General features: G+C 44.5%; 4 protein-coding genes and 3 non-coding genes across 9 annotated transcripts; 4 read left to right on the forward strand and 3 right to left on the reverse strand.

Moving 5' to 3' along the window:
• Window positions 1–5,533: 5,533 nt before the first annotated feature.
• Window positions 5,534–14,074, forward strand: LOC125996168 (zinc finger protein with KRAB and SCAN domains 8-like). The gene is made up of 5 exons (XM_049765115.1): window positions 5,534–5,975; window positions 7,768–7,903; window positions 11,364–11,455; window positions 11,727–11,850; window positions 12,906–14,074. The coding sequence occupies exons 1-5, from the start codon at window positions 5,559–5,561 to the stop codon at window positions 13,862–13,864; spliced, it is 1,728 nt and encodes a 575-aa protein (XP_049621072.1). The 5' UTR covers window positions 5,534–5,558; the 3' UTR covers window positions 13,865–14,074.
• A 14,293-nt stretch (window positions 14,075–28,367) lies between these two features.
• Window positions 28,368–74,944, forward strand: LOC125996038 (zinc finger and SCAN domain-containing protein 9-like). 3 transcript variants are annotated; one of them, XM_049764999.1, is made up of 7 exons: window positions 28,368–28,480; window positions 31,056–31,519; window positions 33,061–33,196; window positions 35,293–35,384; window positions 35,642–35,684; window positions 35,872–35,952; window positions 36,771–37,837. In XM_049764999.1, the coding sequence occupies exons 2-7, from the start codon at window positions 31,100–31,102 to the stop codon at window positions 37,649–37,651; spliced, it is 1,653 nt and encodes a 550-aa protein (XP_049620956.1). In that variant the 5' UTR covers window positions 28,368–28,480; window positions 31,056–31,099; the 3' UTR covers window positions 37,652–37,837. The 3 variants fall into 3 exon arrangements, with proteins under 3 accessions (XP_049620956.1, XP_049620957.1, XP_049620955.1); XM_049764998.1 differs by lacking the exons at window positions 28,368–28,480; window positions 31,056–31,519; window positions 33,061–33,196; ... (2 more) ...; window positions 35,872–35,952; window positions 36,771–37,837 and adding exons at window positions 71,682–72,118; window positions 72,778–72,904; window positions 74,253–74,944; XM_049765000.1 differs by lacking the exons at window positions 28,368–28,480; window positions 31,056–31,519; window positions 33,061–33,196; ... (2 more) ...; window positions 35,872–35,952; window positions 36,771–37,837 and adding exons at window positions 45,156–45,925; window positions 74,459–74,944.
• On the reverse strand, window positions 62,480–62,561 carry TRNAS-GCU (transfer RNA serine (anticodon GCU)). The gene has a single exon. It is a non-coding gene; the product is annotated as a tRNA-Ser (tRNA).
• Window positions 70,556–70,688, forward strand: LOC125996860 (small nucleolar RNA SNORA42/SNORA80 family). The gene has a single exon (XR_007491524.1). It is a non-coding gene; the product is annotated as a small nucleolar RNA SNORA42/SNORA80 family (small nucleolar RNA).
• Window positions 74,945–80,294: 5,350 nt separating the features above from the next.
• Window positions 80,295–86,185, reverse strand: ZKSCAN4 (zinc finger with KRAB and SCAN domains 4). Its single transcript, XM_049764968.1, has 5 exons — window positions 85,871–86,185; window positions 84,334–84,481; window positions 82,815–82,894; window positions 82,055–82,166; window positions 80,295–81,600 (listed from the first exon to the last, which is right to left on the reverse strand). The coding sequence occupies exons 1-5, from the start codon at window positions 86,180–86,182 to the stop codon at window positions 80,762–80,764; spliced, it is 1,491 nt and encodes a 496-aa protein (XP_049620925.1). The 5' UTR covers window positions 86,183–86,185; the 3' UTR covers window positions 80,295–80,761.
• A 1,862-nt stretch (window positions 86,186–88,047) lies between these two features.
• NKAPL (NFKB activating protein like) lies at window positions 88,048–89,430 on the forward strand. The gene has a single exon (XM_049764837.1). It carries the CDS (start codon window positions 88,048–88,050, stop codon window positions 89,428–89,430), a length of 1,383 nt encoding a protein of 460 aa, XP_049620794.1.
• A 9,489-nt stretch (window positions 89,431–98,919) lies between these two features.
• LOC125996736 (U6 spliceosomal RNA) lies at window positions 98,920–99,026 on the reverse strand. The gene has a single exon (XR_007491418.1). It is a non-coding gene; the product is annotated as a U6 spliceosomal RNA (small nuclear RNA).
• Between the last annotated feature and the right edge of the window lie 15,557 nt (window positions 99,027–114,583).

Raw genomic sequence — 114,583 nt, forward strand, 5'->3', positions numbered from 1 at the left:
AAAGGGAAAAAGGAAGGAAAGATAAGGGGTAGGGAAAACCTTAAAACCTTTCTTACCCATTAAGTTGTCAAAGACGAAAATAGTTTATAGCATTGTGTTGGCAGCTGTAACCAAGACAAAGCAGGTTCTCAGATTAGTAACTTAGGCCTCACAAAAATATGAATGTTACTACTCTGGGTGCCAGTAATGATATCCCTGATCCAGGAGCAGTTTTTTTTGGGGGGGGTCACACCCGGCGGTGCTCCGGGGTTACTCAGGGGACCATATGGGATGCTGGGATTGGAACCGGTCTGTCCTGTGTTGGTCGCCTGCAAGGCAAACGCCTTACTGCTGTGCTGTTACTCTGGCCCCTGGGAGCGATTCCTGAGCACATAGCCAAGGAGCCAGGAGTAACCCCTGAGCATCACAAGGTGTGGCCCAAAAACCAAAAGGAAAAAAAAAAGAAAGAAATTCAATGTATGACACATAGCAGCAATTAAATACTATGCGGTGTTTTATATGTCATGTTTTTTTTTTTTTTTAATAGAATCACTTTCCACAAGAGCCCAAAGGGAATCAAGCTTCACTCCATGACAGGTAGATGGACAATATGTGGTGTGAACATACAATAGGCTCTAACTCGGCCTTAAATAGGAAATTCTGACTCATGCTACAGTAGGGAGAAATTCTGATGTCTGTTTAAACTTTTATGGTATATTTACTGATTTTTATGTAAGTATCATCCCATTATATCTCTATATAAGGTGTACTATAGAAGTCATTGAAACTTCAGTTTGCATTCATTAAAACTTCATCTCTAAAAATTTGGAGGGGAGAGTAGAGGGGGGAGAAGAGAAAGAAAGAGCAGAAAGAGAGAAAGGAAAAAGCTCAATGATTTGTATGTTTTGGGTTTTTTTTTTTTTTTTTTTTGGTTTTTTGGACCACACCCGTTTGATGCTTAGGGGTTACTCCTGGCTAAGTGCTCAGAAATTGCCCCTGGCTTGGGGAGACCATATGGGACACCCGGGGATTGAACCGCAGTCCTTCCTTGGCTAGCGCTTGCAAGGCAGGCACCTTACCTCTAGCGCCACCTCGCCGGCCCCATTTTGTTTGTTTTTTGCTTTTTGAGCTACACCCTGTGACACTCGGGTTAGTTCTGGCTATGTGCTCAGAAATTACTCCTGGCTTGGGGACCATGTGGGATGTCGGGAATCGAACCATGGTCCATCCTAGGTTAGCCTGTGCATGGTAAATGCCCTATTGCTTGTGCCATCACTCCAGCCCATTTTGTATGTTTAAAAGAACATAATAGAGAGGCCAGATCATTTGGACAGTAGGTAGGGCATTTGCCTTGGACACAATTGACCCAGGTTCGAGCCTTAGAACCCTATATTTGTCTCCAGAACACTGCCAGGACTGGTCCCTGAGCATATATATCCAGGAGTAATCTCTGCACACTGCTGAGTGTGGCCCCCAAACAAAAACAAAAACAATGGAAGAAGCACTTTATATACAACCTCAGCAACTAATCCTAGGAAAAATATAAAATAAGGTGCAGAACTGTTACCACATTGGGATATTGGGGGGGGGGGCAAGGTAAACTCTAGTTCTTTACACCTATACAGCACACCTTTATGAGGTTGGACGTGGATACACTGAACAATGGATGTCCATGCTATATATAGGGAGACGTTTATTCTTTGTTAAATTTTGGCCCTAGAGGCATAATTAGATAGCTTATTTATTTATTTATTTTTATTTTGGGGGGGGGGATCACACTGGCCGTTCTCAGGGGTTACTCCTGGCTCTATGCTCAGAAATCGCTCCTGGCAGGCTCAGGGGACCACATGGGATGCCAGGATTCAAACCACCGACCTTCTGATTGCAAGGTAAATGCCTTACCTCCATGTTATCTCTCCGGCCCCTAGATAGCTTATTTAATTATTAAGTTTGTATGATCTTTTGGGGGTGGGGTGGAAGAGTAGCTTGCAGCTCCTGGCTCACGGGAGGTATTTGGGAGAGCCCAGCAGGGGCACTGTAAGGATTAAAAAAAAAGAAAGGCTTGGGGTTGCTCCCAGCCTCCTTGACTGAGTCCCTGACAGTCCTTCAAGTACTGTGTTCAGGGACAATTAATAAGAGAGGAAGGGCAGATATCTATCTAATGCTAATCAAGCCTAAGTGGATCTTTTACATCTCAAAGAGGGGTGTGTGAAGGAAAGAAAAAGTTAAGGCAAAGTCTCTGTGGATTGTCTTCCTCCGAGAGAGATGGCAGACCAGAGTGAATACCAGATCCTCTTTAACAAAGCCTTCTTTGCTGCTGCCTGCATTCAGGTAATCCAAATTAAGAGGCTTAAAATCATCTCTTTCCCCAGCTCTTCTAGGACTATCAACTCCAGCTAAACTTATTTCTTAGATGTCTTCATATCCAACAAGTGCTCAGAGACCATTGTGGGATCCAACCTCATCCTTCCACATGCAAAGATGATGCTCCAGCCTTTTGAGCACCTTCCTGGTACCCCCCCCCCCACCTCACCCTGGGAAATCTTTTAAAAAGCATAAAGTGGGTGAGATAGTACAGTGGATGAGGCCAGCATATATGCAACCCAGGTTTGACAGGAGTGACCCCTGATTCACAGACCCAGGTGTCAGCCGGTGGCCAGGTGTGGCCCTAAACCCAGGACAAAACCCAGGAGCAGGCCAGAGAGATAGTACAGCGGAAGGGCATTTGCCATGCATGCGGCCCACCAGGGAGGGACCCTGTTTGATTCTCGGCATCCCATATGGTCCCCCAGCCTGCTCCTCCCTCGAAGTGACTCATCTCCATAACATTTCAACATGTTTTTTAAATTGTTTTGTTGTTGTTATGGGAGGACACATACCTGTCTCTGGCCTGGAACTTTTCAGGGTGTTGGGGGAGGGGGGGGAACTCCAGTTGTGCTCAGGATTTTCTCCTGGATGAATCAAAGTTTTGACATTTTGTGTGTGTTTGTACCTGAAAAGCATGAAACCTTGAATCAGTATGAAGCTGCACTTGCAAATTATGTGCTTAAAGTATTTCTGTGCATTTATTTGTGCATAGAGAATTTTTTTTTAAATGCTCTAAAATGGGGTTAAGAAGAATTCCCCAAACAAGTGGGGATTGGGGATGTTTAGGAGAAAACGTTCCAGTAAAGCGGGGTGCAGTGAATCCCCACGCCCAGGGTTCCCCCAAGTTCCAGCCACCAACACCGCACGCTGGACAGGCGGGAAGGGGGGTGGAGGAGGTAAACCGTTATCCCATCCCTTGGGGTCACGTGATCCGGGACCCGCGCCCGAGGATGCGGCTGCGGCTGCGCAGTCGACACGGCTCGCTGGGGGACACGGCTGGAGGCCCGGAGGCCCCCTCGCGCACCGACCATAGAGCGCGCGGACCTCCGGGATTCCTAGAGAGCCCCCGGAAGTGCCTTGGGGGCAAGATGCTGTGTCTGGGCCGGTGCAGGGGCTCCGCTGGCTTGGAAGTTGGGGCGACCCCGCGGCAGTCGCAGCTTGCAACCCGCGCCCTTGCTCCGTGCGTGTGCACGTATTGCACCCCCCAGGAACGCCAGGGGGACTTGGTGAGTACTCACGCTTTGTGGCCTGAGCAGGCCGCAGCCCAGTCGAGCCAGAGGGGCCTGGAACTGGGGGTGCTACTGGGGGGGGGGGGGCACCCCGAGGTCCTTCCCAAAGTCTGGGCCCCAACTTGTTTTTCTTTTTTGTTGTTGTTGCAAGGAACTCTTCTAAGGGGGTTCGCCTTCTTCCCTGGGCTGGGATATTTATTATTTTATAATTTATTGTTATTAATTATAATATATTGATTAATTATTGCTGATTTATTAATGTTAATTATAATTAATTGTGTGTCTTATATGTTAATTATAGTAATGCTTATAATAAAATTATTTTAATTAGTAATTAATGTATTTCTATATACTATGTTATAACATTATTTTTTTTTTTTTTTTTTTTGGTTTTTGGGTCACACCCGGCGGTGCTCAGGGGTTACTCCTGGCTGTCTGCTCAGAAATAGCTCCTGGCAGGCACGGGGGACCATATGGGACACCGGGATTTGAACCAACCACCTTTGGTCCTGGATCGGCTGCTTGCGAGGCAAACGCCACTGTGCTATCTCTCCGGGCCCACATTATTTTATTATTGTTTTTGCAGTCTGTCTCCTTTATAAATGGGAAATTGGCCTTGCCAGTCTCTTAGTGGGGTCCTCAGCCAGATTTGTCTTGTTTGTTTTCTTTATTTTTCTTTTTTTTTTCCACTGAGCAATTATGCACTTCTGACACTTGGACAGGTAGTTTCTTCAAAAGGTGTGTTTTTAAATTTTTGGTAAGTTGTAACGCATATAGGCAAGTTTACATGCTGGTATTTAGAAAATGACTAAAATGTTTTTTAAAAAATAACTTTTTTTCATACTGTTTCAGAGTTGTATGTATGGTGGAATTTTATAGTTTGTAATAGTATTCACTGTCTATCTTCTGTTAATAAATTACATATGTACAAAAAATATAAAAGGTGTGTTTTGCTTTCGGGAGCTCCAGGTCACCACGGAAACATCTTATTTTTCCGTTTATTCTGGTTTGTTTGTTTTTGCAAGGTTCTCAGAAAATAGCAAGTGTTCACACGATAACTGCACGGCTGAAACTTTTTCTTTTAACTACTTGGGCAGCTGAATGCTGAATTGGACACCTTGAGTCGCTTTCATGCAGTTTCAGGGTTAAAGATGGGAATTAGCTTTAAGGATGGACTGACTTTTTTTTTTTTTTTTTTTAACCAATAAACATCTTCCACATGCGCCCTGTTAGTTTTTAATTTTTTGTTTTATGATCTACCTATCCCCCAGCTATGCTCAGGGCTTGCTCCTGGCTCTGCACTCAAGGACCACTCTTTGCTATTTGGGGAAGGAGATCAAACCCTGCCTGGACTGTCTAGTGAAATGCAGACATCCTACCCCCACTTGATTATCGCTCCAGTTTTAAGAAAAAATTCTTATAAGTCAGGATATTGGAGAGTCAGAGCAAGGGTTCACAGGGCAAGCAATCAGGGGGAGCCCGTGATCCAGAGCACCAGCCTGCATGCCCCCTACCACCCGGCTCCCTCCAAAAAGGAGAATGATAACCAGTCTTTGTATACATAATACAGATGTGCATATGCAAAATGGTTACCTGAGCCATGGTATGGGCTTAACATAACAAAAGTTTGGTTTGGGAGAGGTGCTCATTTGGCAGTGCTCAGGGGTCACTCCTAGTTCTGCATTCAGGGTCACTCCATACATGCTGGAGGGGACCGTATGGGGTGCTGAGGATCAAACCCTGGTAGGCAGCATGCAAGGCAAGCTTCCTCCCCACTGTACTGTCACTCCAGCCCCATCATGGAATGTGAAAGCAGAAAGAGTTTCTTTCTAGAACAAGGAGAAGAGCACTTAAATGAGAGTCAAGAACTCCATGTTGTTGATGAAGAGCTTATTATTAGGTCTGATGAAATCACTAGGATCTTTGTCATTTTCCCCCCAGGACTCTTAAGAAAAAGAAGGTGCTAGAAAGGAAGTCTGCTCTATGGCTTCGGAATCCAGAAAGCCTTTCACCCCCTCCTCTGCAGACCCGGCTCCTGAGCAGGACCTTGTCATCGTCAAGGTTGAGGAAGATCCTGCCTGGGACCAGGAATCTGGCCCGCTGGGGAGCAACTCTCTTGGCCCTGAGCAGTTCCGCCTGCGCTTCAGGGAGCTGCGCTACCAGGAGACTTTGGGCCCTCGCGAAGCGCTCATCCAGCTCCGAGCCCTGTGCCACCAGTGGCTGCGGCCCGACCTGCACACCAAGGAGCAGATCCTGGAGCTGCTGGTGCTGGAGCAGTTCCTGAGCATCCTGCCCACCCAGCTGCAGGTGCTGGCGGAGGAGCATCCGCTGGACAGTGGGGAGGACGTGGTAACCCTGCTGGAGGGGCTGGAGCGGCAGATCAATATTCTTGGCCGGCCTGTAAGTAGCGGAGACATGGAGGGCAAACATTGATCCCAACTCTAGAGCTCCAGAGGCTCTGGTTGCATGAGAGGAGAAACCGTTGGAGCATAGGATATTTGATGTAGGATCTGTTTTTGTTAGTTGTCTTGTTTGTTTGTTTGTTTGTTTGTTTGGGGTCACACCTGGCAGCCCTCAGGGGTTACTCTTGGCTCTATGCTCAGAAATCGCTCCTGACAGTCCCAGGGGACCATATGGTATGCTAGGATTCGAACCACCGACCTTCTGCATGCAAGGCAAATGCCTTAACTCCATGCTATTTATCAGGCCCTGTTAGTTGCCTTTCAATTACTTGATTTTAAATACCATGGTGAAAAAGTTGTTCATAATAAGGTCGAGGTTTTTTTTCCTTTGTGCTCAGGATTTACTCCTGGCAGTGTTTGGGGGATCATATGGAATGCCAGGGATTGAATCCCCAGATCAGCCTGTGCAAGGCAAACGCCCTCCCTACTTTGTTCACTCCAGCCCCAGTTGTTGAGTATTTTTATTTTTCATAGTTACAGAGTCGTTCTTGATTGAGTTTCAGTATATTATGTTCAAAACCTTCATCAGGGCACATTTCCCACGGCCAATGTCCCCAGTTTCCCTCCAGCCCTACTCCCTGCCTGCCTGTCTCTGTTGCAGGCATTCTCACTGCTCGTTTGCTCGCTCTCCTCTCTCTCTTGCTCTCTTGCTCTCTCTCCCTCCCTCCTCCACCCCCCTTTTTTCATTAGACACTCTGGTTTGCAATATTGTTAATGAAGGGCTATCATGCCTATCACTTTCCCTCCTTCCAGAACCCCGTTCTTGTCCAGAGTGATCCTTTCCAATTCTTATTGTCATAGTGTTCCCCCACTCTTTATTACAAACTCCTCTAGTCCTCCTGTAGTCATCTGATCTGTTGCATTGTTGTGAAGAATAAACATTAATAAGGATCCCTTAACATCATGAATAGAGGTTGGAGGCATGACTGCTGAGTGAAATGTATAATGAACAGAGTCCTTTCATTTTAGGCCAATCAGATTAATTTACCCTCACCAGCATTCCCACAGAGTTATCATGGGATGGTGGGGCTTTTACTACACAGCAGCACTACACCTGTAGTAGATATAAACATGGACATGAGGAGCTGAAATTGCATTATCAAGGCCACTCAGATCATTAAATTCAGTGACCAGAATTCAGATCGTCTAATCCACTTTAGTTCTTTTGCTGGGGCAAGTCGGGTGGGATTTGGAACACATCTGGCAGTGCTCCAGGGACCTAATTACAGTGCTGGGGATGGGATCGAGGCCAGCTGCCTGCAAGGCAAGTGCCTTCACCCCAGTACTGTGTGCCCCATCTTTATTAAAACTTGAAGTCAAGGCTAGAGCTGTGGCACAAGTGGTAGGGCAGTTGCCTTGCATACAGCTAACCTAGGATGAACCACGGTTCTATGCCCCGACATCCCATATGGTCCTCCAAGCCAGGAGCAATTTCTGAGCGCATAGCTAGGAATAAACTGATGTGCCCCAAAAATAAAAAAAAAAGTGAAGCCATTGTTGTTCACCCCAACCTTGCAAATGCAGAGTATGAGTGAGGGGTGCCCCAGGACAGCGGCAGTAGAGACTTTCCACTTTCTGGTAGGGAGCACACAGCGCCCTGCTAAGTCTGTTTGGCCCATTTGGGTTCTCTCCTACCCCTCAGATTTCAGTGGGATTCTGGACTGTCCTCTGACAGGCTTTGTTTCATGACCCAAAGAGCTTCTGGTCCTGCATCTACCCACTGTTCCTAGGTCTCTGCTCGTGCTCACAGACATCGGCTCCTCTGGGATGAAGTGACCCATTTAGACCCTGCACCCCAAGGAACACAGCACCAGCCTGCAGCAATGCAGCAGAAAGCTCCGGTGGTCCATGGGCCTCACGGGAGAGGTGAGGAGGCAGTTGTATTGACGGGAGAGAGATGGGAAGAGGCTTTTGAATGGGGAGTGAGGGAGAGAAAAAAGACAATAGGCTTTGGGCATTAGGGAGCTGGAATGTTCTAGAGAACCAGGAATACAAGGAGCTGGAGAGATGTATGGCTCATAAGACACTTGTCTGGCTTGTAGCTAGCCCAGGTTAAATTCCTGGTACCCCCATAAGGTCCCCTGAATCCCCCAGGAGTGCTCCTTGAGCTTAGAGCCAGGAGTAAGTCCCGAACACTGCCAGGTATGGCCCCAAAACAGACGCAAACAAGAGAATCAGGAATATGAGTGACTGTTTATAGGTCAGTTCTAAGATCTAGATTGAAAAGCGTTTGTCTAAACGTCAAATACAGGCTCTTCCCCCAAGGTGAAATCATAAGTAATAGTTTAGTGATATGTTTTTTTAATTCACACATTTCTAACTACCCCAGTATATTTATAATTACTTAAAAGGATATGTATTTCCTTAAACAAGGACACTTTTTTATAACTACAGTACATTTATCACTGTTAAAATACATAACCATAGTTCATATTTAGCTTTCTGTGTGTATTTTTGTTTGGTTTGCTTTGGAACAATATTCAGCTGTGCTCAGACCTTGTTCCTGGCCCTGAGCTCAGGGATCACTTGTGGCAGGCTGGGGGGACCATTAGGATTTGGGGAGAGATTTTGAGTCACCCACATGCAAGGCAAGTCCCTTACCTACTGCACCATCTCTGTATCCCAACCTGCTTGTGACATCGTCATTGGTCACAGAGATGGCTACAGAATGATTTTTTTTGGTCATCTACATTTGCTACTGTTAAGGTGTCCCCTCTTCTATATTTTTTTTATTAGTGCAGATTGATAAAGTTATAATTTTGTTTTCTGATGTTGAAATTTTCTCAAATTTCGCCAAAGGAGATCTTTCCATCTTGTCCTCTGTGATTTTTTTTTTTTTTTTTTTTTTTGGTTTTTAGGCCATGCCCGGTGACGCTCAGAGATTACTCCTGGCTCTAAGCTCAGAAATCACTCCTGGCTTGGGGGACCATATGGGACACCAGGGGATTGAACCGAGGTCTGTCCTAGGTTAGTGCGTGCAAGGCAAATGCCCTACCACTTGTATCACCGCTCTGGCCCCTTTCCTGTGAATTTTTGACATTTTCCTTTTCCTTTTTATTTTTTGTAGAACAAGATATTTCCATCTTACCTCATACTTGCCTCACATTTTTCTCTTTTTTTCAGATTACAGTAGCTTGTTCTGTAGAAATGAATTTTATTTTGGGGAGTTTTTTATTTTGTTTAGGGGTCACACCTGGTGACACTCAGGGGTTACTCCTGGCTCTGTACTCTGTGCTTCTGGCAGGCCTGGGGGACTGTTGCTTTTAATAATAAAGAGGTCCTTTGAATGGGCTAGATAGAGATGGAGGCCTTTGTTCTTTAGCCCCAGCCATGTGGCTCCATTCCCCTTTAACCAGCGGGTCTGCAAGTTCAGGTGGCTGCAAGAAGGCTATTCACTCACAGCAGGCTTCAGGAAATATCAGCTTTATTCATGCCTTAGCCAATGTGTATGACTTCTATATTATAACCATTCACGGATGCTATTTTTAGCTTGCCCTGTATCTAGCCTTTATCAGCCATCTCTAGCCTCCTGCTACCTCTGCATCCAGGTAAATACAAATCTCAATTCTTTCTGCCCCTGAGGCCAAACCTTTTATTACCTTCCCAAGACCCCTCCCAGGAATGGGATGGTCTTGCTATAAAGTTACACATAGCAAGACCCCTCCCAGGAATGGGAGAGTCTTGCAGATAAGATCAAGTTATACAGGAAGAGATGGGGTTACAAGAGACCATATTGAATGCTGGGATTCAAACTGCCTTCCATCCTGAAATTGGCCGCATGCAAGGGAAACACCCTGCTGCTGTGCTATCTCTCCAGCCCCTAGAAATGAATTTTAGAAAAATTATTTAGAGGAGCCAGAGTGATAGCAATAGTGTGTTTGCCTTGTACAAGGCTGACCCGGGACAGACCCGGATTTAATCCCTGGCATACAATATGGTCCCCTAAGCCTGCCAGGTATAAACCCTGAGCACCGCCGCCAGGTGCAGGCCAAAAACAACAACCACAACAAAAATCTTTAAAAAAAGAAAGAGATATATGGGCAGAGTCATAGTACATTAAATAGGACACTTGTTTTTCATGCAGTTCAACCCAGGTTCAAACCCCAGCATCCAATATGATCCCAAGTCTGCCAGGAATGACTCCTGATCACTGCCCCATGTGGCCTAAAATCCAACCCCCAAAATTTAAATAACAGAAAGAAGCAAATGTTTTCAGTGATAATATATCTCTTTTATTAATCCCTCAGTAGAGAAATACTTACTGAGAACTGAGTCATAGGATCTTCTGGTCATTGTGCAAACTTTATAGAAGATAGTTAAGCAAACCCAGTGGTATAGTCTTCTCACTGTTGTATATGAAATTTGCCGATGTTGACCAAAATATTGTTACGCGGCACATGACTATAATTATGGTTCAAAGTATTCAAGCCTATTGCTCAAGTATCCTGGGGGGACCAGAGTGGTGGTGCTAGAGGTAAGGCATCTATCTGCCTTGCAAGCGCTAGCCTTAGGACGGACCACGGTTCCATTCCCCAGCATCCCAAATGGTTCCCCCAAGCCAGGAGCAATTTCTGAGAGCATAATCAGGAGCATCAAGCGGGTGTGCCCCCCCCCCCAAATAAAGAATAGTAACATGGGACTGAAAAGTTAGTATAGCAGGTAGAGCACTCGCCTTGCATATAGCTGATCTGGATTCAGTCCCTGGTTGAATCACAACAGGTCCTCTAAGCCCACAGGGGCTGATCCTGAGCACTACCTGTTATGGCACAAAAACAAAAGAATAATAGCATAGACTTTTCAGTTTGGCAGTCCATTCTTGGATATCTATAGGTAGCAGTTTTGATAAACAATTTAGAAAGGAATCATATTCCTAGAGGTAGATTAACTCTCCTGTCTAGTGTGCACAGAGATTAGGGCTGAACGAGATCCCACACCAGGGTGGAACTGAGCCTTGGCGATGGAGAAGAAGCTGTCTGGGAGGAAGCCAGGGCATGCGTTGTTTGTGGGCCACACCTGGCAGCACTCAGCGACTGTTCCCAGCTTGGTGCATGAACCCAGTCGTGCCAAGAATGAACCTGGGCTCGCCATGCAGCTTTCTCTCCAGCTCCAGTGTTATGTTTCTGATGTATAGCTTCAGACTGAGCAGGATATTAAAGTGGAGATACTTTGTGGGCAATAGTGATTAAGTTCTCAGAGCTGAAGGCATCAGCATTTTGTCAGCAAAATTTTCAAAACTGAACTCACAGCTTCCAAGTGGGTCAGTGCTGGTCCTCAGAGCTACGGGGCAGGGTTGGTCACCCTCACCAGATTCTTTCTCCTTTCTCAGCCATCCCCACTGCCCAGAGTATGGCCCAAACCCAGAAGAGAAGTCCTGGGGACCAGGAGATGACAGCGACACTTCTTACAGCCGGATTCCAGGTGACTTGAAATCTCACGGCATCCCTGAGCTCTCCCCGCTGTTTTTGTGGCATCTGCTTCATGACCGGATGGACGGTTGGTGGCAGTTGCCATTCAAGAACGTTCCCCCAAATTCTTTTGTGTAGAAGGAGATTTTTCTCCCAAAGAACGTTCCCACTCTTAGGTCCTTGTCAGCACTGGTGAATCTTGGTGACAGTCTAAGTTTGAACTTTGGAACAGACCAGTCCCCAAATGGGGGATTCTGTCTGGTTGTTTGGTTGTTTGTTTTCAGACTTTAGAGAAGATTGAGGACATGGCTGTATCCCTCATTCGGGAGGAATGGCTTCTTGATCCACCACAGAAGTCTCTGAATAAAGATGACGGACCAGAGAATTACAGACACATGTTCTCCCTGGGTAAGGAAAGATTTGGTTTTCCTCTTTCTTTTTCTTTTTTTTTTTTTAATTCATTTATTGGATTTGGGGGGTCAGAGCCAGAGTGCTGAGCGGTTATTCCTGCCTTTACACTTAGGAATCACTGCTGAGAGTGCTCAGGGGACCATATGGGGTGCCTGAGATCAAATATAAGTTGGCTGCATGCCAGGCAAACACTCCACTATACTCTCATTCTAGTCCCAGGAGAGATTGAGATTTCCAATTTTTGTATGTTTGTTTGTTTTTGGGTCACACCTGGTGACACTCAGGGATTACTCCTGGCTCTGCGCTCAGAAATCACCCCGGCAGGCTCAGGGGACCCGTATGGGATGCTGGGATTAGAACCACTGTCCTTCTTGGGTTAGCCACTTGCAACACAGACGCCCAACCACTGTGTTATCTGAAGCATCACTGAAGAAGAAAAGCAGATTTATTTTCCAATCCAGGACTTATTCTTTGTAGCAAGGCAGTAATGAACTTGCCAGTTTGAAATCTTTCTCCTATTCCATATCACACATTTCTCCTTCTCTCAGATTGCATAAAATCTTTTAGATCTAAGCAGGAGCCATAGCACAACCAGATTTGCCTTGCATGCAACTGACCCACGTTCGAACCCAGTGACCCATGGTCCTCAAGCCCGCCACAATTGATTCTGGAGCACAGAACCAGGAAATAACCCATAAGCACTACTAAGTATGACCCAAAAAAAACAAAAAGATCTTTTAGATCGCATCATATAGGCTTACTGTGTATCCCCTTTTATTTTTATTCTTTTTTTTTTTTGTCAGTTTTTTGTTTTTGGGTCACACCTGGCAGCGCTCAGGGGTTACTCCTGCCTCCATGCTCAGAAATCACTCCTGGCAGGCTCGGGGGACCATATGGGACTCCGGGATTCAAACCAATGACCTTCTGCATGAAAGGCAAACGCCTTACCTCCATGCTATCTCTCCAGCCCCTTATTTTGATTCTTATTGTTTTCATGGAGAGTGGGGAGGGACATTGAGTAGATGTTTCTGGGTTGCATTTTTTTATTACAGATGTTGAAGGCAGGACTGAGACCAAGGAAGCAGTGTCAAAACAGGCAAAGCCTCCTGGAATCCAGGCCCTTGGGGAGCCTGCTGCCAAGTGCAACGGTGATGCAGCCGAGCTCAATGAGCCTGGAGAAGCCGGAGACCAGCCAGGCAAGCTGGTGAGACAGCGGGGAAGTACCGAGGACCGTCGACATCAATGTAATGAGTGTGGGAAAAGCTTCGCCCAGAGCTCGGGCCTTGTGCGCCACTGGAGGATCCACACCGGGGAGAAGCCCTACCAGTGCAGCGTGTGCGGGAAAGCCTTCAGCTACCGCTCGGCCCTGCTCTCCCACCAGGACATCCACAACAAAGTCAAGCGCTACCGCTGTGGTGAGTGCGGCAAAGCCTTCAGCCAGAACACGGGCCTCATTTTGCATCAGCGAATCCACACTGGGGAGAAGCCTTACTGCTGCAGTCAGTGTGGTAAGGCCTTCAGCCAGAGTGCCGGACTCATCCTGCACCAGCGCATCCACAGTGGGGAGCGGCCCTACGAGTGCGGTGAGTGTGGCAAGGCCTTCAGCCACAGCTCGCACCTCATCGGCCACCAGCGCATCCACACGGGGGAGAAGCCCTACGAATGCGAGGAGTGTGGGAAAAGCTTCCGGCGCAGCTCGCACCTCATCGGCCACCAGCGGAGCCACACCGGGGAGAAGCCCTACAAGTGCCCCGAGTGCGGGAGGGCCTTCAGCCAGAAGTCGGGACTCATTGAGCACCAGCGGATCCACACGGGGGAGAGACCCTACAAGTGCCAAGAGTGCGGCAAGGCCTTCAACGGCAACACGGGCCTCATCCAGCACCTGCGCATCCATACTGGGGAGAAGCCCTACCAGTGCGGGGCGTGTGGCAAAGCCTTCATCCAGCGGTCGAGTCTCATTCGGCACCAGCGGATCCACACTGGAGAAAAGGCTGAACCCTCGGTTGTTTAAAGGGCGGGGGGGGGGGGGTTTCCCACCTTTTGGGGGCTTTATTCAACAGAGAGTGTGTGCAGGCTGGAGAGAAGCTTTGCAGTGAAGCTCAGAGGCAGAAAGTGGTCCTTGGCGTCCTATCCCTGCCTGGTGTTCTGGTTGGCAGGTAGCAGTTAGTCTCCCCACATACACACACACACACACACACACACACACACACACACACACACAGCCTGGGCCAAGGCCTTGAGGCTCTTCCGAATCATCTATGGAGTGGTTTGGGTGGGAGCAGGGCCCCCGAGGTCCCACTGGATCCTAGAAGTTTGGTTGGTTTGGGTTTGGGGTCGCACCCAATGGCACTCAGGGGTTACTCCTGACATTGCACTCAGAAATCACTCCTGAATGGTTCCAGGGACCCTATGGAATTCTAGAATCAAACCTGGCTCAGCTGCGTGAAGGCAAACACCTGGCTGTGCTATTGCTCCGGCCACTATTAGAAGTTTGAAGGAGCATTAGACCCACTTGCTTATTGTGGCTCAAGGTATTTGGATGCAGATTTTGGGAGAGTCTAGCTGTAGGTTTGAGAGGCGCTGATCCCATTGCCTCTGCTGTTCTCCATCTTCTGTGAGTTCCCTCCCATATATTTCCTTTAGGTACCACACTGTGCTCCCAATCCTATTCAAGAAGTGGCTTTAGAAGACGAACCAGCCTCGGTGTGGGGCATTCATATTTGTATTTCGCGCTCTGAGATCCTAGTTCTAGACAGTTTTTACAGACACTTATGGGTGTCGACACTTAATTGTCTTTTTACCTGATTGTTCTTCAGAGTCAGTGGAAATCAATGTTTCCCCACAGACTCAGTATGGTTTGTTTGTTTTTTTTTTTTTTTTTTTGGGGGGGTCACACCCGGCAGCGCTCAGGGGTTACTCCTGGCTCTATGCTCAGAAATCTCTCCTGGCAGGCTCATATGGAATGTCGGGATTCAAACCACCAACCTTCTGCATGTAAGGCAAATGCCTTACCTCCATGCTATCTCTCTGGCCCCAGAGTATGATCTTTTTAATAACATCCCCTACTTTTATTTCTCATTCATCACCTTCAGAGTCCTTGAATCACACCCCTAGAAGCTATCAGCAAAGAAAGGGGCTGAATTGGTGGTGGTTGTGATAGTGGTAATAGTGCAGAGAAAGAGGTGAGTACAGAGTAGGCCTGGCTGTTCTGGAGCATGGTTAGGCCTTTTAGCGCTTTCTAGAACCTTCTAGTTCTCCGTTCTACTTTTCCACTGGATACTGTGGTGCAAATAGGTATTTACACAAGGTAAGTTGTCACGCCAGAGCAATTGGAGACAGGGTGCTTAGGGAAGACAAAAATTTATTACAAGGAATGTACGCGCCCCTTCTCATACTACATCTTAGATCCCTCGGGCTGAGATGTGTCCTGACTAAATGGCTCGTCAATCCTGACATTACCCTGAACCCAGAACCCATCTATCTCTAAAGACGACTTCCACGCTTCACTTCCCTTTCTCCATCTCATGGGTAACTTGATGGCCACAGTAATAATCCGTTCAGTACTTCACCTCACAACTCCTCATTCTCCTGGGTTTGGGTACACTACGTTTGTAATCCAGCAAAGGCATGAGATTAAATTCAGTATTAGCAGGTACTATATTTTATACTGAGGTTTTCAGAATACCAGGAGATACTGTCCTAATGAGCCTGGTTTAAAGTAATACATCACGGGTTATGTGTCTACACCTGGGCTGGCCTTTCAGTTTAGCCTTTCTAGCTAGTCGTGCTGTTGCTTTCCTAAACCTCAATTCTCTCCAGAAATCTCCTGCTCAGAAGTGCCATATTGTTCATTGTATCAGAAAACTATTTCAAATCCCATCTCAAACCTAGATTTGCATAGCTATTTGCTTCTTTCCAACTCAGTTTTCAAAACTGAAATGGCCTCGTTTATTCTGACATAAGAATATGATTTGTATTTTTATATGAAACTCCAAGAGAAGCTGCATAGTTTCACAGTGACTGTCTTGAGAGGGGTATACATTTAAAAATATTTCATGGTAGTTTTATGAATCTACTTTGGGAGAGCCCACACCTAGCAGCTTATGGGTTACTTCTGGCTCTGAGATAATGTAGTTGCTGGAATTCAGCCTGGACCCACTGTATGCCAAGCTTGTGTACAGCTGTTAGTCTCTCTTATGTCTTAATGACCCAATTTTGGCATTCCAAGTTTCCTCTCAACATCCATTTGTTGGGTGTGTGTGTGTGTGTGTATACATATATAGTTATGTCTATACAACTAACCTTAATCTCTAACATCAAAATCTCTGTGGGAGGGGGTCGCAGAGTGATAGCACAGTGGTAAGGCCCTTGCACATGACTGATTTAGGAGGGACCTTGGTTCGATCCCAGTGTCTAATCCCCCAAGCCAGGAGCGATTTCTGAGTGCAGATTCAGGAGTAACCCCAGAGCAATAGTACAGCAAGTAAGGTGTTTACCTTGCATGTAGCCAACCTGGGTTTGATCCCCAGCGTCCCATATGGTACCCCAAGCACCACCAGGAATGTTTCCTTAGTGCAGAGCCAGAACACGGGCCTCATTCTGCATCAGCTGCACCAGGTGTGGCCCCAAAAGAAAAGCTCAGAAACAAATTATTGCTACCCTATTAGCTTTTCTCTGTCATTCTGTTTTCCTTAGTTAACTTCCCATCTATTTTGTTTTTCCATTTTTTTTCTTTGTTTTGGGGTCACCCAGTGGTGCTCAGGAGTTGCTCCTGGCTCTGCAATCAGAAATCGCTCCTGGCAGGCTCAGGACCATATGGGAATGCTAGGATTCAAACCACCGCTAGTTCTGGAATGGCTGCCTGCAAGGCAAACACCCTACTGCTGTGCTATTGCTCCGGCCCCTATTTGGTTTTTCTTATTCCCACTGCATGCCTCCCTCCATAAGGATTATCATTTTAACCCTTGTATTTGTATTTCCCAGAACTAGAAACAGATTTGTCTCCGGATCCTTGCTCTATGTGTCAGTCAGACATGTCTTAGCTTGTCAGAGGTGAATCCCACAGGGCTGGGCTGCCTTATGTCCCAGCATTACCGAGGCTCATTGCTATCCCGGAATCCACCCAGGTACAGACATGCATGCACCTCCATCTGGGAGTTGGGAGAGCACAGCTGCCCAGAATAAACCATAGAGGTGGGCAGCATATTTGAATAATCCCAGGCACATCAGCTACTTACAGAGGTTTTTATTCAGCGTGCAGAACAGTTAACAGGTAACTGTTGTGATGAGAAAAGACTGAGCTGAGCAAACTGGCTGATCCAGCTCTGCTGTGGGAATAGCCAAATCACAAGTCAAAGAGTACAGAAAGTTGCTTCTCCAGACACAGTAGCAGCCATTCTCGGCAGTTGGCTTAGCCTTAGAGCATTGTTGATCAAGTTTAGGACCTTATTTTAAAACCCTAAGTGACATGCACTAAGCTCCTTTTTCCTGCAAGTTCTGCTTGGTGTTTTGTTTTGTTATAGGGGTGATGTGGCACATTGAGTTGTGCTCAGGGCATAGTCCTGGCTCTGCAATCAGGACTCGATCCTGGTGGCCTTGGACCAATTGGGGTACGGGAAATCAAACCGAGATTGGTAGCATGCAGAACAAGTACCCTACCCATTGTACTATCTCAACCAGCAGGTGCCTTGTTTCAGAGCTAATGTGGGATTGTGCTGTTTCCTTAGCTGTTGCTATCCAGTGCACCACTTCAAGTCTCAAAAATTTCACCATGCAGCGCAGTGGTGGGGTTGACTACCAGAGGCAGCGATTTGCTTTACTCTGCTGAGGTGCTAGCATATAAAAGCTGACATTGACTGAGCCCTCAGCCTGTCTCATGCTTGTGACAGGTCCTCAGTGGAAACCAGGCCTACAACACTGAAGGAGCTCACAGGAGTAATGTGCTGGTAGCAGTGTGGCCTCCGCTGCTGCTTTGACCACTGTGCTACCCTTGCCAGTGTTTGAAAATCATGTGTCCCTTCTCCCTGGGCAGAGGGAAAGCAAAATTGTGTAAATCCATAATAATCACTGGAAATTTGATTCCAAACTGCCATTCTTGGTTTATAGTTATATTAACTTTAAATGTTGATTTCTTTTTAAAGTGTGGGTTCTTTTCATTTTAATACTTTGTAGGGCAAGAAGTAAATTTTGCATTCAAGACATTTCAAAGAGTAACGGGGACGATAAATGATTGATCTGAATGCCTTTCTAAACTGCCTGAGAAAAATGGAATCATGAAGGAAAATGAAATATCTGTACACTAAGCTAGGCAGATGACTGTAAAAATGAAAATAGTGAGTGGGTTCATCTCTGCCATAAAGTAGGAAAAGCCTTCAGCCTCTGGCCCATCTCCAGATGTGTTTCTATTTATGGATTTTGCAAACAAGAATCTATGGTCTTATCCTATCTTTTTGTGAAGCTGTTCTTCAAACCTCTCTAGCTTCTGTTTTTGGCTCTCCAACAAAATGTCCTTGAAATCGTCCAGGGATAAATATTAGCACCTTAGCCCTTGATCTTAATATGTGTTTCATTCACACTTGTGTGTTTTCTTGCATCTCAGGAATTCTTTTGGCTTGTAGGATGCTTTAGGGTCATTTCCTCCCTTAATTTCTGACTTCTCTATTGCTCCTTTTTCTTCCACTCACAATTCCCAGGTCCTCATTTTCATTCATCACTTTTTCCCCCTGTTTTTTTTTTCTTTTTTGGTTTTGGGGCCACACCCGGTGACACTCAAGGGTTACTCCTGGCTATGTGGTCAGAAATGGCTCCTGGCTTAGGGGACCATATGGATGCCAAGATTCGAATCATCCGTCCTGGATAGGCTGTGTGCAAGGCAAATGCCTTATCGCTGTACTATTGCTCTGCCCCTCCCCCTATACTTTTATTTTTATTCTTTATCATTTACACTTCTGTGTTTCAGTAACAGTGTTTCCGCCCTCTGATCATCTTTCTGCTTACAGGTTCCTGCAAAACTACTTAAAATAGACCTCAAAACTTCCCTCCCAGCCATATTCTCAGTAGTTTTGTTTCTCAACTTTCCCCGCAGCAGACTCCCTGCCCGGGGTTGAATGGTCTTTTCCCTTCTGTCCTTCCCTCTGCATGTTCTTCCTAAATTGTTCCCAATTGCCTATTTTGTCTTCTCCCTGTCTTACCCACTTGTCTAGGAACCTGCAGATGACAGCTGATGCTCAGGTCACTGTCATCCTTCCCTTCTCTCTGGATCTCTCCCTGTTACGTTCCAAATGAGCTTCCTAGGTCTCCACAGAGTCTTGGGGTTCCCAGGGCTCCAACACCTCACTCTCCATCTGCCTCCATCTCCTCCCCTTGATTTTGCCACCCAGACTCCCTGTGGCCTTCTGCGGCTGACTACAAGCCCTTCCTCGTGCCTTTCTCCTTCTTGGGCGTCAGCTCCTGCTCAGTGCTCATTTAGAACCCAGCTTGTGTCTGCTGAGTGAACTCTCCCCTCTCAGTGCTGCCTTAGCACTTCTCAGAGTCTGTCCTGGGGCCTAGCCATTTACTACTGCATTGCTTTGTAATTCTTTTCTGCCACCCTGCATTGTAGTTTCACATTTGTATTTATTCCCAAAACTACACTAAGCTCCTTGAGGGCAGGAAAACTAACATTTGTATCGCTGCACTCCCTATGGCCTATTACAGTGCTAAGGATACAGTAGGCATTTAATAAATGCTTTGTCAAATTATTGTGTGACTTATTAATGGTAAAATATACATATGCCCTTTTTTGCTATCCGAGGGCTCAAACAGGTCCTCAGAGGTGAAGTATGAGTTCTACCACTGAGCCACATCCCTGGCCCATTATAGAAAAAAATTCTACACAGACCTATTCCATAGTTCATCAGTAACTGCCCACGTTAAGGACCCCCACCCATCCATGTCCAGCCTCAAGAGGGGTGTGTGGAAAGTTGAAATAGAAGCTTTTCATTTGTTCGACAGCTTTATTACTGGTTAATAGAATAAGGGGGCTGAAGAGATCGGACAGAGGGGAGGACACTGCTTTGCACACAGCTGACCCAGATTCCATTCCCAGCATCCCATGGGTCTCCCCAAGCCTGTCAGGTGCAGAACCAAGAGTAACCCCAGAGCACCTCTAGGAGTGATGCTCTGGGGTTACCAAAAAAAAGCTCGAAAGTTCCTCATAAAATTAAGAGTGCTTGAGAGGAGGTTTTGTATCTATACGAGATTATTGGTTCCTAACTTGTAGAGATAGTCAATTTTGCCATAAGATTTAAATAGATTTCAAAGGATCCTCCCAGAGTTAGTCCATTCCAGTCTGCCGAAGGACTAGACTGCTCAGTTGTGTTGATTCACAACCTATAAAATACTGGGTTTTGGAAACAGCTTGTCTTCATTTTTTATCTTCCCTAACCCTTTCTGTAAAAAAAAAAGGGGGGGGACTTCTGTGAGGGCTTTTAGAATGGGAGAGATTTTATGGTTGAGTGCGCAAGGTGATTGCCTTGCAAGCTGATCCAGGTTCCATCCTCAGCATCCAACTTGGTCCCCCCAACATGTATGTGATTTGTGAGCAGAACCAGGAGTAAGCCCTGAGCAGGTGTGGTCCATAAACCATAAAGGCTCTTAAGAGGATGAAGCTAAATGAAATAAGGAAGAGAATGACAGTTAATCAAATAATTTCACTCTTTCACACAATAACTGACGCACACAATGGCCAGAAACAACAAAGCCAATTCCTAATTTCCAGAGAAGCTGGCACAGTTGGGGGAGATAGGAGGAATGAACTTGGTGGACCTGGTACAATGACACCCTTAGGGGGATAAGATGTGAAATCCTTGATACTCCATGTTACAGTAAACTAATGCTCAGTCGCTTTGGGCAGAAATAAATAAAGTGTAAACATCTCTCAGTTGTTGCCTTGGGAGTAAATAGACTTTTTGCTGGTCCCCTCATGAACCATTGAGAGGAAAGCCTCCAAGATTCTAGAGCGGCCCTTTCAGCTCCCTGAGTGTCCCTGAAGTCGACCTCTTGGGTTCTGGATGAGCCTTTGGGCCTATCAATCCTCTTGGAAGCCTTTTTGGGTGAGTCCCCTGATTTTTGTCCTGGTCTTTCCAGCCTCGGCCTAAAGTGGTTTCTCCTCTTAGAGCATTTTTGTAGCTTATAAAACGACTTGGGGTTTGAATGATGCTTCTGTAATAATTCAAAGAGTACCTATGATTAATTTTTTTATTTTTAGAATTTTTATTGAGATTCATTTGGCACATACAAGACTATATTGTTTAGGAGTATAATTTCAAACCTAAGAGCCTTATTTCTCTTAACATAGAACTATTCACTTTCATTCCTATTGCAGTGAAATATACTATTTTATTTTTTCTTATAACTAATATTCCATTGTATGTATTCTATCTCTTTAACCACTTGTCAGTCATTGGGCACTAGAGGGTGGGGGGAAAATCAGGGATCCCTGATTTGTTGATTCCTGAGCCAGGAGTTAGCCCTGAGTACTTGACAGTGCCCCCATCCCATTAAGCCCCAGAAAAATCAAGCAGCAGCACTATTGATGAGAGCAAAAATGTCTCTGACCTTTGTGTTGGGCAGATGTGTTGACCAGCTGTTTGAGTTGGTGGTGTGATGGAAAATGATCGACACTTAAGGTGCTCATCCTGAGTACCTGTTCCTTTGCTCTTTTAAGTTCAAAGTCTAGTAATGGGCTTTAAGGATACCAGATCCTGAGAGCCAAGTAGAAAGGAGACTTACTTTTAATTTAGTTATTGGTTTATTAACCATACCCTGTGCAATTTAGGCGTGATTTCTGGCTCTGAGCTCAGAAAATTCAGGCCCCTGAAATGATTTCCTTTTAACAATAGCACTTCTGGGGTCATAGCAATAGCACTGTGGGTAGGCTTTTGTCTTGCACTCAGGATCAATTGGGCATCCTGCATGTTCCCTTGAACCTACCAGGTAAAATTTCTGAGTTCAGAGCCAAGAGTCACCCCTGAGCACCACAGAGTGGTACCCAAGAACAAAAAGGAAAACAAACAAACAAAATAGCGCTGCTATTCCCTGCCTGCCACCAAAGAGCCTGCCCCCCCCCATTTATTACAAGATACTATTCCCTGCCCCCCATCCTTTTCCCAGCACTCTGAGGTCACAATTCTGGATTGTGGTCACTATTTCTGGATTGTTTCCACTAATTGTCTAACCTCTGTCTTTGTTTCACAGGGTGTCCCATCTTTTTCTCTCTGACCTACTTCACTTAGTCAACTCTCCAATTCTACTCAAATCACAGCAATCTAAGTGATTTCTTTTCTCCAATTTCAGTAGATTCCCACTCTACATACGTGTATCCATATGTATATATGTGTTTATGCCACAATATCTACTTGTATGTTGGACAACTGGGATTATTCAGACCTTGGCTATACATACCACTAAAAAGCTGCACTGCGAAAGAAATGGAGGCGGGGGGGGGGGGAAGAGAGAGAGAGAGAGAGAGAGAGAGAGAGAGAGAGAGAGAGAAACCAACCATTGACTGGGAGAAAATAGTTGCAACATTAAATAGGGCTAAATCCTAAGATACAGAAAGCATTCTCAAAACTCAGCTTATCAAAACAGAAGCCGGAACATGGTGAAAAAAGATGAACAGTTCTTCACAGAAGGCTTTAAAACCATCTAACTGGCACATACAAATAAATAAACAAATATAATGCTCAGAACAGTCCAAATCATAATGAACGAGGCACCTTCTTCTTCATATATTTCACACACAAGACGCACAACTTGGAAAGGGGCGAAAATCAGAAACCTTTCCCTGAAGGGGTGGGAGAGGACCCCATCTTTCTCCTCTTAGGTCTCCGCAGTTGTGTCTGCATTCGGTTTCAACGGCCAGAACTGACAGCCCCGCACGGATCTTGGGGCACAGGCGGTTGGGGGCCACGGATGAGGGTTGACCATGAGTGATGGATGTGTGATGGGAGCGATGGGCTGAGGATGATCCCGATGAGTGATGGAGGTGGGTGGGATGGAGGCATACGGGGTGTTGGGAACTGACTTGTTTGAGGACATTTTGCTGTTCTCTCTGCCATAGCCCAGCTTTTCACCTAAAAGCAATATGCAATCTTGCTGTAAATTTCTGAGCTAAGAGAAAAGAATGTAGCTGCAGGACTTAATTTAGCTATAAGCCCGGAGGAGAGAAAAAACTGCCTGGTCCAGTTATCAGAAACTAGGCCCCATTCCTTAAGACCACATTCCGGAGTAATTTAGGCTGTTATCAATAAGTATATGCTATATTGTCTGTTCAAGATCACTAGGCAAGCACATCTTGCACCACCTCCTGATAGTAAGCAATTAGGAATGCAGCTGGAAGGTCACTAGAAATTTCCATGGAAACAGCACGTTCATCATAGCTTGAAGGTCATCCAGCCCCTAGCCCACTGCCCACTTCCTTATGAGCCTTCGCGCCAAAAGTATGACTGACATCACCTTTGTACTGCCCCCTTCTCCTTCACTATTTAAGAAGGAACTGTAGCCAATAAAGACACCCTTGAACAGTGAGACGCTGCCTTGGGTCTTTATTATTAACCTCTCTCAGATTTTTTACAGTGTGGTTGTGCTTCTACTCAGCAAAATAGAAGTGCGGTCGTCTGAGAAGCCTTCCCAGCTAATTCCTGCTGGCCGGGCCCCCCTGGGGGGCTTCTGGACCCTGCATTTTGGCGCCCAACGCTGGGCTCGAAGATCACCGCCACACTCCGAACGACTACAGGTCGGCGAGTCTAGAGCTCCTTCGTAAATCGCGGAAATTACCTCATCAGGGTAAGCGTTGAAACGAGTTAGCCTTAATCAAATATTTAAACTGCAGTTTTTCCAGTCGTTCCGATCGCCGCCCCTGATTGGCTTTTGGGGCTTAACCCATAGGATACGCTACCATGGGTAATTCTTTGAGTACTGAACTTAAATTCATTAAATATATACAGTCTGAGTTGAAAGCCAGACATATAGAGGTTACCAAAAAAGATATTTGTAATTTTTTAATATTTGTTCATGATGTTTGCCAGAAATCTAGTGTTCCTGGGCTCCCTCTCGCTCTGACTCTGTCTCTCAGTTTCCTTCCTCTTCTGACCCTTCATCTTTACTTCTGCCGCTGCACCCTCTGTGCAAAATCCTAAACAGCCCTTCACTTCCCTAGTCTCAGCTCCGTCCCTGTTCCACCAAAACCTTTACTCCCCTCACCACCCTCCCCTCCTCTTCTCAGCTCATCCTTGTCATGATCAACGCTTCCGCCCTCCGCCCAGATGCAAACGCCTTCGGTACCTGCTATTCACCCACCTCAAACCTCATCCTACAGCTGGTCAACGCCTCCACCATCACCGACCCTGCCTGCTTTGGCAACCTCCTGCCTGTCTCTGACCCCTTCGCTCTGCAATCCAGCCCCAAGCCTCACTTCAGCATCACCTTCAAACAGGTGGTGAAACTTGAACTTTGCCTTTTGGTACCCAATATGATTCCCCCTATTGAAAATTGTAATCAAATTCTTGTCATTAATTCCTCCTTTTAGTTCATAATTGCCCCCAATTTAACGTTTCTTGCCTGTTTCACTGGTTTATCTCCCCCATTGTTTCACATTTGTTTTTTCAGTCCTAAAACTACTGTGTTTTCATTGTTTTAATGCCTAACTTACCTGTCAAACCTGCTCTCACCCTAGCCTTAATCATAGGCCTGGGTGCTACCGCTGTAAGCACAATAATTTATTCATTGGTTCATACTCTAAAATCTGTCAATGCCTTAAGTATAACTGTTGTTAATAATGTTTACAAACTTAAACTAAGTTTACAACACTTAAAGCACATTGTTAAATCCCTAGCAAAGATAGTGCAGCAAAACCACCATGCTTTAATTTGGTTTCCTTTTTTTTTGAAGAAAGGGGGAGTCTGTGTAGCCCTTAAGGAACAATGTTGTATTTTTAAAGACAAAACTGGATTAGTTAGGGACAGCGTCCAACATATTGGTGATGGTATAAAAGATTTTGAAAAACATTTCGATGAAGAACAAGGTTGGTACCAGGATTGGTTTTTCTCTTCCCCTTGGCTCCACACAATCTTGTCCACTATTTTGGGCCCTCTTATTAGCCTCATGCTGCTCTTTTCTCTTGGCCCATGGATTTTCCGCAAAATTACTGCCTTTATTAAAAACCAGGTAGATGAAAAGGCAAAAACCTCTATTCAAGTTAACTACCAGCGTCTAACCCCGCGTGACTCCTGTGAAAACTTGGCTTTAGTCACCAAGCCGCCTTTCCAGCCACTAAGTTTCCAGGAGATAGAGCGCATAGCTAACAGACGGAGCTCGCTCCGGCACTTGTGCTCTCGGCTGTGGAGACACCTACGACGGGATTAGCAAGGTCCCAGTTAGGGCACGGCCCTAAAAGGCTACAACGCATAATTCGGATCTCTGCGCGCAACCATGGCGTCTGTGGCCACCTGTTAAATGCGGCTTTGGCCGTGTCCGACCTGGTCAAACCTTGTATGCCTAAGACACGGTTCTTCCACCCGCTCACGACTTTCCTTCTTTTATTAGAAGAGAAAGGGGGAGATGTTGGGAACTGACTTGTTTGAGGACATTTTGCTGTTCTCTCTGCCATAGCCCAGCTTTTCACCTAAAAGCAATATGCAATCTTGCTGTAAATTTCTGAGCTAAGAGAAAAGAATGTAGCTGCAGGACTTAATTTAGCTATAAGCCCGGAGGAGAGAAAAAACTGCCTGGTCCAGTTATCAGAAACTAGGCCCCATTCCTTAAGACCACATTCCGGAGTAATTTAGGCTGTTATCAATAAGTATATGCTATATTGTCTGTTCAAGATCACTAGGCAAGCACATCTTGCACCACCTCCTGATAGTAAGCAATTAGGAATGCAGCTGGAAGGTCACTAGAAATTTCCATGGAAACAGCACGTTCATCATAGCTTGAAGGTCATCCAGCCCCTAGCCCACTGCCCACTTCCTTATGAGCCTTCGCGCCAAAAGTATGACTGACATCACCTTTGTACTGCCCCCTTCTCCTTCACTATTTAAGAAGGAACTGTAGCCAATAAAGACACCCTTGAACAGTGAGACGCTGCCTTGGGTCTTTATTATTAACCTCTCTCAGATTTTTTACAGTGTGGTTGTGCTTCTACTCAGCAAAATAGAAGTGCGGTCGTCTGAGAAGCCTTCCCAGCTAATTCCTGCTGGCCGGGCCCCCCTGGGGGGCTTCTGGACCCTGCAACGGGGCGTTGCAGAAAAGGTTTACCAATGAGCACTGGCAAAAAACAAAAAAACAAAAAAAACTCGGACTCAAGTACTACCGGTGTCAACACAGGCAAGCTTGATAATTGCAGGGAGCTCACAAAGAAAATGGTCTAACTTGTTCCTCCCACAATGTGGCAAAAGGAAGATGAGCACAGTCTGCACTAAGAAGTTGGAAAAACCAAAGATCCATGCGAAAGTAGCCATCAGGCCACACAGAGGAGAATGCATGATGACAGTGTAGTGGAGGGGCCTGCACACAGCAGCATAGCGGTCAAATGCCATGACTCCTAAGAGCATGCATTCCGTGCAGCCCAAGCCTAAAAAGATGTACAGCTGAGCCACACAGCCAGCAAAGGAGATAGATTTGTCCGCTCTGCTGACATTACCCAGGAACTGAGGAACAGTGCTGGTAATGTAACACAAGTCCAGAAAGCTTAGGTTGGATAGGAAGAAGTACATTGGAGTGTGGAGATTGGGAGCCAGGTAGGACAGTGCAATGATGGTGGTGTTGCCCAGCAAAGTGAAGATATAGAGAATAAAAAGTACTAAAGAGGATTCGTTCCAGTTGGGGCCTGTCCGAGAACCCCAGTAGGATGAACCCAGTGAAGGAACTTCCATTCTTCTGTTCCATCATTTGTCACTTGTGTCTCCTGTCAAGATAAAGTATTTGACAATTTTTTGTTTATTTTTTATAATATCTTTAAACATCGTGATTACAAACATGACTATAGTTGGGTTTCATTCACAAAAAGAATCTTCAGGACTGATAATGTAGCCTCATTAACAAAGTGTATACCGGGCCCGGAGAGATAGCACAGTGGTGTTTGCCTTGCAAGCAGCCGATCCAGGACCAAAGGTGGTTGGTTCGAATCCCGGTGTCCCATAGGGTCCCCCGTGCCTGCCAGGAGCTATTTCTAAGCAGACAGCCAGGAGTCACCCCTGAGCAACGCTGGGTGTGGCCCAAAAAACAAACAAACAAAAAAAACAGAAACAAAACAAAAACAAACAAACAAAAAAAACAAAGTGTATACCGATTTTCCGGTATATAAGTCGACTTTTGAAATGAAAAAAAAAAAAACTCAACTGAAAATCGGGGGTCATCTTCTTTCTTCTTTCTTCCTTTCTTCTTTCTCCCTCTTCTTTCTTTTTCTTTTATTTCTTCTTTTCTTCTTTTTCTTTTTCTCTTCTTTCCTTTCTCTTTTTCTTTCTTTGCTTTCTACTTTCTTTTCTCTTTTTTCCTTTCGCTTTCTTTTTTCTCCTTTCTTCTTTCATCTTTCTTTCCTCTTTTCTTCCTTTCTTTTTATTCTTTCTTCTTTCTCTTTTCTTCCTCTTTCTTTTTCATTCTCTCTTCTTTTTCTTTCTCTTTCTTTCCTTTCCTTTCTTCCCTTTCTCTTTATCTTCTTTCTTTCTTTTTTCTTTCTTTCTTTCTTTCTCTTTCTTTCTTTCTTTCTTTCTTTCTTTCTTTCTTTCTTTCTTTCTTTCTTTCTTTCTTTCTCTCTCTCTCTCTCTCTCTCTCTCTCTCTCTCTCTCTCTCTCTCTCTCTTTCTTTCCTTTTTCTCGCCCCTTCGATGTACCCTGTATTTTATACTCTATCTCTTTCCCCCCACGATGTACTTCTTTATGACTCATCTCCATAACATTTCAACATGTTTTTTATGGAACTTTACAGGGTGTTTGGGGGTGGGGTGGGTGGGAATCCAGTTGTGCTCAGGATTTTCTCATGATTGAACCAAAGTTTTGAAATTGTGTGTGTGTTTGTACCTGAAAAGCATGAAACTTTGAATCAATATGAATTTGTACTTGCAAATTAAGTGCTTAAAGCAGTTTTGTGCATTTATTTGTGCATAGAGAAATTAAAAAAAAAAAAGCACTAAAATGGGGTTAAAAAGAATTCCCCAAGAATGTGTGGATAGGGAAGGTTTAGGTGAAAATGTTCCAGTAAAGCGGGATGCAGTGAATTCCCACGCCCAAGTTGCAGCCACCAACACCGCACGCAGGAGGGGCTGTGGGTGGGAGAAGAAAACCGTTATCCCGTCCTTCGGTGTTACTCGATCCGGGACCCGCGCCCGATGATGCGGCTGCGGCTGCGCAGTCGACCTGCGGGGTGGGTGGGTGGGGGACGGCTCGAGGCCCGGATGCCTCCGCGCACAGACCATAGAGCGCGCGGACCTCCGGGATTCCTAGAGAGCCCCCGGAAGTGTCTTGGGGGCAAGAAGTTGCACCTGGGCTTGGAAGTTGGGGCGACCCCGCGACAGCTGCAGCTTGCACCCCGCGCCCTTGCTCCGTGCCTGTGCACGCATTGCAGACCCCCAGGAACGCCGGGGAGACTCAGGGTGAGTACCTCACGCTTCGTGCGGGCTTTGTGGCCAGGTGAAGGGGCCTGGAACTGGGGGTGCTACTGGGGGGCGCCCCAAGATCCCTCCCAAAATCTGGGGCCCAACTTTTTTTTCTTTTGCAAGGAACTCTTCTAAGGGGGTTCGCCCTCTTCCCTGCGCTGGATAATTTATTATTTTATAATTTATTATTAATAACTATAATCTATCATATGATTTTATATTATATATTAATTGTTATTAATTTATTATTAATTATAATCAATCATATTCGTTATATTTGTTAATAATTATAGTAAATAAAAATAGTTTAGTTGATAGTTAATATTGACATATTCTATATGATATTCTATAATATATCATTGATATAATTATTATTGCAATCTGTCTCCTTCATAAATGGGAAACTGGCCTCGCCAGATTTTTCTTGTTTGTTTTATTTTTTTACTTTTTCCTTTTGTTCCACTGAGCAATTGTGCACTTGCAACACTTGGACAGGTAGTTTCTTTAAAAGGTCTGTTTTTAAGTTTTTGATAAGTTGTAACGCATATGGGCAAGTTTACATGCTGGAATTTAGGAAATGAGTAAAATGCTTTTTAAAAAATAACTTTTTTTCCCATACTATTTCAGAGTTCTGTGCATGGTGGGAGTTTTATAATTTGCAATAGTATTAACTGTCCCTTCTGTTAATAAATTACATATGTACAAAAAAAAAAAAGATGTGTTTTGCTTTCGGGAGCTCTGGGTCACCACGAAAACATCTTATCTTTATCTTTCAGTTTATTCTGGTTTGTTTGTTTTTGCAAGGTTCTCAGAAAATAGCAAGTGTGTTCACACGGTAACGGTACGGCTGAAACTTTTTTCTTTTAACTACTTCAGGCAGCTGAACTGGGAAGTGGACCTTGACTCGCTCTCACACAGTTGCAGAGTTTGAGATGGGAGTTAGCTTTAAGGATGGACTGACTTTTTTTTTTTTATCAATAAATATCTTCCACACGCACCCTGTTCCTTTTTAATTTTTTGTTTTATGAGCTATCTATCCCCTGGCTATGCTCAGGGCTTGCTCCTGGCTTTGCACTCAAGGATCACTCTTTGCTATTAGGGGAAGGAGATCAAACCCTACCTGGACCGCCTAGTGCAAGGCAAGTGTCCCACCTCCACTTGACTATCGCTCCAGTTCTAAGGAAAAATTCTTATGTCAGGATATTGGAGAGTCAAAACGAGGGTTCAGAGGGTAAGAGATCAGAGGGGGAGCCCCTGATTCAGAGCACCAGCCTGAATGCCCCCTGCCACCACCTGATACTCCCCCAAAAAGGCGAACTTGAAAATCAGTTTGTGTACATAATACAGATGTGCATATGCAAAATGGGGACCTGAGCCATTGGGCACTGACCTTGCATCTGGCCAACCCCAGCATTCCAAATGGTTCCTTGACCAGAGCCAGGAGTAAGTCCTGAATACCACCAGGTGTGCCCCCCCCCCCCGAAAAAAAAAGGACTTCAAAAACTATGAAGTCTTATTCTTCAAAAAATAGTGCTTAAAAATATAAAGGAATATTTGCAAACCACATAATAAAGAACTTTTACCCAAAATATATAAAGACTTTCCCAATCCCAGTGAAAATACCTAATATTAAAGATAGATGTATTTTGAATAGATAATCCCTCAAAGAAGGTTTCTGCTGACTAGTAAGCACATCAGGTGTTCTTAGTGATTGGAAACTGAAAACAACACAAATATCTCTCAGTTGGAGATCTAGAAAAATAAACATTCATTAAAGTTTTTTTGGTTTTGAGCATCACACCTAGTGATGCTCAGGCATTACTTCTGGCTATGCGCAGAAATCTCTCCTGGGGCCCGGAGAGATAGCACAGCGGCGTTTGCCTTGCAAGCAGCCGATCCAGGACCAAAGGTGGTTGGTTCGAATCCCGGTGTCCCATATGGTCCCCCGTGCCTGCCAGGAGCTATTTCTGAGCAGACAGCCAGAAGTGACCCCTGAGCAATGCCAGGTGTGGCCCAAAAACCAAAAACCAAAAAAAAAAAAAAAAAAGAAATCTCTCCTGGCTCAGGAGACCATATGGGATGCCGGGGATTGAGCCCATGTCCATCCTAGGTTGGCCACGTGCAAGTGGCCAGAGGGATAGCACAGCAGTAGGGCGTTTGACTTGCAAGCACCCGACCTGGGACCTACTGGAGTTCAATCCCTTAGCAGAGAAAATAAAAAGGGATTATTCCAAGTGGGTTTAATATAAGGATAGTTTGATTTGGGGGAAGCACTCATCCAGCAGTGCTCAGGGGTTACTCCTAGTTCTGCACTCAGAGTCACTCCGTACAGGCCGGAGGGGACCAGAGGGATGCTGAGGATCAAAAATCTAGGTTGGCAGCATGGAAGGCATGCTTCCTCCCCACTGTACTATCACTCCAGCCCCATCATGAAATGTGAAAGCGGAAAGAGGTTCTTTCTGGAACAAGGAGAAGAGCACTTAAATGAGAGTCAAGAACTCCATGTTGTTGATGAAGAGCTTATTATGAGGCCTGATGAAATCACTGGTATCTTTATCATTTTTCCCCCTAGGGCTCTTAAGAAGAAAAAGAAGGTGCTGGAACGAAGTCTGCTCTATGGCTTCGGAATCCAGAAAGCCTTTTGCCTCGTCCTCTGCAGACCTGTCTCCTGAGCAGGACCTTGTCATTATCAAGGTTGAGGAAGAAGATCCTGCCTGGGACCAGGAATCCGGCCCGCTGGGGAGCAACCCCCTTGGCCCTGAGCAGTTCCGCCTGCGCTTCAGGGAGCTGCGCTACCAGGAGACTTTGGGCCCTCGCGAAGCGCTCATCCAGCTCCGAGTCCTGTGCCACCAGTGGCTGCGGCCCGACCTGCACACCAAGGAACAGATCCTGGAGCTGTTGGTGCTGGAGCAGTTCCTGAGCATCCTGCCCAGCCAGCTGCAGGCGCTGGCCGAGGAGCATCCGCTGGACAGTGGGGAGGATGTCGTGACCCTGCTGGAGGGGCTGGAGCGGCAGATCGATATTCTCAGCCAGCCTGTAAGTAGCAGAGATATGGAGGGACATTGAGCGTAGGATGTTTGATATAGAATCTGTCTCAGTTAGTTGGTTTTTAATTACTGTATTTTAAACACCATGTTGACAAGGTTGTTCATAATAGAGTTGGTGTTTTATTTCTTTTTTTGGCCCATACTCAGAAGTGCTCAGGGGTTACTGTGCTCAGGATCTACTTCTGGCAGTGTTTGGGGGACCATATGGGATGCCCGGTATTGAATCCCCAGATCAGCCATTGCAAGGCAAGCACCCTCCCCCACTGTGCTCACTCTGGCTGCTGCTGTTGTTGTTGTTGTTGTTGTTTTTCCAGTTACAAAGTCGTTGTTGATTGACTTGCAGTCATACTGTGTCCAACACCTTCACCAGGGCACATTTCCCACTGCCAATGTCCCCAGTTTCCCTCCAGCCCAACCCCCTGCTTTTGCTGTCTCTGGTGCAGGCATTCTTTCTCTATCTCTCCTGCCCTTTCCCTTTTTTGTTTTAGACAATATTGTTACTAAAGGGTTATCATACCTATCACTTTCCCTCCTTCCAGCACCCAGTTCTTGTCCAGAGTAATCCTTTCCAATTCTTATTGGCATATTGTCATAGTGTTCCCCCTCTCTTTAAGACAAGCTTCTCTAGTCCTCCTATTGTCATCTGGTCTGTTGCACTGTTGTGAAGAATAAACATTAATAAGTCTTCCCTTAACCTCATGAATAGAGGCTTGAAGGGAAGATTGATGTGTGAAATATATAATGAACAAAGTCCTTTCATTTTGGGCCAGTCAGATTGTTTTACCCTCATCAGCATTCCCAAAGAACTATCATGGGGGTGGTGGGGCTTTTACTGCACAGCAGCCCTACACCTGTAGTAGATGTAAACTTGGACATGGGGAGCTTAAATTACTTTATCAGGGTCCCCCAGATTATTACACTCAAAGACCAGAATTCAGATTGCCTAATCCACTTTAGTTCTTTTGCTGGGGCAAGTTGAGGTGGGGTTTGGAACACATCTGGCAGTGCTCTGGGGACCTAATTGCAGTGCTAGGAATTGAATCAAGGCCAGTTGTATGCAGGGCAAGTGCCTTCACCCCAGTACTGTGTGCCCCGTCTTTATTAAAACTTGAAGTCTGGGCTGGAGCGGTGGCACAAGTGGTAGGGTGTTTGCCTTGATGCAACTTACCTAGAATGGACCACAGTTCTATGCCCCGGTGTCCCATATGGTCCCCCAAGCCAGGAGTGATTTCTGAGAGCATAGCCAGGAGTAACCCGAGTGTCACCAGGTGTGGCCCAAAAACAAACAAAAAAACCTGGAAGCCATTGTTGTTCCCCCCAACCTCGCATGGGTGAGGGGTGCCCCAAGTCAGTGTCAATAGAGACTTTCCACTTTACAGTAGGGAGCGCACATCACCCTCCTGAGTCTATTTGGCCCATTTGGGATCTCTCCTGCCCCTCGGATGCCAGTGGGATTCTGGACTGTCCTCTGACAGGCTTTGTTTCATGACCCAAAGAGCTTCTAGTCCTGCAGCTGCCCACTGTTCCTAGGTCTCTGCTCGTGCTCATGGACATCGGCTCCTCTGGGACGAAGTGGCCCATTTAGACCCTGCACCCCAAGGAACACAGCACCAGCCTGCAGCAATGCAGCAGAAAGCTCCGGTGGTCCATGGGCCTCACGAGAGAGGTAAGAAGGCAATTGTATTGATGGGAGAGAGGAGGGAAGGGGCTTTTGAATGAGGGGAGAGGGAGAGAAAAAAGACAGTAGGCTTTGGGCATTGGAGAGCTGGAATGTTCTAGGAACCAGGAATACAAAGAGCTGGAGAGATGTATAGCAGGTAAGGCACTTGTCTGCCTTCTAGCTGACCCAGGTTGAATTCCTGGTACCCCTGTGTGGTTCCCTGAATTCCTCAGGAGTGCTCCTTGAGCTTAGAGCCAGGAGTAAGTCTCTAATACTGCCAGGAATGGCCCCAAAACAGACGCAAACGAGAATCAGGAATATGAGTGACTGTTTATAGATCTGTTTGTAGATCTGTTCATAGCTTTTTGTTTATTTGATTGTTTTGGGCCACACTCAGTGATGCTCAGAGTTACTCCTGGCTGTGTGCTCAGAAATCACTCCTGGGGGCCAGAGAGATACCATGAAGGTAAGGCATTTGCCTTGTATGCAGAAGGACAGTGGTTTGAATCCCAGCATCCCATATGGTCCCCTGAGCCTGCCAGGAGCAATTTCTGAGCGTGGAGCCAGGAGTAACCCCTGAACACTGTTGGGTGTGACCCAAAAACCAAAAAGAAAGACAAAAAAGAAATTGCTCCTGGCTTGGGAGACTATATGGGACACCAGGGGATCGAACTGTGATCCATCCGAGGCTAGTGCGGGCAAGGCAGGTGCCTTACCGCTAACGCCACTGTTCCGCCCTCCCCCCAACCCCCAGTATATTTATAATTACTTTAAAAGATATGTATTTCCTTAAACAAGCACATTATTTTTTATAATCACAATACATTTATCACTGCTAAAATATATACCTAACCACAGTTGATATTTAGCTTTTTGTGTGTGTTTTTGTTTGGTTTGACTTTGGGACTCTATTCAGCTGTGCTCAGGCCTTACTCCTGGCTGTGAACTCAGGGATCACTCTTGGCAGGCTGGGGGGACCAGTAAATAACAGAGAAAGAAACCTATGTTTTCAGTGATAAAATATCCCTTTTATTAATTCCTCAGTACAGGAATACTTGCTGAGAATTGAGTCATCAGGATCTTCTGGTCATTGTGCAAACTTTTTTATTTATTTTTTGTTTTTGGGTCACACTCGGCAATGCTCAGGGGTTACTCCTGGCTATATGCTCAGAAATTGCTCCTGGCAGGCTCGGGGAACTATAAGGGATGCCGGGATTCAAACCACCATCCTTATGCATGCAGGACAAACACCCTACCTCCATGCTATCTCTCCGGCCCCCACTGTGCAAACTTTATAGAAGATAGTTAAGCCATCCCAGTGGTATAATCTTCTCACTCTTGTATATGAAATTTGCCGATGTTGACAAAATATTGTTGTGCGGCACATGACTATAATTCTGGTTCAAAGTCTTCAAGCCTTTTGCTCAAGAATAGTAACGTGGGACTGGAGAGCTAGTACAGCAGGTAGACCACTTGCCTTGCACACAGTTGACCTGCTATCCCATCTGGTTGTCCAAGTCCACCAGGAGTGATTACTGAGCACAAAAACAAAACAAAACAAAAAATAGCATAGACTTTTTTTTTGGCAGTCCATTCTCAGATATCTACGGGAAGCAAAATTCTGCAGTTTTGGTTAACATTTCAGAAGGCAATTGTAATCCTAGAGGTAGATTAACACTCCTATCCAGTGTGCACAGAGATTAGGGCTGAACGAGATCCCACACCAGGGTGGAACTGAGCCTTGGCGGAGGACAAGACGCTATCTGGGAGGAAACCAGGACATGTGTTGTTTGTGGGCCACGCCTGGCGGCACTTAGCAATTGTTCCCAGCTTGGTTCATGACCCAGTCGTGCCAAGAATGAACCTGGGCTGGCCATGCAGCTTTCTTTTCAGCTCCAGTGTTTTATGTTTCTGATGTATAGCTCCAGGCTGAGCAGGATACTAAAGTGGACAATAGTGGGCAATAGTGATTAAGTTCTCAGAGCTGAAGGCATCAGCATTTTGTCAGCAAAATTTCCAAAATTGAACTCACAGCTTCCAAATGGGTCAGTGATGGTCCTAAGAGCTGTGAGGCAGGTTGGTCATGCTTTCTCCTTTCTCAGCCATCCCCACTGCCCAGAGTATGGCCCCATCCCAGAAGAGAAGTCCTGGAGACCAGGAGATGACAGCGACACTTCTTACAGCTGAATTCCAGGTGACTTGAAATCTCACGGCATCCCAGAGCTCTACCCCGCAGTGCTTGTGGCATCTGCTCCATGATCGGACGGTTGGTGGCAGTTGTCATTCAAGAACGTACCCCCAAATTCTTTTGTGTAGAAGATTTTTCTCCCAAAGAACGTTCCCACTCTTAGGTCCTTATCAGCACTGGTAAATATTGGTTACAGTCTAAGTTTGAACTTTGGAACAGACCAGTCCCCAAATGGGGGATTCTGTCTGTTTGGTTGTTTTCAGACTTTAGTGAAGATTGAGGATATGGCTGTGTCCCTCATTTGGGAGGAATGGCTTTTTTTGTTGTTGTTGTTTTTGGGTCACACCTGGCAGCGTTCAGGGGTTACTCTTAGCTCTGTGCTCAGAAGTCACCCCTGGCAGGCACAGGGGACCATATGGGATGCCGGGATTCGAATCACCATCCTTCTGCATGAAAGGCAAATGCCTTACTACCATGCTATCTCTCCGGCCCCAGGAATGGCTTCTTGATCCACCACAGAAGTCTCTGAATAAAGATGACGGACCAGAGAATTACAGATACATGTTCTCCCTGGGTAAGGAAAGATTTGGTTTTCCTCTTTCTTTTTCTTTTTTTTTAAATTTATTTATTGGATTTGGGGGGTCAGAGCCAGAGTGCTAAGGGGTTATTCCTGCCTTTACACTTAGGAATTACTGCTGAGAGTGCTCAGGGGACCATATGGGGTGCCTGAGATCAGACATGAGTTAGCTACATGCCAGGCAAACACTCCACTGTACTGTCATTCTAATCCCAGGAGAGATTGGGTTTTCTAACTTTTGTTTGTTTGTTTTGGCAACGATCAGGGGTTACTCCTGGCTCTGTGCTCAGAAATCGCCCCTGGCAGGCTTAGGGGGACCATATGGGATGCTGGGATTCGAACCACCGTCCTTCTTGGGTTGGCCACTTGCAAGCAAACACCTTACCACTGTGCTATCTAAAGCATCACTGAAGAAAAGCAGATTTATTTTCCAATCCAGGACTTATTCTTTGTAACAGGGCAGTAATCAACTTGCCAGTTTGAAATCTTTCTCCTATTCCATATTACACATTTTTCCTGCTCTCAGATCCCGTAAAATCTTTTAGATCTGATCAGGAGCCATAGCACAACCAAATTTGCCGTGCATGCGACTGACCCACGTTCGAACCCATATGGTCCATATAGTCACTCCAGGAGTGATTCCTGGGCACAGAACCAGGAAATAATCCATAAGTGTGACCCAAAAACAAAACAAGAAAATCTTTTAGATCTCATCTTGTAGGCTTACTGTGTCTCCCCTTTTATTTTGATTCTTACTGTTTTCATGGAGAGTGGGAAGTGAGTAGATGTTTCTGGGTTGCATTTTTTTATTACAGATGTTGAAAGCAGGACTAAGACCAAGGAAGCAGTGTCAAAACAGGCAAAGCCTCCTGGTATCCAGGCCCTTGGGGAGCCTGCTGCCAAATGCAACGGTGATGCAGCCGAGCTCAATGAGCCTGGAGAAGCCGGAGACCAGCCAGGCAAGCTGGTGAAACAGCGGGGAAGTACTCAGGTCCAGGACCGCCGACATCAATGTAATGAGTGTGGGAAAAGCTTCGCCCACAGCTCGGGCCTCGCGCGCCACTGGAGGATCCACACCGGGGAGAAGCCCTACCAGTGCAGCGTGTGCGGGAAAGCCTTCAGCAACCGCACGGCCCTGCTCTCCCACCAGGACATCCACAACAAAGTCAAGCGCTACCGCTGTGGCGAGTGCGGCAAAGCCTTCAGCCAGAACACGGGCCTCATTCTGCACAAGCAGATCCACACCGGGGAGAAGCGTTACCGTTGCAACCAGTGCGGCAAGGCCTTCAGCCAGAATACAGGCCTCATCATGCACCAGCGGATCCACACCGGGGAGAAGCCTTACTGCTGCAGTCAGTGTGGCAAGGCCTTCAGCCAGAGCGCCGGGCTCATCCTGCACCAGCGCATCCACAGCGGGGAGCGGCCCTTCGAGTGCGGCGAGTGCGGGAGGGCCTTCAGCCAGAAGTCAGGACTCATTGAGCACCAGAGAATCCACACGGGAGAGAGACCCTACAAGTGCCAAGAATGTGGCAAGGCCTTCAGTGGCAACACGGGTCTCATCCAGCACCTGCGCATCCACACCGGGGAGAAGCCCCACCAGTGCGGGGCGTGTGGCAAAGCCTTCATCCAGCGGTCGAGTCTCAATAGGCATCAGCGGATCCACACTGGAGAAAAGGCTAAACCTTCGGTTGTTTAAAGGGTGGGGGGTTCCCCACCCTTTGGGGGCTTTATTCAACACAGAGAGAGAGAGAGTGCAGGCTCGAGAGAAGCTTTGCAGTGAAGCGCAGAGACAGAAAGTGGGTCCTTGCCATCCTATCCCTGCCTGGTGTTCTGGTTGGCAGGTGGCAATTAGTCTGGGTCCCCCCCCCCACACACACACACAGCCTGGGCCAAGGCCTTGAGGCTCTTCCGAATCAACTATGAGGTGGTGTGGGTGGGAGTAGGGCCCCTGAGGTCCCACTGGATCCTATTAGAAGTTTGGTTGGTTTGGGTTTGGGGTTGCACCCAATGGCACTCAGGGGTTACTCCTGACTCTGCACTCAGAAATCACTTCTGAATGGTTCCAGGGACCCTATGGAATACCAGAATCAAACCTGGCTCAGCTGCGTGAAGGTAAATTCCTGGCTGTGCTATTGCTCCGGCCACTCTATTAGAAGTTTGAAGGAGCATTAGACCCACTTGCATATAAGACTCAAGGTACTTGGATGCAAATTTGTGGAGAGTCTAGCTGTAGGCTTGAGAGGCGCTGAGATTAAGGTTAGTTATGTAGATATAACTATATATTACTATATATAACTATATGTACATATATATATGTACATATAGTTATATATATACATATATATATACACCCAACAAATGGATGTTTAGAGGATACTTGAAATGCCAAAATCAGGCCATTAATCTCTAACATCTAGATCTCTGCCTGAGGGGGCAGAGCTATAGCGCAGTGGTAAGGCATTTACCTTGCACACTGCTGATTTAGGATGGACCTCAGTTCGATCCCCAGTGTCCCATATGGTCCCCCAAGCCAGGAGCGATTTCTGAGCATATATATAGCCAGGAGTAACCCCTGAGCATCATCGAGTGTGGCCCTAAAACCAAAAACAGAAAACTGCCTGGGGGCCAGAGCAATAGTACAGCAAGTAAGGTGTTTACCTTGCATGTAGCCAACCCAGGTTTGATCCCCAGCACCCCATATGGTACTCCAAGCACTACCAGGGTTGTTTCCTTAGTGCAGAGCCAAGAGTAACCCCTGAGCACTACCAAGTGTGGCCTCAAAAGAAAAGCTCAGAAACAAATGATCTCTGCCCCATTTCTTTGATCTTTTCTCTGTCATTCTGATCTCCTTAGTTAACTACCTATTTTGTTTTTTCTTTTTGTTTGTTTTGGGGTCACAGCTGGCGGTGCTCAGGGGTTACTTCTAGCTCTACACTCAGAAATTGCTCCTGGCAGGCTCGGTGGACCATATGGGATGCCGCGATTTGAACCACCATTTGTTCTGGATCAGACACCTCCAAGGCAAACGCCCAACCACTGTGCTATTGCTCCGGCCCCTATTTGGTTTTTCTTATTCCGACTGCATGCCTCCCTCCATAAGGATTATCATTTTAATTCCCTTGTATTTGTATTTCCCAGAACTAGAAACAGATTTGTCTCCGGATCCTTGCTCTATGTGTCAGTCAGACATGTCTTAGCTTGTCAAATGTGAATCCCACAGGGCTGGGCTGCCATGTGTCCCAGAATTACCCAGGCTCATTGCTATCTGGGAATCTGTCCAAGGACAGATATGCATGCACCTCCATTGAGTTGGGAGAGCACAGCTTCTGCCCAGGATAAACCGTAGAGGTGGGGCAACATATTTGAATAATCCCAGGCAGATCGGCTTCTTACAGAGGTTTTAATTCAGTGTGCAGAATAGTTAACAGAAAACATGATGAGAAAAGACTGAGTTGAGCAAACTATCTGATACAGCTCTGCTGTGGAAATGGCCAAATCACAAGACAAGAGAACAGAAAGTTGCTTCCCCAGGAGTAGCAACAGCCATTCTGGGCAGTTGTCTTAGCCTTAAGAGCATTGTTGATCAGGTTTAGGACCTTATTTTAAAACCCCTAAGTGACATACACTAAACTTTTTCCTGCAGGTTTGGTTTGGGGATTTTTGTACAGGTGTGATGTGGCACATTCAGTTGTGCTCAGGGCTTAGTCCCGGCTCTGCAATCAGGACTCAGTTCTGATGGACTTGGAGGACCATTTGGGGTACGGGAAATCAAACTGAGATTGGTAGCATGCAGAGCAAGAACCTTATCCATTGTAACTATCTCAGATAGCAGGGTAGCATGCAGTACAAGTACCTTACCCATTGTACTTTCTCAAATAGCAGGTGCCTTATTTCGGAGCTAATGTGGGATGGTGCTGTTTCCTTAGCTGTTGCTATCCAGTGCACCACTTCAGGTCTCAAAAATTTCACCATGCAGCGCAGTGCTCAGATGTGTGGGTTGACTACCAGAGGGAGCGATTTGCTTTACTCTGCTGAGGTGCTAGCATATAAAAGCTGACATTGACTGAGCCCTCACTGCTAAACCCTCAGCCTGTCTCATGCTTGTGATAGGTCCTCAGTGGAAACCAGGCCTAGAACACTGAAGGAGCTCACAGGAGTAATGTGCTGGTAGCAGTGTGGCCTCCGCTGCTGCTTTGACCACTGTGCTACGCCTGCCAGTGTTTGAAAACTGTGTTCCTTCTCCCTAGGCAGAGGGAAAGCAATATTGTGTAAATCCATAATAAGCACTGGAAATTTGATTCCAAATTGCCATTCTTGGTTTATAGTTACATTAACTTTAAATGTTGATTTCTTTTTAAATTTCTTTTTTCTCTTTTGATTCTTTTCATATGAATACTTTGTAGAGCAAGAGGTAAATTATGCATGCAAAACATTTCAAAGAATAGCTGGGAAGATACATTATGGGTCTGAATGCCTTTCTAAACTGCTCCAAGAAAAATGAAATCATGAAGGCAAATAAAATATCTGTACACCAAACTAGGCAGATGACTAAAAATGACAATAGTGAGTGAGTTCATCTCTGCCATCGTGTAGGAAGAGCCTTCAGCCTCTGGCCCATCTCCAGATGCATGGTTTTTGCAAACAAGAATCTTCGTTTTATCCTAGTTTTTGTGAAGCTGTTCTTCAAACCTCTCTTGCTTCTGTCTTTGGCTCTCCAACAAAATTTCCTTGAAATCATCCAGGGATAAATATTAGCACCTTACTTCTTGATCTTAGTATGTGTTTCATTCACACTTGTGTTTGTTTTCTTGCATCTCAGGAATTCTTTTGGCTTGTGGATGCTTTAAAGTCATTCCCCCCCCCCACACACACACACCTAATTTCTGACTTCTCTATTGCTCCTTTTTCTTCCACTCACAATTCCCAGGTCCTCATTTTCATTCATCACTTTTTCCCCCTGTATTTTTTTCTTTTTTGGTTTTGGGGCCACACCCACTGACACTCAAGGTTTACTTCTGGCTATGCACTCAGAAATTTCTCCTGGCTTAGGGGACCATATGGATGCCAAGATTCAATCCATCCGTCCTGGATTGGCTGCATGCAAGGCAAATACCCTATCACTGTGCTATTGGTCCCTCCTCCTGTACTTTTATTTTTTATCCTTTATACTCTGTGTTTCAGTAACAGTTTGTTTCCCGCCCTCTGATCATCTTTCTGCTTACAGGTTCCTGCAAAACTACTTAAAACAGACCTCAAAACTCTTCCCTCCCAGGGGCCCAGAGAGATAGCACAGCGGTGTTTGCCTTGCAAGCAGCCGATCCAGGACCTAAGGTGTTTGGTTCGAATCCCCGTATCCCATATGGTCCCCCATGCCTGCCAGGAGCTATTTCTGAGCAGACAGCCAGAAGTAACCCCTGAGCACCACCAGGTGTGGCCCAAAAACCAAAAAAGAAAAAAAAATCTCTTCCCTCCCAGCCCCATTTCTTCCCCATAGTTTTGTTTCTCAACTTTCCCTGAAATGGACTCCCTGCCCTTTCTCAGGGTGGGATCGTCTTTTCCTTCTGCCCTTCCCTCTGCATGTTCTTCCTGAATTGTTCCCAATTGCCCTTTTTTTTTTTTTTTTTTGGTTTTTCGGGCAACATCCCTTTGATGCTCAGGGGTCAGAAATTGCCCCTGGCTTGGGGGGACCATATGGGACGCCGGGGGATCGAACTGCGGTCCTTCCTTGGCTAGCACTTGCAAGGCAGACACCTTACCTCTAGCGCCACCTCGCCGACCCCCTCAATTGCCTATTTTGTCTTCCTGCAGCTGGGTCTTACCCTTTTGCCACTTGTCTAGGAACCTGTAGTGCAGATGACAGCTGATGCTTAGGTCACTGTCATTCTTCTCTCCTCTTGGAAGTATCTCACTCTGATACTTTCCAAATGAGCTTTCTAGGTCTCCACTGGACACTCTGACAGAGCTTTGGGGTTCACAGAACTCCAACACTTCACTCTTCATCTGATTCCATAGTCTCCCCCTTGATTCTGCCTCCCAGACTCCCAGTGGCCTTCTGCGGCTGAGTCCAAGCCCTTCCTCAGTGCCTTTCTCCTCTCTCAGTCCCGCCTCAGCGCTTCTAAGAGTCTGTCTGGGGGCCTAGGCATTTACTACTGCATTGCTTTGTAATTCTTTTCTGCCACCCTGCATTGTAGTTTCACGTTTGTATTTATTTCCAAAACTACACTGTAAGCTCCTTGAGGGCAGGAAGAGTAATGTTTGTATCGCTGCACTCCTTATGGCCTAGTACAGTCCTAAGCATACAGTAGGCATTTAATAAATGTTTTGTCAAATTATGGTGTAACTTATTAATGATAAAATATACATATGCCTTTTTTTTTTCCTATGCCAGGGCTCAAACACAGGTTCTCAGAGGTGAGGCATGAGTTCTTCCACTGAGCCACATCCCTGGCCCATTATAAAAAAAATTCTCATCTTCTATACAGACCTATTCCATAGTTCATCAGTAACTGCCCACATTAAGAACCTCCACCCATCTATGACCAGCTTCAAGAGGGGTGTGTGGAAAGTTGAAATAGAAGCTTTTTATTTGTTTGACAGCTTTATTACTGGTTAATAGAATAAGGGGGCTGAAGAGATCGGACAGAGGAGAGGACACTGCTTTGCACACAGCTGACCCAGATTCCATTCCCAGCATCCCATGTGGTCTCCCTATGCCTGGCAGGTGCAGAGCCAAGAGTAACCCCAGAGCACCTCTAGGAATGATGCTCTGGGGTTACCAAAAAAAAAAGAATACGAAGCTCTGAAAATTCCTCTTAAAATTAATTAAGAGTGCTTGAAAAGGGGTTTTGTATCTATAAGAGATCATTAGTTCTAAACTTGTAGAGATAGTCAATTGTGCCATGAGATTTCTGGGGCCAGAGAGATAGCATGGAGGTAAGGCGTTTGCCTTTCATGCAGGTCATTACTTCGAATCCCGGCATCCCATATGGTCCCCCAGCTTACCAGGAGTGATTTCTGAGCATGGAGCCAGTAGTAACCCCTGAGCATGGCCGGGTGTGACCCAAAAACCAAAAAAAAAAAAAAAAAAAAAGATTTAAATAGATTTCAAGGGATCTTCCCAGAGTGAGTCCATTCCAGTCTGCTGAAGGACTAGACTGCTCAGTTGTGTTGATTCACAACCTATTAATTGGTGGATTTGGAAACAGCTTGTCTTCATTTTTTTTTTTATCTTCTCTAACCTTTTCTGTAAAAAAAAAAAAAAAAAGAGGGGGCTTCTGTGAGGGCTTCTTGAGGTGGGAGAAATTGTACGGTTTATTGCGTAAGGTGATTGCCTAGCAAGCTGATCCAGGTTCCATCCCCAGCATCCAGCCTGGTTCCCCCCAACAGGTATGTGATCCCTGAGCAGAACCAGGAGTAAGCCCTGAGCAGGTGTGGTCCATAAACAATACAGGCTCTTGAGAAGATAAAGCTAAATGAAATAAGGAAGAGAAAGACAGTTAATCAAATAATTTCACTCTTCGGTAGGATACCAATAACTGATGCACACAGTGGCCAGAAACAACTTAAATTAATTCCTAATTTCCAGGGAAGCTGACACTGGGGGTTGGAGAGATAGGAGGAATGAACTTGGTGGGCCTAGTACAATGACACCCTTTTGGGGATGAGATGTGAAACGCTTGATACTCTATTTTACAGCAAACTAATGCTCAGTCGCTTTGGGCAGAAATAAAGTGTAAACACCTCTCAGTTGTTGCCTTGGGGCTTGGGAGTAAATAGACTCCTTGCTGCTCCTCACAAACCACTGAGAGGAAAGCCTCCGAGATCCTAGAGCGGCTCTTCCGGCTCCCTGGCGCGTCCCGGAAGTCGACCTCTTGGGTCCCGGCTGGGCCTTCGGGCCTGTCAATCCTCCTGGCAGCCGTTTTGGGTGAGTCCCTAGATCTTTGTCCTGGTCTTTCAAGCCTCGGCCTAACGTGGCTTCTCCTCTTAGAGCATTTTTGTAGCTTATAAAACAACTTGGGGTTTGAATGATGCTTCAGTAATAATTCAGAGTGCCTCTTATTAATTTTTTTAATTTTAGAATTTGTATTGAGATTCACTTGGCACATACAAGACTATATTGTTTAAGGGTCTAATTTCAAACAGAAGAGCCTTATTTCTCTTAACATACGACTATCCACTTTCATTCCTATTGCAGTGAAATATGATATTTCATTTTTTTCTGATAACTAATATTCGATTGTATGTATTCTACCTCTTCAACCACTTGTCAGTCATTGGGCACTAGGATGTTTTCCAAATTTTATCTAGTAGCACTCTAATGAACTAAAGAGTGCTTATGTTATTTTTCATTGTTATTTTTGTGTTCTTTGGTTTCATATCTGGGAGTGAAATGGCTGGTTCATATGATAGTTCTTTTCCATAGAGACTAAATTAATTACCACCAACACCAAAAAATAAAACCGACTTGGAGGAGGGCCGGAATGGGAGCACAGTGGGGAAGATGCATGTGGCTGACTTGGGCTTGATCCCCAGTCCTGAGCCCTCCAGGATTGATTTCTGAGCACAGAGATAGGAGTAACCCCTGAGCATCACTGGATGTGGCCCTCCCCCCAAAATAAATTTAAGTTTATTCCCTGGGATTGAGAGAGTGGCAACATCCCACCAATTTCTTCACATGCTGATATCAGCTCTAAGGATGGAGGGGTTGGGAGAGTTCTATGGTGGGAGATGATGAGTTTTATTTGGTCTCATTTGCCCAGATACTGTCAGAGCAATAGGCAGGTTTGCTTTTTATCCCTTGTGTCTCTTCTAAAGTCTTTACTTCAGATGTTTTTATAAAAGAGTTAAGTCACCATTTGAGTCTAGGATTGATTTATTTACTGGGGGGAGGGGGACTACACCCAGTGAAGCTCATGGGTTACTCCTGGCTCGGCACTCAGAAATCTCTTCTGGCAGGCTCGGGACCATATGGGATGCCAGGAATAGAATCCGGGTTGGTCCCATGCAAGGCAAACACTCTTACCTACTGTGTTATCCCTCCTTCGAGTTAAGCATTTATTTATTAGCATACGTGTGATATTGCTGTGTCCAGTCTGAATCCAAATTTTTGACCTGTCCACCAGACAATTGGGGTGGCTGAAAGTGCTCTAGCAGCAGGAAATAAATGACACTTGAAAAGTCTGTTTCTTTCTTCAGGAATCAAGGCCAGAGGGATGAGCCAGATACCAGGATGGAACCACACCAGAAAGTTTCCTGCATGTACCATGGGGATCCTTTGCAAGTCTCTGAGTATGAAAAAGCCACTCAGGACGTGGGCCAGGGAGGAATGCCTGAGGACAGACCCACTGAAGAAAGACGGTACAAATGCAATGAATGTGGAAAGAAGTTTGCCCAGAGTTCGGGCCTTGTACGGCATCGGAGAATCCACACAGGAGAGAAGCCATACGAGTGTGACTACTGTGGAAAAACCTTCAGCGTGCGGTCCACCCTCACCGTGCACGAGAGGATCCACACTGGTGAGAAGCCCTATACTTGTCATGAGTGTCTGAAAGCTTTCAGTGTGAGGGCGCAACTCATCATCCACCAGCGGATTCACAATGGCGAGAAGCCCTATGAGTGTAATGAATGTGGCAAAGCATTTAGTGTGAGCTCGGACCTGATCAAACATCAGAGAATCCACTCTGGGGAGAAACCCTATGAGTGTGATGAGTGTGGGAAAGCCTTCAGCGTGAGCTCTGCTCTCATCACACACCAGAGAATCCACACAGGAGAGAAGCCATATGAGTGTAAGGAGTGTGGGAAGGCCTTCTATGTCAACTCAGCCCTGATTAACCACCAAAGAATTCACTCTGGAGAGAAGCCCTTTGAGTGTGGAGAATGCAGAAAAGCCTTCAGTCAGATCTCAACCCTCATCCATCACCAGAGAATCCATACAGGAGAAAAGCCATACGAGTGTGGAAAGTGTGGAAAAGCATTCCGTGGGAGCTCCCATCTGACCAAACATCAGAAAATACATGTCAAAGGAAAGTGATCTCTATGGGGAAGTTAGACCAGAGGCCTTTGTGTGTCAGAAGTTCTCACCAAAAGGAAGGGGAGAGAAAAGGTTAAAGTTTTAATTGACACATGTTCCTTGGAATATAAGAAGTGACCTATCAGTGAATAATGCTCCATTGGCCTAAGAACTAACAGAGGTGCTAACATCCCATCTTCTTCTGAGAATGCAGTTTTATAACTCCTGAAAGGTAAAGCCATTTAAGCATCATTTATCAGAGTACAGTAGAGACAGCCAAAAGGGCTGGAGTGCATATTGGAGGTCTGGTTCATTCCCTGGAGTGAACTCCAAGCATCTAGCCAGAAACAGCACCATTTGGAGTGGACCCCCCAAGCATCTAGCCAGAAATAGCCCCTGAGCATCGTCTTTTGTGACTCATCCAGAAAGGAAAATATATCAGACATCATAAAGTACTTTGTTTTGGTTAATAGAATCTTTTTTTGTTGCTGTTTAATTTTAAATCATACCCACAACCCTCAGGATTAATCCTGGGTCAGCTTTGTGGTATCACTTCTGCTGGTGCACAGAGGACCAGATGGGGTGCTGGGGATTAAAACTATGGTTGATCACATATAAGACAGGTGACCTCCATACCTGGTGTTCTGTCTCTCTGGCCAAGTTTTTAAAAATGGGGAGGTGCCAGAGAGATAGTAAAACAGAAAGGCACTTGCTGGTTCTGTGGCCCAAAACCAAAAAAAAAAAAAAAAGGAGATTCAGATCATATATATTCGCTGACATCCCTTTCATCTTCGAGGGTTTTTTTTTTGGTTTTGGTTTTTGGTTTTTGGGGTTTTTTTGGAAGGGCCACACTAGTAGTGCTCAGGGGTTATGTTTGGCACTGCAATAGGAAATTGCTCCTGACAGGCTCTGGGGACCATATGGAATGCCGGGGATTGAACCCAGGTCCGTCCCAGGTCTGCTGCATGCAAAGCGAATGCCTTACTGCTGTACTATTACTCCAGTCCCTCATCTTTGAATTTTTTTTATAATTTTAATTAAAAATGCTTTGTTAATGTGATGGTATCTTTTTGTTTAACTTTGGGTTTTGGGTCACACTCAGCAGTGCTCAGCGATTAGCTACTCTTAGCGCTTTACTTAGGAATCACTCCTGGCTCAGGGAAACATACAGATATTAGAACCCCAGTTGGCTGCATGCAAGGCAAGCCCCTATCCACTGGACTGGTGGTGCCTTTTTAATCTGCTATTTTATATGTTATGTTCACAGATCTCCTCTTAGTCTCTTAAATTTTCTTAATAGTTCAGTGATACTACTACTACTGCTAGTCCTTTCTATGTATTGAGATCTACTCTTCAAAGTACTTTCAGGATTTTTAGAAATTGTTCCATTTTAAAATGTATGTTTGGGTGGAGATGGCAGTCATACAGAAGATAGTCATTTGCTTTGCATGGGGCTGACCCAGGTTCAATTCCCACCACCCATATGGTCCCTCAGGTCTGCCAAGAGTGATCCTTGTGTGCAGAGCTAGAAGTAAGCCATGAGCACTGCCAAGTATGGCCCAAATAAGAGTGTCTCAGCTGGGAGCCAAAGTGATGGTACAGTGAATAGGGCACTTGTCTTGCACAAGACAAACCCAGGTTTGATGTCCAGTGCTCCCCCGAACCCACTAGGAGTGATTTGTGAGTACAGCCAAATGTTAAAAATAAAGTATGTCTGGGGCTAGCCAGAGCTACTACAAAACTACCAAAGTGTTTTCCTTGTATCCTACAAGCCTGTATGAATCCCTAGCACCATATGTGATCTTCTGAGCACAGAGCCAAGAATAGCCCTTATGTTCCCAAAAGAAGAGATATATACATATATAGGTATAAATGTCCTTTATATACAGTATGTATGTAAAGCAGCAAAACTGAAAAAAAAATGATGCTCTAAATATACATTTTGGGAAATTGTAAAATAACAGAAAAGTACTAGAGAGCAGAAATGTATGAAAGAACAGTTTTTATCTTCGTACTCTGACAAGAGTTTTAGCATTGCTCTCTAGACTACTCTCAAGTTACATTTGTCTCCCTTTTCTACATATGGGGGAAAATTGCTAACTGCATCTGTTCTTTCAGATGGTGATTCCTGAGTAAGGAAGGAGTCCACATCAAGCAGAATTTTCTTGAAGTTCAACACAGAGAATAGTGCTGAGAGATCACAATGGGAGCATTCTTAATGGGACTCCATATTGGAAAGTTGGATGAGCTTCTGAATCATTAATCAAGTGAGGAATGAACCTTTTTGCTGAAACACAACTTTTGTTGTATCAAGCCTATCAGAGCATCACTCTGAGAAAAGGATTTTAGTCCCATCAGCATCCTGGGTTTGGGACACTGTCCATGATTTTATTCTTCAGTCCCCACAATGTAAAGTGGGGAAGTCCCAAAATGTTTTCTCCTAATAAAAACTGGCATATGGACTGGAGAGATAGTACAGTGAATGAGGTAGCTTGCCTTGCGTGCAGTCAATCTGACTTCATATGATACTCCATATGTTCCCCTAGTCTTGCTAGGAGTGATCCCTGAGCACTGCTGAGTATGACACAAACCAAACACCTCATCTTTTTATAAAGAGACAGACTATCAAAGTGTAGGGAAGTAGAGAAAGAAAACTAAGAACAGGGCCAGAGCGGTGGCACAAGCAGTAGGGCATTTGCCTTGCATACGCTAACCTAGGACGGACCGCAGTTCTATCTCCTGGCATCCCATATGGTCTCCCAAGCCAGGAGCGATTTCTGAGTGCATAGCCTTGAGGGTCACTGGGTGAGGCCCAAACAAACAAACAAACAAAAAATCTCTAAGAACAAAGGGATTAATACATAGAAAATGTTTGATATCTGTGCAGTACTCACAGCTATGCCAGATAGAAAACAGGAAACATGGGGCCAGAGCAATAGAACAGTACTTGGATTGCACACAGCCAGCCCTGGTTCAATCCCCAGCATCCCATGTGGTCCCCTGAGCATAGAGCCAGGAATAATCCTTAAGCACCACCAGATATAACCCAAAAACAAAAACAAACAAAAACATGAAACAGGGCTAAGAGATAGTATAGTAAGTAGGGTGCTTACTTTGCATGTGGCTGACCCAGATTTGATCCCCAGCACCCTGTATGGTCTCCCAAGCACCACCAGGAGTTATTCCTGAGTGCAGAACCAGGAGTAACCCCTGAGCATTGCCAGGTTTGGCCCAAAACTCCCCCCAAATAAAACCTGGCAAAAATGCTGTCCTGTCTAAACACAAGTATGCCCAACTGAAGGAAAGCCTCTGAGTATACTTATTCTGAAAAGATCTTTAGTGTAGACCCAGATTGCATCAAAGTCATCATGGCAAAAAGTCCCCCAAAGTGTGGCAGGGCCCAGAGCAATAGTACAGCAGGTAGGGCACTTGCCTTGCGTACAGCTGTCCAGGTTCAAGCTCTGGCACTTCTATGGTCCCCTGAGCTCAGAGCCACACACTGCTGGATGTGACATCCCACTCCCCCATTCACAAAAAATAAAAATAAAAAACCCCACAGGAGCCAGAGCAATATTGAGCAAGCAGCTAAGCCTTGTATGTGGCCAACCCAAGTTTGACCTAGCAGCTGTCTGGTCCACAGAAAGGAGTGACCCCTAAAAACAGAACCTGGTGTAGGCCTGGAGTACCTCCACTTGTGGTGCAAAAAATGGAGGGAAGGCAAAAATCAGATAATACAAGGAATTTGGAAAACAAAATAGTAATGGATGAGGGCTGGACTAATACTTCAGCTGGTAAGGCGCTTACCTTGCATGCAGCCAACCCATATGGTTCCCCAGAAATGATTCCTGAGAACAGAGCCAGTACTAACGAGCACCAATGGGTGTTCCCTCCTCCCCCCCAAAAAATATGGATAAAACATTACTGAAAAGAATCACTGACTGTGACGCTGAGTTGCATAGACTTGACACCTATGAACTAGATATGGAGCAACCCTACCATGCATTAAAAACCCCAATCATGGGGCCAAAAAAGAACAAAATTGGGGCCAGTGAGGTGGCACTAGAGGTAGTCTGCCTTGCAAGCGCTAGCCAAGGAAGGACCGTGGTTCGATCCCCCAGCGTCCCATATGGTCCCCCCAAGCCAGGGGCAATTTCTGAGCACATAGCCAGGAGTAACCCCTGAGCGTCAAATGGGTGTGGCCCAAAAACCAAAAAAAAAAAAAAAATCCAATCATGCATACAAGACCAATGGTTTTATAGCAAGAAAAATTTTATTAGTGTGGAGTGTGACAAAGCCTTTGGGCAGAGAAAGATTTAAAGATCCACCTTGAAATCCACACTGGACTTTTGGGCATTTTGATTCCAGCACTTAGCTAGAAGTCAGTTGAGCGGGAGTATTTCCGCCAAAGAAAAGACATGCAATCACAATAGACTGTTCAGAAAGGCCTCGTGTATTGAACAATCCCATCGCACCAGAAGCTACACTCATTGGGTGACTGGGATGAAACTGGTAGTGGAAGCTCAGGCCATCCAGAGAATCCACAACACCTGAAATTCAGTCTAGGCAGATGTCTGATGACAACTTCTAGTAGAAAGAAGTTCTGGTGTTCCCAATGAAATAATGTCAGTGATGCCACATAAAATTATTCCAAGTTGCAGGAAGGAAGCAATCATTTTCATCTGCCCACAGCACCCTTCATTGTTGGGGAAGGCAATCAAGACGTGATAACCCTCAAGCTGACATTGGAGACTTCATCTCCATCCTCTGGAAATGCCCAGAGTCAGAGCTTTCTCCTCCCCTACCCAGGGAATGTACTTTCACGTAAGCTGCTCCACAGAGGAGCCTCTGGTATGCAGAGCCACCTGGGGTGCCTTTGGGACCCAATAATCAATATCTCAGCAACTTTAGGATTTCCTGTCGGAAACCCACCATGGCTGCCCCCAAGAATGATTCCCAAGTCCTCTCCAGTTAAAATAGCTGCCTGACAATCTGGTGTAGTTGCTGCCCTATGGAGGTGGAGGCGGGTGAGGAAAAGACGGGATCGTAGCATATTGTAGCAGGGATGTCTGGGGAGTCAGACAGGAACTGAAGGCACAGAGAAAAGAAAAGAAATATATGTGAAGGAACCTCCAACTTCTCTGTGCGGAGGGGTGAGTCATGCAAGTCTCCAATAAGTTGCCAGGTTGGGGAAAGGAGCCTCAGTATGGCTGGAGAGAGAGGACAGTAGGGAGGGCTCTTGTATTGCTTGGAGCTGACCTGAGTTCAATCCCTGGCACCACAGAGAACCCCAGAGCCCCTCCAAGAGTGATCCCTGAACACAGGAGTTGTGTATAACCAAGATCTGGAAAATCAGTGTTCCATCAGGTAAGTGGATAAGGATAATGTGACATATACACATATACGCATATGGCTACACATACAGAGTGGGATGCTACTCAGATGGAGAAAAGAAATCACTTAGATTGCTGCAATTTGGGTAGAATTGGAAGGAATCATGCTAAATGAAGCAGGTCTGAAAGAAAAAGATGAGACACCCAATTAAACAAAAGCAGAAGCTAGATATTTCCTAGTGGAAACGATCCAGAAATAGTCAATAGAATTGTGACCTAAAGGTGCTGGGAAAAGGGATGGGATGAAAATCGGGAATCCCTGATTTGTTGAGCCAGAAGTTAGCCCTGAGCACTTGACAGTTCATCCCCCTTCCCAACTCTAAGCCCCAGAAAAACCAGCACCATTGGTGAGAGCTGTGCCAAAAATGCCTCTGACCTTTGTGTTGGGCAGGTGCTTAAGATGGTGGGTGTGATGAGAAATAATCACCGTTTAAGGTGCTCATCCTGAGAACCTGTTCCTTTGCTCTTTTAAATTCAAAGTCTAATAATGGGATTTAAGGATGACCAGATCTGAGAGCCGAGTAGAAGGGAAACTTACTTTTTTTTTTATTTAAACACCTTGATTACATACATGATTGTGTTTGGGTTTCAGTCATGTAAAGACCACCACCCATCACCAGTGCAACATTCCCATCACCAATGTCCCAAATCTCCCTCCTTTCCACCCATCCCCCGCCTGTACTCTAGACAGGCTTTCTATTTCCCTCGTACATTCTCATTATTAGGATAGTTCAAAACGTGGTTATTTCTCTAACTAAACTCATCCCTGTTTGTGGTGAGCTTCATGAGGTGAGCTGTAACTTCCAGCTCTTTTCTCTTTTGTGTCTGAAAGCTGTTGCGAAAATGTCTTTAATTTTTCTTAAAACCCATAGATGAGTGAGACCATTCTGTGTCTTTCTCTCTCTCTGACTTATGTACATCCATGTATAGGAAAATTTTATGACTTCATCTCTCCTGACGGCTGCATAGTATTCCATTGTGTATATGTACCACAGTTTCTTTAGCCATTTGTCTGTTGAAGGGCATCTTGGTTGTTTCCAGAGTCTTGCTATGGTAAATAGTGCTGCAATGAATATAGGTGTAAGGAAGGGATTTTTGTATTGTATTTTTGTGTTCCTAGGGTATATTCCTAGGAGTGGTATAGCTGGATCATATGGGAGCTCAATTTCCAGTTTTTGGAGGAATCTCCATATCGCTTTCCATAAAGGTTGAACTAGACAGCATTCCCACCAGCAGTGGATAAGAGTTCCTTTCTCTCCACATCCCCGCCAACACTGTTTATTCTCATTCTTTGTGATGTGTGCATTCTCTGTGGTGTGAGGTGGTACCTCATAGTTGTTTTGATTTGCATGTCCCAGATGATTAGTGATGTGGAGCATTTTTTCATGTGTCTTTTGGCTATTTGTATTTCTTTGTTAAAGTGTCCATTTCTTCTCCCCATTTCTTGATGTGATTAGATGTTTTTTTCTTGTAAATTTCTGTCAGTGCCTTGTATATTTTGGAGATTAGTCCCTTATCTGATGGGTATTGGGTGAATAGTTTTTTATTTTTCTTGTTATTGATGTTGTGTATTATGTTGATAGATTTATGGATGTTAAACCATCCTTGCATTCCTGGGATGAAACCTACTTTATCGTAGTGGATAATCTTCTTTTTTTTTTTTAATGCATAATTTTTTTTATTTAAACACCTTGATTACATACATGATTGTGTTTGGGTTTCAGTCATAAAAGGAACACCACCCATCACCAGTGCAACATTCCCATCACCCAAGTCCCAAATCTCCCTCCTCCCCACCCAACCCCCGCCTGTACCCTAAACAGGCTCTATATTTCCCTCATACATTCTCAATATTAGGACAGTTCAAAATGTAGTTATTTCTCTAACTAAACTCATCACTCTTTGTGGTGAGCTTCCTGAGGTGAGCTGGAACTTCCAGCTCTTTTTTCTTTTGTGTCTGAAAATTATTATTACAAGGGTGACTTTCATTTTTCTTAAAACCCATAGATGAGTGAGACCATTCTGCGTTTTTCTCTCTCTCTCTGACTTATTTCACTCAGCATAATAGATTCCATGTACATCCATGTATAGGAAAATTTCATGACTTCATCTCTCCTGACAGCTGCATAATATTCCATTGTGTATATGTACCACAGTTTCTTTAGCCATTCGTCTGTTGAAGGGCATCTTGGTTGTTTCCAGAGTCTTGCTATGGTAAATAGAGCTGCAATGAATATAGGTGTAAGGAAGGGGTTTTTGTATTGTATTTTGGTGTTCCTAGGGTATATTCCTAGGAGTGGTATAGCTGGATCGTATGGGAGCTCGATTTCCAGTTTTTGGAGGAATCTCCATATCACTTTCCATAAAGGTTGAACTAGACAGCATTCCCACCAGCAGTGGATAAGAGTTCCTTTCTCTCCACATCCCCGCCAACACTGTTTATTCTCATTCTTTGTGATGTGTGCCATTCTCTGGGGTGTGAGGTGGTATCTCATCGTTGTTTTGATTTGCATCTCCCTGATGATTAGTGATGTGGAACATTTTTTCATGTGTCTTTTGGCCATGCGTATTTCTTCTTTGTCAAAGTGTCTGTTCATTTCGTGGATAATCTTCTTAATGAGGCACTGAATCCTATTTGCCAGGATTTTGTTGAGGATCTTTGCATCTGCATTCATCAGCAATATTGGTCTGTAATTTTCTTTTTTCAAAGCATCTGTCTGGTTTAGGTATCAAGGTGATGTTGGCTTCATAAAAGCTATTTGGAAATGTTTTCGTTTGTTCAATTTCATGAGAGTCTTGCTAGGATTGGTAGTAGTTTCTCTTGGAAAGTTTGAAAGAATTCATTAGTGAATCCATCTGGGCCTGGTCTTTTGTTTTTGGGCAGACATTTCATTACCGTTTTAATTTCATCAATAGTGATGAGGGTGTTTAGATATGCTACATTCTCTTCCTTCAATCGTGGAAGATTATAAGAGTCCAAGAATTTATCCATTTCTTCCAGGTTCTCATTTTTAGTGGTGTAGAGTTTCTCAAAGTAGTTTCTGATTACCCTTTGAATCTCTGCCATATCAGTAGTGATCTCTCCTTTTTCATTTCTAATATGAGTTATCAAGTTTCTCTCTCTCTCTCTCTCTCTCTCTCGTTAGTTTTGCCAGTGGTCTATCAATCTTGTTTATTTTTTCAAAGAACCAACTTCTGCTTTCATTGATCTTTTGGTTTGTTTTTTGGTTTTCCACTTCATTGATTTCTGCTCTCAGCTTTGTTATTTCCTTCTGTCTCCCTATTTTTGGGTCCTTTTGTTGAGCACTTTCTAGTCCTATGAGCTGTGTCATTAACCTACTCAGGTAAGCCCCTTCTTTCTTCCTGATGTGTGCTTGCAAAGCTATAAATTTTCTTTTTGACACGCTTTTGCTGTGTCCCATAAGTTATGATAGTTTGTGTCTTTATGATCATTTGTTTCCAGGAACCTTTTGATTTCCTCCTTGATTTCATCTTGGACCCACTGGTTATTCAGTATGAGGCTGTTTAACTTCCAGGTGTTAAAGTTTTTCTTCTGTGTCCCTTTGGAATTCACAAATAATTTCAGAGCCTTGTGGTCAGCGAAGGTAGCCTGCAAAATTTCTATCCTCTTGATATTATGGAGGTATGTTTTATGTGCCAGCATGTAGTCTATCCTGAAGAATGTCCCATGTACATTGGAGAAGAATGTGTATCCAGGTTTCTGGGGATGGAGTGTCCTATATATATCCACTAGGCCTCTTTCTTCCATTTCTCTCCTCAGGTCTAGTATATTGTTGGGTTTTAGTCTGGTTGACCCATCCAGTGTTGACAAAGCCGTATTGAGGTCCCCCACAATTATTGTGTTGTTATTGATATTATTTTTCAGATTTGTCAACAATTGTGTTAAATATTTTGCTGGACCCTCATTCGGTGCATATATGTTTAGGAGAGTTATTTCTTCCTGCTCTACATACCCCTTGATTAATGTAAAATGTCCATCTTTGTCCCTTACAACCTGAGTATAAAGTTTGCATTATCTGATATTAGTATGGCCACTCCAGCTTTTTTATGGGTGTTGTTTGCTTGGATAATTTTTCTCCAGCCTCTTATTTTGAGTCTATGTTTGTTCTGACTATTCAGGTGTGTTTCTTGTAGGCAGCAGAAGGTTGGATTGAGTTTTTTGATCCATTTAGCCACTCTGTGTCTCTTAACTGGTGCATTTAGTCCATTGACATTGAGAGAAAAAATTGTCCTGGGATTTAATGTCATCTTTATATCGAAATTTGGTGTGTCTTTTGGTTAGTCTTGTCTTAAATTAGGTCTTTCAGTTTTTCTCTTAAGACTGGTTTTGAGTCTGTAAAGTTTTTGAGCTGTTTTTTTGTCTGTGAAACCATGTATTCTTCCGTCAAACCGGAAAGTAAGTTTTGCTGGGTACAGTATTCTAGGTGAAGCGTTCATTTCATTCAGTCTTGTCACAATATCCCACCACTGCTTTCTGGCCTTGAGTGTTTCTGGTGACAGGTCTGCTGTAAATCTCTAGGATGCTCCCTTGAATGTAATTTCCCTTTTTGATCTTGCTGTTTTCAGAATTCTGTCTCTATCTGTGGGATTCGTCATTGTGACTAGGATGTGTCTTGGGGTATTTTTTCTGGGGTCTCTTTTGGTCGGTACTCTTCGAGCATGCAGGATTTGATCACATATATTCCTTAGCTCTGGAAGTTTCTCTTTAATGATGTTCTTGACTGTTGATTCTTCCTGGAAATTTTCTTCCTGGGTCTCTGGGACTCCAATGATTCTTAAGTTGTTTCTCTTGAGCTTATCATAGACTTCCATTTTCATCTGTTCCCATTCTTTGACTAATTTTTCATTGTCTGTTCATTTGCTTTAAGTTTTTTTTTCCAATCTCTCTCTGTATGGAATTGTTATTTATCTCATCTTCCACAGCACCAATTCTATTCTCAGCTTCTGATACCCTGTCCCAGAGCTTACCCATTTTGTCATTCACTTCGTTTACTCAGTTTTTCAGGCCTGTTAGTTGACATGTTATTTCAGTTTGGAGTTTTGTGATTTCTGTCTTCATATTTTCTTAGTTCTTGTTAGTGTTCAACTCGATCCATGGTTTCTTTGAGTTCTTTGAGCATCTTCCATATTGCTAGTCTAAAGTCCTTATCTGAGAGGTTGATTAGTTGGTTGGTCATTATCTGGTCATCAGAATTGTCATCTTCATTCTCTATGTCTGATGCTGGCCTGTGTTGTTTCCCCATTGTCACACTTGTATTGTGGGTTTTTCTACGTGTTGTGGTGGTATTCATTGGCTAAATGATGCAGGCAGCACCCTCCTCTGGCTCCGCCCTTTCTGGGTGGGTCGACTTGCCTTCAAGGGAGGGGAGTCCTCCATAGATGAAGCCTCACACAGGATCAAATCTTAGGTCCGAGCACGCAGCAGAGAAGACAGTCCAGAGAGAAATGCTGGGCTTCAGTGATCCAGCACAGTTCTTAGTGTGATTTTTTTCTACTTGTTGCAATGGTGTTCTTTCCTTAGAAAGAGCGCACGGCCGCGTAGTGAAGCGGAGCCAAAGTGCTCTGCTGGAGCTTCTTTTCAGCCCACTCCCAAGAGGTTCACGCAGCAGGTTAGTAGACAGACACACACAGGCAGCACTCACAATTTTTCACAGTTGGGCCCCACTGGGCAGGCATAGTTTCGTGGATTTTCCCAGCCTGGCGTCACAAACAGAGGACCTGGCTTCTGCAAAGTATAGCCAGTTTTCACGTCATGGAGCAGTTCCTTGGCATTCCTGCCCTAGAATTGGCCTCTGGGAGAGCGAGTTTTCTGGAGCCTCTTTTCGGCCCACTCCCAAGAGGTTCACGCAACAGGACAGTAGACAGACACACACAGGCAGCACTCACAATTTTTCACAGTCGGGCCCCACTGGGCAGGCGTAGTTTCATCGGAAACTTACTTTTAATTTAGTTATTGGTTTATGAGCCATACCCTGTGCTGTTCAGGAATGACTCCTGGCTCTGAGCACAGGAAATTCAGGCCCCTGAAATGATTTCCTTTTAACAATAGCACTCCTGGGGCCAGAGCAATAGCATAGTGGGTAGGCTTTTGTCTTGCACTCAGGATCAATTGGGCATTCTGCATGGTTCCAGGAGTATTTTCTGAGCTCAGAGCCAGGAGTCACACTCAAGCACTGCAGGGTGTAGCCAAGAACAAAAATACAAACAAAAACTAGTGTGGCTGTTCCCTACCTGCCACCAAAGAGCCTGCCCCCCCACCCCGTTTATTATAAGATACTATTCCCTACCCCCACCCCTTTTCCCAGCACTCTGAGGTCACAATTCTGGATTGTTTCCACTAGGAATTATCTAAACTCTGTCTTTGTTTCACAGGGTGTCTCATCTTTTTCTCTTTGACACACTTCATTTAGTCAACTCTCCAATTCTATTCAAATCTCAGCAATTTAAGTGATTTCGTTTCTCCAGTCTGAGTAGCTGTGCTACATACATGTATCCATATGCATATATGTGTTAATACTACAATATCCTTGTCTACTTGTATGTTAGACGACTGGGATTATTCAGAGCTTCGCTATATAGACAACTGAAAAGCTGTACTGCGAAAGAAAACAGGAGAGGGAGAGAGGGAAGGAGAGGGGGGTGGAGAGAGAGAGAGAGAGAGGGAGAGAGAGAGAGGAGAGAGAGAGAGAGAGGAGAGAGAGAGAGAGAGAGAGAGAGAGAGAGAGAGAGAGAGAGAGAGAGAGAGAGAGAGAGAGAGAGAGAGAGAGAAACCAACCATTGACTGGGAAAAAATAGTCGCAACATTAAATAGGGCTAAATTCCAAGATATAGAAAGCATTCTCAAAGCTCAATTTGCCAAAAAAGAATCCCGAACATGGCGAGAGGAGATGAACAGTTCTTCACAGAAGGCTTTAAAACCATTTAACTGGCACATACAAATAAATAAACAAACATAATGCTCAGGACAGTCCAAATCATAATGAACGAGGCCCCTTCTTCTTCATATGTTTCACTCACAAGACGCACAACTTGGAAAGGGGCGAAAATCAGAAACCTTTCCCTGACGGGGTGGGGTGGACCCCATCTTTCTCCCCTTAGGTCTCCGCAGTTGTGTCTGCATTCGGTTTCAACGGCCAGAACCGACAACTCCGCACGGGTCTTGGGGCACAGGCGGTTGGGGACCACGGATGAGGGTGGACCACGAGTGTTGGATGTGTGATGGGAGCGACGGGCTGAGGATGGTCGCGATGGGTGATGGAGGTGGATGGGTTGGGGGCGGAACCAGGGCGTTGCAGAAAAGGTTTACCAATGAGCTGGGCCTCCTGGGGAGCCGGGTTGGGCTCTTGGGGTTCGGGCTCTGCTCAGTGATGAGCGGCTGATGCTCGGTGCATTTTAGGTGAGATTTCAAATAATAACTTTTTGTCCTTGTTGTTAGTTTGTTTCTTTGTTAGTTTCTGACAGAGGCTGGGGAGCCCCGAGGGGTTATGGGGGTGTCTGCTCAGTGCTGTATGTAAGTTGGCTAGAAACCCAGCGGGGATCACAAGTCACAAACTAGGCCCTTAGCTTTGATCTAAACTGGATCCAGATCTGTGAAACGGACCAACCGGGTTGGGTCCCTCGATTTTTCCTTCCCTTTTCCCCAGAGGAAATATTTTAAATATTTAAATATTTATTTATGATATATATGGTATATGATAGATAGGCTGAATGGTGGACCCGGTGGCATCCCACCACGACGGTTCCATTTCTGCCACAGGCCCACCCACAATTGTTTTTAGTTTTTTGTGCTGTAAGGACAGAGCTGCCACCGGTTCTCCTTTGGGTTCATTTTATCCCATGATACTGTGTCACATTGGGCATTTTTTCATATGATTCTAAGCATTCTTCTGTCTCCTTCGTGGAAGGATCTACCACTTCTCCCCATTTTTTGATCGGGTTACTGTGTTTTTGTTTGTTGCTGCTCTAAGTTTTGTACCTATATATAGATTTTGAATATTAGTTCTTTATTTAAAGAATTACGTGCTAATTGCATCTTTTTATTGTAGTCAGTTTATAGTTTATTCCCCAGTTTTTTCCGGTTCTTACTTTCTTTTTTTATGATGACACTTTTCCACTTTATGTAAGTCCCACTTGCTTCTTTTTCTTTATATTCCCTTTGCCAGTTTTCTGCCTTTTTTGTTTGTTTTTAATTCTATTTTATGGATCGTGGCTTACAATACAATTCTTGGTAAGTGCCTCCAACGCTCTTCAATATATCTAATCTCTTAAGTTTCTGTTCCCCTTTGAATTAATTTTTGTGTATGGTGTAAGTATAGATCCAAATCTCTTTTTTTCTTTTTTTTTTTTTGTGGGGTCCCCCCCCCCCTCTCTCTCTCTCTCTCTCTCTCTCTCTCTCTCTCTCTCTCTCTCTCTCTCTCTCTCTCTCTCTCTCTCTCACTGGGTGTGTCCCAAAAAAAAACAAAACTCGATGGGTGGGTGGACACCCCTTCTCCCACTGCAGCCGCTGAAGCCCCACACCCGCTCCAAGCCATCACCAAAGCTGTAAATAGTCTGTACAAATGAGAATCTTTAAAACGCAGCTGGAGGTCCAATTCACCTTTACCCAAGGCCTGTGCTTTCCCTGGAAGATTTGGGGCCCAGGGGCCCTCAAGGTCGCTGCAGTTTTGAGAAAAGGCCCCCCGGGGCCTCCCCAATCCCCTTCTCCTTCCCCTGCTTGCAAAGCGTCAGTGATTGCAAAATTGCATTTCAAACCCGCCGCCCTATTTTCACTCACTTTCTCATCTGTTATTTCAATGTTTTCTGATCACCCTAAAGTGGTCAATTCTCTGCTTTCCCAATTCTACATCCTTTTGCATTCCTTAAATGTAGTTCTTTGTTATATTCTTTGATGTTATATGTAACATTATTTATATAATATTAAACATTATAGATCGGGGCCTGAGAGGTAGTACTGCCAGTGGGGCATTTGCCTTGCATGCAGCCGGACTGACGGTGGTTCGAATCCCAGCATCCCAGTCTGCCAGGAGCGATTTCTGAGCGCAAAGCCTGGAGTAACCCTTGAGCGCTGCTGGGTGTGACCCAAAAAAAAAACAAAAACAAAAACAAAAACATTATATATCATCCATAATATTTACATGTATTTACAAAATAATATTTTGTAAACATAATATAATAGACTAATATAATATTAACATTTATATAAAACATTTAGTAGTATATACAACATTTTAATGTTTTATTCTTTCATAAAGACATATATTTTTAATGTAATATAATGCTATTTTTAATTTAATATATTCATTAATAAAGTGTGTTTGTTTTGTATTTTCTGATTTTCTCCTGTTTTGCTTTTCTTTTCTCCTCCTCGGTTTTAGGGCTCCAGCAAAAGCTGGTCAGAGAACTATATATATATTTATTCCTGGGATTTGGACCCAGGGTCCCTAGCACAGCTGCTTGCTAAGCAAGTCCCCTAACCTTTGCACTGTCCCTTCAGCTGCTCAACTTTGAAAATGCTTGTCTTCCTCTCTAAACAGCAAACACCCTACATGTAGCCTGTGCTCAGAAGAGAAGAGATATTTAGTGAACAATTCTTGCCATAATGGAGATCTGGATTCTCGTAGTAGTAGTAGTAGTAGTAGTAGTAGTAGTAGTAGTAGTAGTAGTAGTAGTAGTAATCAAGCTGGTTTTCTCAAACTCAATGTGCAAATTGATTTCCTTGTATACTTGCTGACTCTCTCTCTCCTGTCCCTGCAACTACAAATTCCTAAAGAGATTACTAAACTGAGATATTCCAGTTTGAATAGTAATTCCACTGGGCACCTGGTGATTCTGCCTCAGTCTCCTTTTTCCATGGAGGGAAAAAAAGAGAGATAAGCACCAGGGCAATGAGGTCACTGAAAATGCCTCCTAGCTGAAGGGTCAAGAAAAATAAGCAGATGAAGAGGGAGAGGGATTAATATACCAGGACCAGTGCAGGCAGCAGATTGGGTCTGCTCTGCGTCATGGAATAAGAAGGTTGCACTCAAATATATTTGTATGCATGACCCCCTCCCACTGAGAAAAGGTAAGTATATAAGAAAAAGTAAGTGTATAAGAAAAAACGGAAATCTATAGCCCTGATCCTCCAAAGGTTAATGAAAGGAAGCGAGAGGCTGGAAGGCATTTTTTGAGAGGAAAGTGGTCCAAATAGACAGGAGCTTGAAGAACAAAACAGTAATTCATTATATATGATAATATTTAATTATATTATATATTGTGTATAGTTATATAATCATATAATTAATCATAGTTTATTATTATTATTATCACTGTTATAGAACACCATGGAAAGGGTTTCCACTGCCCTGAGGTAGATGATGAATCAGACATCATATAAATGGTACCTCTCAGCTTAGTCTGAGAAAATGACTAAGAAGGAACTCTGCCCTATACATGAGTAAACACCAGAGTTGTGCCATTTCATGTCTTGAGTATTTCACTCTGACGTCCCTCCTCTGTGTTTAACTGGGGAGGGGTTGGAAAATTGTTCCTTTTGGAAAGTAAGTGACTATAAATAATAAACAACTGTGGCAACAAAAATTTGCATCTTGAAAAGTACGTTTAACTTACAAAATGTACAAATTTTAACTTGCAGCCAGTAATCGGTCTACATCCTTGAGGATTTTTAAGGTTTTTCATGTCAGTTTTTTCAGAATTGCAAAAACAACAACAGCAACAAACCATTATGCCAACTTCATTTCCAAGATAAAAATAAAGAAGCACCTATTAAAACAATAGGCTACTGGGATATATTTAAAAAAAAAAACCAAAACCGTCCGTTAATACTTAAAAGGAAAAAGTTTTAAAACGTAATAGGGAGCCAGAGAGAAAGTACAACAGGCAGGTCCATTTGCCTTGCAGGGACTGACCCGAGTTCCATCCCTAACATCCCATAGGGTCCTCCCAGCCAGCCAGGAGAGATTCCTGAGTGCTGGAGTAAGACCCTGAGGACTGCCGGTGATGGTCCCAAGAGCATAATACAACACTCCTTTGAAAACAACACGGAAAGCCAAAGTTCGGGATCTTCATAAAAATATTTTTTGAGTGCATGGCACAAAATAGACACCGACGAGGATGGGATTCGAACCCACGCGTGCAGAGCACAATGGATTAGCAGTCCATCGCCTTAACCACTCGGCCACCTCGTCACATGGCAATACTCCCTTTCTGGTCGCCTCCTCCCTGCAGAAATCCTGGGCCAAGTTTTTCCCTGGATGTCTGCACTCTCTGAATCATCTTAATCCTAGCCCAAGCCTGTTTCTCAGCCGGCACAAAACTGATGCGATGCGCAAAAAGTTTAAAGCGCTTTTGGCAAATCCTCTGGACTCAGGTCAGCGCATCTAGGGGCTTCCAGTCTCGGGGCGCTCCCGGGAGGCTCGGATCCAACCAATTTGGACCCCCCCTGGGCTGCCGGGATTCCTAATTTCCTACCTAGCACCCCAAAACTGGTGTTGCTATTTTTTTTTTCTTGTGAAATAACGCCGCTTAATTTACCCTTCCTCCCTAGGACTCCGCATTAGCCAAGAAACGAGCAAAATTTGCAACGCGCAGGGAAAGGAGCATAATTATAAGACAGATCTGAGCTCTGACAAAAAGTGATAAATCTTTCCTCTGGGGAGGTTTGGTTTTTTATTAGATTTTGGTTTGGTTTGGTTTTTATTTAGTGCAAAATTGTCAACGGGGCATTTCCTTCTCTGACAAAACGTTGAGCTTTTCCCCTTCCCAATAAAATTATTTTTTTGACTCTGCTCTCAAGGTAGCTAAGAAGACAAACAAATTCTTTACTTAGCATTTCATCCAGTCGTTTCCTTACTCCTCCCTATGCTGATTTTTAGGAAGCATGAGCTTAATTTGTTCACAGACAACTAACTGAATTTTTTAAATTATGTTTCACACACTCATACACACACACACACACACACACACACACACACACAATCCTTAAAAATTCTTTAAAATATTTCATGGGCTTTAATTTTATACTGATTGAACCATTTTGTGTTTTGAGGTGAAAAACTCACTTGTTGTGATCTCAGACATTGTAAATATTTAGATCAGAAAGATGGAAAATGAAATATTGGATTCAAATCATCATTACTTCTCACATAGAGAAATAAGATTATTTTAATTGACTGATTCTCAGATGCCTAGTTCTCCCGAGCAAGACCATGGCATTACCTAGAAATGTTTGAAATAAAATTCTCTTTAAGTAATAATAATAATAAATAATAAATAATAATAATAATAAACAACTATAGGGTTGGGCCAGAACGATACATAGTGGGTAGGGCGTTTGCCTTGCATGTGGTTAACCAGGGTTCGATTCCATGCTGTCCCCTGAGCCTGCCAGGAATGATCCCCCAAGCACAGAGTTATAAGTTACCCCTGAGCGCTGCAAAGTGACCCAGATCCTGGGCACTGGGACCCGGGTTGTAGACTGATGACAGCTCCGGAGGAGGCCGGAGGGGAGGCCAGCGGGTTTGGGTGAGGGGTCCCCGATTCAGGACCCTTCTGCTGAATTCTGCAAATTCTGCAAATTCTTTTTGCACAGGCCCTGCTGGGCTTCCCCCCAAGTTGGGGTCCTGGGGGAACTTTCTGGGTCTGCGCTGCTCCCAGAGAGAGCGGGCGGGTTTGCTGCGCTTCAGTCGGACCCCGAGATGGAAGCTCGGCGCCGGCTCCGCACTCCCGGGGGGATACCCGGCCTCGAGCACCCCAGTTCACACCGGGATGGGACTGAGGGAAAGGGGTCGATTTCCAGGACCCTGCGAGCGTAGGTTTCGGGGCAGCCCGGCTCCGGCTCGTGCAGGCAAAGGGAACAGTATTAGCCGCATCCCCTGCACCCCACAAGCTGCCTTGTGCCTCGCTTCTATGTGTGACCCCTCATTTAGTACAGAGGGGTTTTAGGGTGCCCGACCCGATCATGGATCTGAACATTTATCCTGGGCCAAGGTGGGTGCATATTGCCGGGAAGGATCCAGGGAGGCCCCCACAGTACAGTTTGCAAGGCCTCTTTGCCCAATTTTTTTCTTTTAAGAAATAAAAATAGGAAGTAGAGTGATAGCTCAGAGGGTCCCCGACATCCAATTTAATCCCCCAGACATCCTAGATGGTCCCTCAAAATCCTATATGGTCTCCTGAGCCTGCCAGAAACGATTCCTGAATGCAGAGCTAGGAGTAACTCCTGAGCATGGGCAAGGTGTGGGCCCCTCCCCTCAAGAAATGGAAATAAAAGAAAATGAATTGGGTGACCAATGTAAAGAAAACGACCACACAACTCCCCCCCCCCTGCTCTAGGGTCTATCAGTTGATACCCAACTGGCATTTCACAGAAAGAACAATTATTTTATCTTTACCAATTGCCAAATTTGTCTGGTAAATACAGCTGTTTGCTTCTGGGTGGGTAAATGGGAGGGTAGGTAGGTGGGTAGGTAAGGAGAGTTTCCTGCAGGATGGAAAGCCATTTGGGGTGGTGCCCTACTTCTAGGCTCTCCCATCCCTTTACACCCTGAAAAGAGTTAATGCCAATAATTTCTGAATTCTTCAAGACCCACCCCATTTTTTTTTCAGCACAGAAGACATTGCTTTATAACCTGAAATGCCTTCGCCTTGAATGTCTTGACTCTTGCTTTCAGGGACCAAGCTATGAGTGGCACAGCTCCTGAGAGTCTCAAGAGCTGGGGAGTAATTGCACAGCAGGTAGATAAGGAACTTGCCTTTCATGAGGCATATGTGGATTCAATCCCTGACACTATATATATACATATATAGGTACACACACACATACACACACACACACACAAACACCTCACACCACCAGGAGTGATCCCTGAGCACACAACCAAGAGTAAGCTCTGAGCACAGCTTGAAAAATACTAAATGTCAAATTTGCCTATAGAGACGCATAGTTGTAGGGGTTAAACTGTTTGACCACAAAGGACAAGGGATTCAATGAATCTTCTGGAGGGGAGAGTTGTCCCCTAAGCAGTATTAGAAAAAGGGCCCTCCCACCTGCTGGTACACACACAAACAGAATAAATGACTCATAGATGTCGATGAAACCTCAAACTTTAAATTTTGATTTCATGATTTGTGTGATGCTGGAGTTGAACTCACATACTCAAACCTATGAGGCAATGCAAATGACCATTGTAACATTTCTAAAAGAAAATTTGAGATGGGAGGGGGCTGTAGTTTAATAGGAAAGAGCCTGCTTTACATTCAGAGATCTGGGTTTTACCACCACCCCAGTGCACACACACAATAAATATATAAGATAAAATTCTTCATTAATTTGAACTAGATATGTATTTTTAAGTTTTGGGTCCTATCTGGCAATGCTAGGGATCACTCCTGGCTCTGATCTCAGGAAATACTTCTGCTGATACTCAGGGAACTATAGAGGGTGCTAGGGATTGAACCAGTGCAAGGCTAGTGTCTTTTTAGCCTTGATTGTCCCTCCAGCCCCAGGTATGTATTTTTAATGGGGAGACCAAAAGCAGAAGCCATAACAGACATACTAAATAAATACATACATAATAAACTACTTCAAGTTGACTCCAGAATATAGTGAGGAGAAAGAAAATGAATGGAGAAAGGGGAGAAACACAAATATGAAAGGAAGGGGGCCAGGAGCCAAGCAGTCTCAGGCACATTGGTGGAGTTAAAAAAGGACAGAACTAAATATCCAAGCCAAAGGCAACAACAATGGAATCAAGAGGCCCAAACTTTAACAAAAAATCTAAATATAAAATGGGCCTGTTATACTGGCAGGCTGAAGAAAGGAGGAATAGTATGAGATGTACTTGGGGAAAGTTGGTATTGGTGGAGAGACGTGAACACTGATTGGCACTGATTAATTGTATTTCTGAAACTCAACTATAAAGGACTTTGTAAATCACCATGGTTTCAATAAAATAAAATTAAAAATATTACTTCAACTGAAAGTCTGTTCTTTAAAAAAAACTTATTAAAATTAAAGGGCAAGGGAGCCAGATAGATGCATGGAGGTAAGGTGTTTGCCTTGCCTGCAGACGGTCGGTGGTTCAAATCCCGGCATCCATATGGTCTCCCGAGCCTGCCAGGAGCGATTTCTGAGCTTAGAGCCAGGAGTAACCCCTGAGCACAGCTGGGTGTGACCCAAAAACCAAAACTAAAAACAAACAAACAAAAAAAAGTTAAAGAGCAAGCCTCAGGCTGAGAAAAGTATTTGCAAATTTCATATCTGATGGAAACACTTACATCTAGATTATGTTAAAAAAAAAAAAAACTCATGACGGGCCGGGAGAGATAGCACAGCGGTGTTTGCCTTGCAAGCAGCCGATCCAGGACCAAAGGTGGTTGGTTCGAATCCGGTGTCCCATATGGTCCCCCGTGCCTGCCAGGAGCTATTTCTGAGCAGACAGCCAGGAGTAACCCCTGAGCACCGCTGGGTGTGGCCCAAAAACCAAAAAAAAAAAAAAAAAAAAAAACCTCATGACTCGGGGCCTGTTAGGATATTTGCCTTGCACATGGCTGACCCAGTTTCTATTCTGGACACCCATATATTTGAGGCTACTGGAGCAACAAGTAACAAGTTGTTGCTTGAATAACAAGGATCCCCTGGTTACTCAAGCCTGACAGGAATGTTCCTAAGCAGAGTCAGGAGTAACTGAGCACTGTTCCCAAACAAAATCAGAAAAATCTAGAATACTTTCATGCATAAAGAATAAAAGGGAAGAAAGGCAAGAAAGCTGGGAAGAAGGAAGATGTCTATCTATATGTAGGGGGTGTCAGATGGCTTTATACTTTGCCCCTTCTCTTTTTCCTCCAGACGACTTAGGACTCTCTGGGGTCAGGAAAAACAGAAATAAAACTGAGACTTGTAGTGTGAGGGTGCGATGACTTTGATCTGGGTGAAGCGGCACTAGTACGTGATTCAGATCTGGGCAAGACATAACTTTAAGAGCACATTTGGACTGATAAGAGCCCCAGGCCCTGGGCTGATGGTACTGGCCAAGGGAAAGGACATAGTGGAGGTTCTCTTGACCTGCAGCTTCCTTCCCTTACTAAACAGACCTTCAGATAGCTTTTCATTTTTTGTGCATGATTCATTTTATTTTATATTTCTCAATCTCACATGCTTGACACTCTTCCTCATGAATATGCATAAATCTCAGCAAACTATAAGAAATATAAATACAGTTATTAAGTCACTAGATCTCTGCTGGGGCTATAAGCAGATAGTCCCTCAAAACTCTTCTCCAGCTCCTGCTGCCCCACATCCCTTTGGGGCTAAGTCCAGCAATGCACAGGGATAGCTCCTAGCACTGCACTCAGAATTACTCTTAGTGATGTTCAAGGGACCATATGGGATGCCAGGAATTGATCCTGGAATGGCCACAAGCACCTTACCTGTTGCACCGTGACCCATAGCCTCTCTTTTCCCTTCAGTTATTCCTGTATGAAGAACCAGGATAAATGGCCATAAGTATGCTTTATGTGTTATTATGCAGCTTCTAAATGAGCTGGATGTGACTGACAGATGTCTAAGATGAAGTTAAAAAAATGCGAACAGGGTTGGAGGGAGAACAACCCTGGTGGTGGGAATACCCCTTATTCAACGTCACTATGTACTTCAAATATTACTGTGAAAGACTTGTAATTCATGTTGATCACAATAAAAATTATTTAAAGAAAGCTAATACAAGTGAAGAAGCTAAATATAAAAATATATAGGTATAACCTAAAATATTATTGTCAACAATATGTAAGCCACTATGATCAAAATAAAAATTATATTAAAAATATATAGGTATGCACAACCATAATACCTGCTATGATGGAAACACTGCACAGTCTACACAATGATATCCACCAGTCAAGAGTTGTTCAAAGGAGGCAACGGGGCAAAGGGGGGAGGGGAACATGATAGCATTTCATTTCTCATTTTCAATATGTAAACTTCTAAGTTTAATATGAGTTTTCGAATTAGCATCTGTGCAGCGGGGAGGGTCACAGACCTACTAAGGTTCCCCTGGTGAGTAGAAGGTCAAGTTATCAGCTATTGACCCTTGGGTGAGGCCAGGTGAAAACCATAGAGAACGAGACGTAGAGCGCTAGAGAGGCCGGAAGTGCCCCCGTCGGCCGGTTGACGTGAGGGCGGGACTTCCGTTCCGGCCATTGATCCCGTGGACGCTGTTACCCCGGCCGGGGCCAATCGCGCCCTCTCGCTCCTCGTCTTCTACGCGGCCCGTGAGTCGGCCCAGGGGACCGGGGTTGGGTGGGTGCGGCTGGAAAAGGGTGCGGGAGGTGAGGCGGAGCTGGGGTGCGGGCGGGGGCTGTGCTTCGCGGCGCCGAGACCGTCCTGGCCTTCCTGGCGTGGTCCAGCTGTAGGAGACTGAGACATGGAAGCGTCGTCGCGTTGCCTGGCAACCGCCGACTGCGCATGCGTGGGTCGCCGGGTGGTGGGGAGGGAGGGTCTGGATTTGGGCAATTCTGGCATGTTTCTCTTTTTAATATTTCACAAGATTAACTTATTCGAAAATACTAAACAGATTATTATTATATAGTAAACAAACATTACTAATTGATTCTGAAATGGTCTAAAATATAGCAAACAGTATCATACTAATTTGTATAGGTAAGCTCTAGCTTCCATCAGTGACAAGTATTATTTAAAAGAATCGGATATTCTGAGTCCAATTTAAGACAATACATTATTTTAATGTATTATGTCTGATATCTCTAAGTCCATTCAGTAATTTCCTAGGAGGATTCATTTTTTTATTCCATTTATTATGATATTTCTTATAGCAAAATTATTTATAAATCCAAATTTGGGAATGGATAAAGGTCTGGCTGAAATCAATTGCAGAACTTTATTTCTGGCACATTTTGAAAGACTTTTTCTTTTTCCATTTCCCCCATATTTTTTGCTGGGCCTATGCAAACAACAGTTGCCACTCTCACTGTTTTTACTGTATTTCTTTAACTCTTATCCTTAAAAAGAAAAGATCCTACTAAAGCTTCTGCTAGGGCTTTAATGAGTTCCTTGGTGATTCAATAATTTTCAAAAATATACTTGCTACTGGACTTTTTCTTCTTTTCTTTCTCTCTCTTTTTTTTTTTTTTTTTTTTTGGTTTTTGGGCCACACCCAGCGTTGCTCAGGGGTTACTCCTGGCTGTCTGCTCAGAAATAGCTCCTGGCAGGCACAGGGGACCTTGGCCACCCTTGGTCCTGGATCGGCTGCTTGCAAGGCAAACACCGCTGTGCTATCTCTCCAGCTTTTCTTTCTCTTCTATCTCTTTAGTTTTTCTATTTTCTTTTTTCTTTTTATTTATTTTTAATAACCTTGCCTTTGGTCTTCCTGAAACAAATGTATGATGATCAATAGTGTCAACTATGTGATGTATTTTCTTAAATAAGTTTAAAAACATAAAGCCAGGATATGTTATATTATCTATGGTTATTTTATTAAAATAATGTATCTAGGTAATTAAAGTGAATCTGCAGAGCCTGTTTGTGCTTTTAGAGTCAGTGAACGCTCCTAGTTTTTAAGTTAAGGAAGTTTGCAGATTCCTCTTCCCTTCGCTCCTCCATCATGACCCTACACAAGTCACCGGGTTGAGTTCTGTCTGTCACAGATGAATTGGGGACCTACAGCAGGGCTTTTGCTTTGCACACGCGCGATGTAATTTCTGAGTGCAGAGCCAAGAGTAACCCCTAAATGCTGACCCAAACAGAACAAAACCAAAAAAAAAAAAAGCATATTGGACAGAAGTTAAAGGGGGTTCCCAATGCTCCTTCTACCCCAATTTTGGGATTCCAGTACTCTCCCTGCTCACCACAGTCTGGATTGTGGGATCTAGCTGCTCTGCCTGAGTTACCGGGACATTTTGGAGACAGTGTCGGGGTCTGAGCAGAAAGCTGCTTCCTGTGACTTCTGTGGGTTCTTAACGCAGTGCTCGCAAAGAAGGCTCACAGTAAGGGAAGTCATAAGGTAAAGGGTAATTGTTAGGTTTTAGAGTTGTCTATAATAGTTGACTGTATTTTAACCATTACCTAAACTGGAATAATCAAGAAAATAAGATCATTGCCATCTATGTCTGAAAGCATGTAGTTTCTGGAAGCATGTAGTCAGTGTTAAAAATGTTGCTTTTCTATGCATGGGTTTGGATTTATGGCAGGTCCGTCCCCCTGGGCCTCTCATAGTGTTCCATGCCATAGCAAGCTATGGCCCCAAACCATTGCCTGGTTCTATCAGTGGGCTTTGTGCACTGAAGCGGGTCACACAGTGAAAAAAAAATGTTGATTTTACAGGCTGGAGCAATAGCACAGTGGTAGGACTTTGCATGCAGTTGACTTAGGATAGACCTGGGTTCAATCCCCGACTTCCCATATGGACCCTCAGGCCAGCAGCTATTTCTGAATGGATAGCCAGGAGTAACCCCTGAGCATCACTGGATGTGGATCCCCAAAAATAGAAAAGTTTATTTTCTCTTTTGGAAGTTGCAGAGCTGTGTAAAAAAGCTCTCAAGATTTGGAATTAATCTACCTAAGTTTTCCTTTCCAGTAACTTATGTGAAAATGATAGTAACTGTGAAATGGTTGTTGTGAAGCTATTTTACAAAACTCATGTGAAAGTTTCAGTGAATGTTATTATACTTAGTCCAAAATAGAAACAATATGTTCATTGTTTTTGTACATTGACTTTTAGATATTGTCTGAATATTATAATCGTTCTGTGTGAACTCTGTTGCCTAATACCTCCATGTACTGTAAGGTATTATTGCTATTTCTTTTTCATATTAAGAACAGATTGAGGGCTGGAGAGAGCGCAAATGACTGGAACGTAGCCCCCACCTCAAAAAAAAAAAAACCTGAAAGAAGAAAAAGAAAGGGCTGGAGGGATAATACAGCAGGTTGGGCATTAGTCTTGCATGCAGCCAGCATGGGCTCAACCCCTGATTTTCCTTGAACACTGCCAGAAGTAATCCTTGAGCATCATTGGGTGTAGCCCAAAACAAAATAAGAAATTGGTGCAGGGTCACACAATTAATACATATTAGAACCAGAATTGAAACCAGGTCTCGGAACTTGAAAACCTCTACACAGGGCCTTCCGTTTCCATTGCTTCCATCCTTGAGTCACTGAGTCTCGAGTCTCCACTTTGCTGTCAGTAAAGAGCAGTACATTTGTGACAGTTGCTTCTGTTATCAGTTCATTAGCTCTTGTCAGTTTTCTTTGTAAACTGATTTTTCTGTCTGCTTAGGAGAGAACCTCCAGAGGTGGCTTAAGGATATCTTTAAAGCTTTCAAGGTCAAGATGAATAGATCCTCCTTGGACATGCTAGCTCCAGAGGCACGGGAAGAATTTATTGAGAAAGTAGAGGCCGCAGGTCACCGCCAAAGTCAGGAGTCCTTGCTGAAATGCAACTATCCAATGGCCAGGGAAACCTTCCGGAGGCGCTTCCGGCAACTGTGCTATCAGGAGACCCCAGGGCCGAGGGAGGCTCTTACCCAACTCCAGGAGCATTGCTACCAGTGGCTGAAGCCACACATGAGTACAAAGGAACAGATATTGGATCTACTAGTGCTGGAGCAATTTCTGTCCATCCTACCCAAGGAACTTCAGGGCTGGGTAAGGGAGCACTGTCCAGAGAGTGGGGAAGAGGCTGTCATTCTGCTGGAAGACCTGGAAAAAGAACTTGATGAACCCCACCAGGAGGTAGGGTGGGAAGTCTGCAAGGGAACAAGTCTATGTCGGTTACCAAGGTCTGTTGGATTAATTGGGTGCCATCCCACTCAGTATATGCCTTGTTACTTATTGGTTAGAAACTTCTTTATAGCACCTGGGATTGGTGTTTAGACCATTTGTTCTCCATTCCAGGGTATGGTCTGGTTCTTCCTAATAAAAATCCCAGATTTGCGTTTCCACTTTTCCTCCACAGAGATACTGGCTTCTTAGGAGTGGAAGGCTTACATGTTGGAATTTCTGAACCCTTCAATGTATATGGATTATTCCCTGTGTCGACATTTGCTTCCAGACCCATGTCTCTCCAGTGTTCTGGTCTTCGAGCATAAGGCTACCATCACAAAGGACCTGCTCTGTTGCCTCAGCTTTGCTTGATGTTGGTGATTAGATATAGTCTGTCCTGCTTTTTTTCTGAGCAGTGTTTCTTAAGACCATTTCTGGAGCCAGAGAGATAACACAGCAGTTAAAGTGCTGGCTTTGCATAAAACTGACTCAGATTTGATCCTTGGCCCCATATATTGTTCCCCCACATTCTACCAAGAGTGATTCCTGAGCACTGCTAGGTGAGTTCCCCCTTCCCCTAAAAAAGCATTCATTTATTCAGAAGTCAAATCTTCTTTCTTTGTCCCCAGATGGTAACGCACAGACATGGACAAGTGTCTGTAAGAGAACAGACTATATTGAGTCTTCAGTCCCAGCCTAAGGAACTCCAGAACTCATGTGACTCTGCCTGGGAACCCCATTTTGTCAGCAAGACAGGTAAGGGATGAGATTTATCTGGTGTTGAACATTTCCCACCTGGCTGGACAGAATGAGAAAAGAAAAACTCAAGATCAGGAAATGGATGAGAAGACAACTAGATAGAAGCAATGTTTAGAGTATCTGACACAAGTGTTGTCTTTGCCCTCCACCCCATCTTCACCCTGGCAGGTCAGCTACCCCTGAAAAATCATCTGAAATTCTCTGCTTTCAGCACTTGAGGTATTTTAGGGGGGCTTTCAGGAATTGCTATGGAGAACTTTCAGAGGATAACCTAAAAAGTCTGCCTCTAGGCAGCTGCCTTTGCCTAACTGAATTTCTCTCAATCTCTCTCTCTTTTTTTTTTTAAGTTTTTGGGTCACACCCAGCAGCGCTTAGGGGTTACTCCTAGCTCTACGCTCAGAAATTGCTCCTGGCAGGCTCGGGAGACCATCTGGGATGCCATATGATTTGAACCACCGTCCTTCTGCATATAAGGCAAATGCTCTACCTCCATGCTATCTCTCCAGCTCTCTCAATCTCTTGATCTTTCCCTCAACCATAATATGGGAAAGTGGTATGGTCCACACTAACTCAAGCTATCATACCAATACCAGAATGGGAAGCTTAACAACAAATTATTTTCTCAAGAGGTTTTGAGGTTAGAAATCCAAGAGAGTACAGGAGTTATGGCACCTGCCTTACATGTGACCAATCCCGGGAACCACAGTAGTACCCAAGTACTGCCAGGAGTGAGCACTCCCCACCACCCAAAAAAATGGAGCTGGAGAGATAGTGTAGTGAGTAGGGTATTTATCTTGCATGTGGTTGACCTGGTTTTGATCCCTGGCATCCCACATGGTCCCCAAAGAACTGAGTGCAGAGCCAGGAGTAACTCCTGAACACTTTTGCAAGCCCAAGAGCAGGCTGCTGTGAGAATTGGCTTTGTGAGAATTGGTTTCTGATTAAGTGCCATCTTCTTACATAAACAGCCTGTCTCTGCACCCTTTACAGGAGGAGAAAGGAATTTCAGGTGTTTTGTCCTCTTCAAAGAACTTCAGTTCCCCTTCAGTGTCACCTAGAGCAATGCTTTTCAACTCCAACTCTACAGATCAGTGCAAGGTCCACAGATGTAAAAAAAAAAAGGAAGCCCACCGGCCTACTACTGTTTTGGATATAAGGGCTGGTCTTTGGACCTGAACACAGGCAGGTGCTAGTCCATTGGCGGAAAAGGTTTACAAACACTAATGAAAGAAAGATGTTGTCCCCCTGGTCCACTCCTGCTCTGATTAGAGTCACATCACATTCCAAGTATTGCTGTGTGCTAGTGTGATATTGACGTGATGTTGACCTGATCTTTTTGTACTAGATGGAATGACCAAGATTGAGGACAGAGAATTAGTGCGAAGGAAAGAACATCCTGATGGAGTAGAGCCATATGGGATAACATGGTCTGAACAGAGCTGGGTAATGCCATACCAGGATCCCCAACATGGAGAAGTTGGTCAGCTAGAGAAGCACTGGAAAATCCCTCAAGCAACAGAGGGGTCCTACAAATGTGATGAATGCGGAAAGAGCTTCTCTCAAAGCTCAGGTCTCACTCGACATCAAAGAATTCATTCTGGAGAAAGACCCTATGAATGTAACGAGTGTGGGGAAACCTTCAGCCGGAGTTCTGGTCTATTTAATCACCGTGGCATCCACAATATACAGAAACGATATCACTGTCAGGAGTGTGGGAAGGCCTTCAGTCAGAGTGCGGGGCTCATTCAGCACCAGAGAATCCACAAGGGAGAAAAGCCCTATGGGTGCAACCAGTGTGAAAAGAGCTACAGCCGGCGATCATTTCTCGTTGAGCACCAGAGAAGTCACACGGGAGAGCGGCCTCATCAGTGCCCCAAGTGTGGGAAAAGCTTTAACCGCCACTGCAACCTCATCCGCCACCAGAAGATCCACACAGTGGCCGAACTCCTCTAATCCTGGATGTATGCAAGCTTTCTAGGTCACCTGCCAGAACATAGGGCACCTGGGGCCAGAGCTGTAGTACAGCAGGTACTATTGCTTGCATCTGGCTGACCTGGATTGGATTCCCCAACTCTTCCAGAAGTGATTGATCTGATCCCCAAGTGCAGATCCAGGAGTAAGCCCTGTGCACCACCAAACAAACCTCTAAATGTTTGGGGTCAGCTCAGGTGCTGTCTTGTTCTCCCTGCTAAATGTATTTCTTAGATCTGAGCACTAACATCCTAAAGGAAAATTTGTTATTTTTTTTAAGCTGCAACTTTACCTTTGAACCTTTGGTTCCTCTATTTCTTTTCATTTTTACCACTCCCCACTCTTCCTTATTCTCCCAGATGGCTGCTAAACCTTCTAATAAATGGCACTTCTAATAAGTGGTAGCAACATGCTTGAAAGACTTGTGTTTGAGTTCTAGTCTTACATATTTACATGAGTAGATACTGTAAAATTGTATACCTCAAACTCCACTATAAATAATTTTGCAAATCATGGCTCCTAAAAAGAAAAACAAATTTTTGAAGTTTTATTGCAGTGTCAAAGCAATAGTTCAATGGGAAGGACACTTGCACACAGCTGACCCAGGCTTAATCTCTGGCGTCCTATATGGTCCTCTGAGCCTGTCAGGAGTAATCTCTGGGCACTGCTGGGTGTGACCCAGAAACAAAAACAAAACACACAAAAAAGTGTGTTGCAGAGGCCAGAGCAATAGCACAATGGGAAGGGCATTTGCCTTGCACATTGTTAAGCCTGGTTCGATCTCTGGCATCCCATATGGTCCCCAGCCTGCCAGGAGTGACTCTTGAGCAGAGCCAGGGTAATCTTTGAATGTTGCTGAGAGACCCAAAATAAAAATAATTAAAAAAAATTAAAAAAAAAATTACATGAACCAGGCTAGTGGGCATGCATGAGGGCCAGGTTAGACCTTGATCTCCAGCTCCACATGAACAGCCGGTGAGGCCAAAAACTATCCCAAGAAATACACATTTCTTGCATACACGTACATATATGTAATACTTCACATAGGGCTTAACAGTTAATAGTAGAAAAGTATTGTGTATTGGCTGGAATTCTTTTTATATTTGTTTCTGAGCTTATTGTTGAATTTACATATATTAATTTTTCTTGATCAAAATAAACGTTTTCCCGTATCAGCTTCTTTCCCCTCTAATCCTTCCCTGCCTGTCTTTGTTCTAGATGTCATAACAGAATACCACAGGAACTTACTGAACTGGAATCTGTTTCTCACAATTCAGAATTTTGAGGACTAGAATGGCATGATCCAAGGTAGCAAGGACATTTTTTGTTTTGTTTTGTTTTGTTTTTGGGTCACACCCGGCAGTGCTCAGGGGTTATTCCTAGCTCCAGGCTCAGAAATTGCTCCTGGCAGGCATGGGGGACCATATGGGGCGCCGGGATTCGAACCGATGACCTCCTGCATGAAAGGCAAACGCCTTACCTCCATGCTATCTCTCCGGCCCCGGACATTTTTTTTTTTTTTTTGGTTTTTGGGCCACACCCGGTGGTGCTCCTGACTGTCTGCTCAGAAATAGCTCCTGGCAGGTACGGGGGACCGTATGGGACACAGGGATTTGAACCAACCACCTTAGGTCCTGGGTCGTACAAACGCAGTTGTGCTATCTCTCAGGCCCCAAGGAAGTTTTCTTAAAGAGACTTTAAAGTGGGGCCGGAGAGATAGCATGGACGTAGGGCGTTTGCCTTGCATGCAGAAGGACAATGGTTCGGATCCCGGTATCCCATGTGGTCCCCCAGGCCTGCCGGGAGCGATTTCTGAGAGTAGAGCCAGGAGGAACCCCTAAGCGCTGCCGGGTGTGACCCGAAAACAAACAAAAGAGACTTTAAAGTGGCTGCCATCTTGTTTTATGCTCATGTGACATCTTTGTGGGGAAGAGAAGATAGCAAATTGTGGGGGGCACACCTAGTGGTGCTCAGGTTACTACTGCCTCGAGTTTAGAAATTACTCCTGGCAGACTAGGGAACCATACAGAATGCTAGGAATCCAACCTGGGTTGGTCGTGTGCAAGGCAAATGCCCTACCCACGTTGCTATTGCTCCAGTCCCCAAAGAGGCCAAATTCTTTTGTGTGTCTGGGGCAAAGCTTGGTGATGTTCAAGACTTATTCCTGGCTCTGACTTAGGGATCACTCCTGGCGGTGCTAGGGGAACCATATGGGAATGCCTGGAGTTAAACTCAGGTCTGCAGAGTGCAAGGTAGCCTTACCCATCATATTATCCAGCCCCGAAGAGAACAAACTTTTTAGGGTCTTTTTCTCTTTTCCAGTTTTGTGCCACACTTAGCACTGTTCAGGGGTTACTCCTATTCTGCACTCGGGACTATATGGAATGCTGGGGATTGAACCCAGGTCTGCCACATGCAAATTAAGTTCTCTACCTGCTCTAACTGCTTGGACTCCTCAGATAAGTTCTTAATTGTGAATTATTGGTGCTTAAAGAATAAAATTTAAATCTCTGGTTTGTTCTTGGAGTTTGACATTAAAATCAAAACAAACATCAAAAAAGTACAAACTAGGGGCCAAAGAGATAGCATGGACGTAAGGCGTTTGCCTTTCATGCAGGAGGTCATTGGTTCAAATCCCGGCATCCCATATGGTCCCGTTATGGTGCCTTGCCTAATTTACTAAGCTTAACAAATCTTTGTTTTGGGGCAACATCCATAGTGCTCAAGGGTCACCCTGGTTGATGTTCTGAGGACCTTGTAGGATGCTAGGGATCAAACCCGGGTTGGCTGCATGTATTGCAATCGCTCTACCCACAATACCACTGCTCTAGCCACTTGACAAATCTTTTCAGCTCTCCACCCTGTCGTGTGACCCAATTCACATAACCACAAAACTGGAAATGACCTTTCCCTCCTCTCAACTTCTTTGGCTTCTGTTTATCACAGGTAGTTCTCCACAGTGCTGCCTTACTCATGTTCAAGTTTTATGCATTTTATCCTACTGAATACAAGCCCATATAAGTAAGAGGTATGTGGATGCTTTCTCTCCTGATCAGGCATAGACTATTCACAAATATTCTTCACTGTTATTTGCCTCTGCTGGGGAGAAATTTTCATTTAAATGTGACGATGAAGGGCATAAATGGCTACAGGGAACTATTAAAGAACCTTGGTCTACAGTTCTGAGTGGGTTTATGTCCTTCAGAGCAGGGTCCCAGTGAGGGGACTTGAAAACATAAGAGTACATGTTGGTGACAGAACAAAACATAAGAGTACATGTTGGTGACAGAACAGAACAAGATCAGGGATTTCATTGGAATTAGGATCTATTCTTGGTTCAGATGAGTAAGTCTGGGAACTAGTGATAGGCATAAGGAATGACAGACAACTGTCAGTCCTTGAAAAGTCCTGTAGGACCAATGCAACATGTTTTGGGTGAAAACAAGCTACCACACCAATTTCTTTTTTTGTTTTTTGTTTTTTTGTTTGTTTGTTTTTGGTTTTTGAGCCACACCCGGTGGTGCTCAGGGGTTACTCCTGGCTATCTGCTCAGAAATAGCTCCTGGCAGGCACGGGGGACCATGTGGGACACCGGGATTCAAACCAACCACCTTTGGTCCTGGATCGGCTGCTTGCAAGGCAAATGCCGTTGTGCTATCTCTCTGGGCCCACGACACCAATTTCTATCCAGTACCTAAGAGCACTGATTCCCATGCTATTTGGTTATCGTGAAATAATTTTTTCTGATTCTCAGGACTCCCCAGGTGCTGCTGAAAGTCACATTTTTCTCCCAATGACCCATTTTGATGCCTACATCAGAGGCTGCCAGTAATTCAGAAAACGTGGAATACTTGTCATAAATGGCGCTTGCTCTATTATGACCTACAGAATGGTGAGGCTTAGCATAAACCAAGATGCACAATTCACTCTACTTTGTTTTGGTTTTTGGGCCACACCTGGCAGTGCTTAGGGGTTACTCCTGGCTCTGTGCTCAAAAATTGTTTCTGGCTGGCATGGGGAATCATAGGGATGCCGGGATTCTAACCAATGTCAGTCCTGGGTTGGCCGCTTGCAAGACAAATGCGCTACCACTGTGCTATCTCTCCAGTCCCACAATTGGTTCTAAATTGGCAGGGAGTCATAGATGATGTCTTAGCAATTGAGTTAGCCCAAGATAACCAAGAAGTGAAGGGCCAAAGTGATAGTACAATGAATGGGTAGGCCATTTACCTTGGACTTGATTGGCTGACATGGTTTTAATCCCTGACATCCCATATGGTCCCCTGAATTTACCAAGAGCAATTTCTGAGTAGAGCCAGGAGGAGTAACACCTGAAGATTGCTTGTTGTGACCACCCCCACCCAAAGAAAAACACCCCAAAACTAGATGAGAACATTTTGTTCTGCTTTGTATCAAGGAATTTGTATCAGAATTCATATTTTGTTTGTTTTGTGCCACACCCAAACAGTGCTCAGAGATCACGCCTGGTAAGGCTTGGGGAAAATTATATGAATACAGGGAATCTTTCTTTTTTTTTTTCCGGCCACTGGGATGAGAGAGATGAGAAAGAGAGAGCGAGGGAGAGTGAGAGAGAGAAAGGAAGTGAAAGGGGGAGGGAAAGGAGGGGAGAGAGAGAGAGAGAAAAGGAGTAAAAGGGAGAGGGAGAAAGAGGGAAAGAGAGGTGAAAGAGGGAGAGGGGGGTAAAGAGAGAGGGAAGGAAAGAGGAGAGGGAGAAGGAAGAGAAAGGAGTGAGGGAGAGAGGAAGGTGTAAGAGGGAGAGGGAGAAAAGGAGGGAGAGTGGGAGAGGGAGAAAAGGAGGTGAGTACAGGGACAGGGGTCGGCCATGTTGTAAGGCAAGCACCTTACCTGTTACATAATCTCTCCAAACCCAGAATTTATAATAGTTTCTCTTTGACTTTATAAACTGATAATTACCTGAATCTGGGAGGTTAACCCAATCTGGAGTCACAAAACTACCGTAACTAATGTTGACTAGCAAGTTCTATGGGTGAAGCAATCTCACAGTGTCTTAATGATAAAGATGATTAAGGCACTTACATTAAGAACTCTTCTGGTGAAGAACTATGGATTCCTCCAATAAAACTCTTAACAGTCCTAGTATCTGGCAGTAAATACATGGACTAACCCCAAAATCTAAAGACTTCAGAGAATTAGACGGAAACAAATGGTTTAATTAGAAATTACTCAAAAATTTGGAGAACACTGGGGGCTGGAGATAGTATAGTGAGTAGGGCATTGGCCTTGTAGGCAGCTGATCTGGGATCAATTCTTGACACCCTATAAAGTTCCCCAGGCCTGCAGAAGTATCCCTGAGCACTACTGTGTGTGGCCCTAAAAACAAACTCAAGAACCACAAAAGTTTGGAGAACATACTTTTTTTGCAGAACAATGAAGATCAATTCTCTGGTTTTATTTTATGTTTGAAGCACCCATATGGAAGGCAGAGATGGGGTAGAGGTCGGGTAAATAAAATCCATTAATACAACATGGTGGAGGACTTACTGCAGGAAAAATGGATGGTCAAAGCTGTAGCCCCCAACACAGCCATCTGATAACTTGTCCAGAGATGTTACGAGGTGCTGGGGATCTGCCAATCTGGAAACCGGTGGAAGTCCAATGGGTGACACAAATCACTTCAGGTCCTACCTTTCCAGGCAGCTCCCCATAGCCTCCTATCAACAAGCTGGTTTCCAAAAACCTAGAGGTAGGAGGTAATTCAGCTCTGCCAGATGCTATCGGGTAACAAACACTTGATGAATAATGATAAATTAGACCCCCACATCATTTTCATCTCAGCCAGGACTCCAGACAGGCTTCTGTTCAACAAGCCATTAGCACCAACTTTGACAGGTAAAACATGAGTCACGGAGAGAGAAATTTTTTCCCAACGTGGCTTCTCTGATGTTGAACAAGGTATGAAGTTCGGGTGAAGCCCTTTCCACATGCGTCGCACTGATAGGGTTTCTCACCCGTGTGGATTTTCTGATGTTCTATGAGACTGCTGTTCTGCCTGAAACTTCTCTCACAAAAACTACACTTATAAGACACGGGAGCCTCAAGGTTTTCCCGCTGGCTTTCCCTCCTCCCCTGGTTCTCTCTGCTCTCTCCAGGTTTGGGATTCTGGACATTTCTGTCACCATGGATCCTCTGGTGCCTCAGGAGATGGGAGTTCCGCCGGAAGGCTTTGCCACACGTGTTGCACCGATATGGCTTCTCCCCAGTGTGGATTTTGTGATGTTCGAGGAGGCTGCAGCTCTGGCTGAAAGTCTTCCCGCAGTCAACACACTTGTAGGGCCTCTCTCCAGTGTGAGTTCTCTGGTGTTTGATGAGATTTGAGCTGTGACTGAAGACCTTGCCGCACTCTTCACATTCGTATGGTTTTTCCCCTGTGTGGACTCGCTGGTGGATGATGAGGGCTGAGCTCCCAATGAAAGTCTTGCCACAGTCCTCACATTCGTAGGGTTTCTCCCCCGAATGGATTCGCTTGTGCTTAGTCAAGCCTGAACTCTGAGTGAAACTCTTTCCACATTCATGACAATAGTACCTTCTACTCCCCGTGGCATTTCTCGGCTTTCTTTGTAACCTGCCCTCATGTTCACCAGCCTTGAGGAAGGGAGAAACTGGGGCAATGTCCGAGGTCTGCCCATCATCTTGTTCCTCATCCAGAGGCAAGTTTCTAATCTCAGCCAGTGTTTCTCCACCTGTAACAGAAATTTTCGACAAACTTTACCCATGCCCTGCCGCAGAGGAGAGCTCAGAGAGCATCAGGGAGGCCATCAGAGTCAGAGATCTCTCAAAAACACGGGGTGAGGGCTTGGCTGCAAGAATGAGCTAGCCCTACCCAGACTTTGCCTTTGGTTCAACCCACTTTCCCTCAAACACTGGCAGGACACATGAAAAAGCCAGTCAGAAGGCGAAGGAAGTGGTTAGCAACTGAAAGTCAAAAGGGAAACCGTGTTAACATTTGTAGAAGGAAAAGCTTCATCTCCCCATGACAGGGGTTGAACCTGAGCCTGTTCTCTAGTACAGGGCCGCAGGGTCGACCCCTGGAACAGTGACTCTGAGTCCAAACATAACGAGCACTGGTAGTGTCTAACCAGACAGGAAGTTCTTAAACACAAAGCCCAGAGCCTTTGGGGAAACCAAGGTCCTTACCTGGGAAGGCGAGGTTGCCACCTGTCTGCCTTTTCTCTCGGGAGAAGTTCACCTGAGACGTCTCATGCTGCCTCCATCCAGGGGTCAGAGCCATGTCTTCCAGTTTTATACCCTGAAATGACAGTGACCCCCACCTGGAACCTCGTGCCCCAGATGACTCTCAAATATCAGGGCAAAGAATGAGTGGACAGCGCCAGAGCAGTAGTATAGTGGGGAAGGTGTTAGCCTTGTATGTGGCAGACCCTGATTCAATTTCTGCAACTCATATGGTCCCCTGAGCCAACTAGGAATGATTCCTAAGCTCAGAACCAGGAGTAAAACCTGAGTACCACTGCATGTGGCCCCCAAACCAAATTATATAAACAAATAAAATCTGGTGCCAGGGAAATATAGCAGTTAGCACCAGCTCTAGGTCAGATCCCTGGCAAAACACGCTCCCCACACAGCACTGCTGGGTATTTGTCCTGGTGCCCCCTCCCTCAACACTGCTATGCCCAACATCACCACAATCTCTGGCTCTAACACTGAACTGCCAGCCTGAGAGCTGAGAATCATTAGCTTTGCCTCTAAAGCCTGCAGAATAGAGCTTGGGGACAATAGCCCCACAACTCCCAGTTCAATCTGTGTTGAGAGTCCATGGTTCATCCCAAGGCCAGAGAGATGGCACAACAGAGTTGCATTTGTGGGGGATTAGGGAGAAGAATTTAGTGGGGAGCACTCCAGCAGTGAGGAGTGCTGGGGGGAGGGTGGTCGAGCTCACCTGGGACTCTGGGGTGGGCCTGGCAGCTACCCCGTCTTCTCTGTAGCACCCTTCAGAGACAAGGCCAGGTACCTGGGGGACTGAGAAGGACAAATTTTCTGATGAGACCTTCCCTGGCATCCAGCTGCCCCAGAGGGTCCAAGCTCCAACAGGAAATGAAAGTAGGAGATATTGTTCACTGAGCTGGAGCACATGCTTTGCATAGGGGAGCCCCGGGCTTGAACCCTGAAAATAGCATGGGAATGCACCTCCTAAAAACCAACTGAATTTATAATGTATATAAATATATAAGGAGTGCTCATCTCTCAAAAAAAAAAAAAAAAAATGCCTAATTGCAACCAGCTCCATGTTCCAGGGCCTGAGGATATGTGGAGTGCTCTGGGTATACAAACCCACACAGAAAGACAAAATCCTCTTTGTGTCAAAAGCCATAAAGAAACAAATTGGAAACAGAGAGCTCGAAGGACCGGAGGCATACATGATGAAGAACCACACTGGGTCCTAAACCAGGAGGGACCCCCAACCCCAAACATGAACACCTCAGGGTGTGACCCCTCCATAAACAAAACCAAGAAAGTCAAACTGAAAAACTGAAATAAAGCTTTCCACTTGAAGATCTTTCAGTATTAACTTTTGAATAGAGAAAGGTTAAAATAAAGATACTGGTTGTTGGGCCCGGAGAGTTAGCACAGCGGCGTTTGCCTTGCAAGCAGCCGATCCAGGACCAAAGGTGGTTGATTCGAATTCAGGTGTCCCATATGGTCCCCCCGTGCCTGCCAGGAGCTATTTCTGAGCAGACAGCCAGGAATAACCCCTGAGCACTGCCGGGTGTGACCCAAAAACCAAAAAAAAAAAAAAAAAAAGAGATACTGGTTGTTGTTAAATTTCCATTAGTAACTGTTCAGTTCTTACTAATTTGTTTTTTTAAAAAACTGGGGCTGGAGAAATAGACAGAGGATAAGGCACCTGCTTTGCATGGGACCAACCTGGGTTCAACTCCAGCATTCCATATGGTCCCCTTAGTTTGCCAGGCTAAGTCCTGGGCACAGCTGGTATGACTCAAGAACCAAATAATGATGATAATAACAATAATAGGGAGCCAGAGATATAGAACAGCAGTTAGGCATTTGCCTTACTCTGGCTGACCCAGGATGAACCTGGGTTTGATCCCCAGTGTCCCATATGGTCCCCTAAGCCAGGAGGAACCCCTGAACCTCACCAGGTGTGGCCGAAAAGAAAAAAAAGAAAGAAAACCCTAATAACAATAATAATAATAATAAAATCACAGTTAGTTCATATTATTTAATCAATTCTTTCCAAACAACTATAATAAATTCTTACTTATTATGTATGGGTTTTGCTAGAAAAGCTTTCTATCATTTCCCTTTCAGTGAATCTCCGTGTCAAAGTAAATCAGACATTTGACTGACACAAAAGACATTTCAACAGAGCTGTCTTTTTGGTGACCTGTCCATGAAATAGAATGAAAGCTCCAGAACTGACAGAAGCAAATCCTTACCCCGGCTTGCTAAGGCCTGAGGGCCCAGATATTCATGCTTGATCAGAGCCTTCATTGGCTGCAAGTGGGTGCTTCGTGCTCTCTGAGCTGGTTTCCACACTGCCATCTTACAACACAGCAGTTCTTGTTCCTGGTCACGACCTGGAACCTACAAACCATTCATGTATTTAGTCAATAATTATTTACATTATTGGAATAATGGTGCAGCAGGTATGGCACGCAACTGACCCTGGCTCAATCCAATATGGTACCCTGAGTACAAAGCCAGGAGGAAGCCCTGCACAATTCTAGGTATGGATGACCCCTGGCCCCCTAAAAATGGAGCCCAAGAATTCTGAAACTTGTGGTCCATGGATTCCTTCCCAGGTATTTAATGAACCTGAATGGGGAAAAGAGAAAAAATTAGAGAAATGGAACATTTCCTATAATTATGAATGCAAACAGTGGGTCTGAGCAGGACTCAGGACCTCATGACTGGTGGAAATGCAGGTGGTTTCACATTAGGTCACAACCAAATAGAGGTGAGTAGGTAGTGAGCTGGCCTAATATAAGGCTGCCAGAAGTTCAAATCCTGTCACCTCATCTGGCACCTTGAACCAGGAGTAAGTCTGGAGCATCTCAGAGTGTCCCATCCCAAAATAAATTAGGTAGATATTGTTAAAAGTTATTCACCTCCACTTGCAAACTGTATAACCAGGGGCCTGAAAACAGTGCAGCAGCAGGTAAGACGACCGACCTGGGTTTGATCCCCAACGTCCCAGCAGAGCCAGGAGTGATTCCTGGGTACAGAGCCAGGCGTAACACCTGAGCAGCGCCAGATGTGCCCCCCCCAAGCCAAAGTGTATAAGTAGTTATTAAGCTTGCCCTGAGGCTTTACCAATCCTGTATAGTAATTTTAAAAAAGCTCGGATAAGGAGCTGGAGAGATAACACAGCTGCAGGGCGTTTGCCTTGCACGCAGCCAATCCAGGACGGACGGTGGTTCGAATCCCGACAGTACTTGGGGGACCATATAGGATGCTGGGGATCAAACTCAGCAAATGTTCTACCCTCTGTAATATAGCTCTGGCCCTTGGAGTAAATCTTTTTGAAGAAATTGTCTCCTAGGGGCTGGAGAGATAGCACAGAGCAGTAGGGCGTTTGCCTTGCACGCAGATGGATGGCGGTTCGAATCCCGGCATCCCATATGGGCCCCCGAGCCTGCCAGGAGCGATTTCTGAGCACAGAACCAGGAATAGTAACCCCTGAGCACTACCAGGTGTGGCTCCAAAAACCAAAACAAAACAAAGAAAGCTTGAATCACAAATTGGCTGCAGGCTTGGTCAACTCTTTCGGGATGGCCGAGTTAACCTCATACCCGGGCTCCATTTTAGGGGGCCCGGGCTGGAAGTGTGTAGGGCTTCCTCCCGGCTTTACACTCAGGGTACCATATTGGATTGAGCCTGGGCCAGTTGCGTGCTTCACCGGCTGCAGCATTATTACAAAATCTAATGGAAACCCTCGCGGCTCGCGGCTGCCTTGCTTCCTTCCAGCCTTACCTGCGGCCTCAGCTGGCCCAGCTGCCGCTGCAGATCCTCCAGGAGCGCCACCACGTCCTCCCCGCCGGCCGGGTGCTGGCCGCGCACCCAGGCCTGCAGCTGGGTGGGCAGGATGCTCAGGAACTGCTCCAGCACCAGCAGCTCCAGCATCTGCTCCTTGCTGCGCACGTCGGGCCGCAGCCAGCGGCGACACAGCTCGCGGAGCCGGCTCAGCGCCTGCCGCGGGCCCTGCGCGTCGGGGTAGCGGAAGCCGCGGAAGCGCCGGCGGGAGTGCTCGGGGCCCGGCACGGGGCAGCCCGGCGCCGCCGCCATCGCCTCCTCCTCCCAGGCCGCGGCCGAGTCCGGCTCCGCCTTCACGCCCAGCAGCCCCGGCGCCCGGGCCGGGGCTCGGCCGGCCTGGGCTTCTCTCGCCATGCCGCGCGCCCCGAGAGTTTCCGTGCAGAATGCCCCGATGGCGGGGAATTCGGCCACGGCGACCCCAAGCGGGTCCAGGAGTCCAGGCGGCGCCGCGCTGGTGCAACTCTGCGCAACTAGGGAGACCAGGGCCGACTATGCGCAACTAGGGAGACCAGGGCGCATCCGGGCATTCGCGGCCACCGGAAGTCCCGGAGGGCAGCGAAGCCCACTTCCTGGGCTCTCTAGGAAGAGGCGCTTCTCGGTGGTTACCCCATCATCGAGTTGGTGGCCCTTCTGCGGAGGAGCAAGAAGGGATGGGATGCCCTGGCCCCGAGCAGAAGAAATGCCCCCCCCTCCAAAAAAAAAACCAACCAAGATGCCCTTCAATAGATGAATGGCTAAAGAAACTGTGGTACATATATATACACAATGGAATATTATGTAGCCTTCAGGAGAGAGGAAGTCATGAGATTTTCCTATACATGGAATGAGTGAAATAAGTCACAGACAGACACAGAATAGACTCACTTATCTATGGGTTGTAAGAAAAATAAAAGACGGGCCCGGAGAGATAGCACAGCGGCGTTTGCCTTGCAAGCAGCCGATCCAGGACCAAAGGTGGTTGGTTCGAATCCGGTGTCCCATATGGTCCCCCGTGCCTGCCAGGAGCTATTTCTGAGCAGACAGCCAGGAGTAATCCCTGAGCATCGCTGGGTGTGGCCCAAAAACCAAAAAAAAAAGAAAAAAGAAAAAGAAAAAGAAAAGACGTTATTGTAATAATGCCCAGAGATGAGGGCCGGAATCTCACCTCAAGGAAGGGGGAGTGCAGTTAGAACACTAACTACTACCATGACAATGTTAATGACTGAGAGAAGTAGAATGCCTGTCTCGAATACAGGCAGGGGGTGTGGGTGGAGGGATATGGGGTGAATTAGTGGTGGGAATGTTGCACTGGTGAAGGGGGCTGTTCTTTTTGTGACCAAAACCTAACTACAGCCATGTTTATAATCATGGTGTTTAAGTAAAGATAAAAAGAAGAAGAAATGGTTCCAATGTCAAGTTCCAGAATAATGCTGCAGTGGCCTGGAATCCGTGATGTCAATTATGAGAAGGGTTGCGCCCTGAAGTGGAGGAGGGGAGGCTGGTAGGATTGGTTGGTGGGAAACATTGAATTCTAAGGCAGCCTCAAGACATAAAAAGATCTTTGACACCAAAGAGCCACCTCGGAGGTAGGAAAACAAACCACTGGGATGCAGAATTCCTGCTCTCGCTGGATCTCTGAGAGAAGAAGGAACAGGAATAAGTACAGGAACAATGGCTAGGGTCGTAACTCAAGAATGATCTCCAGAAACAAGTCAAACATGTTTGTTTGTCTTATCCTCCCAAAGTTCCATTACAGACAGCTACTTATCTGGAGGCAGTTATGGGAAAAATTTCATATTTAACCTTCTCCATATTCTCTCTCTCTCTCTCTCTCTCTCTCTCTCTCTCTCTCTCTCTCTCTCTCTCTCTCTCTCGCTCTCGCTCTCTCTCGCTTTCTCTCTCGCTCTCTCTCTCGCTCTCGCTCTCTCTCCCTCCTGTGAGGGGCTCTCCCTATGGTGCTCACGAATTATTTCTATCTGTGTTTGAAGAGTAGAAGGATTCATGGATGCAAATTCTTTTATTTTTCTGATCGAAAGGGGCTCAGTTTAGGGACATACACCCTAAAAACAAACCTGACCATGTTCCAGTAAGAATCTGATAATAGGCCCAGCCAAGGCAGGTGTCCGGCAGCCCACAAAATGGCTGGATTTTGCCCGGAAACGGAAGTTGTGCCTGACCGGAAACGGAAGTCTGACCATTGTCAGTGCACCGGCACAATACGGAAATTGGCGTTATCAAAAGGTAGCTGTAGTAACCACCAGTCTGTGACTGTTGGGTCACTGGTGAAGGCACAGCTCATGGCCCCAGTGTTCCGGTCCCACTTTCCAGAGACCTCACACTCTCTGAGAAGGCAACGCAGCAGCTCATCAGAGAGCCTGCCCTCCACGGAGGCCAGGCAGTCCTATTGGGGTGGCCATTCCCATTCCCATTCTTGTACCCAATCCCACTTTCACTGCCACGAGGGCCTCAGACCTCTGTTGGGTAGGTCGGTGGTTGGTGCCGGTTACTCTCTTAGTTCCTCTGGGCCTCAAGAGCCGTCCCCCATGCTCCGAAACTCCACTTGCACCTTTTCTTCTACCTATCATGGTGAATATGGATACCATCACCACCACCATTTGGATTACCGAAAGTGGGTTGAAGATTATGAGAAGGAGAAGCAGGAGAACTATCGACAGAAGAGGCTGAAAGAAAGGGAGAGGATCGGGGAGTTGGGAGCTCCTGAGGTATGGGGACTGTCTCCAAGATTTCCAGAACCAGATTCTGACGAGCACACCCCAGTGGAGGAGGATGAAGAGCTGAAGAGTCAGAAGAGCAGCAGCTACAATTCCAGCTCGGAAGAAAGAAAAAAGGCCAATCGCTCAAAAACCAAAAAAAGAAAGAAGAAATCTAAACGGAAACAGAAGAAACGTTCTGATAATAGCAACAGTCATTCAGACTCTGACAGTAATTATGGCTTTGACGATAAAAGAGCTAAGAAAGTCAAGAAGAGAGAAAAAAAAAAGAAACACAGAGCAAAAAAGAACAAGAAAAAGATGAGGAAGACTAAAAAGGAATCTAGTGACTCAAGCTATAAGGATTTAGAAGGAGAGGTGGCCGAAGGTATCTGGATTGAGCAGTGCAAGATTGCAGATACCATGGATTTCATCGGTCCAGAGGCCCCTATAATACACGCTTCCCAAGAGGAGAAACCTTTGAACTATGGTCATGCCCTGCTCCCAGGTGAAGGTGCTGCTATGGCTGAATATGTCAAAGCTGGGAAGCGTATCCCACGGAGAGGTGAAATTGGGCTCACGAGTGAAGAGATTGCTTCATTTGAATGTTCAGGCTACGTTATGAGTGGAAGTAGACACCGCAGAATGGAGGCTGTTCGTCTGCGGAAGGAAAATCAGATCTACAGTGCTGATGAGAAGAGGGCCCTTGCATCCTTCAACCAGGAAGAACGGCGGAAGAGAGAACATAAGATTCTAGCCAGTTTTCGAGAGATGGTGTACAGAAAAACCAAAGGGAAAAACAACAAATAAGGACTTTTGCAGCTTGAGTTTTAACAGTTTCATATGAATAAAATGGTATCTCAAAGGCTTTGTAGGGGCTACTGTACTTACTGTTTAAAGCTTTAACAGATGCTCCTTGACAAAGCTTTAGCAACTCCTAAAAATGATGTCTTTTTTGTTTGTTTGTTTGTTTGTTTTTGGGCCACACCCGGCGTTGCTCAGGGGTTCCTCCTGGCTGTCTGCTCAGAAATAGCTCCTGGCAGGCACGGGGGACCATATGGGACACCGGATTCGAACCAACCACCTTTGGTCCTGGATCGGCTGCTTGCAAGGCAAACGCCGCTGTGCTATCTCTCCGGGCCCTAAAAATGATGTTTTGTTTGAATATTCATAGTCTGTCATACTGAAAGTTGAGATGCAGTGTCCATAATAGTTGACACTTAAGTTTTCATGGCTTTACGAACTCTTATCTAACAGCTGTTGGTGGTACAAATGGGATAGTTGCCCCTGAGATATGCTGCATAACTAGAAACAAAGGCTTTTATTCTGTTTGATTCAGCAAGATTCAGCAATGGCAAAGTTGGAAAACTGGGAATAAGGCTAGAGTTAATTTACTAACTGGCTAGTTAAAGAAAAGTTTCTAGATAGTCAAATTATGCCCCAGGTTTTCCTTTACTTATTCTCATATAATACCTTGTAATCAGAAATTACAGTATGAAGATAACTCCATTCCATGGAGAAAGTTTTACAGTATTGAAGAGTTGTACACTCTTTGCAGTATCTGGACCAGTAGCAATAGATTTTCCCTTGTTGAATGGAAAGGGACATTGAGAAATTGGTCTAGTCAATGCCAACTTCAGCCTCGTACCCATACAGATGGTTTGACAAGTTTACAATTTTTGAAGTGGACACTACCAATGAATTGAACCCATTTTATCTGTTCCTCATTTGTCCATACTTTGAGGACCCTGCAACAACTCAGAATAATACATCACATACAACTTTGTGCATAGGTGCTAAGGAGTTTTGGAACAAGAGTCAGTGATGGGAAAATAGATGACTCCACTTCCTGTCATGTGCATCTCTGTATGACAACAGTCCATCTGTGCAAAGGGCTTCTTAGGTCCTTGATGAAGCAGAGAAACACCAGGCTAGAGGTAATATAGCTGAACTTGTTCCTTAATTCAAGATTTAACATGGACTTGTCCTGGGCCCGGAGAGATAGCACAGCGGCGTTTGCCTCGCAAGCAGCAGATCCAGGACCAAAGGTGATTGGTTCGAATCCCGGTGTCCCATATTGTCCCCCGTGCCTGCCAGGAGCTATTTCTGAGCAGACAGCCAGGAGTAACCCCTGAGCATTGCTGGGTGTGGCCCAAAAACCAAAAAAAAACAAAAACAAAAACAAAAAAAACAAAAAAAAAACATGGACTTGGCCTACCAATTCTTTTTGAGACTTTTTGAAGTTATCATATTTTTCCTGTTAAAGAACTGAAATACCTTTTGATCTCTGCAAAGTGAGTTTCATCTTTTCCACTGACTGTGGTCTTGAAGGAGCTTCTCAAGATAATTGGTTCATTAAAAATAACAAGTGGTAAAAAAAAAAATAACAAGTGGTATGAGCCCATATATTTTAAAATATTCAAAGTACTGGGCCCAGAGAGACAGCACAGCGGTGTTTGCCTTGCAAGCAGCCAATCCAGGATCAAAGGTGGTTGGTTCAAATCCCGGTGTCCCATATGGTCCCCCGTGCATGCCTGCCAGGAGCTATTTCTGAGCAGACAGCCAGGAGTAACAACCCCTGAGCACCGCCGGGTGTGGCCCAAAAACCAATAAATAAATAAATAAATAAATGAATAAATAAATAATAAATCAAAGTACTACAGAATTATATGTAAGTCTTCCTTGCCCCTAAAGAACTACTTTTGGTATCTTCTATAAGCTATATCATTAATTTTGTATATCACAAGCATAAATGTTTCAGGATAAAGGTTGAAGCTATTGAAGGTTTTTTTTTTTATCACTGTTTCCCAGACATTTTTCTTCTTTGAGGTCTTCATTTCCTCATAGGGCCATTATTTACCCCAGGGAGAACCAAAATAACCCCAGGATATAGGAAATATGCACTTGGCTGGGTGGAAAAAAATAGATTGTATTATTTAATAATCAGGATTCCTGTCTGGCTTATTTGGGGACTTTTTTTGTGTGTGTGGCCATATTTGATGGTGCTTGGGGCCTACTCCTGGCTCTGTACTCTGGGATCACTCCTGGTAGTTCTAGGGGACTATATGAGATGCTGGAGATTGAACCCAGGCTAAATGCATCCTAGCCACTGTACTACTACTTCAGCCCCAGGATTTTGGTCCTGGGAGAACTGAAGAGACAATTTTTCCTCTTCAGGTTGGTTTCCCCCCAAATAACTGTTGACTAAACATAATGACCATTCTATGGAGGAACTTTATTTTTCAGAGTTAAGACTGAGGGGTCAGCCCTGAGAGAAAGACACTTAAGAGTTCTTGGGGCTGGAGAAATAGCATGGAGGTAAGGCGTTTGCCTTTCATGCAGAAGGTCATCAGTTCAAATCCCGGTGTCCCATATGGTCCCCCGTGCCTGCCAGGAGCAATTTCTGAGCATGGAGCCAGAAATAACCCCTGAACACTGCCGGGTGTGACCCAAAAACCACACACACACACACACACACACACACACACACAAGATTTCTAAGTAGTTGTTCCTTCCACACATAAACTTTCTTCTATATACCCACTGGAATAGATAAGGGTAGTCTCATTAGAAGGCATTTATCATAGCAACACTTTGTTTCATTTATTATTATTTTTTAGATTTAGGGCAAACCTTTGGCTCTCACATAGAAAGGACTATGCCCTAACCCTCTCAGTCATTCAGTCCTCTCCTTGGCTCCAATATATACATTATTGGGGGAAGGAGAGATTGAATCAAACACTTACCATTCTTTTTTTTATCTTTATTTAAACACCGTGATTACAAACATAATTATAGTTGTATGATTACAGTCATGAAAAGAACACCCCCCTTCACCGGTGCAACATTCCCACCACCAATTTCCCAGATCTCCCTCCTCCCCACCCCCCTACACCTGTACTCGAGACAGGCTTTCTACTTCCCTCATTCATTTACATTGTTATGATAGTTTTCAGTGTAGTCATCTCTGCAACTGCACTCATCACTCTGTGTGATGAGCTTCATGTCCTAAGCTGCACCTACCAGCCCTCATCTCTCTTGTCTCTGAGATACTGTTAAAAATGTCCTTCATTTTTCTTAAAGCCCATAGATGAGTGAAACCATTCTGCGTCTTTCTCTCTCCCTCTGACTTACTTCACTCAGCGTAATAGATTCCATGTACATCCATGTATAGGAAAATTTCATGACTTCATCTCTCCTGATGGCTGCATAGTATTCCATTGTGTATATGTACCACAGTTTCTTCAGCCACTCATCTGTTGAAGGGCATCTTGGTTGTTTCCAGAGTCTGGCTATTGTAAATAGCGCTGCAATGAATATAGGAGTAACACTTACCATTCTTGGGATGTTCCTGATTTTATGCTCAGGAGTGACTACTGGCAGTGCTTGGGGTGCCATAATAAGTGCCCTGATCAACTAGGTTGGCAGCATGCAATGCCATTGCTTTGCTTTTTGTATTGTAAACTGGTTTCTGAGGGCACATGGGAATTAAAAATATCCTAGATTAGAAATGATACATATTTTGAACTCTGGGTATATTTTTAATGCAGGATCTATTCTGGTTGTGAGGAAATAAAAAAAATGAGAGTAAATCTCTTCAGAGATGTTTTGGTAATCTATGGCATCTTTGGAGCATCATTTTGTTACAAAAGGAAGAGACTCTTGTTTTTCCCATGGATGATGTAAAATCTCTGCAAATTCCCACCTTTGTTCTCCACTAATTACAAAAGGGCTGCCTGCCTACCCTGGGATTTGATTGTATTTTCTAATCTCCAAATGAAGAGAATGTCTTGGCATCCCAAACATTCCAAATCCCAAAATTAGCCTAACTAGATTAGTTTAGATCTTTTGTGTCAGTGCTAGCAAAGTGTACAAGCGTTCCATCCATAAAGAGAGTATAGCTGGTAGAGCCAGGAATTAAGCCCTGATCAGACACAGCCAAGTATGGTCCCTAAACCAAAAGAAAGAAAATCAAATTCTGTTGCCCTGGAGATAGAATATCTGGAGTTGTATATTCAGTATATTCATGGGCTTTATGGAGGAATAAGTATGTACCTAAATGAAGATTTCTGGTAATGGAAAGAAGAGATAGACAATCAAAATTTGGTGTATTTTGGTCTTGAATGATATTTTAAACAGAAACTTCTGAAGACCAAAATAGGTTTTTTATTTTTGAAGAAAATCTTGTCTATTGAAATTTAAATATTTGCTTGAAGGAGGCATAATAAGTTTTATCCATAAAATCTGATAGGAAGAGCTGGAAAGAATGTGCAGGCAATAAGGCACTTGCCCAGTTTTATATTTGGCACTGCATATGGTGGTACCACTTTTTTTCCAGCACATCCAGGTCACTCTTGAACACAGAGGTAGAAATAGCCCTGAGCACTTTGGGAATGTAGCAAAAATAATATGAAAATAATAAAAGGTAAGTGACTGGTGTGCCAGAATACTTAGGTGCCACCTAGACTAGGGGAAAAACTGAGAAACTAGAAGAGGAGACATTTGGTCAAGGTACTGAGGATTATTTTGACAGGAGTATTGAGTGGCACTAGAGTGCTACTGCACTAGAGTGAACTCGACTCAGGAACTAATGGACAGCCTTGGTAATATCTGGTGATACCTACCTGAACCCTAAAACGTCCATCTTACACCAACAAATCTCATGTGAATAAGCTTTACAGGGTTCAAGACCATGGTATGGACCCTGGTCCAACCAAAGACACTGGTGAAGCGTGTACAATCCAACTAGTGTGAAGTACTTGGCAACCCTACCTCAGTATGTGAATTCATTTGACATTGAATCTCCCAGAACCTTATTCTCCTCAAAAGACGATTGGAGAATTCTGGTGAACTATATTATTAGGACACAGATAATCACATTTTAAACAGACCTCATCACATTACAACTGTGGATTTAAACTTTTTTTTTTTTACTGAATACTACCTTTCTGTTGTTATGGTTGTTGTTTTGGATCACACCCAGTGCTGCTCAGGACTTATTCCTGGCTCTGGTGCTCAAGGATCACTCCTGATGGGGGATGCCAGGCCAAACCTGGGCCATTCACCTTCAAGGCAAGCACCCTCCCTCCCAACCTACTATAGACCCAGCCCACTATCTACCTTGTGCTTTAAAAATGCTTTGTATTAAAAACATAAAATAAGGGCCCGGAGAAATAGCACAGCGGCGTTTGCCTTGCAAGCAGCCGATCCAGGACCAAAGGTGGTTGGTTCGAATCCTGGTGTCCCATATGGTCCCCCGTGCCTGCCAGGAGCTATTTCTGAGCAGACAGCCAGGAGTAACCCCTGAGCACTGCTGGGTGTGGCCCAAAAACAAAACAACAACCAAAAAAAAAACATAAAATAAAATGCTTTGTATTTAGTGTTTTGGTTTTGAGCCACACTCACCTATGCTGAGGGCTTCTCCTTGCCTCAGAAATCTCTGCTGGCAGACTCAGAGAATACCAGGGAGTCTAACCCAGGTCAGCCACATGCAAGACAAAGTTGTCTCCCTACAGTCCTCTATTTCTGGCTCCTCTTTATGACTTACATTCTGTTGTATGGAAAGTCCCTGTCTTATTGTATGTTTGAGATGTTTCCTATATTTTATTGCTAATACTGTAGTGAAAAAAAATTTGTAGAGGTATGATGTTTTATCTGAAGTATATTCATCTACTAATATAATTTTTGTGTAAAAAATAACTTGCGTCATAAAAAAATGACCACCTTAGAAACAATTACTAAATCAAAGGCCAATGTCCTACCCACTGTATTATTGCTCTGGCTCCTTATATTTATTCTTAATAAGAAGCAATGACTATTAAGAGACTTCTGGATCTGAAGAGATACTATAGCAGGTCATGTATTTGCTGTGTATGTGATCAACCCTGATTTAATTCCTGGTACCCCATTTCCCAATCATCCTTGACATACAATACTTCTTTGACTTAAGATATAAATTTTTCTTTGGTTTATGAAGGTTTTTTTTTTTTTTTTGGTTTTTGGGTCACACCCGGCGGTGCTCAGGGGTTACTCCTGGCTGTCTGCTCAGAAATAGCTCCTGACAGGCACGGGGGACCATATGGGACACCGGGATTCGAACCAACCACCTTAGGTGCTGGATCGGCTGCTTGCAAGGTAAACGCCGCTGTGCTATCTTTCCAGGCCCAGGTTTATGAAGGTTTTTATGAAGGTTTTTATTGTTTGTTTTGTTTTAGGGCCACCCTCGGCTGAAGAAGGTTTTTTAGTCACTTGAATAACCAGTTCAATTTACCCACATGGAAACGACTCTTAGTAAACCCAGGGGCCAGTTCTGTGGAATTTATGGGCGATCATATATTCATTATCCAGAAATATTTAAGATACAGATGCAGAACTAGTCAACTGGTGAAATAAATCTCCCTTCATGCTGGCATCAGAATAACTCCTGATATAACTAATGATCTTTGGGTCAGGGAGCGCATCATTTTTCAGGCCTGTAACTTGACTGCAGATTATCCCGTTATTTAAAAAATTAATATGTACTGCCATCCCTGATGTGGTAGGAATACCCATCCACATAATGATGACGCTCATAAGCATCTAAAGACAGAAGAAACTCATGTTATGGGTCCCAGGGGAACTCCTCTGACCCCTCCCCCCAAAAGAAACCTCTTAGGGTCGGAGAGATAGCAAGGTTGTAGGACAAACATTTGCCTTGCACAAAGCCAATCCAGGACAGATGGTGGTTTGATTCCCCAATTCTGTGAGCCAGTCTAGCAAATGAACTCAGCTCAATCTCCAGTCTACAAAGGATAAGCTGAAGTAGAGGGAAGTACCTAGATGTATCATGGGCATCTGAGCGGATTCAATCCCTTACACATAATCTCTGCTGCTCTCTGCGGCTTCGAGGTTAAGTTTGGTCCCTGGTACACATGGCTGTAGTAATAATCTGCCCAGGACAGAGACAGAGAAGAGAGAGAGAAGAAACCAAGTACATATTTTATTTCTCCTGGTGTCTGAGGCCTGCTACCAGTGCCCACAGATTCCAGGAAGTGAGAGAGTTAGATGGAAATTCACCAGCCAGACGTGGCCTGGGGAGTCCCGGGTTCAAGAAAGATAGAAAAGCGAATAGATGCAAAGCAGACAGCATTTCTCCTATGCTTTATCTCTGCCCCTCATCCCACCCTTGCAAGCCATCCAGCACTGCTCTGGTCACTATCCTGCCCCTCCCAACTGTCCAAGTTTCTCTTTTTATACTAGCATGATGACAAAAGGGCGTGTCCAGGTTCAACAGTCATCACAATGTGGGTATCCAAGGCATGTGTCCAAGCCAAACTGCCATTCATGGCATCCCAGCACCCTCATTGACCAGTGACCCCTGAGTACCACAGGTCCTTACAACAATCCTTGAGGTTTCCACCACTAGACTAAGCATCATCGGAAATGGCCCTGGACATTGTCCCTGTAGATAAAAGGATTTTTATTGTTTGTTTTTTCTTTGGTTTGCACCTGGCAGTTCTCAGGGCTAATTCCTGGCTCTGCACTCGGGAATCACTCCTGTCAGGCTCTGGGGACTTTGTGGGATGCCAGGGACTGAACCCAGATTGGCCACATGTAAGACAAGCACCATACCCACTGCTATTGCTCTGGTCTAAAAGTATATTTTCTTTGCTTTTGTTTTTGTTTTTGTTTTTTGAGCAGCACCCAGCAATGCTCAGGGGTTACTCCTGGCTGTCTGCTCAGAAATAGCTCCTGGCAGGCACGGGGGACCATATGGGACACCGGGATTCGAACCAACCACCTTTGGTCCTGGATTGGCTGCTTGCAAGGCAAACACCGCTGTGCTATCTCTCCGGGCCCTAAAAGTATATTTTCTAATGCAAATATATGGATATGATCATAGAAGAAAAAATTATGAGTAACTAGATACTTAAGCCTATGTATAGCCAATAATTTTTGATTTGTGGAGGAACAAGGTTAATCTGAAGACATGAAAGATCAGAAGTTTGGTGGACAGAAGAAAATAAAGACTAGTACCAAATTAAATAATAAATGGCCAGATAGATAAAAGAGAAATGACCTTCATTGAAATCAGGCAAAGATGATGTGGGTTGAATTATTTCAGCTAAAAAGGTATATTGAGGGTCTATCCCTGTTGTACCTATGGGTGAGATTTGACTTGAAAATAGTCTCTTTAGGGGCCGGAGAGATAGCATGGAGGTAAAGCATTTGCCCTGCATGCAGAAAGACAGTGGTTCAAATCCCGGCATCTGATATGGTCCCCCGAGCCTGCCAGGGGCGATTTCTGAGCACAGAGCCAGGAGTAACCCCTGAGTGCTGCTGGGTGTGACCCAAAAACAAACAAACAAACAAAAAACAAAAATAACGAAAATAGTCTCTCTAGATGTAATGAAGTTAAAATGAGGATATGCAGGTTTTATTCTCCAGGTTCAAACTTCAGCAAATTAAATTCATCTTGTTGTAAATCAAACTTAAAAGAATGATGTAATGATGTCACTTTGGCGAACTAATGTTATTTTTTTAATATTTTAGTTAACTTGTACAGTTAGGCAATTTATACTGACTAATTCTCTCCATAGGAATCATTTGGCACATATCTGTACATTAACTTGTCAACATATTATAAACATTGTTAATCTGCAGGTTGTCATGACCTTAAATCATGAAATACTTAAAAAATATTCTTTTATGTATGAAGATAGACAGTATAGAGGTAGAGCTCTTGCCTTGTACATAGCTAACCCGAGTTTTATTCCCAGAATCCCTTATGGTTCCCCCAAACCATCTACGAGTGTTTCCTGAGTGCAGAACTAGAAGTAAGCCATGAGCACTGCCAGGTGTGGCCCAAAAACACACACACACACACACAAAAACAAACTTTCATGTAATTTGTACAAATTCCAGATGAGTTAAATGTGTATATTCATGTGTCTATGACTAAGGCCAGTCTACAGTTCCTGTTTAGAAAGAAAAAACTCCATTTTTACTTACTACATTATACATTATACATGCATACATATATACATTCTTTATATTCTACATACAAAAATACTGCATCACATCAGCATATTTTTTTCATTTTATCCTAATTTTTTAACTTTGTGATGTTAGTTAGTATTTTATGTATTTTGACTTCCATTGAGAGATTTTAATATGAATCTAGGGTGTTTATTTCAGATCCTGAAAATGGAGACAGCATCCCACACTGAATCAAGATCCGAGAGTTCACATCGGACACATTTGCATGGATGAATGCAAGCCAACCATCAAAACCATCAAGATCACGCGCTTTTTTTCCCCAAAAATATGGAACACTTTACGAATTTGTGTGTCCTCCTTCTGCAGGGGCCATGGTAATTTTCTCTGTATCATTCCAATTTTAGTATATGTGCTGCCAAAGCGAGCACAAGATCACTTGCTTAATGTAATAATAACCCACCTAAATATGACCATATCCATCATGATTTAAAAAGGCATTTTAAAATGTTACAAGGAGGGCCCGGAGAGATAGCACAGCAGTGTTTGCCTTGCAAGCAGCCGACCCCAGACCAAAGGTGGTTGGTTTGAATCCTGGTGTCCCATATGGTCCCCCGGCCTGCCAGGAGCTACTTCTGAGCAGACAGCCAGGAATAACCCCTGAGCACCGCAGGGTGTGACCCAAAAACCAAAAAAAAAAAAAAAATGTTACAAGGATTGTAGAACAGTGAACAGATTAGCCAAAATCTCTGGTATTAATAAAAGTAGGAAAAAATTATTATTAAACTATATAACAAAAATGGTGTTGTGTTTTTTTTAATGGTGTTGTTTTGATAGTAAAGACACATGGGGGCAAGAGGAATAACAAATTAAATGCTTCAATACTGAACAGAATTGGCCAAATAATTGAATTGGCCTAACTTTAAAGAGAATTTGTAATGTGTGGCAAGATCATTGAATCTGAACAAACCAAACTAAGCACAAGTCCAATTAAAAATGGATTGCATGTCCCAGAGAGATAGCACAGCGGCGTTTGCCTTGCAAGCAGTTGATCCAGGACCAAAGGTGGTTGGTTCGAATCCCGGTGTCCCATGTGGTCCCCCGTGCCTGCCAGGAGATATTTCTGAGCAGACAGCCAGGAGTAATCCCTGAGCACCGCCAGGGGTGGCCCAAAAACCAAAAAAAAAAAAAAAAAAAAAAAGATTGCAATGGGTACAGTAAAGTCTTGTTTTACATCAAAACTCAGAACAATTCACACATAGAGGATATAAGGTGAATTTTTTAAAATGCCCCGAAGCAACACAAAACTAATATTTATTGATGAATAGTAATTTAATTGCCCTTAAGAAAAGTAAAAGCATGATTAAAAGTGAATGCACCAACTCAGGCATCTATGTCAATAATGGTTCCCTAGATTTCGCAGGAATCATTCAGGGAATGGCATGAAGAAATTGTACATTCTGCTGCTGCTGCTTCAAATATTTTTTGCCAATCTCTGCAGAGATTATTCAGGAGATCCAAGGAAGTTAATCTGGAAGATGTGTGGTTGGTTATGGACAATATAATTCTTCCGAAAACCCAGGAAGCACACAATCCTGTTGGTCAGACATTTCATTTTTTTCTTCCTCCAGACTCTCCAAAGATCAACCCTGTGGAAAACATTTTTTTCAAAAATTAAGTTATGTGCAAGAAATATTTTACTATTCCTTCAAAATCACATTTAGATGGTCTTAATAATTAGATCTACTGTGTCATAATTATGAATATATACATAAAATTACTGTGAACAGTGATAAGTGAACCATTATAAATGAAGCTGTCAATAGTTATGTTCAGTAAGTATTTTATTTACAGAGACAATCAAGTGTTCTAATTAAATAATGGCACCCAATTTGTATTACAAAGCTTAAGAAAAACGAGAACTTTTTAAAAAAATTTCATCTTCAAAAGGGTGAGTTTGGAGTGCAAAAACCTACATTGGAAGCTAGGCGATATAGTTCAGGTGTTTTTTTTAGGGTTTTTACTGAGCATCTGCCAATCTGGGTTTGATTGCTGGTGCCCAGGGTCCGCCTAAGCAGAGCTGGGTGTGATCCTGGTAGCCCCAGCACTGAAAGGCCCAAGCAGAAATGCATTGAAGCTTAAGCCCACCAGGTCTCCTGAACCCCACTTAGAAGAAGACCCTCCAAAATAAAAACGATTCGATTTTGGGTGGGCCTACATCCGCGATTGGTATCCAGATTGGAATCCAGGTGAAGACAGGCACACAGACTGTGACAGGCAGACTGACAGGTGATCTCGGTTCTCTGGATGAATTTCCCACTTTCCTGCCATTTTTTTTTTTTTGCCATTCCCTTACTATGCTTTTTTATATCTCATATAGGAGAGATTATTTTCTTTTTTCTTTTTACATACATACAGATAAATGAAGCTTAAATGCTACAAATTTGTAAATCAGTGGTAATTTGCCACTTGGAACATCCTATTATACTTAGAAGCCTTGTGAGCTATTCTGCCCAGTCTTTTTATGCCACTTTCAGTATTTGGGGGTTACTCTGGGCTCTGCTCTCAGGGATCACTCCTGTGGAGCTCAGAGGACCATATGAGATGCTGGGGATTAAACTTAAGTTGACCATGTGGAAAATAAATGCCTGACCCCACTGAACTATTGCTCCAGACCCTGATCTTTCCCTCAGAAGAGTTCACTCCCTAAGAACACTGGTCCTGTGTAATTTTTTAATTGTTTTTGGGCCACACCTGGTGACTCTCAGGGGTTATTGCTGGCTATGCACTCAGAAATCGCCCCTTGCTTGGGGGGACCATAAGGGAGATAGAACTGTGGTCTGTCCTAGGTTAGTGCGTACAAGGCAAATGCCCTATCACTGCGCCACAACTACAGCCCCCTGTGTAATTTAAAAAAAAATAATAATGTGCTTTCTCTGTTAGGCTCTCTGCCTGGCTAACTGGCCTTCCTGATTTTCTTTCCATTACATTTTTTTGTTTTTGTGCCACACATGGCTCTGCACTCAGAAATTGCCCCTGGCAGGCTTAGGTGACTATATGAGATGCTGGGAATCGAACCTGGGTCCCAACCTGGGTCCGACATAGGTCGGCTGCATGCACAGCAAACACCCTACAGCTGTGCTATCACTACAGCCCCCATTACTGTATCTTTTGTGTGATTGGTGAGACAAATTCTGGGAAGACCTTTGATTTTGTTTGAAATTGGAATGTCCTCTTTCTTACCCTGGTAACAAATTACATTTAAGTTATTTTAACTGAGGAAGCTAAAGCTAAAGATGAATTGTTTAATGCAAATCAAGACACTGAAGAAAAGGCACCAAGGCCTCAGAAATACCCACTATGTGTGTGTTCTTGGTCCTCAGTGGAACAAGCTGATAGAAAAAGAAAACAGAATGGTCCCTGAGAAACAGCTGTCCCAGGCTGCTCCTATGGGATTATCACAGGCAAGTACCACTCACTCCTTTTATCCAACAGAGAGTGCAAAGATGATTCTCGGGTGTGAGTCACAAAACCTCAGTTAGTGCACATTGGCCATCAGCTCCATAATGCTTTGACCAGATTGGTGAAATTAAACCCAGGGAGTGGGGGTGAGAAACACCACCCCCAAATATTTTTCCTCTTTAATTTCCCTTTGTTCCTCTTTCACCCATCACCAAAAGAGGCCTCTTTCCTCCTTTTTTTCCTCGTGTGCCCTTTTTGTTTTGTTTTGTTTGTTGTTTTTGTTTGTTTGTTTGTTTGTTTTGGGGCCACACACAGTGACGCTCAGGGGTTACTCCTGGCTATGCGCTCAAAAATAATAACTCCTGGCTTGGGGGATCATATGGGACGCTGGGGGATCGAACCGTGGTCTGTCCTAGGTTAATGTGGGCAAGGTAGACAGATGCTTTGCCGCTTGCACCACTGCTCCAGCCCCTCGTGTGCCCCCCCCTTTTTTTTTTTATCCATTTCATAATGGTCTTCTTTCCTGTGAACTTGTCTCTGCCTTTCGGTTTGGCTAGAGAAGGGCTGTCTGAGCACAACAGGGATTCCAGCTGAGTGGCCCAGTGGGAAGTTTTGAGTGGTGAAAGGGACTGGTGCAAGATAGCTCATCTGGAGATGGGCATAGCAGTGAGGGCTTTTATATTGCACATGGCAGAGAATCCAAGTTCAATCCCTATCATCCCATATGGTCCCTCAAGTCTGCTAGGAATAATTTCTGAATGAGGAGACAGCAGTAACCCCTGAGTGCCACCAGGTGTGCCCCCACCAATCAACTAGAATCTGTATTTAACAAGGTTCCAGGGGAACACAGTTCTAGATACTATAATAATCTAAAGTTTAAAGTTTTGGGTTGTTGTTATGGTCACTATACTACATGAAAATCAAATATGGCCTCTTTAAAAATAAAATTTGAAGATAAAAGGTCTGAACAAAATATATCTATATATCCCCCACCCCTATTTTGGGAACATATTTTAGACCACTTACTCACCAGCAGTACTTAAATCTTACTTCTGACTCCTGGCAGGGTTCAGGGACCCAAGAATCAAACCTAAGTCAGCTACATGTAAGGCAAATGCCTATTTGCTGTACTATCTCTCTGGCCACAAAATGAAAAAATATTTTCATTGTTCTTTTGCAGAACGTTTTTTTCCTCCCTGAAAATTCCGTTAGAATTTAAATATGGAGAAAATATAATGAGGATACCAGCAGAGGTTTAATACTGAGTTTGAACTCCATACTTAAAAAATTCCACCTACCATCACTAAATGGTATTAGTTTTTTTGTTTGTTTGTTTGTTTGTTTGTTTGTTTTTTGGTTTTGGTTTTTGGGCCACACCCGGCGGTGCTCAGGGGTTCCTCCTGGCTGTCTGCTCAGAAATAGCTCCTGGCAGGCACGGGGGACCATATGGGACACCAGGATTCGAACCAACCACCTTTGGTCCTGGATCGGCTGCTTGCAAGGCGTTGCCGCTGTGCTATCTCTCCGGGCCCGGTATTAGTTTTTATATAAATAACTGCACATTTATAAGTGGTGTTGTAGGTTCCTTCCACGTCTGAATCAGTTAAATCTTAGGTGCCTATGAGATGGTACTGCTAATATAGCATAAAGGAATTTAAGTAAGATATCTCAAGAAGCAGAGCTCACAAATGGAGAGGCAGGATTTGAACCTGTGCGTTTTGATGCCAGAGCTTGAGCTATTTTAACCCGACAGTGAACAGCCCGAGCAGATTGGTCTCCCCAGTCAAACAGGTTGACATCTTGTGAACTGACCCAAACTTAAGAACAAGCACACTCAAATACTGATATGTTAGCGCTGGTCAGTATGCGGTACTACTCAAGAATAGCATCTGCATTCCAATTTCCAGTTAAGATTTTGGCTTCCCAAGGGGAATCAGTAGAAACTGAGCCAAGGGAAGGAGAATGAGGCGGTTTAACAGCCCACCCAGACATCCATCCATACAGGATCTGGTGCACAGACAAAAGAACTCAATCCAAAGCAAAGGAACTTGGTCAGAACAAAATAAGCTACTTGAAACCGAAGACTTTCCAAGATGGTCCCATTTAGGGATCTTGGCAGGAGGTGCATGTGTCCATGGAACTAGTTGAATTTGGCTAAGGTATGAGTTCAAAAATGCCTAATGAGGTTGCAGTGGTAACTGAAGGATTTCCCACAGTGGTCACACACATATGGCCTCTCTCCAGTGTGGCTTCTCTGGTGCTTGAGGAGGAGTGTCTTCCTGCTGAAGCTTTTTCCGCACTGCCCGCACTCATATAGGGCTTCTCCCCAGTGTGGATGCGGAGATGCTGAAAGAGCCCTGCATTCTGACTGAAGGCTTTCCCACACTCACAGCAGCTATAGTGCTTCTCCCCCAGTGTGTATCCGCTGATGCTGCACGAGGTATGAGCTCAAGCGGAAGGCTTTCCCACACTCTTCACATGCATAAGGCTTCTCCCCAGTGTGGATCCTCCTATGTCTAATGAGGCCATTGCTGGCGCTGAATCCTTTCCCACACTTCTGACACGCATAGGGCTTCTCTCCAGTGTGGCTCCTCTGGTGCTCTATCAGGCCCGATCTCTGGCTGAAGGTCTTCCCTCATCCCTCACATTCACACGGCTTCTCCCCAGTGTGGATTCTCTGTTGTTGAACGAGGACCGAACTCTGAGTAAAGCTTTTCCCATATTCACTGCATGGGTGACATCTCTCTTCGGCACTGTGCCCAGTCATCTCTTCTAGTTTACTTTCCTGTTTACAAGCAGACTGAGAATCTTCTAGAAGAACATCTCTTTGGTGCCTGCTATTTCCAAAATGTTCTATTTCTTTTAAAACTTCTTGCCCTGAAGCCGACTCTAGTTTTTCAGGTTCATGTTCACCATCTGAAATGGAAAAATGGACCACACAATGTCATCTCTTCCTTTATGAAAGACACGGGACAAGGAAGATCCTGAGAAAAATATACATTTGTAGGAATGCAAAAAGGATAATGTAAGGAAGAACTGGACTGAGATAAGGCCTGTATAGTGATGGGTCATCAGCACTGCAGAAATGGCAGGTCACCCAGGAGAGGCTCCAGGTAGGAGACGTGAATAGGAACTCTAGGATGCATGTGACAAAAGACACTGTTTTTATTAAGTTCTCAAATCCTTACCTCTGACAGAGGCATGATTGTTTTCATGCTATAAATGCCTAAAGTAAAGGGAGATTATTTGACCTACCTGTCACAGTTACACAATATACCAATGTTTACTTTTTAACTCAGACCTAAGTCATACAGCATAATTAATTTTTTTTTTGGTTTTTGGGCCACACCTGGCGGTGCTCAGGGGTGACTCCTGGCTGTCTGCTCAGAAATAGCTCCTGCAGGCACGGGGGACCATATGGGACACTGGGATTTGAACCAACCACCTTTGGTCCTGGATCGGCTGCTTGCAAGGCAAACGCCACTGTGCTAACTCTCCAGGCCCACAGCATAATTATTAACCTCTACAAAGTCACAAAATATCACTGAAATGAACCTATTAATGTCTTCACCTTGGGCCCAAGGACAGTACAGCAGGTAGGGTGCTTTGTTGCATATGGCTAACCTGGTTTTGATCCCCACCATCCCAAATGGTTCCCCAAGCACTGCCAGGCATAATTCCTGAGTGCAGAGCCAGGAAATAATAACCCTTCAGCATTGTTGGATGTACCTACCTTTCCTCCACCCCCAAATAAAATATAGTCCTCACTTTGTTCTCCAAATTTGTGGAGATCAAATGATTCACATTTAAGCTGCGTCACCACTGAGTGAAGCTGGGTAGTCGTTGATTCCTGTGTGGCCTTCAGATATGTCACATTCTCTGGGAGCACTTGAGAATTTGGGATCTGAAGACAGGAAGGTATATTTGGGTTCAGAAGAGGAAGGCTACAGGACTCCTAGTACTCAATAAAAAAATTCATATAGAACTATATGAAATTTTCTGGTACAAAAGTGGTACAGTGGATGTCCCAGGGCTTAATTTCACACGAGAGCAGAAAGAGTATACACTAAGAATGTCCAAAATGGTATGGTGGTCTAAAGTATGTTTAAAACAACCAGTGCTACTGCAGATGGAAGGAAAAAGGGACTCTCATTCACTGCTGATAGAAACGTAGACTGGTCCAGCCTGTTTGAAAAACAATATAGAAATTGATTTTCCATATGATCCAGCAATACCACCCTAGGAACCAAAAACATTATGCAGAAAAGCCCTCTACATTCCTATCTTTGTTGCAGCACTATTTATAATAACCAGTATCTGGAAACAATCCAAGTGCCTGAGAATAGGTAAGTGACTAAAGAAACAGTGGTATATAACTACAAAATGAAATACTACATAGCTGTTAGGAATACGAAGTCATGAAATGTGCTTATACATAGATGATATGAAGATTGTTATGCTGAGTGAAATGAGTCAGAAGGAGAGGGAAAGACAAAGATTAGTCTCACTCATTTGTGGAGTATAAGAAAAATAACAGGGGCTGAAGTGATAGCACAGCAATAGAATGTTTGCCTTGCATGCAGACTACCCAATAAGGACCTGGGTTCAATTCCCAGCATCCCAAATGGTCCCCTGAGCCAGCCAGGAGCAATTTCTGAGCACAGAAACAGGAGTAACCCTTGAGTGCCTCTGGGTGTGGCCTAACCCCCCCCCCAAAAAAAGAAAAGAGATAGCATTACTATATACTATAATATTCTCGATAGTATTATAGACAATAGAAATGAGGATCAGGTAAACCAGTTCATGGTAGGAAGCTAGACACAAAAAGTAGTGAACAGTCCATGGTGATAGTGATGCTTGAAATTGATTACTCTGGACAAGAACTGGATGCTTAAAGGGGATAAAGTGATATACATGGTACTCTTTATTTAGCATTACAGTATCAAAATAAAGAGAGAGAGAGAGAGAAGTAAAATGCCTGCCCTAGAGGCAGGCAGGAAAGTGTGGGTGGTAGGGAAACTAGGACATTAGTGGCAGAAAATGTGTATTGTACTGCAAGTATCTAAAAAAAGGAAGAGAAAAATAGAAGAGAGAGAAAAAATGTATGCCCCAGAGACAGGAAGGGGAGAGGGCATCCGAGAAGGTAAGAGGAAAACTGGAACATTAGAGGTAGGAAATGAGCACTGGTGAAAGTTGTACATTGTATGACAGTAACTCAATTATGAATAATTTTATTTGTGATAAAAAAAACCTTTTAGGGGGCTGGTGCGGTGGCGCTAGAAGTAAGGTGACCACTTTGCCAGTGCTAGCCTAGGACGAACCACGATTCGATCCCCTGATGTCCCATATGGTCCCCTAAGCCAGGAGTGACTTCTGAGTGCATAGCTAGGAGTAACCCCTGAGCGTCAATGGGTGTGGACAGGAGTAACCCCTGAGTGTCAACGGGTTTGGCCCAAAAAACAAAAAAAAAAAAAAAAAAAAAAAAAACAACCTTTTATGAACAACCTTGTAAACTCAGTGTTAAAAAAAAATAAAGGTTTTTGAAAGTATGCTCACAAGACCTTCTTATAAAAACATAGTCCCTTGCCCACAAAAAAATAGAGACTAAATTCATTTCACCAAGTAAAACTGCAGTTTTCCTTTGGGGATGAGGGGGTTGATTGGATCACATAAAAAGATACTAAGCTGTTCCTGGTTCTATGCTCGAGTAACCCTTGCCAGTACGTGAGAGGAAATCATATGCGAACAAGGATTTGAAGATTTGCCACATGCAGAGGAAAGAACTTACTCTCTATATTCACTACCAGTTCTGAATGGTTCATTTCTATTAAATAGAATGTATGGCAGAAGTGAAAAACAGATACTTTTGATAGTCATAAAAAGCATATGGCTCCATCATTCCTTCTGTTCTCTTTCAGAGAAGTGAAGGACATGCTACAAAAACACACACTGAGCACTAGGCAGGAATTCTCAAGGCAAAGAACTAAGACCTCATGCCAGTAGGCAGACTGAGGCCCCTGGAGGGAGACATTGTGGAAGCTTCAGGGATGGGGGCCATCTCCACTGCACCTTCAGAAACCATCCTTCAGAGAAGCTTCCAAACTGACTTAGAGAAACTACCAGATGTTTGCTTCTCTGTGGCTTTAAGATTTGGGGGGTTGGGGCTGGAGCAGTGGTGCAAGTGGTAAGGTGTCTGCCTTGCTTGCATTAGCCTAGGACAGATCCTGGTTTGATCCCCAGGCATCCCATATGGTCCCCCAAGCCAGGGGCGATTTCTGAGCGTAGGAGCAACCCCTGAACATCACCAGATGTGGCCCCAAAACCAAAATAAATAAATAAATAAAAAGATTTGGGAGGTGTCTGCTGTATGGTAGAGACACTAAAGCAGGCAGCCAGAGGCAATCTTCACCACATTTAGTTCTTGTGGGCAGCGCCATTCTCCTTATTCTCCTCACCTTATTCTTGGGCTCACTGAGCTCTTGCTCCATATTTTCAACTACAGCCACTGCTTCCTCCCCACTCTCTGGATGATGCTCCTGGACCCATGTTTGGAGCTCCTTGGGCAGGATGATCAGAAATTGCTCCAGCACCAGCAGCTCCAGAATTTGTTCCTTGGTGTGAGCTTCTGGCTGCAACCACTGATGGCAGAGTTCCCGGAGCTGGCTCAGGGCTTCTCGGGGACCAGGAGTCTCCTGATAACAAAAGTGCCTGAAAAGTTGTTGGGAAGCTTCCTGGCCACTGATGCTTTTCCCTTCACAACAGGCTTCTTGATTTCAGAAAATATTACCTTCCACCTTCACAATCTTAAGTCCATCCTCTACTGAAGCCATCCTGGGATTGCCTAGAAGGGTCACTCCAACTCAGGGTGAACAAGTAACTGATTTAAGACTCTCCATGGTTAAGTTCTCTTCAGGAGAAAATACCTGGTGGCAAACATATTAATAAAATAAAACAGTAATGAGCAGAAAAGTCCAGAACAGTGAATATTATGCTATCATTAATGCTAAAAGCATACTCAGAATTATTCTATATGTGGCTGTCAGTCAACCTGATATCTGTCCTGATCAAAATATTGTTAACTGATATATCACTATACCTGTCCAATTTAAAAAATGTTTTCAGATGCAAATTGTTGAACAATGAAATGGGCCACCAATAGACTATCTTATTCCATTGTAACAGAACTTGATATTGGGGCCGGAGAGATTGCACAGCGGTAAAGCGTTTGCCTTGCATGCGGAAGGTCGCTGATTCGAATCTGGACATCCCATATGGTCCCCTGAGCCTGCCGGGGGCGATTTCTGAGCGTAGAGCCAGGAATAACCCCTGAGCATTGCCGGGTGTGACCCAAAAACAAACAAAAAAACAGAATTTGATATTATAGCTTATTTTCCTAAGAAAAAAATTTTAATTCTCAGAACTTGAAGACAGTTCCAAAGGCTTTAAAAATGGTTTACCCATTTAACTACTGCCATTAACACCTGAGAGTCCTATTTGCCCAGTATCCTTACTTATCTGCTCTTCAAAATGTGCCTGTTTACTTCTGGTTTGAGACCATGCCTGATGGTGTTGGTGGTGCCTCCTCCTGGTTCAGTAAGAGGGCCTGGGTTTGGTCCTCAGCACAATCAACAGAAACAAGAATAAAAAGACAAAGTTGCTAAGGCAAGATCTCACATGCAGCAGTTTGATCTTTATTGTAAGTGCAAGGGAAAAGAGACACTGACCTTTAGGATGAGAAGGGACAAAATTAGATTTATCTTTTTAAGAAACTGTACTACTAGGGGCCAGAGCAATAGCACAGCAGTAGGACCTTTGCCTTGCACGTGGCCAACCCAAGACGGACCCCGGTTCGAATCCTGCATCCCATATGGTCCCCCAAGCCTGCCAGGAGCGATTTCTGAGTACAGAGCCAAGAGAAACTCCTGAGCGCTACTGGGTGTGGCCCAACCAACCCCCCTCCCAAAAAGAAACTTTACTACTAGGGACTGGAGTGACAGCACAACGGTGGGGTGTTTGCCTTGCACGCTACCAACCCCGGATTCACCCAGGTTCGATTCCTGGCATTCCATATGGTCAGTTCCCTGAGCCTGGAGGGTACGATTTCCAAGCGCAGAACAAAGAGTAACCCCTGAGTACTATTGGGTGTGGCCCACAAAATAGTAAAAGAAACAACTGAGAAAATTAATGGAGATAACAGTAAAGACAAGAGATTCGAGGGTGAGGATGGAGGCAACAGCATTGGATTCAGAAAATCTTCCACTTAGAATAAGTATTAAGATTAATTAACTTTGGGGGCCTGGTTAGCGAGCACAGCGGCAGGGTGTGTTTGCCTTGTATGTGACCAATCCAGGACATACACATATGATGGTTCAAATCCCCGCATCCCATATGGGCCCCCGTGCCTGTCAGGAGCGATTTCTGAGCGCAGAGCCAGGAATAACCCCTCAGCGCCGCCAGGTGTGACCCAAAATCCAAAAAAAAAAAAAAAAGGGGGGGGGGAGAGAAAAGATTAATTTTGAAAAGTACAAAACTGAAAGTGCTTTAGTCTTTGGTTTCTTTCTCTTTTTTTAATTTTTGGGCCACACCCAGAATTCCACCCCCGGCCTGGAGGACCACATGGCACGCCAATGGTTGGAACCCAGGTCCGTCCTGGGCCAGCCGTGCAAGGCAAACACCCTACTGTTGCGCCATCGCTCCGGCACCAGACCTTGGTCTCTTTAAAGGAGCCACATTGGGGCCGGGCGGTGGCGCTAAAGGTAAGGTGCCTGCCTTGCCTGCGCTAGCCTTGGACGGACCGCGGTTCTATCCCCCGGTGTCCCATATGGTCCCCCAAGCCAGGAGCAACTTCTGAGCACATAACCAGGAGTAACCCCTGAGCATTACCGGGTGTGGCCCAAAAAAATAAAAATAAAATAAAATAAAGGAGCCACATTAAGAGCAGCAGTTCAATGAAGTAAGTCGTAATTTTGCGGTGTTGTTAGAAAATTTAGCAAAGTTCATCCTAAATTCGGCTCCAGAGCATTACTAGTAACCCTCCATCCAATCGGTTCACTTCACAAAATATTACCAAAGACTAAAGCACTTTCAGTTTTGTACTTTTCAAAATTAATCTTTTGTCAGAATAGCAGCACATAAGAGTGATGCAACCACAAAATGTGCTGTATCCTTCTGTGGTTTAACTGAAAATGTGGCAGAAAAGCCTTAAAAGGAAATTTTCTTACTAGTTTCAACGAATAGGTAATCAAAATCACTACCTATGCTGCAAATAAATTCCAAGGGCTAGTTACAAAAAGACAGACAAAACTTAAATACCACGAAGACACAGGCAGATCCAGGGAACCTGTTACTGTAAGGGCTGGTCAGCCTCCTTTTCAACCCAGCAACGGGAGGGGGAAAAGACTGAGCTTGAGCTTCGGCTGTTTGAGTTTAAGAGTTAACTATATACAAAGAATGACCTTTAGCTGAATTTAACTGGTAATGCAAAAAAAGTATCTGGATCCAAGCTGCTAAATGATTTCAAGGATTGTTTCTACCGTGGCTAGGAATGTGAATGATTTTGTGGTGATGACTGTATAAACGTCATTTAAAGAGATGCATCGTGTAATGATGCACAGGCGATAAGCCAGGGTACCTGCAGGTGATTTAAAGACAATTAAGGGGGAAAAAAATGATGACTGAAACCCAACTACAATCAGGTAATCATTGGTGCTTAAATACTTATTTAAATAATTTTATTTAAACAATAAATATAATATGAATAAATGTATATAAATATGATTAATATTATTAATTATTAATACATAAAATTATTTTTTAAAAACCCAGATGCAACATGAGAGATGATGGGAATGAAGAAGATCCAGCTCTGGACTCTGAGTGAGACGCACTCACTGGTCGCTCCATCTCATCGCCCAGCAAAGCTCAGTTCCCTAAGGGTCTCCTTGACGACTGTGACAGGAGCAGGGCCAGAACCTCCTTCTCGTCCCCCTCAGATCCTTCAGAACGCTGAATTCCGGCGCAGGCGTCCCATTCCTGCCAAATCTCAGTTGGGACTCACTTTGGGCTCTGAAGTCCCAGCTGACCCAATGATCAGCCTCCAACCAGCCAATCCTGGAGACCAGAGGTGCGTCGCGCCGGAAGTGCGTCAGATGCTCTGAGCTCCGTCGCCCAAACCCAGCGACTCTGGCCCTTCTAGGAGGACCAACTTCGCCTCTCTAGGACCCCCGGAGGCTTCACGTCTTGGTGGTCAGCAAGCCGATTTCCAACCTGGGAGCTCTTGATGACCAGCCCCTGCGGGTTTGAGGGTGGAGAGAGCCAGAAGAGGGTGACATTTGGGAGTCGGATAAATGCTGAGCTATAAAGGTCGGGAGCGGCAGAGATATGGTGGTGTCTTCAATTCTATGATCTCCCTTTCCACCCCAGTTCCTTGCTCTTCCCTCTAGTCTTTGGGACATCACAGAGATGAGAAGGGAGAGGTGGCTTTGTGGTGGTGGGGATTTATTTTCTCCCTCAGCCTGTCTACTCGACCAAAAAAAAATGGGTTTCCCCCAAAATAAAATAAAATAAAATAAAATAAAATAAAATAAAATAAAATAAAATAATGGTTTCCTGAGCACAGAACCATGAGTAGACCCTTGCAGGTTGGCCTGAAGCTGCTGCTGAACAATCTTGGTGATACATAATTAAAGCCATCGAAAAATGAGCATCATGGAAGACCCAAGACACTAACGGGGAGCCAGCTGGTTTAAATATACCAGTAACAACGGTCACCCCAATATTATTAGCACACAGGGCACGTTGCAGGCCGCCCTGCGGGGACCCAGGGCCTGGATGTGCATTTCCATGGCCTGGCTAACTCAAACACTCCAATTAGCCTGTGAGAAGGCTCCAGGCTCCAGCTTCTCACAGGCTAATTGGAGTGTTTGAGTTAGCTAGGCCATGGAAATGATTCGCCCATTTAAGATAATTTCAACTTCTAGTGGGATTCTCTGGATGTATCCCAAATCGAGGAAGATTTGTAAAATGAGAGTTACTTTGGGTAGTATTCATAGGCCCTCGGGATCAGGGAGTCAAGATATCTTTGGGTGCCCTTTACCTTCACTCCTCCATCTCCCCGTAGTTTCTATTATTAGATTTGGGTTGTTTTTTTATTGTTGAAATCATTGAGAGAAATTTCAGATGTTGTATTTTCAGTTTTCAAATTTCCATTTGATTCTGATATATTATTCCTGTGCATTAGTGGTGACTTCTTAGTTGCTGATTTGGGATGGGGTGTTGGGTCACACCTAGAGATGCTCGGATTTACTCCTGAGTCTGTACTCAGGAATCATTCTCGTTAGTGCTAAAGGACCATTATGGGATATTGGGTATTGAATCCAAGTTTACCATATACAACCTTACCCACTGCACCATCTCTCTGGCCCCTAAAGTTTTGAGATACACTAGAGTTTACTAGACATACTGTACTTTCTCTTTTGGGTCACACCTGATGATGCTCTTGGCTTACTCCTGGCTCTGTGTTCAAGGATCTCTGCTGGTGTTCAGGTAACCAAATGCTATGCTAGTGATGGAACCAGGGACAGCATGTGTAAGGTTACCCTGAGAAGCTATCATCATTAATGCCTGTTTGAGATGGTTTTAGTTTAAATTATTGTGGCACAGGGTGGAGGGGAAGATGGTGGAAGCCCAGACCGAGCACTGGATTTTTGCATGGAGGAGCTCCTACTACTACTAGGCACGGGGAGCAGTTCTCATTCTCTCAGTGCTCAAGTGGTTTCTTACTGTCAAGTTTGTGATCCATGTTCTCCCATGAGGCCATGCCAGAAGAATACCAGATCACAGCTAATTCATATGACATAGTTCATAAAGCTGGAAGTTGATGTTCTTCATTTGCTGGCCCTAGGTGAGATTGGGGCCACATTTCTCCAAATAGTTAGATTATGTTGAGTGGTTACTATCTAATTGTTTCTGCCTCAGAAGGCTACCACTTTCCTAATCTTTCTGTAGAGAGGAGACAGGGTAGTCATTTGGGCAGAAGTTTTTTATATCTACACCCATTTGGCATTTCTGAATTGCTGGTCTCTTCAGCTTCAAGTTGTTCCATACACCTTTATACAATTTTGCTAGGAAATTAGAATCAATTATTATTTTTAGAATCAATTATTATTTTAATTTCTTTTTAAACTTTTGTTTATTATTAAGATCCTGTTGTTTATTTTTAATACTGATTTCTTCTTCTTCTTCTTCTTCTTCTTTTTTTTTTTTTTTTTTTTTTTTTGGTTTTTGGGCCACACCTGGCAGTGCTCAGGGGTTACTCCTGGCTGTCTGCTCAGAAATAGCTCCTGGCAGGCACGGAGGACCATATGGGACCCCAAGATTTGAACCAACCACCTTATGTCCTGGATCGGCTGCTTGCAAGGCAAACACCTCTGTACTTTCTGGCCCCTAATACTGATTTCTTAATGAAAACAAAATACAGTAAATACAATGAAATGTCTAAAAATTCAGGGGGAAATAAAACTTACCC

The sequence above is a fragment of the Suncus etruscus genome, chromosome 18 (assembly GCF_024139225.1).
Source record: "Suncus etruscus isolate mSunEtr1 chromosome 18, mSunEtr1.pri.cur, whole genome shotgun sequence".
Classification (NCBI taxonomy): domain Eukaryota; kingdom Metazoa; phylum Chordata; class Mammalia; order Eulipotyphla; family Soricidae; genus Suncus; species Suncus etruscus.

Bases quoted from the DNA above. Each gene is read 5' to 3' on its own strand.
- NKAPL (XM_049764837.1), top strand. From the start codon at position 88,048: ATGGCTGGATTTTGCCCGGAAACGGAAGTTGTGCCTGACCGGAAACGG.
- ZKSCAN4 (XM_049764968.1), bottom strand. From the start codon at position 86,182: ATGGCGGCGGCGCCGGGCTGCCCCGTGCCGGGCCCCGAGCACTCCCGC. The intron at 82,895-84,333 runs GTAAGGATTTGC...TGTCCTTCTCAG, and splicing joins TCAGGCCTTAGCAAGCCGGG to TCCCCCAGGTACCTGGCCTT. The intron at 82,167-82,814 runs GTGAGCTCGACC...CTGTCATTTCAG, and splicing joins GGCCCACCCCAGAGTCCCAG to GGTATAAAACTGGAAGACAT.
- LOC125996168 (XM_049765115.1), top strand. From the start codon at position 5,559: ATGGCTTCGGAATCCAGAAAGCCTTTCACCCCCTCCTCTGCAGACCCG. The intron at 5,976-7,767 runs GTAAGTAGCGGA...CACTGTTCCTAG, and splicing joins TCAATATTCTTGGCCGGCCT to GTCTCTGCTCGTGCTCACAG. The intron at 11,851-12,905 runs GTAAGGAAAGAT...TTTTTATTACAG, and splicing joins CAGACACATGTTCTCCCTGG to ATGTTGAAGGCAGGACTGAG.
- LOC125996038 (XM_049764999.1), top strand. From the start codon at position 31,100: ATGGCTTCGGAATCCAGAAAGCCTTTTGCCTCGTCCTCTGCAGACCTG. The intron at 31,520-33,060 runs GTAAGTAGCAGA...CACTGTTCCTAG, and splicing joins TCGATATTCTCAGCCAGCCT to GTCTCTGCTCGTGCTCATGG. The intron at 35,685-35,871 runs AGGAATGGCTTT...CTCTCCGGCCCC, and splicing joins GGCTGTGTCCCTCATTTGGG to AGGAATGGCTTCTTGATCCA.